Genomic DNA, 144,179 nt, shown 5'->3' on the forward strand with positions numbered 1-144,179 from the left:
TAGTGGCCCATCTAGGGTATTAAATCTGTGTCTCAGTAGAGTGCCCCCAAATCCCTGAATGCTTGCTTTTCCAGTCTCACACCCAGCCCCCTTAAGCATTCCCAAAATGCAATCCCAGGAGCATTCCCCTGGCTCCTGCCAGTGTCCGTGATAGTTACCATTCTTTCATGTAGTGTCTCTTTCCTCCATTATCAGGCCCAGTGTGTCCCCAGCTGGATTAGTCTGGAATTCAACCCTAATTACTGTCCTAGGCTACCAGGAGAGGAAGTGGGGGCAGCACCTGAGAGGGTACCTGTTGCCCAGCAAGGGTGAGGCCTCTGTGGCATCTTTCAGCACAGCAGAGATGGGAGCTCTTAGGAGGAGGGATGGCCGTCTCTGCAAGCATCAAGGGTCAGGAAGGCTGCAACACCAACATCTTCAGGGGCATCCATCCTGATGTCTTTAGCTCATGTTTCAGGGTTCCAGTTTTTCCCCACCAGGGCCTGACCTTCACATAACTACCTTGGCTGAGCAATCAGACTTATCTGTGTAACTCTTATCTCCAGCCTGCCTCTCAGCTATATCTGTTCTCCACTGCCAGAGATAAGGACTTCTTTGTAAGCTACCGTGGAGGCCTGCCGGCTCTCACACCTCCCTGTTAACTGCTTGTCAGTGGCCCATAGTACCTCTTCATCCCTCTGCAGAACATCAGCATGAGTTCACAGTAACCAGCCAACTTTTTGAGGGCATTGTTCCCAACCCCCTTATTTTTCGAATGCCTGGATTATCACACCTACCTCAACATTCTTCTCCTCCAGGAAACTGGAAAATTCCCAATGAAATATTCCCAGTGAAATATTTGAGCTGCTACCTTGCTTTAGGGACTATCTGGGGCCCCCATCAACCAGGACAGCATCCTCCTCCCCATCCGCTGTGACAGTCCCAGATCCCCATCTTGCCACTGTTTCCTCAGACTGCTTATGTTAGTTCTGGTCCTTCCACTAAGACAGGACTCTGCATGCAAAAGACTGACAGGGGGAACAGGTATGAGGGTTAGGTGAGCAGGACACTGGTCAGGGAGCGGGGTGGGGTGGGGGCGGTGAGAGGGACATCAGTGATGTAGGTTTGACCCCTGTGAACAAGAGACAAGAGGATGGAAGGTGGGGTGGAAGAGTCTTGGGCTGCAGTTCAGATCTAAAAATAGCAAGGCCAGTGGGGAGCCCTGTGTGCCAAATGCCCACCAGGGAAATCTTGTATCTCCCTAGAAGAAACCCACCTTAGTCACTGGCTGACAGCAGCCTGTGGGCCTCAGCATAAAAACTGTGACGGCTATCGGAGCACAGTCGCGGGGGCTAGTCTGAAATCTGAGAGGTGCATTTTCATGGCCACCACCCAAGGTCTAGGTACTTCTCTTTTGGATCTCTAGACCCAAAGGAACAAAGGTGTCAGCGTTTTCTACCTGAAGGCAGTATATACTGAAGCTTCTGGCTCTGTCACATACTAGCTTTTTTGGCCTAACTTCTCTGAGCCTTATTTTCCTCACTTATAAAATGGGGATGAAAGCTGTGTACCTGGATAAAAGTACCCAGGACAAATGGATTCTCAACATAGCATTGATTGAATCAGATTTACTCAAATATGTAATAAACACCTAGTACAGCCTGGGCATGGGCACTCTTTCAGTCTCAAGAAGTCTCTGGATGAGTAAGATACAGCACAGGCCCAAAGAGCTCACAACCAAAAGAGACAGACCATCTGTGGTGTGCAGAATAAAGCCCCCCATGCCCGAAGACGTGTGCATCCAAATCCCCAGGATTTGTGAACATGCTACATGACATGGCAAAGGACAATTAAGGTTGCAGATGAAATTAAGGCTGCTCATCAGCTGACCTCAAGGTCATCTTGGATGGGTCCAGTGTTATCACAAGGGTGCTTATAAGTTGAAGGAGGAGGCAGAAGTGAGTGGCAGAGAGATGCAACATGAGAAACACGGCCAATCATTGCAGGCTTTGAAGATGTAAGGGGCCATGGGCCAAGGAATGTGGGCAGCCTTTGGAGGAAGCTGGAGGAGGCAAGGAAACATTCTCCCCTGAAGCCTCCAGAAGGAATGCAGGCCTGCTGACACCTTGAGACCCATTTGGACTTCAGACCTTCAGAACTGTAATATATCTGTTTATTTGTTTTGTTACAGAAATTAACCCACTTATTATAGGCTAGCTATGTTTCAAATAGTAGAGCTTCTACTGGCCTGCCAACTCCTTCAGTCTTCTGATGGCTGACTTTACTGTAACAGGAGAAGTGGTGTTGTAGGGCCGGGCACCACTGGCTACCATTTTCATGCAGGAACCACAAGGCCAGATCCCCACAGCTCACCTCTTCATCTTGGTTTTGCCACAGAAGGAGCAAGTGTCCTTGGTATGCTGACTTATTTCTTATTTTCTTCACCATTTTCCTGAGGGAGGCACCATAACAGGTCCCATATTTACCAATGATTCCAACCTTCTTGGTGCATTTAACCATGTTGCCACAAACTAGATCCGAGCCCAGAGAGCAATAAATCTGTTGTTTTAAGCCACTAAATCTGTAGTAATGTGTTAGAACAGCAACAGGAAACTAATACAGCATGACACAAATGCCCCACAGTGATGTGTGCAGTGACAGAAGTGTGTGCAGGGCACAGGAGCCTAGGACAGGGACACTGGATGCGGGATGGCCCAAGGAGAGGCAAGAGGGAGGCAGAGGGCTGAAGTGCCATGGGAGATGTGGGCTTCAGGGGCTGTGCTTGCAGGGGGTTACTGCAAGACCCTGGGGGGCTGGGGCCACTCACACACATACATGCAAACACATCCTGACACACAGACAACAGACAAGGGCATGCATGTTCACCATGTACACTTGCACATGTACCCACCCTAGTGTCACAGGCACTTTATGTGCACACTGACACAAGCCCACGTGTCACCTAGAGTCCACCAGTGTTTGGCATCCTCTCTCAACATCCACATTTCCTAGGGGCAGCTGAGTTTAGCAGGTGGGGCTGGGGGTCCCTGCTGTGACCCTATCACTTGAGACGTCACCAGTGCGAGGCAGCTGGGAGTTATTTCTCTGCTGGGGCTTCAGTATGTGAGGTGCCACGGCAAGCCTGACCATGCACACGTTCCCCTCAAACCTCCTACTGTAGGATGGAGCCTACTATGAATGAGCTAGTCACCCCAAATCAGACTGTCCATCTTCCTGTGCATTTGTCTGCCCATGATTCATTCAGTCAACATGCTTTTATTAGTAGTTGCTATGTGCTGGTGCCCGTTCTGGCTACTTTGGACCCCAAGTAAAATAAGCCATTATCCGTACCTGCAAGGTATGATATCTAGCATAATTGGAGCTGTGACCTGGTGGGACAGCTAGGGTCCTGCAGAAACCTAGCTAGGAAACCTGCAGGGTCCTAGCTAGGGTCCTGCTAGTCCAGCCCTGGGTGGGCATCCAGAGAAGACTTTCCAGCATGAAAAACTGATGTGACTACAGTCATTTCAAAATAGAATCAGGGAGGCCACTACGGAGAAACGGCCTTACCTGCCCTTGTTTGAACTGGGCAAAACAGCAGTTGTTTTAAGCGATTGTCCACAGAGTCAACAGGACAGCAGGCATCCTGACCAAAAACTGTTGGTTGTGGACTTTCTGAAGACAGAGCAGTACCAGGAATAGTTCTGTGTGTTAACAGAATAGTCAGTGCACACAGCAGTGCAGCCTGTTTGTACCAAGTCATGGAATTACCAGCCTTCCTCCTTCCCATAAAACCCCTGGCTTTCACCTAAAGGCAAGACGCTTCACTGGTTACTGCCAGAATCTGTGCTCCCCAAACTGCAATTCTCTGATCCCAAATACACACTCGTTTGCCTCTTGTCGTGACTATTTTCAGGTTGACACCTGAATAAATGACATTTATGCTAAGTCTTAGGCCAGGAAGGAGGTAGCTGGGCGAAGAAGTCTCCATGGTTTGGAGAGGTCAGATGACCTGCCCCGGTCAGACGATAGCGTCTGATGGAGATGGGTTCAGACCCAGGCTTGAGCGACTATGTCCTGGTCTCACCCTCCCCAGCCATCTTACTTCAACCAGGCCCATCTTGGGGCCAGAGAATGGACAGTACAGGGGACCTGAAACCTCTACCTCCCACCCAGCCAGGCCGGGCCACTCAGAAGGTCATTCAAGGCCAAGAGCACACTTCTATGACCTCACCCTCCTGGGGACTGGACCAGGACATAAAGTTTCCTCTGCTGGTGGAATGAGCTAAGGCCTCCAAGGAGAGGACAGAGGGGCCCACAGCCGACTCAGCACCCTTACACCCTCTCCGCACAAGCTGTCCACCCCACAGACCACCTGAGAAGCATATATCTCTATCCGAAAGCAAGGGTTCCTGCCAAGAGGAGCACAGGCCTGGCCCAGCTTGCCCCCCACTGTCACACAGCTCAGCAAAGCAGGGCCTTCCAGGAAATGCAGGCCTGGCCAGAAGAAACAGAGTTCAGGGCTTAGAACAGGGATGCTCATGTGATCCTGATGAGAGCTGGTCCCGTCTGAGCCTATTTCCTCATCTGAAAGTGAGGTTGGGCTCGTTTCTCTTAAAGCTTCAGCAGCTGTGATGCTCTTTTTAGTGTCTGCTCTACAGTCTCTGGCCCCATTCCAGCCTAAGGGTTGCACACCAGATGCCTGGTCCCTGCAGAGAGTCCCCGACTCTGGCCTCAGAGATCCACCTCCTCACTCCCCACAGGTCCCCCGAGGTTCGAGGTTCAGTGCAGCCCCAGCCAGAGGAATGTGAGCCATTCCCGGCATCTCCTCCCCTGTGGCCAGCCCAGAGAGGGGCTGGGGCCTCTGGGCCATTCTGACAGGAAATTAGCTGGGCCTGGCCTTCCCCACTACCAGCTGCTCTGCTGACCCTGACCCCATGTTTTCTGAAACCTGATACTGCAAATTTCAGAGCCTCTTCTCCATTCCCTAGGAGGCCTGGCTGAGCTCTGTGTCTAACCTCCAGCCTGCATGCGGGTTAGCCTTCCTGCCCTGGAAACTGCAGCCCTGCTATGACCCTAAGGAGGCCCTACTCTCTCTAGGAGAGTAGTATCCTCATGTCTAAGGCTCAAGGCAGAACCCATTGTGCAGAGTGGCTACAACATGGCTTGGAGGGAGGCAAGTGAGAGGGGATGTGGAAAGACCACTTAAGTGGCTGTTGTGGTCCAGGAAACAGTGACAGTGGTTTGGACTAGGAAGGGACAGCAAAGATGTAAAGAACTGTACAGAGTCCTAAGTTATCGAGGACGTAGGATGAAACAGGTGGTGGTCTGGCCATGGAGGCTGCAGGGAGATGTGTCTGAGGCCCCCTGGGTTCCTAAGTTGCACAAGGGGATGCCTGGTGGTGCCTCTTGGGGGGCGGGGTGAGGGGGCAGTGATTACCAGGGGCTGAGCAGGGCTGTGGGAGAAGAGAATTGACCCCAAGTTTGGCCTTGCACCATGGAGGCTGTGATGACTTTCAGATGTCCTAGTGAGCATCTGTATACAGAGAGGAATAAGCTGGAGATGAACCCTAGGGAGGCAGAAAAATAGATGGTAACCCAAGCAGAGACACGGTGCCACCAGTGAGAGTTCAGAGAAGAGGAGAGAGCCAGCCCGCGCCCAAGGACAGGAATGCTGGCTGGCCGGTGACGGGTGGACCTAGAGGGAGCGGCAAGGAGCAGCCTGTGATGTAGGAAGAAACCAAGAATGCTGTGCCTGCAAGGACCGCAGAAGGGCGGTTCAAGAGTCCGCTGCTGGAAGCTGCTGGACGACTACGAAGAGGAAGACTGAAGTGTCCCTGGGTCACAGGCGACCTAAGGGCGCGCGTTCTAGGGGAGTAAGGTGCCCAGAAGGCAGGCTGCAGTGGGCAGGGAGGCCATGAGAGGTGAGCAGCAGAGAGGCAAGGGGAGGAATTGCCCTGTGCACGGGCGGGAGCTGGGGCAGCGGATGGAGGGCTGTGGAGTCAAAGGCTCTGGCTTGTTCGCTTTTAGGGCGAGGGAGATGCGAGCGTGTTTAAATGCAGCCGAGGAGGGCCCTGTCACCGATCGGGCTCATAATAGCCGCGGAAGCAGGGATGACCACCAGAAAGGTGGCTTGGAGCCAGCGCGGGGCTTGTGAGCCTCACTGCGCCCCAAGGCTGAGCTAGAACGCCACGCGAGCGCGGTATCGGGCGCGCCGTTGTCCTCCCTGCCCCACGCTCCACGCTCCACGCTCCACGCCGCTGGCCGGAGGGGCAAGGACGCGCCGCTTATGCGCGCGCGCGCACACACACACACACACACACACACGCGTACGACGGGAGGCTTGGGTAGCGCGGCGTGAAACTCTGCCCCAAAGCGGTCGTCTGTATTGGAGATGACGGTCTTAGACAGTCACGCACTCTGTCATCGTCGGAGAGCACGAATGTGAAGTATTCCTGAGAAGTCAGGTAGCATCCAGCGCCAGCTTCCATTCTGAATGACGGCAAGCTACTCTTGTACTACGTTTTCCACTCACAGGTTTTCCGTGAAGCTTGCCGTTCGCCTCCGCCTGGAAGGCGCCGGAGCCAGAGCCGCTGCGGCCCCGCGGCCCCGCGGCCCCGCGCTAAGCCCCGCTCCGCGAGACACACGCCGGCGCCTGGGCTGCAGGGCGGAGCCTGATGGCCACGTCGCCGCAGTGGTCCTTCCTGTGCGCGGCGCGTCTGAGCGGGCACCTCACCCGAGGCGGACGCGGGAACACCGGTCGTGAGCGGGGAAGAGGGGTCGCCCGCCTCGCCTTTCCCGAGCTCTCAGCAGCTCCTGCCAGTCCCCCTCTGGCTTCATTTTCTCACCCCGTGTCTCGTGCTTTCCCTCCAGCCTGTCGGCCACTCCGCCCAGGGCGCCCGTGCTGCCTGTTGTCTGGAGCCGACAGCACTGGCCGGCCGCCCCGGACCCGGTCTCTTCCCTGCCCCCTCCCTGGATGGCTGGGGCACAGTCCCGTATGGTCGTCGCAAGTCCGGCCTAAAACTCTTGCCGAGCCCCAGCTGTGCCTGCTGACGCCTCCACGAGCACCCGAGCGTGGGGCAGGTGCACCTCCTCTCCCTGCACTCCCTGCCGGCCCAGAAAGAAACTTTGCTTCTGTTCCTCAGAAAGAGAAACCCCGTCCTTACGCTTGCCCTGGCCACGGGCTGAGTTGTCTTTGACGGAATGTTCCCTACTCAGCCACAGCTGACCCTGCCTTCAAAGTACACCCTAAACCGGACCTCTTGTCCCCTTCGCTACTGCCGGCCTGGGCCGTCTCCCACCTGGGTTTGTGCAGGAGCCTCCTAAGGGGTCTCCCTGCTTTACAGCGCCCAGGGGGCGCCCTTATAAATGTAAGCTCACGGCATCGTCTGGCCAGCATCCTCCAGTGCTGCTGCCTCTTCCTTGGACCGGAAGTCTCCACGTCCTTACAACGGCTTACAAAACCCGGGGTGATCCCTCGCTCTGCTGCCCTTCGATCTCATCTCCTGCCGTGGGCCGCTTGCTCACCTTCATCAGCCACCCACCACAGTTGTCCTGCACTCTTCCTAGGACACTCCTCCCCTGGACTTGGCAGAACTCACCCCTCACTTGCCTCCATTCTCCCCCAGAGATGCTCCTTGCACATCCCATGCCTGACAGCACCCAGCCCTGGCCTTGCACCCTGCACCCCTCTCCTGCTCTGCTGTGTCAGCAGCATCACCCCCTGGCACACAGCTGCCTCCCTGGCTTCCTGAAGGCAGTAACTTCCTGTTTGCAGCCCGCCTGTCAGCACATAGAAGCATGGTGGAGGCACAGACACGCACGTAAATAAGCACTTGGTAAAAACTTGTGGGAGGAAGGAGCCAGAGTAGCTGAGAGAATGGCCACTGGTCCCGGAGGAGGAAGCCCAAGCCTAACGGGAAGACAGACTGAGAGATCCACCAAAGATGGAGAGAAGAGCCACCCTTCCTGACCTGCCAGTTCCAATATGCATGGGGCCTGAATGTCGGTGAGGTCTACAAGGTTGCCTGTTTTATCCTTAACTGCCTCCCACCTCTTTTCTGATGATACGGGTTTCTCTTCCTTGCAACCAAAATAGCCTTGGCTCAAGCACTGCCCTTCCACCTACCTTCCACATCTCCACCCTACAGCTAGCCTCCCAACCATCTAGACATCTAATCATCTGTCTGCAAGTCAAATAGCCCACTGGGCCCTTCATGCCCAAGAGTGCCTACCTGCCCAGAGTCCACCCATCCACCCAATAGATAGAACCAACAACTGTCCCTCCACACATCAGCCCCTCAGAACACACATGGTAGCATGGGACCAGACCGTGAAGGGTCTCGAACACCAGGTTAAGGCAATCTGACTCTGTCGATAAATAGTGGGGAACTATGGAAGAATTTTGAGCGGAAAAGTTACGTGATCAAATCTGCATTTTAGGAATATAACACTGGCAGCTGTGAACAAGATGGATTAGAGGGGGGAATCTAAAGGCAGGAAGATCAGTTGTGGTAAGATTACAATATTGCAGATGATGAAACAGGACAGAAGCAGAGTGGCTAGGGAAAGGAAGCTTTGAGGAGCAGCCGTGGGCGCAGCCTGCCCAGATGGGGAACCATCTAATAGGCCTTGGCTTGGCAACCCCCAGGTGAGCCCAGGCACTGTGCTTGCCCCAGCTGTCACTCAGCTGGGGCCTTGCCTCCTGCATGTTTGGCCCCGGAAGTTCAGGACAGGCAGTTCCTAGGGGCCTAGCCCAGGAGCAGTTCTTTCTGGGACCATCTACAGAGTAATCTATCCTATAGCTCAAGCCCCTGAGCAAGTGATATTTCCAGAGTACGCTGTCACCCACCAACTCCAGTGTCAGAGCTCACCCCTGGCTGCAGAAAGCTGGGGCCTCTTCTCTGTTAATTTTCTCCAACTCCTCAGAGGCTGGGCTTTAGGCCCAGTGAAGTCACAGTTTGGGAGGCAGCCCTGGCTCCCTGCCGCCCACGGAGGCTATATTTGGAGCAAGACAACTCCCTACAGACATAGACTAGGGACCCACCCTACAGCACTGCCCCAACCAATTTTACCAAGTAGCCAAACAGTGTGGGTGTCACTTGCATTTTTACTTGTTTGCTTATTCATTCATTCGTTCACTCATTTATTCATTCCACCTGTGGTTACTGATCCCCTAATATGGTGTGACAGGCACAATGGATGTATGGTGAGCATGTACATGTGTGTGAGTATATATGGGTATCGTGTTGAAATGGGAATGGCAGAACATACTTTCAGTACCCTTTCTCAGGGTTCAACAGTGTCAGTGACTCAGGATCAGGTGTAAATGGCATCTGTGGGCACCTGCGTGCATGTGCATGCAGGCACGTGCTCTGAGAGGCAGCTATGACTCAGCTGCACATGTCTGTATGTACCTGTGCAGATAGGGCTGTGCATGGAGGCACGAGCTCTTGCCCCCAGGAGTGGGGGAAGTGGTTGAGACTGACTCAGCTGCATATGGTGACTGGATGCCCACAGCCCGGCTGTGACTTTACACCTTGCTCACTTGCCAAGCCAAACAGCCAGTGTTGGGTGCAAATATTCTGCACAGAGTGTGCAGGGATGAAGTCCCAAGTCAGGAGCCTCTGGTAAGCAATCTGGGTCCAGCTGCATCTGTCCCTCCACTGGTGTAGGGCCCCCATCTTAACCTCTCTGGCCTGGCCTCCTGGAGGCTCAGAGACTATGCTGCACGTGGACTCCTCCATCACCCTCGCCCACCAGTCCCAGGTTTATGCACATTGAAACCAGGCCCACAGGTACAGAGCTGCCAGCCATCCCGTCCATGTTTCTACCACACCTAAAACCCCTCCTGTTTCAGCCATGATTGCATCTTTCTCCATCTGCACCCAGTCGCAACCTTAGCAAGCACAACCCCGGAAGCATTTCCAGGCTCTGGGGCTCCAGACCCACTGCCTCAGCTATGGCCCTGCCTGGTCCCTCCCTGTCTTCTTCCTCTGTGCTCCTTGCCCTGTCTATCCCTGGCCGTCTCTCTCCTTATCTGGCCAACGGTCTATCTTTGTCTCTTTCCGAGGCCGACTGTCTGCAGCGGAGGCTTCACAGGAGTGGAGGTGCTGACAGAGTGGGGGTGTGGGGCTGCCTCTCGGTGTCCCTTCTTGAGCCTTATCAGGAAAACTGAAGTTACTGCTCAGGGCTCAGACTGGAATTTCGCCCTGGATGACCTTGCTCCGTGTGCTGGGGCCTCCCCGGGGACAGCCAGGGTCAGACCAGTCAGGAAACAGGCCCCTGCTTGTTGGCTGCTCCCCCTCCCTCCTAACCCACTCTCATCCCAGCCGTGGCCCCCTGCCAAACCTGTCCACAGAGGACACAGAGGGGAGAGGGCTGCCCCTTCCTAGGCTCTTACAGGAACAGGCCCCAGGCTGTGTGTGTGCCTGCGGCAGTGAGGAGGGGTGAATCATGACCAAAATGCCTCAAGCTACCAGTAGGGCACTCCTTAGACCCCCAAAAGGAAACCTCTGGGCCTGAGGAAGAAGGGGGCTCCCCCACCTTCTCCCCTCAATGGGCTTCCAGGCAGTCTGCCCTGTAGGCAGGTGGTACATGCCCAATGGCTAGGAGAAGCTCTGGAGTCAGGACCCCTGGTTTTTGTTCCCCATCCCTCTGCGCCTGCCATCTCCTTGGGCAACTGCCTAACGTCTGAGTCTTGTTTTCCCCATCTGTAAAGTAGGAAAAAAGCCCACTTTCTGGGCTTTGGAAGACATAATGAGATCGCCCACGGTTGGCTCCGCTATGCTTAGCTTCCATGGGTTTCCTCAATTCTTGGAGGGACTCGGCTGTGACCGCTGGCACTCCCTGCCACCCTGCTGAGACCGACGGAGGCGCGAGTGGGACACCTGGCGGGCGGGGTGGCCGGGAGCGCGACCGTGGCACACGCCTGCCACCTGGTGGCCCCCAGCGGAGTCGCCCAGGCCAGCGCCAAGGTCCCGGCTCAGCCTGTTTCGAGTGCCTGGGCAGGGGCTCATTTCCACAAAGGCGTGAACAGCTCGCTGCCCCTGGGTCTGGGCCAATTCACGACCTGCCATGGAAGCGGTGGATGGTGGGGGGGCGGGTGTGTCCCTCCTTCAAGCCAAAACCTAGGCCTGGAGGATTGCACCACAACCCTGATCGATTGTCTCTGGAGGGTGGGATCGTAGCGAGGTATTTTATTCTCTCTGCATACCTGCTTTGTCTCCATTTTCCACATTGGGTGTGTATTACTTTGTGAAATACTGCAAACGTTATTTTAAAAAAAAAATCACACAAAGAGGGAGAGAGGGTCCTAATTGGCCTGTCCATCAGAGAATTCTGGAAGTTTTGACTTTCTAGTATCTTTATTTTCATGAAGTCTCCCATGGTTCACTGGGAGAAATGGACACTAGGACTTGAGGCCCTGGGATTGACGATCCATCCTTCACATATGCTAGCATTAACTCTAAGCGTATCCTCAGCCCCAGAACAGGGTTGGGGTAAATGCTCTAAAGAGAGCAGAAATTCTGTAGAAAAGAGTTGTTTGCAGGTCAGTCACTGTTGTCTCCTCTGAGCCCAGGGGACTACATCCAGGACATATTTGAGGACAAGGATGTCTTCCCAAAAGTAGTCATTAAAAAGCCAGCCTTTACTAAGGAGCTACTAGGTGCCATGTGCTGGCAATACAGCCATGAGGGGGGCGTCCTGCCCTGAAGGGGCTTTGGGCTTATCTCTGAGAAAGAGCAGGAGTGCAGTGGGAAGCCTCACCCTACAGGCATTGAGACAGAATCAGCAAAAACATCAGAAGTAGTGTAAGGGGTAGCTCCTGGGTGAGGCCCTGGGAGGAGTGTGGAGAACAGCTCTGGCTTCCACAAGATCCCAGAGGGGAAAGCAGAGGCTGGGGGTCCTGGGAGGTGGCAGTCCCAGGCCCTTTAGATCCACTTCCAAGCCTAGCTGCAGCCCTCCAGAGGGCTGTTACATCTGGGAAGTGGGGGGTCTTCACGGACAGGAGCCCTTGCCTAGGACCTCAGCCATTCAAACATCTGCCAAGCACCTGCCTTTGCAGGACACTTCAGAAGTGACACCTGACCATGGAAAATGCAGAGCGCTCAAGATGTCCCCAGACTCTCCAGTAGCTCTGCATGATCACCTACCTCAGTCACCTGCAGAATTTTCTCAGAACTTGCCAGTTCTCCAGCAAAATCCCCATTATGTGTCCTGGCCCAGCCAAGATGGAAAGCCCCTCATCACATGACTTTGGAAACTGCACTAGGATGAATAATGGCAGGCGGGGCGGCGGGGAGTGGGGGTCAGGAGAATAGTACATCTCTGTGATGTGAAGAAATCTGAGCAGGTCCTTATTCTCTCACCAGTTAAGGACAGATGAATATCATGTGCCTCCAGATATGACACCCTCAGAAGGACATATTACCTGTGCGGGACTCCCTCTGAGAATACAGAATCTAACTCAAAAGTGACACAGTAAGGTAGAACCATGAGTAGAACCCAGGTCTGTTGTCACTCTGAAATCCAGCCTCTTTCCAGTACTTTTGGAGGCCAAGCCCTGACTACTTGTAATCTCAGACCGAGGGCAGCCACTCTAGAAAGAACTCATCCACCCTGTCCCTTTAGCCGTCTTACAGCTAACTGCTTTGGGGAGTACGGGGCCTTGGGACTCAGGGATGAAAGCTTCCGCTTCTACACACTTTTTTGGATTCCCTGTGTGTTCCTGGCAAACAAATATTTCAGACACAAATGGGAACAGAGAGCCCAGTTTGGCAGCACTGGACAGTGGTGCTGCTTCCCCCTCTTCTCAAACAGGAGGAGAGGGCTGGGCCTGGCTTATGAGGGTAGCAAAGCTACAGATGAGTGTGGAGGTGACAGCAGTCCCAGCACCCTCAAAACTAGCCTGTGGGTTCACAGTGCATCTTCCCAGGGAGCTGGCCCAGGATGGCCCATCAAGAGAGCAGAGCACCTGAGATCAGAGTGGGGAAAAACACGCGAAGTGTGGTCCAGGGAGGCCTGCTCTCAGAGACCTAGTGTGGGTGGCCGTTCCAAGCAGTGTTGGCCGAGGGGAAGAGGCAGGGTGACATGGGACAGGAAATGAGGGGTTCAGATGGGAAGGAAGGGTCAGCTGCTAGCCTCAGGGACTGCTAGACAAGCTTGCCTCTCCCTACACTTCACACCTTGCTGGCTCTCAGCCGGGTTCTGTGGACTGCTCTTGAGGAGGTGGACATAAACAGGGAGGGAGGCCTGCATTCCTGTGGGCAGATGACCCTAAGAAACAGTGTGCAGCATCTGAGTGGTGGGGATGGAAGAGGAATCTGAGGCTAGCCCTGGTTGGAACTCAGCGTCCACCACAGCTTAGCCTCTGCACAGGGCCAAAGACTCAGCGACCTCAGGCCAACAGCTGACCATAGGACAAGAGTGGTCAGGGCCCTCCCTCCATAGAAAGGTGAAGCCCGGACATGCAGTTTGGCCGGGCGATGGATGACAGAAGCACATTGAGAAAAACATGTTTGATGTACAAATGTAAAGAGGAGGCAGGGGGTGTAAAGAACCGCATCCTAGAAGAGAGGCATTCCAGTGTGGATTTGACTCCTTCCAGGTCCTTCTCTGCAAAGTGAGGGGTTTAGACCCACTGACCTCTGGGGACCAGCCAATTCTAGCGTTCTAGAGGCACTACAGTTACTATCTGTACAAGTTGATACATTTAACTTATATAACAGCTTCCCATTTCCAGCATCCCTTATGATGGTCTTTTGCAATCAACAACCACCCCTACCTAGATCACTATAATTCTGGCTTGGAAATCCACAGATTACCTTTGCCAGTTCTGGAAATTAATATAATTACACAGACCGTTCTCTGGTTTCTTTGTTCAACATGATGTCTGTGAGATTCATTCATGTTGTTGCATCTCTCAGTGATGTGTTCTAATTAAAATGTAATATCCTTTGTATCACAGTTCATCAATCTACTCCCTGCTTATGAGCATTTGGGTTGTTTCTCGTTTGGGGCCGTCCTAAGCAAAGCTGCTGTGAACGAACCTCCTTGTAGGGTCTTGGTGGACAATGTGCCTCTTTTCTCCTGGGGGTGGAACTGCTGTGCACACATTGTCTTTAGCTTAATAGATCTCACCAAACAGCTTCCCAAAGTTGAGACGTGACTTTTAACGGGTCTCAAAATGACTATACAAATAAGGAAATACAAGAGAAGAAAAAAGAAACCTATTCCTTAAACTATTCCCAAGACTGACCCTTTCAATAAATTTTGAGCACCTACTATGAACTGGTGAAAGCTGGGCAGTGCCTCTTCCTCACGTCCACGTGGCCTCATGTTAACCTGATCCTCGCTCCATGAGGCAGCTGTGCTTTGCTGACACTCCTCTGAAGGTACAAGAGGCTCTGCCAAGTGGAACAGGCACCAGTACAAGATGTGACACCAGCTGGGCAGATCTGAATGCTCATTTCTTAGCAGCCGCTGAATGGTTCTGATGGACCCTCCCTCTTGTGAAAAGAAAATCAAGGTTGTGACAATCTTCCTATTTCACACTTCAGCAACCTGCCTCACAAAGACTTTAAAACACATTCAAAGCAATTCCCTTTAGATCTGTGTTTAAAAATGCAAATTTGTAGTTTCTGAAGCACAGCGCCCCCACACAGGCTGTGCCAAAGCTCCTGCCCTCCGCTCTCCACCAGTTCACAGAGCAAGCGGCCTCTTTCCCTCCCATTTCTACCAAAGAGGTCAACTCCTGAGACTCCATAAGGGGAAACCCTGACCCCTACTATTGTGTTCTGGACAACAGAATTTGCCTTTCCTGAGCAGGTTTTCTCAACCTTGACACTACAGACATCTCTGTCCAGATGACTCTTGGTTACAGGGAACTGTCCCATGAATTGTAGGATGTTCGGCAGCATCTCTGGCCTCTACCCACTAGATGCCAATAGCACTCCCAGTTTTAACAACCAAAAATGTGATCAGATATTGCCAAATGTCCCCTGGTGGGCAAAATCATCCCCTGTTGAGAACCACTACAGTACAGAAAGATGTTTAAAAACACCAGCCAGTGTGCTGTCTCCCTCTAGAAGGGAAAGAGCATGGGCCGCCTTAGTCCACCCTAGGTATTTTAATCTTGGCAACCATGTGAGACCAAAACAAAAAACCACACTGTTTACTCTGGTAAAACTGAAACAAAAACTAAAAGGCATAAAAAGAAAATTCGGGAAAGCAGAGTTAACAGTATTCAGAGGTTAACAGCAACAATGAGGGAGAAATCATCATCGTAAATTCCCGTCTGTGAATGCACACATCTGCCATGGTTTCCCACACGAGTGACTCAAGCACCAAACACAAAGCCATAGCTAACGTCATCACAGCACTGGTTCGGGGGTCCAAGCTCCAAACTGTGTTTGCAGGAAGCATCCCTAAACTCAAGTCCATCTCGTTATATGAAAATACACAAATGTACCCTACTGTCCTATTAAATCAGACAGTTTAAAATGCATGCTGTTCTGGTGTTTTTATTTTCTTACTCAGTCCATTTTACTAGAAAAAAAACATACAAAACATTTTTAATATATCTTAGAAAATTAGCAAAAAAAATTAAAGTTCAGCATATTACATTGTACAACATTTAGGTAAGAATGTTTGAAAATTATAAATATTTGTTCCCTCTCAACATAGGACATCATAAAAATACATTCTTAAAACTTTTTTCATGTATAATTCCTATAAATGATCATATCCATATTTATCAAGGAAAAGGCCTAATCATGACAAACATCCATATACTCCTGAAGTTTTCTGTACAGTAACTACAAAAGAAAAAGCAAGGGGTCTGGCAGCACGTTGACCCTTAAAACCTTTTTAAACATTAGGAAGAATTCAGTTAGTATCAAATTATCATTCCAAATGGGATTTACTGAGTTCATCTCTGTGCTGATTCCTAAGTATCTATCTTAGCCAAAGCCTGTTTAATAAGGTGTTTGCCTCCTTGAGATTAGTGCCACTAAAGCCAGGAAGTAACTCAGCAGCACTGCATTCAGCAGAAACTTCTGCACAACTGCATCCATGGACTGCGTCCTCTTAGCGGAGGCAAGATCCACACGTGGCCAGGGACCGCTCTGTGGGAGCAGCTGGTCAAAAGTATCCATGGCAACCAGCATGCCAAGGCAAGCAGACTGGCCACACACTCAAAGAAGGAAACATGCTGCCACAGGAAAGGAATGACCCCAGTCACTCAGGTTCTGATTATCCAGTAATCCTGACCCCACACCCCCATGCACCTCAACATCGGCAGCTGATGGCGGCCACGGTGCGGTTTGCATGCTGCCTCAATCCCACAAGGACCTGAGAGAGCTAAAGGGAATTTTCAGAAGCTAAAGTTTTCAAAGAGTAAATAAAAAGCTTGATAGTGTCGACTTTTTTTTTTTTCAGGTAAGCCCTTATTTTCAGGAAGATAAATAAGAAGGCTTCCTTAGTATATTGGCCTGATAGAAGGCACTGAAGAAAGAATGGTTAGAAGCAGCAAAGCCAGTTCCTTTGTCTTTAGCATCAAGCTTTCCGGCTACACCCGGAATCTGCACAATGGACGGGACTCCTGCCAGCTCATCACTCGGGTCACTTGGTCACTCCGTGTTCTTCTTTCCTTTCCAGTTCTTCTCTCTCTCTTCCAGTTCTGCCTGGGTGAAAGCTGCGGGGCCCCAGTTAGTGATCAGGTGAGGGTTTTTTGAACCTAAGGAACAAACACACATTAAATATTCTTCACATTCTTCAATGAACATTACCATTTTTCCAGATAAAATAGTAACTTTCTACTTGATTTCTTCTCTGAGAAATATCCATAAATGTCACACCAGCCAAAACAACTAGAAGATGTATGCAAGGGAATCAACTGAGCCTTCTTATCTAGTACAGAGCAAGTTATTCAAGAGAAATGGGCCCTAAACAGTGTGATTTCTGTATATTTGGGCTCAAGAAGATTTTTAGCACAATTTAAACACACAAATAAAACAAGAATAAATTGGATAAATATCTTACTACTTCAAAGAGCGTGTTACCTGGCTCTATCAATCGAATTAATCCTTCATGCTGGGCCACTTTGTCCTTCCAGCTCTTGGTCTTACTAGTTGCCATCTCCAGCTTCTTCTTAACTCCCTGAAACAAAAGTAGATGTTAAACTATGCAAACACACAGGCAGTTTAAGACCAAATAAAAATGCTTGGGCACTTACTCTATTCTTGTGGATTATCCCATTAAATCCAGCCACTCGAAGAGGCAAGAACTATTAATCACCCCCATTTTACAGATGTGGAAACCAGGATGCAGAGAGCTTGGGTAACCTGCCCAAGGTCACCCAAAGGACCTAATGACACAGCTACACATGAATGTGTAAGATCCTTGTGTACACATTACAGCTCACCACCCTCGGCCCCAAATCCAGCCTTCTCTGTCCTGCACATGACACCAGGGTGACTCTCCTCACCAGCTGGCACGACTTCAGCTTTGTCAGTAAAGGGCACTGAAGGGTCACTGGAAGAAGGGGCTCTGCTCCCAGGTCCCACTGTGCTCTTCTCAGCAGCTCCTGTGACATGTGGGGCATCCACAGTGCTCACACCAGTGGATTTTAGTGTCATTGCCCTGTGGGCTGCTTTCCCCAGTCCCCAGAGGACAGCTTCCCAGTCACGGCTTTTCTGCTGTCTGTGGGGCCAAGGCCATGCCCTCTCCAAGGTCTAGATCACAGCAATGCGCAGAAGGGGCGAAGAGCAGATGTGTTCCCTTCCTGGGTGCTCTGCCTCAGTCTCAGAGGCAGGGGCTGCTTCGTGTACGTGCCATTCCTGTATTCGTAGAGTCTTCTTTACTGCTTCGTAGGTAATCCCCTGTTATAGTTAATAATTGTTTATATTAAACTTTCCCTGTTCAAATTACTGTGTGCCTCTTGACTGGACTTTACCTGATACACCTCACCACCTGTAAAAACTACTTCTTACAGCTAAGCAAATACTGTTATTTCTAAATGTTTTTTTAAGTTTTGATTTTAATTCCAGTTAGTTAACAATGTTACGTTAGTTTCAGGTGCTTAAATGTTTGTTTTTAAAATTTTAAATGGGCGTTTGCAGGGACCAGTTGGATTACCTCATACTGCTCAAGCGCTTGTTTCCGCTCTAGCTCAAGTTGCTCCAGCTGTTCCATGGCTTCCTGAAGGGCCCGCTCTTTCAGGACGCGCTGATTCTCCAGCTCCTGTTTCTCCGCTTCCGTTGTCTGAATGGCCTGCTGCTGCTCCAGGTGCCACTTTTCCAGTTCAGCCCTCTTGGAAGACTCTTCCTCCAGCAACCTGCAAGGTGGGGAGCTCAGGACCAAACCTGCCCAGGCTTCCATGCCCGACCCAGCGGATGACGGAGCCACCGAGAGCAGCAGACAAGACCTGATGTCATCTAATCCACCCCCCTCATTTTGCAAGTTGGAAACTAGGGGCCACAGAGGCCCTTATTCACAGCGCTGGCAAGGTGCCCCATGTGTCCTGCCCTGCTCCTCTCTGTTTCACCCTTTTTTGGAAAAATAAAATAAAATAAAATAAAATGACATTTATGAAAGGTTTAATGTGCCACAACTGGGCCAAGAGCTAAGTGTATTTTCCCAATCAATCCTCACAGTAAACTTAAGTGCTATCAACATTCACACTTCAAAGATGAAGAAAGTGAGACACAAAAGTTAAATGACCTGTACCACATAATTTGACTGGCAGGTGGTAGGGCCAAGTTTTGAAATTTGCCTGGTTGCTACAACATTAAAATATTTCTCATCTGGGGGTGCCTGGGTGGCTCAGTCGGTTGAGCATCTGACTTCGGCTCAGGTCATGATCTCACGGTACGTGGGTTCGAGCCCCGCGTCGGGCTCTGTGCTGACCACTTGCTCAGAGCCCAGAGGCTGCTTCAGATTCTGTGTCTGCTTCTCTCTGCCCCTCCCCTGCTCGCACTCTGTCTCACTCTGTCTCTTCAAAAATAAATAAATGAAAAAAAAATTAAAATTAAAAACATTTCTCATCTAGTACAAACATATTACCAAGGAAAAAGGTAACAAACTAATGATAATGAAAATGAGGGGGAAAGGAACCAACAAAAGGCAGAATAAAACAGATACCACTTACTGAACAATTACTACATGTCAGATACCTGACTTCATTATTGCTAACCCCCCATCAATTCTGCAAGGTATTTATCATCCCTCCAGATGAAGCAATAAAAATTCAGGATGTTTAAAAGTATGTCGCACAGGTAGTGGTGAATTTTTTTTTTAATTTTTTTTAACATTTATTTATTGTTGAGAGACAGAGAGACAGAGCATGAGCAGGGGAGAGGCAGAGAGAGAGGAGACACAGAATCTGAAGCAGGCTCCAGGCTCCCAGCTGACAGCACAGAGCCCGATGCAGGGCTCAAACCCACGAACCATGAGAGCATGACCTGAGCCGAAGTCAGATGCTTAACCAAATGAACCACCCAGGCACCCCGGTAGTAGTGAATTTTAACCAAGGTTTGTGTGACTCTAAAATGTTATCTTGAATAACAGGCTACCTATCTAAGAATATCCAGCTACACAGGCATTTAAATAAAACTAACATACAGCCCAAACCTATACCCAAAGTATAGACAATGTACTTAGATGCCAGCCCAGGACAGGACACATCTCTAGTGGCTTGACCATCAGTATGCTCTTCTAAAACCAATGACTGAAGCCATAAAGTAACAGAATAGACACCCCTTATATCACCACTCCCAACTCCTCCACCCCCGGCCCCCACCACTGAAGAATTCCCTCTACAACATCCTGCAACGTGGTTATCCTACTGTGCTCAAATACTCTGTGGGATGGGCCACTCACTGCTTCAGGAATCAGGCGAGTTCACAATGGGTTCACAAACGGGCACCCTCAATCCTTCGAAAGTTCCACCTCAACTAGGAAGAGCTTTCCCACCCACTATCCCTAGTTCTACACAGGACCATCCACTCCCTCCTTAGATGTCTCCTGGAGCATGATGCCCACAACTGAACATAACACTGCAAATGTGGCCTGGCCAGTGTTTTTTCACTCACTCAGTGTGTGTATATTGTGCACCTTTGTGTGCTTTTCTAGACACTGGGGATACAACAGTGAACAAGACTGGAAAGGCCTGTTTCTTCATCCTAGGGGTGAGAGTATGAAGGGGGAATGGACATTTGCAGGTGTTCAGGCTGCCCAGTCGGAATCCCCTCCATGTGTCCAAGGAATCTGCCACAGGAGGCATCTTGATGGGAAGCAGGGCCCACCTCCCACTACATAAGCCACAGGCCCAACCCCTGCCCTCCTGCCCTGTGGCAGCCAGGGCACAGTGGAAGCCCGAGCTGGGCTTGGCTAAGCAGATGCCCTTCCTGCAGCTCCAACCCTGAAGCAACTGATGCAAAGCAGAGATAGTGAAGAATTTATCTTGCCGGTGGCAGCAACAGCCAGGGCTGCATGACAGCAGAAGCAATGGTGACTCCCAACACACAGTGCCAATGCTGACATCAGCGGCATCCTGGGTGGACTCTCCCCTTGGCCTGGTTTGGGCTGTGGTTTGGGCTGCTCAGCTTCCCTTGGTCCATGCCTGTGTTCAGGCCTGGCCACCTGCCTTTCTTTGGAATTGGTGAACTATTCAAGAACCTTTTAATTAACTATTTTATTGCTCTAGGAAATCCCAGTTCATTTCTGTGGTTTCCAAATAAGACCCCTGAACAAAGACTAACTACTCTGTCCCTCCGTTTCCTCATTTATAAAAAAGGGATAGAAACTACATCCACCATCAAAGGTTTGTGGATGCATCAATTGTGATAGTGCATGTAAGGTACCTAGAACTGTGCCGACCACATCTAGGTGCTGGATAAATACCAGCTTGTGTTATTATAGTAGGACTGATACCTCATTTGCTCCGAATACTTCGTATTCACTAACACTACCTGAGAGTGTATGGGGTTTCTGGCAATCGTATCCCAGGAAAGTAATACCATGAATCTTCTCAAAGTCTCCTGGATCCAAGACTCCTGTTGTTACTTTAAAGCTATCTCCTGGGGCACCTGGGTGGCTCAGTTGGTTAAGCATCCGACTTCGGCTCAGGTCATTATCTCCCAGTTCATGAGTTCAAGCCCCGTGTCGGGCTCTGTGCTGACAGCTCAGAGCCTGGAGCCTGCTTTGGATTCTGTGTCTCCCTCTCTCTCTGCCCCTCCCCTGCTCATGCTCTGTCTCACTCTCAAAAATAAAATAAACATTAAAAAAATTTTTTTGAACTATCCTTAGTCTAAAACCATCAGTCTACCCTGTCAATAGATCTTTTTGAATGCTTATTTTGACATTCTATACATTATACATCTTCCTCATCTGCAAAGGAAATAAAGGAACAGAAACCAACACACTGAGTAACTACCAAATACCAGACATTACACTAAATACTGTGCATGCAGTTCCTCCTCTAATCTTCACAACAACCCTGCAAGGTAGGCAACTATCCATAACTCTATAGATAAGGAACTGAAGGCTCAAAGTGGTGAAGTGACTTTTCAAAAATTACAGCTAGAAAGTACCAGAACTAAGAATCAAACTCAGATCTCACTCCACAGCTTGGTCCCTAATTGCTTTCAAATATATGAAAAAGTAGTATCACATAGAAGAGTGGCCTCTATTAGTAGAACTTGGATCCATTCATTCACAAAATATCCCTTGGTCTCTCACTATGTGCCAGGCACTGCATTAGTTGCTGGGAATACAGACATAACTTAACAGATCTAAAAATGTAGTGGGTAAAAGTTGTAATGGGGCAGATTATGGCTAAGCCTCAAGAACTTTCCAATAATTGAGTTCTCCAAATATTAAACAGTTTTCTTCCGAGGTCCCATTTAGAAGACTCTAGACAACCTTCAATATTACACATCAAAATAACAACAACAACTACAATTCAATTAAAATATATATATACAGGGTGGCCTGGATGGCTCAGTCTAGTTAAGCGTCTAACTCTTGATCTCAGCTTAGGTCATGTTCTCACAGTTTGTGGGATAGAGCCCCACATCGGGCTCTGCACAGACAGCACAGAGCCTGCTTGGGATTCTCTCTCTTCCTCTCTCTCTCTGCCTGTCTCTCAAAATAAATAATAAACTTAAAAAAAAAAAAATCATATGCCCTAGATGGCTTAAGTCAAAGTTCTTGTATTTAAACAATTTACTACAAAAAATATCTCTGAGGAAACTTCAAACACTGACAGAGAAACGACTAACTTCTAGAAGAATAATGAGATACCAAATATTCTGAGAATGACTTGCTATTGCTTAAAGAAAGGTCAGGAAAGTTAACTAAAAAGCCCTCTACAAACGCCCTCAACCTAAGATTATGATCCAGTTCAGCAGTGCTAGACATAAATGTATTCACTCGGCTCCATGATGCTTTCCTTTGATTTTCAACCCAGGAAGGCCTACCCAGAGGAGTGGGAGCAAGAAGAAAAGCCCCCTCTGACAATCTGACAAAATGTCCCACTGAATCAGGTCCAGCTTCTGTGACTTCAGGAAAGAGGCAAATCCACCTCACCTAATAATGACCAAATTTTATTCATCTCAAGTTCCAAAAACTAAGATGAAAAACAAATTCAGAATTCAGTAAATTTAGTAAAATTCACAAAATGGTCTTTGCACACCAAGTTCTCTAATTTCAACTTACTGGAGCAGAGATGCATGTATTGGTTATATTTGTATTCCAAAGGTTGAAACCATTTTGCAATTTACTTAAATCAGGTTATACAAAATAATTAGCCCAAGCTTTTTAAATAACAATACTCACGCCTGGCTCCTATCCAAAGATAATTTGATTCAACAAATCCAGGACACTGATTAAAAACTACTATACTAGCTTCAATGACCCAAAATTGTCTCTCACTCAAAACATCACTCATTCTACAAACTCAAAATAATACTTTAATAAATTTCTAGAACAGGGGCGCCTGGATGGCTCAGTTGGTTAAGCATCCAACTCTTGATTTCTGCTCAGGTAGTGACCTCACGGTTCATGAGTTCGAGCCCCGCATTGGATTCTGCACTGACAGTACAGAGCTTTCTCTCCCTCTCTCTCCACCCCTCCCTCACTCGCTTTCTCGCTTTCTCTCTCTCTCTCAAATAAACAAAAAAAAAGACTTGAGGAGTCTGGGTGGCTCAGTGGGTTGAGCATCCAACTTCAGCTCAGATCATGATCTCACAGTTTGTGGGTTCGAGACCCACTCAGAATTGAGATGAATTCTCAGACACCATGCTAATGTTGTGGGGGTTGGGAGTGGGGGGGACCCTCCATCCCATCACATTAAAATTAAGAACCATAAGAGACATCCCCTGACAAGACATCTTAAAGAAAGCAAATGGGGAAACAAGTTAGAAACTGGAAGAGGGTAGCTCAAAATTTCCCTTTGGGGTCTTTATTCTACTTTGTCCTCCCTGCTGCCATGAAGACCACAAATTGAGAGTTCTCACCTGAGATCATGACTATCATAGATAATAAACCTGACTTTTAAAGCTCTGAGGAAAAGAAGAATCTAGCTTTCAAGAACTTCTAAAACTGAGGTGCTTGGCTGGTTCAGTCAGTAGAGTGTGGGATTCTTGATCTCAGGGTCATGAGTTCAAGCTCTGTATTGGGCACAGAGCTTACCAAAATAAGAAACTTCTAAAACTAAGATTTCAAGTAATAATTATTTAAGGAATGTCACCAATCCTGAATGACCAGATGGAAACTGCTTAATTCCTCATTATCCCTCGAAAGTAGCTGTAACTCTGGCCTGAAACAGACCTCCACACAGTGGCCCTCTCTGGTCTGGAACATGTTGAGGAAGGTTCTCACCAGAGCTGCTCCTGGGTCCATGGACATTCTCATTCTAGACACGGACATTCTCACCAAACAGATCCACCAGACTGCTCTAAAATAGATAGAAGGCCTGTCGATAGCCCCAGAAGCAAGGGCCTTCCAGTGCCATAGATGGAGAATAAACAACTCAACCCGCCCAGCCTCCAAGGTCTCTCCAATCTAGCAGAGACACTCCTCCCTCTTCACCAGAATGTTAGTCATTCCTAGAAATTCCTAGAAAAGTACAAAAAGGCACAGTATACAAACTGATCTGGCACCTGGCCTGAAGCTTCCGCACAGTCTCTTCATCTTGCCGGGCCTGTCTCTCATCCTCGAGAGCCTCCTGCAGCTTTAGGTACATGTCTTCCAGCTCCTGTACTCGCTGCAAATACTGTTCCAGTTCAGAGGACTTCTGAGCAACCTGTTCTTCCATCTGTTGTCTGATCTGATGATATAAAAGGGTCATGTTTAAACTCAGGTTAACTTCACCCTCAGGGAAACTCTCCCACTCCTAACACCACAGCCTACCTTGCAGCTCAGCAGGGTGGGCAGGGCCTTGTCCTTCGCTCCTGGAACTGAAGATGGAGGAAGGAGGGCACCACACCCAGTACCAACACTAAGACCCAAGTCCAGGACACAAAGACACCCCAAGTCCAGGATGCAAAGTACACCCCAGATGCTGTGTTCCTGCCCTCTCTGAGTTTCTATCCCTTCCACTCTACACATTAAGATTCAAGAGTCAAGAAAAAAATCATTCCCCTGTATAATTTCTCCTTAAATTCCTTTTTGTTATAAAGCCACAACCTCTTTACCCACAATCTTCTCTAAAAGGAATGAACCTCTGTCCAGTCAGAAGAGCCCAAGGGTTACAATAAAGGGGAAAGGAAAAGACAGACCTGCAGAGTCCTTGGTGCTTCCCTGGCTGCCTTGAGGCCCCTCCACTCCTGCCCTAGGGCACCTCCAGTCCTGGGGGGCCTCACGCAGCTATGTTAGTGCCCTAACAACTCAATGGTTTCTCCCTTCTGTATTAAAGTTTTGAATCTCTGCCTTAAAAATTGAAAGACAAGGACATCCAAATGTAATAGCACACACATTAGTGTATGTGTCTGCGATTTATAAAATATTCACACTTGCTCACATCATCCTAAGAGTCATGAAAGATCACATGACAATGCCTCCAATTTAAAGAAGAGAAAACTAATGCTCAGAAGAAGGAACAGAGAGGAAAGAAACCCAGATGTTCTGGCTGTGAACACGGCAACTCCTTCGTATCACATCTGCCCCGCTTGTGTACTTTCTCTCATAAAACAAACATGTCTGTTTCAACTCTAAGCAACAAAAAGTTACTTAAAAAAACATCATGAGCAGCTACTTAATGGGCACTGGACTCAGTACCCTCCCACAAATTACAACTCTGTGGAAGAAGACCTGTGTTCTAATTAACTATCTAACCACCTAGGGCAACCTGACTCTTGGATGTCTTGGGGGATGGGAACCTCTAAGATGAATCAGAGCTGCCAAGAACAGCAGACCAGAATTCCTATATTCTCATGATTTCAGAACCACCCCCCCCCCCCACTTTGCTCATTACAGAAGAGAAAGGTCATGAAACCCATGCTTACTTTTCCCCCTAGCTATTTATTTTCCAAGCCAGGCCTTTCTGAGAAGGAAAATTGGATGCTGTTAATAAATATATCAGGATGGCAAGGACTGTCCCAGGCAAACCAAGAGATACAGTCACCCTAATCACAGTAGTTATCACCCTATTCCATGAATTTCTATTCTGGGGTCCTAAAAGCAAGATTTATGTCTTTTACCTTTATATCCTGCCATGATGCCTAGCACATAGAAGGTGCTCAATAAAACCATAATGAACAAACACAGAACTTCCTCCAATAGCCCACTGCATGTCTATATAGCATAGTCCCACTGACAAGATGGCCTCACTCCAGTCTCCCAGGCCTTGACCCCTCCCCCTTCACCCAGAAAGAACCATTGTGAGCTAATGCAGCAGTGTTCCCAGGTTCCCAGCTGTAGCACTCACAAGCTTCTCTCGCTCCAGCTCTGTGCTGAACCTCGCCTGTAGTTCCACTTGAGTCTGAAGGCGTTTCTTTTCTTCTTCTGCTGCACGAGACGCTGCTTCTTCCAGTTTCTATCCAATCAAAACCCACCCACAGAAAAGCAGTAAGTAGGGGCGTCTGGGTGGCTCAGTCAGTTGAGCGTCCAGCTTCGGCTCAGGTCATGATCTCACGGTTCGTGAGTTCAAGCCCCGTGTCAGGCTCTGTGCTGACAGCTCAGAGCCTGGAGCCTGTTTCAGATTCTGTCTCCCTCTCGCTCTGCCCTGACCCTGCTTGTGCTCTGTCTCTCTGTCTCTAAAATAAATAAACATTAAAAAAAAAAAAAATTAAAAAAAAAAAAAGAAAAGCAGTATTAGAGTGGAGGTGTATTAGGAAAGAGAAATGGCCACACCTAAGTACATGGGAAAAGCAAAACATTCTTAATGTTCAATCAAGCTAGAATAAAAACCTTTAGATCCACTGGAATTCCATTCCAACAATTTTCCCAGTGAACATACAGAATGAATTAGGTAAATGAATGACTTGTTAAGTCTGAACAACATTTTGCAAAGAAAATTTTGTATAGTCATGGAGTTAAATTCACTTACAAATGCATTCGTTAGGTTCAACATCTATTTCTTCAGCTCCTTCTATAGTTTTGTCATCTCCCACGTTACTCCTTTAAAACTTTTTACCAGAGCTTGACTTCCAGAGGGTGGCAATGAGGAGCTCCATGGACCCATTTCCCAGCAAAACACCCATAACTGGTGAAAATAATTTCAAAAAACCCCCGAAAACAACCATTTAAAGTCTCCAGAAATTAAACCAATTGCATATAGCAAATGGAGAAGATTTATCCAAAAAAATGAGGCAAGCCTAGAAGACCAAAGGGTACCACCTCTACCTGGTGATGGGCTCAGGAAGCAGGGGTATCACACCCAGAAAAGCAGACCACTAGTTTCTGCCACCAGCTCCAGAGCATTGGCACAGAGGTTTGCCTAGGCAGAGATCTGGAGCTCTCCCCAAAAGAAATGACATTATTTAAAACAAATGTGTGGAAGTTCAAACTTAAAGATGCTCTTGAAAACAATGGAGATTTTAAGGAATTAAGAGGAGGCTCATAGCTCCAAAAGACCAACAAACTATAAACCACACACCAGGTGGAAGTTTAACAGAGAGAACCAGTTACAGAAAGTAAAGAGCCCTCATGTAATAGGAGTAAGTCTCAAAGACTACGTATGGGCTTGAATTTAAATAATATCAGACTGTGGAGCAAGTTAGGCCCCAAGCCCTTGTTGAAAACAATAGAGCTCTAACAGCTAGATAGGATAGCAACAGAGGCATACAGCTTAACAGAGAGATTAGAGAAAGAAACACACAAAGAGAACCTTAACGTCATGGTCACCTCAGGGTATCTCGTACATGCCCAAGGCTGTGCCTCTGATGAAGAAGACCGTCAGAGGCTTCACAGTGTGAAGAAACAGACCTCATTGAAACAGCCTAGCCAAGTCAGGAGACAAATGAATAAGCAACAACAGGCCCCAGGGGGAGGGGAGAAATCTATATCCAGAGTTGCTACAATATATTGTCTAAAATGTCCAGTTTTCCAAATGGAAAGATATTCCATGCTCATGGGTTGGAAGAAGAAACATTGTTTAAAATGCCCATACCACCCAAAACAATCTACAAATTTAATGTAATCCCTATCAAAATTCCAACAGCATTTTTCACAATACTACAAGAATAATGCTAAAATTTGTATGAAATCACAAAAGAAGTGGTTTGAAAAAGAAGAACAAAACTGAAGGTATCACAATCCCAGATTTCAGGATATACCACACAAAGCTGTAGTAATCAAAACAGTATGGTATTGGCATTAAAAACAGACACAAAGATCAACAAAACAGAACAGGAAACCCAGAAATAAATCCACAATTATATGGTCAATTAATCTAAAACAAAGGAGGCAAGAATATGCAATGGGAAAAAGTCTCTTCAACAAATGGTGTTGGGAAAACTGGACAGCAATATGCCAAAGAATGAAACTGGACCACTTTCTTACACCAAACACAATAATAAACACATAATAGATTAAAGACCTAAATGTGAGACCTGAGACCATAAAAATCGTGGAAGAGAAGGCACAGACAGTAATTTCTCTGACACTGGTCATAGCAACATTTTTCTAGATACATCTCCTGAAGCAAGGGAAACAAAAGCAAAAATAAACTATTGGGACTACATCAAAATAGAAAGCTTCGGCACAGCACAGGAAACAATCCACAAAACTAAAAGAGAGCCTATTGAATGGGAGAAGATAGTTGCAAATGATATATCTGATAAGTGGCTCATATCCAAAATATATAAAGAACTGACACAACATCCAAAAAAAAAAAAAAAAGCAAATAATTAATTAAAAATGGGCAGAAGACATGAACAGACATTTCTCCAATGAAAACATACAGATGGCTAACAGACACATGAAAAGATGCTCGACATCACTCATCATCAGGGAAATGAAATCAAAACCAAAATGAAACATCACCTCACACCTGTCAGAATGGTTAAAATAAAAAACACAAGAAACAAGTATTGGCAAGGATGTGGAGGAAAAGGAACCCTTGTGCACTGTTGGTGGGAATGCAAACTGGTGCAGGCACTTTGGAAAAGAGTATGCAGCTTCCTCAGAAACTAAGCACAGAATTACCATGTGATCCAGTAATCACACTACTGGGTATTTACCCAAAGAATACAAAAACACTAAGTCAGAAATATATATGCACATCTGTTTATTGCAGCATTATTTACAATAGCAAGATATGGAAACAACCCAAATGCCCATCAACAGATGAATAGATAAAGAAGTGGTATGTGTGTATGTACACATACACACACAATGGAATAGTACTCAGCCATGAAAAAGAATGAAATCTTGCCATTTGCAATGTGGATGGATCTAGAGGATCTAGTACAATGGTGGGTAAAATAGAGAAAGACTAATAACATGATTTCAGTTATATGTAAAAATTTAAGAAACAAAACAATGGAAATAAGAGAGAAAAAAAGACTCTTAAATATAGAGAACAAACTGATGGTTACCAGAGAGGAGGTGGGTGGGGGAATGGGTGAAATAGGTGGAAGGGATTAAGAGTACACTCATTGTGATGAGCACTGAGTAATGTGTGGAATTGTTGTTGAATCACTAAACACTTGAAACTAATATGACACTATATGTTAATTATACTGGAACTTAAAAAATAAATTTTTAAAAATAAATATTAAAAATAATAATAAAATAAAATGTCCAGGGAAAAAAGCGGGCAATAGACTGCCTCTGAAGGGGCCCTGGTGGTGGATTTAGCAAATATTTTATAAAAGTTTTATGTTCAAAGAACTCAAGGAAACCAAGCTTAAGGAAGTAATAGAAGGTATAACAATACCCTATCAAATAGAGATTATCAATAAAAAGATATAAAAATAACCAACTGGAAATTCTGGAGTTGAAAAGCATGATAACTAAAATGAAAACTTCACTAGATGTTTTCACCTTACATATTTGGGCTGCAAGAAGAATCAAAGATCAATTGATAGAAATGCAATTTGAAGAACAGAGAGAAAAAGGAATGAAGAAAAATGAACAGAGCCTCAGAGAAATGTGGGACACTATTAAGCGTACCAACATTCACATAATGAGAGTTTCCAAAGAAGAGGGAAGAGAGAAAGGAACAGGAAAAAATGTTTAAAGAAATAATCGCTGAAAACTTTCCCAATTTGATGGAAAACATTAACTGACACATCCAAGAATTCAACAGATTCTAGGATAAACACAAAGAGATATACACCACACCCATCATAATAAACCTGTAGAAAGACAAAGTAAAAAAGAAAATCCTGAAAGCAACAGGAAAAAAATGATTCATCACACACAAGAAAACATCAATAAAATTGACAGATGACTTCTCGTCAAAAACACGTAACTAGTTCTGGGCAATGTACTGTAAACAGAAGTGACACTTCTGAGCTGGAGTAGTTAACTGCCAAACCCTTGAACACTTTTTCCTCTGTTACAGTGATTAGTAAGATTTGAAATAGTAGCTGTTGCATCAGCCTGGATTTCATAATTGTAAGTGTATATACTCTGCTCCAGCAATCCCATCTCTGAGAATTTATTCTAAACACATACAGTAAAACCTTGGATTGTGAGTAACTTGTTCTGCAGTGTTCCGCAACACAAGCAAACATTTCTAATAAATTTATTGACAAATGAGCAATGTCTTGCAATACAAGTAGTACGTGATGCCAAACATCACATGATCATAAATGAGTCAATGGTTCTTGAAATTCACTTTGAGAAACAAGTGTTCTGTATTACAAGCATGTTTCTGGATCAAATTATGCTCACAAACCAAGGTTTTACTGAATTATTAGAACGTGTATAAAATGATACAGGTACAAAATAATTCCCTGTAGCATTGCCTATTTAATCAAAAGAGTAAAAATAACCCAAATGTTCATCAACAGGGGACTGGCATTGTTTTCTTCTCTTTCTGATAGTCCATTATTAATGTGTATAGACGTTACAGAATTTTGCATATTTTTTATTCTACAACTTTACTGAATTTATTAGTTCTAACAGTTTTTTGATGGAGTTAATAGTTTTTTCTATATATAATATCATGTCATCTGCAAATAGTGACAATTTTACTTCTTACTTTCCAATTTGCAGATCTTTTCTTCTTTTTCTTATCTAATTGCTCTGGCTAGGCCTTCAAATACTATGCTGAATAAAAGTGGTGAGAGTAGGTGTCCTTCTCTTATTCCTGAGCTTAGAGGAAAAGCTTATGATGTTAGGTATGGGCTTTGTATGCATTTATTATTTGAGATACATTCTCCCCACACCTGCTTTGTTGAGAGTCTTTAACATAAGTCAATGTTGAATTTGTCAAATGCTTTTCTGCAAATATTGAGATGATCATATGATTTTTATCTTTCATTTTTATAATGTAGTGTATCATACTTATTAGCAAACAAGATTAAAAAATGTGAAATGAGACATAAAAAAATAAAATACTGGGGAGGGGAAAATAAAAATGTTGAGCTTGAGAATGGGATCAAACTTAAGTTATCAACTTAAAACAGTGTTACAAATATAAGTTGTTATATGTAAGCTTCATGGTAATCACAAGGCTAAAACCTATTTTAAATATGCAAAAGATAAAGAGAAGGGATATAAACATAGCACTAAAAGAAGTCATCAAACCATAAAAGAGGAGAGCAAGAGAAAAAAGGAACAGAGAAGAACTACAAAAACAGCCAGAGAACAATTAACAAAATGGCAGCAAGTACCTATCAATAATTAATGTAAATACACTAAACTCTCCAATCAAAAGACAGAGTGACTGAATAGGGTTTAAAAAAAATTTTTTTTAATGTTTGTTTATTTTTGAGAGAGAGACAGAGTGTGAGCAGGGGAGGGGCAGAGAGAGAGACACACACAGAATCCGCATACAAAGCAGGCTCCAAGCTCTGAGCTGTCAGCACAGAGCCTGACATAGGGCTTGAACTCATGAACCACAACAACATGAGTTCAGACACTTAACAGACTGTTAACAGTCAGACACTTAACAGACTGAGCCACCCAGGAGTCCCCAAAAGTATTAAAAAATTCTTTGTGAGTCTATTCAGAGGATATCAGCACAAAGTGTGGCATTTCCATGGACTGCAAAGGGAGAACCCCAACAGAAATGAGGGGGCTTATACTGTGAGCATCTCCCATACTCCAGGGCATAGGTGCTACATAGGAGGACACAAAAGGGTCTCTGATCTTGTCGTTAGCAGGTGTTCACTGATGGAAGGCAGACAGGCTCAAGTGCCCATACACTGGGGACCCACTACCACCCCAGAACCATGATATAACTGAGCAACAATGTTTCCCAATGAACATCAATTATTCTTGTCGTTTTCTGGTCAATGAAATGTCTTGCCGACCTGAGATCCTCATACTTCCAAGGCTGGAAAAACCAGATTATCTCACTTAGTAACCTAGACACACTTCCTAAGAAAACAATTTACAAAAAAAATCTCTCTAAAATTGCATGAACCTGGTCTTGGTAGAACAAAGCTTGTAAGTAAGGAAGCTGTGGCTCCTGCAATGAAACAGAGCGCCCTCCCTCAGACCATTCCCACCTTCCTCACGGTCTCCAGCTCCTGCTGCTTATTTTCGTTGGCAGTCTGGAGCTCCTTCATCTGTCGCTCCAGCTCCTCCTGTTCAGCCAGCAGCTTCTTCCGGAGTTCTTTCCGACGTTGGCGGGCTTCTTTATGTGGTGGGGGGCTGCCCAACTTCAACAGATGGATAGTAGAGTGAATGGCTATAAAAAGTGTAAGATAAAAAACGGAATATACTGTTTATTCTTTGTAAGCCTAACATAAACATGGCACATTGGGAAGAAAACCAGAGACCCAGTGTAGATTCTGATTCTGCCACTGAGAAATGGTGTGACCTTGAGCAAGCCACATAACCTTCTACAGAATCAGTTTCCTCATCTCTAAAATTAAAGAGATGATTTCTAGAGTCCCTTCCAGCTCTAAAATTCCGTAACTGTACATCTGTGCTTAAATAGATACTTGATTCGGGAATATGACACACATTTGAAGAACTTCAAATACTTTCAATTAATTCCCTTCTCTCTATTTCCTCAAAAGGCCAAATAAGAACAAGACATAGTTAGGGTTGAGATTATTAGTTCCTGATATCTGACTTGCTACCTGCTGGGTTTAGTCTGCCCCTTATCTATGCCTTATGAAACCATCTCCTTATACACTCCCTTCCTGAGATAGTAATAATAGCTACCAGTTATTTAATAGTTGCTATATGTATACCTTTTATATGCATTATCTAATTTTTACATATTTTCCTGATTGTTTGAATTATTTAAATTTAATTTTTTGAACAGCTAATACTCTCACATTGTTCAAATTCAAAAGCATAAAAAGATCTACAGGAAAAGTCTCCCTCCTATTCTTATCCCCAAGTACTGGGTTCCCCTCTCCACTACCAACTAATGTTAACAATTTCTTCTGCATCTTTCCAGAGATATTTTAAGCATATGCAAATAAGGAGGTATATACACCTTCCACCTTCCTTTGACATAATACACCCTTCTGAGCTTTGGTTTTTTTCACTTAATTTATCTTGGAGAGATTTCCATTATCAGTACATCAAACATTAAACATAATGTACCTAACTCCACTGTGTTACTGTACCATAATTTATTCAACCATTTCACAATTAATGGATACTTAGGCTGTTTGCAATCTATCACAAACATTTCTGCAATGATGTGTCTTTTTTAAAATGTGCAAGTATAGGGGCACGTGGGTGGCTCAGTCGGTTAAGCATCCAACTTTAGCTCAGGTCATAATCTCACAGTTTGTGAGTTTGAGCCCCACGTCGGGCTCTGTGCTGAGAGCTCAGAGGCTGGAGCCTGCTTCAGATTCTGTGTCTCCCTCTCTCTCTCTCTGCCCCTCCTCCGCTAGCACTCTCTCTCTCTCAAAAATAAGTATTCTAAAAACATTTTTAATGTGCAAGTATATCTTCATTATCTAATTATTAGCCCTCACAAAAACCTTGAGAGGTAGGTACTATTATCCCTATTCTACAGAAGAGGAAAAACAGCTACAAAATTCCTAACTCAACTCAAGTGACCCAGGAAAGAGGACTTAAACCTAGATGCACTTGCCTCAAACTCTTAAACCACATCGAAATGACCACAACTTTCAGTATAACAGTATTTTACTTATGTCCAAGAATACCATATTCGGAATCCCTTTTCATGATTAAAAAAAAAAAAAATCTCATTGGAAGGGCTGGGGGGCTCAGTCAGTTAAGCATCCAACTCTTGGTTTCAGCTCAGGTCATAATCTCACAGTTTGTGAGTTAGAGCCCCACGTCCGGCTCTACACTGACAGCGTGGAGCCTGCTTGGGATTCTCCCTCTCCCTCCCTCTCTCTCTCTCTGTCCATCTCCCACTTGTGCTCTCTCTCTCTGAAAATAAATAAATAAGCTTTTAAAAAAGTTATTAAATCAAAAGTTTGTGTTCTTGAGATAATTATTTGAAACTAGTGATTTCTTGTGAAAATAACAAATCTTGAAAATTATTGGAAATATTCAAAAGCAACTGTATTATTCCTGTTTTCTGTATTATTAAAAATTCATGATGATCACTTTAAAATTCTTCATAGTCCTTAAAATGGGAAATTCCATTATCTTTAAATAATAAAAGTAAAAAAAAGAAACCCTAAAATGTATAGTTTATAATTTTCCCACAAGTTCATTATACAAATGAAATTGATGAAAAATTTGGGACTTCACTTTATTTTTCTTTCAGTTACTATGCTGCATGTAGAAATAACTACAATGAGGGAACAATGCCTCATGAGATTAAAATGAGATTTAAAAATACAAAGTCAGAGCTCTCAAGTTATATCATGACAAATAATAAAAATTGCCTTACCCTGAATCCACTCCTGTTTCTTCTTCTTATCTGAGGCACTGATTTCAAAGGTTTTATCAAAACATTTTATGAGAAAAAGGCATTTCTTCCCATCTTTGTCAGGTAAGGACTAACAAGGAAAGCAAAATTAGTTATTTTTAATTTTATTTCTAAGCATTGAAATTAAGTTCAATCTTAACTACTTACACAAATCTTGCTGAAATTCAACATCAATAAAAAAAGTCCATAAGAGCATATTTCTAATTTACAAAATACTGTCCTCTAGGCAACATTACCTATGGTAATAAATAACCCTGATTAGCATACTTCATCTGGACTAGGAGAACCACCAACACCTGATAGGGACACTATGCTTTGGCTTTCCTAAGCACAATGACTCTTGTACGTGAGCACATCCTTTATAGGAACCCTGGAAGGTATACCCACGTATTGACTCCAATGGGCTATGAGACTTCTAAGCCAGGGTGATTCCCACATCTGCCTAATGCAGATCCATTCTCTTTGACCTGGGATGTTAGTGCTAGCAAGCTGTAGCTCCTCTCCTATATCCTTATAAGTAGACTGGTATGGCCTATGATAATCTCGTGAGTATCCATGTGTAGTTGAATCTAAGAAGACCGCTTAGTGGGCAGTGCAAACCCAGAGGCATTAATATATCTATACTATTTCATCCATCAAAATACACTGTCATTTATGAGTGAGATGTTAGGTATTTTAAATGTTCTTCAAGAAATACAAATATGGTGATAGTTTAGATATAAATTAAAAACTCAAAATTACTGTTCTTGAAGACTTCACTTCTTTACCGAATTAATATCTGGGAATAAAGTGTACTGAAAGTCACCCAAAATACTCAAAGGTAATGCTCCCATTTTCATTAGTTTTATTTACTATACTCAAAATGGCCCAGATGTCATGGTATATTCATGATTTCAAACACTGTCTTACTGAATAATTTTGTGCTTTCTTTTTTATGACTCCATTTTATTCAATAAATGATTCCTTAAATGTACAAACAAATCTGATTTAATCCCTATACTTTTTCCATGAGATAGAAGATAAATTCACATTATAAAAAACTTTTGTCAGGTATCTCTGGTTTTTGGTTCAGAAACTATGGCAACTGTATGCCTATGTTATTTTAGAAATGTAAATTTTAAGATTCTTTCAAGACTCTGAAGTCTAGAAGGAATATAAAACACTTGGGCAGCAGGGGGCAGCAACAGAAAGAAGTAACAGTAGACTGACCTCCACACAGCAGTTTTCATCCAAGAGAATGTCTCCTTTCTTATCTTTCAGATCTTCACCCACATAATAAGAAATTATGTTGGGTTTTAGTACAAACCAGCGTTCAGTCCAGTTTTTCCGTCTATGGCCTTTTTTCATCATGTAACCCTATGAAAGATTAAATTTTATATAAATACCTGTTCTTTTTCTTATAAGAGCTGATATCTCTTCCTGAATACATGAATATCAGTGGTTCTTGACCTCTGGAGATCATGAACCCACTGAGGATCTATGAAGGCCAGGGGCACTATACCCAGTCAAATTCATGCTAATACACGCACACAAAAGTTTACACAGAATTCTGGGCATGCAGAGACAACCCCTCTAACTCCACCCCATGCTACATACAGAGAGTAGCCTTAGGACTCCTGGTGCTAAAAACATTGTGATTTTTTAAAATTCCTTATCTTTTAGGGATACCTATTGAAATATTTATAGATAAAATGAAATATCTTTGTTTCAAGATACAGGAGAGGCAAAAGTAGGAGGGTAGGATTAACTATGTGTTGGTAGTTACTGGGGCTGGGTGAATGGTACATGAGGGTTCATTATACTATTCTGTCCATTCTGATTAACACACACACACACACACACACACACACACACACACAAAACCCTAACAGTGATTCTCAGCAAACTAAAACCTCAATCAATGAAAATATTAAAGTTGGCCAAATATATCTTTCAACCAATCACCTTCTGGCACCAACCTACCCTTCCTACCTGACCTCTCACTATTCTGGAGGATGAACTCCTCCAGATGAGCAGAAAGAAAAAGAACTGGACCAAGTAGTTAGGATTCTGGCTTCTACACTTGCACTTCTATACTTTCTTCCCACAAATCAGTCACAAAGGTATATAACTCATATTTTTACTTCAGCAAAATTATAATTATAGGCCAAAGCCCTTCAGGGTTGTCTGAGAATAGATGAATTTTAAATAGTAAATGTACAAGTGCTGATACCCTATAGCAGACTATTCATTATCATTATATAATATTAGCTTGACTGTATCATTTGGTTATTATACCAAGTTCTAATCATATTACTTGTTCAGCTTCCTCATCCTTGGACATTTAAGCAAAAGCTATCTCATACTGAAATTCATCTGTAGTCCAATTATCCTGCCATCCTGGTGGGCCTAGAAGTCCTCTTTGGACACAGACCATGTCTCACATCTCTTTGTAGCACCAAAAACCTATACAAATGAAACCTCAATTAATGTTTCTTGATGGGTTCAATTAGGGAAAAAGAGCAAAGACACAACTTCACCTACTGAGCAAATAAAGGACCAAAGTAAGGAAATCCCAAATTGGAATTATTATTCAGTATAATAATGTAAAAAATATGAAAGAGCCGCTAAAAAAAAAAAAACATGTAAATTCTATTTAACAATCATTAAGCATTCCATATTTATATCAGATGCTATGTAGGTCATAATCTAACAAGATAAACGCAACTTTGCTATATAAAGGTATTTACTCTAAAAATAAGGGTATTTCTCTAATTTTATAAAAATATATAGGGGTGTCAGGGTGGGTCAGTCGGCTAAGCGTCTGACTTCAGCTCGGGTCACGATCCCACAGTTTGTGAGTTCGAGCCCTGCATCAGGCTCTCTGCTGTCAGTACAGAGCCCACTTCAGATCCTCCGTCCCCCTCTCTCTCTGCCCCTACCCAGCTGGTTCTCTCTCTCAAAATAAAGAAATAAACTTAAAAAAATAATTAAAAAATTAAAATATGTAATCATATGCATACATTCATGTATAGAATCTAGTAGTAAATCCAATCAACAAGAAAGGAATAAAGAATAAAATAAAATTTACAGGAATCCCACAATCCAGGAGTAATCACTTTTAACATTTTGGTGAGCATCCTTCCAGATAGCCCTACACATATATATCACATTACATGAAAGGGATTACAATATACTTCCTGTTCAACAACCTGTTTTTTTTTTTTCTCTGAACAACATGCCATGAGGATCTCTCAGATCAACAAGTATGGATGTACACGTGACATGAAAGTACTTTAAAGACAGTTTGGAAATGTGGTCATTTAAACAATTCTTTCAAAATAGCAACTTCCCAATGCTTAAGTATACTTCAAAATTGTATCAGTAATTTTTTTTTAAGCCTAATACAAGACTGGGAAAATAAGAAACTTTATTCTTGTTCTAAATCAGTATAAAGGTATAAATGACTTATACTCAAATGAAAATGTCTTATTTCAAACATGTCAAAGTCTAAAGGTAAGGAGAAACACAGTGTTCCAGGACTCTTACCTGTTTCAACACATCTAATATAAGCTCATTAAAGACTTCATTAATTGCCATGGACACCGTCTGCCGATCCATGCCTTTGCTAAACTGTCCATTTCCAATAAGTTCAATCAGTTCCCACACAGAAAGACCATCTTTACTGTCATCAAAGTTGATTTTATAATGTTCAAATTGTTCCTGTTGCCAACCTCCTCCCATAGCTTCTGTAAGTTTCTTAAGCAGGTATTCAATCTATAAAAAGAAAAATTTTTAATTATTAATTCCTAGTAAAAAAAATAATAACTTTTAAACTTAGGTATGTATCTATGTTATTTACACTGATAAGGTCAACTTAGGAAATGTTCCTTTTTAGTTTCAAAATTGTATCTTTAAAAAATCATGATATTATCAGAGGAAAGGTATAGATAAAATGCCACTAGTCCTGTATTAACCTTATAGAATAAGGACCAAAAACTGAGGGGCACCTGGGTGGCTTAGTTGGTTAAGCATCCAACTTTGGCTCAAGTCATGATCTCACAGTTCATGAATTTGAACCCCCAAGTCGAGCTCTGTGCTGACAGCTCAGAGCCTGGAGCCTACTTCAGATTCTGTGTCTCCCTCTCTCGCTGCCCCTCCCCCACTTGTGCTCTGTCTCTCTTGCTCTCTCAAAAATAAAATAAACATTACAAAAAATTTTTTTGAAGGAATCAAAAACTTACAACCCTCTAATAGTATAGTATATTTGTATACTATAGCAGAACTAAAGCAAACTGTACACATACACTTAATTGATGTGGTTTGACTACTCTCTGTTCGATAAATAACTTAAATATATCAGAATATCGATCTTACTGAATTAATATGCAAGTACTAATTAAATAAGCATCTCAAATTAGTATTTACAACTTAGTCCCCAATTTATAAATTTCCCACGTAAGCCAATTATTTGAAATTTATGATGCTTCCTCCCATTATAACATTGACAATGTTGGAAACAATGGCCAAATTCCTACCCTGGGCTGAAAAAGCTTATTAAATCCTGAAAAACATACCTTTGTGTAGAACAGTAGAAAATATTGCTATTCAAATAACAGCAGGTAAACAAAACAGGCAATAATACTCACTGAATGAGAAACTGCTATCTTCTGGAAAGCCTGGGTTTCCTACAATGCTATCAAATTCAACACATCCAAAAATGAATGCGTCACCTCTACCTTCCAAATGGCTTTCCCTTCTATTATTGATTTCAGCTGGGAACAACACCATTCACCCATGTCAATCCTTGTTCCCTATTCCTTTATTCCAAATCAGTGATAAAATCCTACTGTTTCACTTCCCCAGATCAGTGCTTTTCAAACTGTAGGTTATAACCCAATATAAAATCAACTTATTACATAGTCACCAGCATCTTCTTTAATTGAATGAAAGTATTTGAGTTTACTCACAATAAAGACAAATGTTTTGTGGTTAGTTTGGTGTTGTGGGTATGCCTATGTGTGCTGGTCATGAAGTAATATCTTCCTATGGGTTATAGTCAAGAGAGAATGAAAAACTTTTTCCCAGACAATTCTCAAACCCATCCCCTCCTACTCCATCTACCTTGTTCAGGCCTCCCAGTTGGTATCCTTGCCTCCAGCATTGCTCCCTTGTATCTATATTCTGCCAGAGAAATTTTTTCAAAACATAACCTGAGCCTATCACCTCTCTCTATATTTTTTTTAATGTTTATTTATTTATTTTTGAGAAAGAGAGATAGAGAGTGAGCAGGGGAGGAGCAGAGAGAGAGAGAGACAGAGAGAGAGAGAGAGAGAGAGAGAGAATCCCAAGCAGGCTCCGTGCTGTCAGCAAGAACCCAATGCAGGGCTCAAACTCATGAACCGTGAGATCACGACATGAGCTGAAACCAAGCGCTGGATGCTTAACCAACTGAGCCACCCAGGCACCCCTCACCTCCCTCTTTAAATCCTGTCCTGGTTCTCAAAGATAAAGGCCAAGTTTTCCTGTGTCCCTTGGTGACCACCATTCCTCCCTCCCATTTACTATCTCTAACATGTCCACTATGCCCACTGCAGATTTTACACACTTCACTAATACCACAGATCAGGGGTCTCGAGCTTCTTCTGTAAAGGGTTAGGTAGTAAATATTTGAGGCTTTGTGCATTTCTATTATAAGTTACTCTTTGTCTGGGTTTGTTTGTTTTTTACAATGCTTTAAAAATGTAAAAACTCTTCTTAGCACATGGGCTAAACAAAAACAGGCTACGGGCTACATTCAGCAGTGAGCCATAGCCATAGTTTGCCAATACCTGTCATAGATTATAAATTTACCCATTTAACATACTTTTTTATGCTTCTATGCCTTTCCCCACCCTGTCCTCTCTGTCTTGAATATCTCTCCTCATTTCTGCATCAAGCTAAATGGTATTCGTTCAAATTCTGTATTGTCTAGGATATTCCTATTCAAAGTGAGGTGTGAACAGCAGCATCAGCATCACCTAGGTTGTTAGAAATGAAGAACTTTGGACCCCACCAAAGACCCAAAAATCAAAATCTGCATTTTAACAAGAACCCAGGTACTTCCATATGCACATTAAAGTTTGAGAAAGCACTACTCTAGTAAAACTGCTCTGACCAACCCTAATCCAGGTTAGGTGTTCTTTTTTTTTTTTTTTTTTTTTTTCCCCAAAATTATTTTGAGAGAGAGAGACAGAGGATGAGCACAAGCAGGGGAGGGGAAAAGAGAGAGGAAAAGAGAGAATCCCAGGTAGGCTCCATCCTGTCAGTGCAGAACCCAATATGGGGCTTGAACCCACAAACAGTGAGATCATGACCTGAGCTGAAATGAAGAGTCAGATGCTTACCCAACCTAGCCACCCAGGCGCCCCCAGGTCAGTTGTTCTTCTATGTCACTCCACTTAGCATATTGTACTGAAATTATCTCTTAATCATTTGGATTCCCACCATTTTCTGAATTCCTTATAGACGGGACCATGTCCCACCTATCTTTGAATATCCAGAACTCAGCAGCATACCTAGAATGTGGTAAAGCTCAATTACTGTTTACTAAACTGAAATAAACTAAGCTAAGCCTCAATTTTCTCATCTATGAAACGGGCATAATAACACTTATCATATAGAACTACTATGGGGATAAAATGAGACAAATACTGATTATTTTGCACAGTGTCTGACATGGTAGGTAGTCCATCAATGTTATTTCCTTTTGTACTGAGTGGTGCATTATTCAAACATTTAAAATGACATTTAATTTTTTTATTATTTTTTTAAATTTAAATCCAAGTTAGTTAACATGTAGTGTAATAATAATTTCAGGAATAGAATTCAGTGATTCATCACTTACATTTAACACCCAGTGCTCATCCCAACAAGCATCCTCCTTAATGCCCCTCACCCATTTAGCTCTCCCCCCACCAGCCAACACCCCACCAGCAACCCTCAATTTGTTCTCTGTATTCAAGAGGGGGTTTGTCTCCCCCTCTGTTTTTATGTTATTTTTGCTTCCCTTCCCTTATGTTCATCTGTTTTGTATCTTAAATTCCACATATGAATGAAATCATATGGTATTTGTCTTTCTCTGACTTACACATTCTAGTTCCATCCACATTGTTGCAAATGGCAAGATTCCATTCTTTTTGATCACCAAGTAATCATCCATTGTGTATATATACCACGTCTTCTTTATCCATTCATCAGTTGATGGACATTTGGGCTCTTTTCATACTTTGGCTATTGTTGATAGTGCTGCTATAAACATTGGGGTACATGTGCCCCTTCAAATCAGCACTCCTGTGTCGTTTGGTTAAATACCTAGTAGTGCAATTGCTGGATTGTAGGGTAGTTCTATTTTTAATTTTTTGAGCAATCTCCAAATTGTTTTCCAGAGCGGCTGCACCAGTTTGCATTCCCACCAGCAGTGCAAAAGGGTTCCTCTTTCTCTGCATCCTTGCCAACATCTGTCATTGCCTGAGTTGCTAATTTTAGCCATTCTGACAGGTGTGAGGTGGAATCTCACTGTGGTTTTGATTTGTATTTCCCTGATGATACGTGATGTTGAGCATTTTTTCATGTGTCTGTTAGCCATCCGGATGTCGACTTTAGATAAGTGTCTATTCATGTCTTCTGCCCATTTCTTCACTGGATTATTGGTTTTTTGGGTGTTGAGTTCGATAAGTTCTTTATAAATTTTGGATACTAACCCTTTCTCCAATGTCATTTGCAAATATCTTCTCCCATTCTGTCAGCTGCCTTTTCGTTTTGCTGATTGCTTCCTTTGCTATGCAGAAGCTTTTTACCTTAATGAAGTCCCAATAGTTAATTTTTGCTTTTGTTTCTCTTGCCTTTGGAGACATGTCAAGTAAGAAGTTGCTGCAGCCAAAGTCAAAGAAGTTGTGCCTGTTTTCTCCTCTAGGATTTTGATGGCTTCATGTGTTATGTTTAGGTCTTTCATACATTTTGAGTTTATTTTTGTGTATGGTGTAAGAAAGCAGTCATGTTCATTCTTCTGCATGTTGCTGTCCAGTTTTCCCAGCACCATGTGTTGATGAGACTGTCTTTTTCCCTTTGGATATTCTTTCCTGCTTTGTCAAAGATTAGTTGGCCATATGTTTGTGGGTCCATTTCTGGGTTCTCTGTTCTATTCCTTTGATCTATGTGTTTGTTCTTGTGCCAGTACTATACTGTCTTGATGATTACAGTTTTGTCATACAGCTTGAAGTATAGAACTATGATGCCTCCAGCTTTGGTTTTCTTTTTCAAGATTGCTTTGGCTATTTGGGGTCTTTGCTGGTTCTATACAAATTTTAGGATTGTTTGTTCTACCTCTGTGAAGAATGCTGATGTTATTTTGACAGGGATTGCTAAAATTACATTTGAGAGAGGCACCTGGGTGGCTCAGTCAGTTAAGCATCCAACTCTTGGCTTTGGCTCGAGTCATAATCCCAGGGTCTTGGGATTAAGCCCCACATCGGGCTCTGACTGAGCATGGAGACTGCTTAAGATTCATTCATTCATTCATTCTCTCCCCACCCCCCCCCCCCCCCCCCCGGACCCTCTCTCAGGATTCCTGGGTGGCTCAGCCAGTTAAGTGTCCAACTTCAGTTCAGGTAATGATATCATGGTTTGTGAATTCGACTCCTGAAATCAGTCTCTATGCTGTCAACACCAAACCTGCTTTGAATCCTCTGTCCCCCTCTGTTTGCCCCTCCCAACCCCTCTAAAAAAAAAAAAAAAACATTAAAAAAAAAAAAAAGATTCTCTCTCTAATAAAAATAATAATACCAAAAAAATAAAAATGTAAAAATAAATAAAAGAATGCTCAATTAAATTTACCTATAATTTCCACTGCATAAAGACTCTGTAAATATTTTGACAAATACTAGAGGAAAACACAGAAATAGTAAGTCTAACTTGTTACAGATAAGATTGTGAGTTAATTTTTCTTTCTCTCCTTTGCACTTCTACTAATTTGGCTATAAAGCTGTTTGTGAAATAACATATTTTAGCAGAAAAAGAATGCCAACAATAGCAAAAACATGCTTGCAAAGAAATGTACATCCACAAAATATCACAAAGTCAAAAAATATCAAGAGTTCTAGTAATTAAATTTGATGAGACACTATAAAGTCTTCTAATATGGAAATTATCTAATCTCCTAAATCAAGTATATAGTAAGTAGTCAACAAATATTTACTTGTTGGAGAAAAACACACTTAGGTCTTTCCTTTCCCTTGTTGGAGATATAACATCTACTGTTAAGTTTATCAGATATTATTATTTTCTTGGTTTTTAAATAGAAGTAACAAGGATCAGGGGTGCCTGGGTGGCTCAGTCAGTTAAGGGTTTGACTTTACCTCAGGTCATGATCTCACGGTTTGTGAGTTCAAATCCCACGTCAGGCTCTGTGCTGACAGCTTGGCGCCTGGAGCCTGCTTCGGATTCTGTGTCTCCCTCTCTCTCTGCCCCTCCCCCGCTCGCATTCTGTCTCTCTCTCAAGAATAAACAAACATTAAAAAGATTAAAAAAAAAAAAGAAGAAGAAGTAACAAGGATCAGGGCACCTGACTGGCTCAGCTGGTAGAGCATGTGACTCCTTATATCAGGGTTGTGAGTTCAAGCCCCATGCTGGGCATAGAGCTTACTTTAAAAAACAAAAACATAGGATGCCTGCATGTCTCCACTGGATGAATGTGTCTCAGTTGGTTGAACATCAGATGCTTAACTTTGGCTCAGGTCATGATCTCACAGATTGTGAGATTGAGCCCCGAGGAGGGCTCAGCACTGATAGCACAGAGCCTGCTTGGGATTCTCTCTCCCCTTTCTCTCTCTCTCTCTGTTCCTCCCCTGCTCTTGTACATGCTCTCACGTGCTTGCTCACTCTCTCTCTCAAAATAAATAAATAAACTTTAAATAAAAATGAAAAAAAAAAAAAAAACAATTTCATTTGGGCCTAGCTGGCTCAGTAATTACAGCATGTAACTTTTAATCTTGAAGTTGTAAATTCAAGCCCCAACTTGGGTATAGAGATTACTTAAAAATAAAATCTTTAAAGAAAAAAAGAAAAAGACGTAGTAACAGGGATAGTCAGTGGAGGAGAGAGAAAGAAAATGGTAAAGATGAGAGAGAAAGAAGAAAAAAGGACAGAATGTATCAAAAAAGAAAAGGAAAAAAGATTAAAGACAAGAAGAGACTAAAGAGAGACAAGAGAGAAAAAGAAAGTTAAAAAGGACATTAAGATGAATAATTGCCCAAAGTAAAATAACTTAGAGGCATTAACATGTACAGAAGTTCAATCTCCCTAATGCAGTAAAAAGAAGGGCCCATGCTGCCTGATCACAAGGTGGGATAAAGGCAGTACAAGCACAAGTAGAAGTGTTAGTAGTAAGGCCAACAGAAGCATATGCATATGGTCACGTGGATAGGCATGACAAAATGGTGCACTGGACTGACCATTCATACTATAAATCGGGAAACAGCCTTAGCTTTTCTTCATCTACTGTGAATATACATCCACTGTGAATATACCCAAGTCCCTCCCATTCCAAGCTTCAGTTTCTCTTGTATATCCAATGGTCTTTAATAATGTTAGTAACTGAGAGTACCTGTTAGTAGCAAACTCAGCTCTAGAGGCAGCTTCCTTGGTTCATCCTAAACCTTTATGAAGGTGCGCACTCCCAAACCCTCCTGAGTTTGTCATCCGCACCCAGCAACTGCTCAGCATTCCCAGTGATTGTCCCAAATAATCTAGACTTATTTCCTGCTGACTTTCAACACAATCATATACTTATCATTACCAAATAATTTAAGGATCTCTTAATTCATTATATTGGGCCAGGAAGAGACAAACATTCCCACTCTCAACTATTCAATTACACTAAATAATAAATCACGTGCTGCCGTGTTAGTCTCGAGTGGCCTGCATCAATTCTAAAAGCTCATTCAGTTTCAGGAAGCAGCTTACTTCCTCCTTCCAAGCAAGTTTCACCAAAAATAACAAAAGAATAAACTTTCAAGCTGCATGTGATTTTCAAGGCCTCTGGCTCCAAAAATCATGTTGTTAAAAGTTCTTTCCCTGTCATTAAAAAAGGGCCTTTACTGGTTTAACAACAATTTAGGTTTTATTTCATTCACTAAGGATCTCTTAAAACTATTTCAGTTTTGATATTTAATTGCATCAAAGCAATTCTTCCAAATAAGTCCACAACAGACACATCCTGTTTTGTTCTTGGCTCTGCGGAAAATGAATGCTAATGAAAAAAACTATACAGACACACATTTCCAGGAATATCGTTTGACAAAAATTAAGGAACCATCTTAAATGGGAACATACTATTTCTTGAATTATGCACGGTGTAAGTCACTTCAACATTTATTTAATATTTTTGACACTACTTTCTGGGTCATGGGAAACTGAATCAAAATCAAACATTTATACCACTTATGTTACTCATATAACTACCACTGTTACTTATATCTTATATAGCATTAATCAAAACTAGAGAATAAAATCTCAGTTAAAAACATTCTGGACTCAAACAAAATACAAATAATCATTATGGTAGATGGATGACTGGAAACATAAAAATTACCTTAAACTTATAAAACCTAAAAACGTTGGTAAAATTACAAATTAAACTCATATATGCACTCATGACAAATTAAGACATTACACTTCAAAATTTATTTTTAAAATTTATCTATCTTTACATTAAATTTTACTAAAACCTCTAAATCTAAAACTAGTTCAAAATATGGGGCTTTTCTAATGTTATTAAAGTATTTAGGAAGGAAACAAAATGTAACAGAGAATGACCACCTTAAGAAATATTATGACTCTAGTATTTTCCATAAAATAGTGTGATCTTGAGTTTACAGTGCTTCATCCAAGGACAGGAGATGTGCTAAGAGCTTAATAAATACATAGCCATATTTTAACAGGAGGCTGGTTCAGCAGCCAGAGAAAGCAATTCCACATAAATCTGTCCTGATGATTCTTTCTCCACATAAGTACTTCTGGCCACAGGGAAAGGATCTATAAAACTAACTCTAATTCTAAATCTAAGCAGAAGAAATGCTGAGAGAGTTAAAGATGTCAAAACAGAGTAATAAGTCCAAACAATAACATGACAAGGTATGCTGCCTGGCTATTCTAAACAGAGGCTATTCCCTTCTGGAATGAGATTAATTTGTTTAGAAACACAACCAAAGACATTCCTAACAGCCCGAAGAGCCTTGGCGGGGCTCTAGAGTACAGAAGTGGATACAGTCATGGTACACCTCAAGGCTCATGTGGGTCCCAGTTCTTCAGGCCACCTGGAGCAGTTTCTTAGGCAGAGCAATCAGGAAGCTAGTGCTGACGGGCTCCCTTCATAGCCCATGGCTCAACAATGATTTAAAGCCAATGACAAGTCCTCCATATCAAGCAAGTGCCCCCTTGAGGAATAAGGTAAGTTTCCTTAGTTACTAAGGAAATTTCTAACGCTGAAATCAGGACAAGATCAATTTCAAGTCTACCATGAATATTTTAGTGATGGTAAGAGCCCAAACATCACAGGTAAGAGACCCACTCCACCTCCAATTCCAAAGAAAACACAAATAAACTTAGAACACTAAGCGTAACCACAAAATGTTTTAAAAGACAACACTGGAGAGGGGCGCCTGGGTGGCTCAGTTGGTTAGGCGACCGACTTCGGCTCAGGTCATGATCTCGCAATTTGTGGGTTCGAGCCCCGTGTTGGGCTCTGTGCTGACGGCTCAGAGCCTAGAGCCTGCTGCAGGTTCTGTGTCTCCCCCTCTCTCTGCCCCTCCCTTGCTCACGCTCTGTCTCTCTCTCTCTCTCTCTCTCAATAATAAATAAATGTTAAAAAAAATTAAAAAAAATAAACAAAAAAACAAAAAACAAACAAAAAAAAGACAACACTGGAGATTTTATTAGCATAATTCTTCCAAGCAACAGCTAGGTTTTTAAAATACCACCAGAGGGTACCTGGGTGGCCCAGTTGGTTAAGCATCCAACTTCGGCTCAGGTCACGATTTCACAGTTCATGAGTTCGAGGCCCGTGTAGGGCTTTGTGATGACAGCTCAGAGACTGAAGCCTGCTTCAGATGCTGTGTCTCCCTCTCTTGGTCCCTCCCCCACTCACATTCTGTCTCTTTCTCTCTCAAAAATAAACATCAAAAACATTTTTTAGGGGCTTCTGGGTGGCTCAGTCTGCTAAGCGTCTGACTTCAGTTCAGGTCACGATCTCACAGTTCGTGGGTTCGAGCCCCGCATCGGGCTTGTGCTGACAGCTCAGAGCCTGGAGCCTGCTTCAGATTCTGTGTGTCCCTCTCTCTGCCCCTCCCCTGCTCACGCTCTGTCTCTCTCTGTCTCTCAAAAATAAAAAATAAATGTTAAAAAAATTTATTTTTATTTTTTTTAGGGTGCCTGGGCGCCTGGGTCAGTTGAGCATCCAACTTCAGTTCAGGTCATGACCTCACAGTTTGTGAGTTCAGGTCCCGCGTTGGGCTCTGCTGACAGCTCAGAACCTAGAAACTTCTTCGGATTCTGTGTCCCCCTCTCTCTCTGCCCCTCTCCTATTCATGATCTGTCTCTCTCTGTCTCTCAAAAATAAACATTAAAAAAAAATTTTTTTTTTACTTTTAAATACCATCAATACATCTTTTTCAACACCTATCAATATTCCATTCCTTCTATATGTCTCTGTATTAAGCTAGACAATTTTCATGGACAAGACTCCATAACACATTTTATTCTTCATATTCCCCCCCCCTTTTTTTTTAACGTTTATTTATTTTTGAGACAGAGAAAGAAAGAGCATGAACGGGGGAGGGACAGAGAGAGAAGGGAGACACAGAATCGGAAGTAGGCTCCAGGCTCTGAGCCATCAGCCCAGAGCCTGACGCGGGGCTCGAACTCACGGGCCGCAAGATTGTGACCTGAGCTGAAGTCGGACGCTTAACCGACTGAGCCACCCAGGCGCCCCACTTCATATCCCCTTTAACATTGACGCACTATCATATCATTATTGTTACTAAGCGCTAAAAAACTGTTCCCACCATTACATAAAACTGTGTTCTACTTGATTTCCAATGACCACCTAATTGGTAAATCCAAGGGCAACTTCTCACGTATCACCCTTTAATTTTTCTGTAGCATCTAAGGCTAGTAACTACTTCTCTGCTTCTTAGAACTTTTTCTTTCTATGGCACTCATGACTCAATACTCTCCCAGTTCTCCTCCTACCTTATAGACTATTCAATTCAGCTTCCTGTACCAAAAATACTTCCTCTTCCTGTTACAGAAACAGTCCCAAGGTTCCGTCCTAAGCCCTCACTTCTCCCACAGTGGTTTCTTCCTCCTTGATCTAACCTACTCCCATAGCTTCCCCATCTCTGTCTCCAGCCCTAACTTCTCACAAATTCTAGAAGTGTAATTCCAGTTGAATACAGGACAGCTCCACAAGTATGTCCCACTTAAAATACCAATGTACCCAACCCATCATCAGACACCATATCTCCAACTTATTCATCATCCTGTCATTCACACATAGACACTATTTAGTGAGCACTCATCATGGGGCCAGACATTATGTTAAATGCTTCACATATATCAACTATTTTAGTCCTCACAAGAGTCCAATGAATGAAGTAGCTGTCCCCATTTTACAGATGGGGAAACCCAAACAAAGAGATGAATTAATCTCTTCAAAGTCACATAGTTAAAATGTGGTACAGTCAGGATTTAAAGCAGGCAGTCTGATTTCAAAGATCATGCTTTAAACAACTATACTCTATTACCTCCCAATTTCCCAGGCCTGAAACCTGCCTATAGACCTACACCAGGCACTATGAACTTTTAGTCCTGTCACCTCTAGGTCCTTCCCATCTGATCTTCTTTTCCATTCTCATTAACATCACTATACTTCGGTCCCCATATGCCACTTACCTTCTCTCAACTTCCCATCTCACATCTTTCCATATTTCATCTATTTATTTGACACTCTCTTGCTTAAAAATCATCAGTGGCTCAGGGTGCCTGGGTGACTCTGTCAGTTAAACATCTAACTCATGATTTAGGCTCAGGTCATGATCTCACCACGGTTGTAGGATCAAGCTCCATATCAGGCTCTGTGCTGACTATAGAGCCCACTTGGGGTTCTCTCTCTCCCTCTCTCTCTGTCCTTGCCCCACTCTCTCTCTCTCTCAAAATAAATAAATAAATATTTTAAAAAATCATCAGTGGCTCACAGCTCCCCATTGCCTACAGGATAAAGTCAAAACTCCTTCTAGCCTCATCTACCACCATTCTTCTTCCTTCTAGCATATTCCAGTTAGACAGGGCATGTGTCATTCTTTTTGACTGCCTAGCATCGAACCCCCTTCTTACATCTTGGCAATTCTCTACCTCCAAATACAGACAATAAAAATGCAAATGGACCCTTTCCAGGACTCCTTTGCAACTATCTCATGGTACCTGACATAGGCCATACCAATTACATGTGTTATCCTCTGACTATGAACTGAAAAGTGGGCACAGAGAATTCTCTCTGGTAGCAAAAACAGTTGCAAGAAGATCAGAGTTCCCGGGCTGCACCAAATGTGCAGGGCCAGAGGTTTTCCATGGCACAAGTACAATACCCACCCCCTGGTGGCAGCAGCATTTTCCTTGTGGTTCCTCACTGGAGTGACCAGGATAGTTCCAGAATGATAGCATTCAAACCTGGTCTCAGCCATCATGACAATTCTGTGAGCTACCCAATATCCTTTTTAAAAATTCCTTTTTGGGGGCGCCTGGGTGGCTCAGTCAGTTAAGCAACTGACTTCGGCTCAGGTCGTGATCTCACGGTTTGTGAGTCCAAGCCCCGCACTGGGCTCTGTGCTTGACAGCTCAGAGCCTGGAGCATGCTTTGGATTCTGTGTCTCCCTCTCTCTGCCCCTGCCCCACTCACACTCTGTCTCTCTCTCTCTCTCAAAAATAAACATTTAAAAAATTAAAAAAAAAAAGAATATGCCCTTTGCTTTTATAATTTTGTTCACTCATATAATTTTGCCCACTGTTTCTTCCACCCAGAATTCTTCTCCATTAATCAAAATTCTTCCCATCTTTTAAGGCCCAGCACAAGTGCTAATTTCCCCATAAACTTAAGAGCTAATACTAAATGAGCACTTTCAGGGCCAGGCATTCTCCTCATCTGATCTTCACAAGAAGAGTAAGAGGTAGATACTAGCATTAGTCTTATTTTATAGTTGAGGAAACTGAAGCAAAAACAAATGAAGTATATTGCCCAAAGTCATAGAGCTAGTGAACAGTGATAGAGCTAGAAGTCAAATCCAGGAAATCTGACTCCAGACCCCTGCCCTTAACCAGGGAACAGCAAAAGCCAGTCCACAAGTCAACTCTAGCCCAGCAGCCAAATCTGGCTCATGGCATGTTTGTATATATCCATGATCTAAGAACATTTCCTGCATTTTTAAGTAGTTGGGAGGAAAAAAAAAAAAATTTCATGATCCATGAACATCATACAAAATTCACATTTCAAAGTCCAGCAATATTTGAAGTACAGCAACAAACATAGTGTCTGTGGCTGCTTTCACGCCATAACAGCAGATTTAAGCAGCTGCAACAGAGACAGGATGGCCTAAAGGGCCACAAAGCCTCAAATATTTATTGTTTGGCCCTTTATGGAAAAAATTTAAGACCTTACTTTTAACTACTACATTGCCTGTTAAAAAGCTTTCCTTGATCCCTTACTTCCCCCAAGCTAGAATAAATCTATCCCTTCTCTGTATTTGTATGCCCTTTGCATCTCTCTTGTAACAGGTAGTCTATTTTGCTTTAAATTACATTTGACTTATTTTTTTCCTTGAGCAGACTACAAACTCCTTGAAGGCAGGAAGTAATCTTTTGCACTTTGCATTACTCTTGGTGTCTTTCCTATTGTTGGCAGTCAATAAATGCTTGCTGGCTTTAAATAAAATTTTGTAGTGTGCACTTTTAAACAGATTTTCCTAACATGAATATGAATCACAGAAATCACAGACTAGACTCTGTATTGGCAGGATGGGTAACAATAGGCCTCAATCACTGCTGATAGCTATCTAAATTGGTACAACCTTTCCAAAGGGTAATTCTACCTGTTCATCAAATACCTTGAAAGTGTGTTTTGGGGATGCCTGGGTGGTTCAGTTGGGTAAGCATCCAACTTTGGCTCAGGTCATGATCGCGCAGTTCGTGAGTTCGAGTCTCACGTCAGGCTCTGTGCTGACAGCTCAGAGCCTAGAGCCTGCTTCGGATTCTGTGTCTCCCTCTCTCAAAAATAGACATTAAAAAAAATTTTTTTTAAGTGTGTTTTTTAGGACTCAGAGTTCCACTGTTGGAAATCTGTCCTAAGGAAATAAACAGACTTACATGCAAAAATGCAATAATAGTGGTCATAGGAGTTAACACATTTACTGAGTACATATTACATACCAGATATTGAGCTAAGTCCTTTAAATGCAGAACCTCTATTTAGCCCTATTTTATTTTTTAAAGATTTTTAATTTTTGTTTTGTTTTGTTTTTGAGAGAAAGCAGGGGATGGGCAGAGAGAGAGAGGGAAAGAATACCAAGCAGGCTCTGTGCCGTCAGCACAGAACCCCATGCAGGGTTCAATCTCATGAATTGTGAGATCATGACCTGAGACGAAATCAAGAGTCAGACGCTTAACCAAACCGAGCCACCCAGGTGCCCCAGTGCTATTTTATAGATAGGAAATTAAATCTCAAGAGGTTAAATAATTTGTCAGAAGTTAAGGAATGACAGGTTATTGTTTTGTTTTTGGTTTTTTTTTAGGGGAGAACTATAGCTAATTGTAATTCTTCATTAGTCTTTTTATATTTATTACTGTAATAAGCATGTATTACATATATAATTTTTTAAGGCAGTAAGATAGCACAGAAACCTTACTCCTGTATTTTTTTTTTACCTTTGGAAGCTAGGGAAAATAAGTCAGAACAGAACAAGCAAAATATTCTTTTTCATTTACTTTGGAAAGAACAATAAAAAGTCACCGTCCTGGACTTTGAAACAAGAACAGTATTTCCTCACATAAAAACAGCCTTGAGAACAACATTGTGGATCATATGTGTTTCCCAGATAACATCACTCAGCCAATTTTGCCCTGCTTTCCTAAAATGCCATACTAGTTTTGCCAATATGTAAGGAAACAAAAAATTATGTTGTGACTTGTACTGAATAAAAATTCTTTGGATATGAGGATGGATTCATCCATAACTATAGCAATTTGGAGAGGAAAAGTCCCACCCTATCTACAAATCTCCAGGGGTTATTACATGACCCCAAATCACTAAGTCTTGGACTTTCTTGAATTCAAGCTGTTTTGCCTCTGGTCCAAAAACACTAGTCCAAGATCTCCCTCTGTATCTACACAATTTGAATTAAAACAATACTTCCAAACTAGATCTATTAAATGCTATGATGGCCATGTAAGAACTTCCCAGAGCCACACCTTACCTCTTCTGGCACAATAATTAATGGATACTTGTCCTCAGATAAAAAGTTGAAAATAACCCATACTTTAAATGCATCTTCTTCTGTAATGAGCAAGGGGCTCTTGGTGAGGTTTTTTTTGACACAGAGGGTCCAACACATCCTATTGAACTCAATCTTGTCAAAGTTGTCTTGGACCTAAAAAAGAATGAGTTAAAATTTCAATGAAAAATATCCAATGAAGGAGGAAAAATTCCAAAATAAGCAGAATATAAGCCAAGTAAAACAGATACAGGCTTCCATTCTAATTGATCCAATTAACTAATAATGCAATTAATGAATAGACATTTTCTTTTTTTTTTTTTAACGTTTATTTATTTTTGAGACAGGGAGAGGCACAGCATGAACAGGGGAGGGTCAGAGAGAGGGAGACACAGAATCTGAAACAGGCTCCGGGCTCTGAGCTGTCAGCACAGAGCCCGACGCAGGGCTAGAACTCATGGACTGCGTGATCATGACCTGAGCCGAAGTCGGCCGCTTAACCGACTGAGCCACCCAGGCGCCCCAACATTTTCTAATTTCATTTGCTTGTGTACCACACTTTCAAAGGCCCAATTAAGAACGTTATAGTTAGCCTGACACTAAAGCAATATCTATCTGCCCATATCACTCACTTGGCACATAAAATACTAGCTTGTTGAATAGTTATTTTTTCACATGTACACACTATCTTCTAAATAAAACTACCAACCCTGGTACAGAGGAGTGGAGAGTGTCAATTACTCAGTATGAGCCACATACTGATATCTCATCTTTACCCATATAATCAAAGAAGATATTTTTTTTTTTGAAAAAACTTAAACTGAAATTCTAAAAAGACAGCCTGCCCTTCAGTCATTCAATCATGCAATCAACATTCCCTCAGGATCTACTATAAGCCAAGTACTATGTTACAAATTAAGGATATAAAGATGAAGAAGAACTTGGTCTCTGCTCACAAAACATTCACGTTTATTAGGGAAAACAGATATGCAAATAGACAAATTCTAATATAACACCATGTGTAATTCAATAGTTTTTCACTCATTCAAAAGATAAAATTTAGATAGTAATTACGATCTGCCAGAGACAATGCAAAGATACTTAATGTAGTAGTAGCCCATGTCTCCAAGGAATGCCAAGACAATTACAATACAGTGTGATAAGTACTATAATAGAAATAAGCAGAGGGTTCTGTGGGAACACTGAGGAGCTAACCCATCTTAAGAACTAGGGGAAGATTTGCAGAAAAAGTAACATGACAACAGAGTGCAATTCAAAGGATCATTAAAAGTCAGTGTATAGTCACTATGGAAAACCGTATGCAGGATCCTCAAAAAATTAAAAATAGGACTGCCATACAATCCAGCAATTCCACTTCTGGAAATATAATAATATATATATTATAATATACATAATAATAATCCAACGGTAACAAAAACACTAACTCAGGTAAATATCTGTACTCCCATGTTCACAGCAACATTATTTTCAATAGCCCAGACATGGGCTATTTTCCAGATATGGAATTTTTCAATATTTCATATTTTCCAGATATGGAATTTATCAATATTTTCCAGACATGGAAACAACCTAAGTATCCATTGATAGATGAATGGATAAAGAAATTGTAATACATACACACACACACACACACACATATATATATATAATGGAATATTATTTAGCCATAAAAAATAAGGAAATCCTACAATTTGCAACAACACGGATGGAACTTGAAGGCACTACGCTAAGTGAAATAAGTCAGAGAAAGACAAATATTGTATGATCTCACTTGTATGTGGAATCTAAAAAAAAAAAAAAAAAAACAACTCATAGAAAAAGAGATCAGACTTGTGGTTACCAGAAGCAGGTGGTGGGGGGAGGGAGAACTGGAATAAGGTGGTCTAAAGATACAAACTTCCAGTTATAAAATAAACAAGTACAAGGGAGGTAATATACAACATAATGACTATAGCTAACACTGCTGTATGACATAGAAAAGTTGTTAAGGATATAATACATCCTAAGAGTTCTCACCATAAGGAGAAAATGTTTCCCCTTTATTTTTTTCTTCCTTCTTTTCTTTTTATTGTATGTGTATGAAATGATGGATGTTAGCTGAACCTATTATGGTAATTATTTCACAATATATGTAAATCAAACCATCCTGTGAGGCTTAAAGTTATTCTGTGATGCAAGTTAATTATTTCTCAATAAAACTGGGGGAAAACAAAATGCAAACAGTTCAACAATGGGGTAAGGAGAGTTCTAGGTAGAACAATGTAAGAAAGCCCAGAGGTGGAGACAACCATGGTCAGTTCAGAAGTATTGTAGAAGTTTAATGTGAATGGAGCACTTGGTGCTAAAGAGTGGTATGATTCAAGGCTATTTCGTAAGTGCAAATAACAGAAAACACCCTGGGTTCCTTTAAACAGAAAAAGAATTCATCGAAAAAACAATGGGTAACCTCAAAGATCCAACACAAGGGATGGAAAATCTAGGCTCTGAAACTAAGTCATTACCGATGTAGGCTAGTCAGTCCAAACCACAGCTGAAACTATGCATGGTAAGAGTATAGTACAGACACCGCTGCCAATGTAACAAGAGGCCATCACTGCTGCCACTGACCCAGTCTTTGATCCTCTGTGTCACTCACGAGTGTCTGAACTTTTCAATATCTGAGATGTGAGACAGGTCCTTCCCCCACCAAGGCACTGTGCAATTTCCCAAACATAAGAGTTCAGATACTGGGCAGACAAAAAATGATAAGTGACCACTGCATGGGGCACAGCTAAAGATGAGGCGAGAGAGAGAGGTGAAGGCCAGATCATAAAGAGCCTTATAATCCATATTAAGGAGTTAGGATTTATCTGTACCGAAAGAGTGGATAGGAGCACCATATACAGCCTGCATTTTAAAAGCCATATTCTGGGACAATAAGTAAGATGTACTAAAGAAGGCAGAGTGGCTGGCAGGACAATATGTGCAAAGCATTTCTGTTTGGAGAGATAGAAACAAAGCGTTATGTGTACCAGAAGGAAGAAGTCACTAGCTGACTACACGGAGAAATTTCTCTGGATCCCTAACTAGGACATGTGGTTGGCACACCAGTTCCCCAGGAGTAGGACGATATCCTTTGTGCTCTGCCTCCAGTACCCTGTCTCAGTCTGACACCATTTCTCACACCACAATCATACACAATTGATCCCTTGAAGGGAAAGCAGTAGTTGCTGCTGCAGCATCTTTTTTTTTTCCTTTTTCTTTTTTAACACCATTTATGAGGACTTAGCATATGCTTGGCATTTTATATGCAGTTGCTTACTTAAACTTGCTATTAGCCTTGTAAGGCTAAATATTGCCCCTATTTTACAGATCAGGAAATAGAGGTTCAGAAATATTGAGTACTTTTACCAAGTTCACATGGCTTATAAATATCAGGAAACAGAAGTTCAGAAAAATTGAATACCAAGTTCATGTAGCTGGTAAATATCAAAACTAGCATTTAAATCAAGGTTCAAATGCTGTCTCTTTCCACTATGCTAAACTGCTTATAGAACTCAATAGATGGAGGACATCTATATAATGTAAGACACCTCTATAGGACTAGTTTCACAGGCCACCACCATCAACTCTATCCACCTGCACCCCTAAAAAACACTAAGGGGAAATGACATGTACACAAAAGCATATAGGCTTACCTGAGGAACAAGAAGTGATTCTATGTGGATTATGTGACGAATTATAGGATTCCTGAGGGGGAGTGCCTAGATTTATGGCTAGAAAAGCAAACATAGACCAAATCACAAACAGCTTCATAATTTTAAGAAATAGTCCATAAGAAACTCCCAATTGAAGGGTTTTAGAGCAGAGAATGAGTAGGTCATCTACTGCTCAGATTAGTACTTTACAGAAAAGATGGTATTTGAAGCGGATCTTGAAGTATATTGAAGAGTATGAGGATAAGTAACACAAAAGACAGGAGAAGAAATGGCATGAGCAAAGGTATGGCAGAAACATCACACCAACCAAGTCTGGGGAACAGATACAGGATGAAGGAGACAAAAGCAAGACAGAAGGAAAGATAAAGTTTTCAATTATGAGCATCTTCAACCTGAAGGTCTAGTAAGACATTCAGATGGAGGTGTCCAAAGACAAAGAAGTGGAACTGTAGCGAATGAGGAGAGGCAGACTTGTCAGTCAACTGCCTGCTGATGATGACTGAAGCCATGATGGTCAAATGAGATCACTGACAGAAAACATAAATCAAGAAAAGAGATGGGATCAAAAAACAGAACATCAGGGGATACAGACATTACAAAACTAGAGGAGGAAGAGGAATTATGATGACCGAAAGAACAAAGTGGCAGGAGAACCACAAAGATATGAAAATTGAGTGAGGAAACAGTTAAGGAAGTTTGATCAACAGTGCCATGCTACAGAGATTAAAAAGGAGTTAAGAACAGACCACTGGTTTTCCAATTTAGGGGTTACTAGTTACCTTCAAGAGAGTCAAGAAGTTTGGGTAAAAATCAGATTGCAATGGCATTAGAAACCAAACAAATTTTCTGGGGCGCGTGGGTGGCTCAGTCGGTTAAGCGGCCAACTTCGGCACAGGTCATGATCTCACGGTCCATGAGTTCGAGCCCCGCGTCGGGCTCTGTGCTGATGGCTCAGAGCCTGGAGCCTGCTTCCGATTCTGTGTCTCCCTCTCTCTCTCTGACCCTCCCCCGTTCATGCTCTGTCTCTCTCTGTCTCAAAAATAAATAAACATTAAAAAAAATTAAAAAAAAAAAAAAAAGAAACCAAACAAATTTTCCATAAATTTTCCCAGGAAATAAGTAGTGGCTTTTTTTTTTTAAACCAAATTCACTGCATATTACTTAATTTTAATAAGTTGTCTGTTGGCTTATTCCTTCTCTAAAATATAATGGCACTATTCTTTAGTTTAGTCATGCTCAATGGTAAAAGCATACTAAATGATGGCATTTACATCTTTTTAAAAAAATACAAAATGAGATCATGTATGAAAAGCTCACAGCTAACATCATACTCAACAGTGAAAAACAGTTTTTCCTCTAAGATCAGAACAAGGCAAGGATGCCCACTCTCACCACTTCTATTCAACACAATACTGGAAGTCTTAGCCAGAGCAATTAAACAAAAAAAGGAAAAAAGAAATATAAAGCATCCAAATTAGAACCGAAAAAGTAAAATTATCTGCCAATAACGTGCTCTTTCTTTTATGTAGAAAACTCTAAAGATTCCACAAAGAAAACCTTTTAGAACTAATAAATTTGGCAAAGTTGCAGAACACTCAGAAATCAGTTGGCAAAGTTGCAGGATACTCAAAAATCAGTTGTGTTTCAATACACTAACAATAAACAATCTAAAAAAGAAAATTTTAAAGTCCCATTTAGTAGAGCATCAAAAAGAATTAAATACTTAGGAATAAACTTAACCAAGAAGGCAAAAGACTTGTACATTGCAAACTACAAAATGTTACTGAAAAAAATTAAAAATGATATAAATAAATGGAAAGACCTCCAGTGTTGATGGGCTGGAAGACTTAATATTGTTAAAACGTCCATACTACCCAAAGCAATGTACAGATTCGGTTCAATCCCCATCAAAATCCCTGTGGCATTTTTTTTTTTGCAGGAACAGAAAACATCATCCTGAAATTCATATGGAATCTCAAAGGACCATGAATAGCCAAAATAATCTTAAGAAGAACAAAACTGGAGGCTTTATACTTCCTAATTTCAAAACATATTACAAAGCTACAGTAATCGAAACAGTATGTATGGTACTTAGCATAAAGAGAGACATATAGACCAACAAAACAGAGAGCCCAGAAATAAACCCTTATATATGTGGTCAAATGATCTTTAACAAGGATGCCAAGACTACACATTGAGGAAAAGATAGTCTCTTCAACAAATGGTGCTAGGAAAACTGAATATCCATACGCAGAAGAAAATGGACCCTTACCTTACACCATATATAAAAATTAATGCAAAAGGGAGTAAAAATCTAAATGTAAGACCTAAAACTATAAAACTAGAAGAAAACTAGGGGAAGAGCTTCATGACATTGGAATACACAATGTTCTCTTAGATAGGACATTAAAAGCCACAGGCAACAAAGCAAAAATAGAGAATCAACTACATCCAACTTAAAAACTTCTGCATACAATGACAACAATCAACAGAGTTGTACGATGGTGAACCAGTCCTTGCTACCCCAGAAGTTACACTCTAAGAGGCATATCAGGTATCAAAAAATAGAGCAACAAAACAACCATCTATATGATGAAAATGTGCTAAATGCTACAATGGGAGAACACATTACAGAGCAGCAGGTTAGCTCTGGGAAGGGCAGGGTGCAACCTGGAGAACCCTCCCTGAGGAAGTGACGATCAAGCTGAGACCTAAAAGATGAACAGGAGTTAGATGCATGTTCTGGGTAGAGGAAGCCTTACAGCAGAGGAGGCAACATGTCTGAAGGCTCTGTGGCAGGAACGGTCTTGGTAATATGAGGAACAGAGAGAAGGCCAACATAACTGCAGAGAAGGGGACAATAAGGGGAGAGGAAGAAAAGGAGGGCAGAGAGGTTGGCAGAGACCAAATCAAACATGGCCCTGTACACCATGATAAGGATGTTGCACTTTACCTAAAAACAACAGCAAACTATTGAAGGGTATAGGTTCAATATCAAGTGCTTGCTAAATTAAAATAGATCTATAAATTGAGAGCATCACAAGGTCTGTTCTACCTACAAAAGATCTAGGAATCTATGATTCCATACTCTACCCCATCTAAGATTGCAAACTGTGCTCCAAAATCCCAGTTTATATCATACATAATAAATTGCCTCACACCTTTTGGAAAACTAATAATGGCTGCCAATGGTTTCAGGGTGTCCAAATGGAAGATAATATCTTAGAAAGAAATATGTAGAGTTGTTCTTATTTTCTTTTTTTTTTTTTTTTTTAATTTTTTTAACGTTTATTTATTTTTGAGACAGAGAGAGACAGAGCATGAACAGGGGAGGGTCAGAGAGAGGGAGACACAGAATCTGAAACAGGCTTCAGGCTCTGAGCTGTCAGCACAGAGCCCGATGCGGGGCTCGAACTCACGGACCGCGAGATCATGACCTGAGCCGAAGTCGGCCGCCCAACCGACTGAGCCACCCAGGCGCCCCTTTATTTTCAACATATATATTTCTTTTCACTAAAATCCATACAAGATAGCAATACTATTTATAGATCTTAATTCTGACTCAAAGTTCTGAAAGTATTTACAAAACTAAAATCACGTGTTCTCTAAACTAGAATTTTCATCCAAACCAGCTAAAGACTAAAGTTCCTATGGCACAGAGTCAGTTCTCAGAAGACAGGGAAATTGGCCAATTTGATGCTTTAGACATTGGTTGGAGAATATGTTTTCTCAGAAAGCATTCATGCTCTTCAATCAATAATTCTACTTCAAATAATCTACCCCAAAAAGGGAATCAGAGTCAGATAAAGATTTACGTAGGATAGCACTATTATTTATAAAAGTGGAAAAAAAAATAAAAACAAAATATAAGCCCACCAAAAAGGGAATCGTTATAAAGTCATGGTACAAAACGATTATACAGTCACTTAGTAGCTGGGTAACCTTAGACAAGCAACTTAACCCAAAGCCCAGTCCTTCTTTAAAATGGTATTAATGATGGTACTTAACCCATGGAGTTAATATAAAGAATTAATTAGAACATTTGTTTAAAATATTTAGCATAGTTTCTGATACATAGTAAACTCTAAATAAATGTTACCACTTTATCTTTATATTCATGTTTTCAAAAAATTGAATGGCATGGAAAAGGCAATATTTATGTCTTCAATATGATCCAAATTTGAAAAACAATATATACAAAGACAGCTAAAAAAAACAGACTTAAAGCAAACAGATCAAAATGATAGTGACTGCCTTTAGATGGTAAGGTTATGGATGATATATGTTTTCTTAATAAATTCCTCTTTTTTCTTAATTTCTAACAATAACCTGTGTTTCCTTTACAATTAAAGAAACTGCTTTTATTATAATATTTCACGTTAATCATCAGGAAGATTCAAATCAAAACATAGTAAGATACCATACTTCATACTTACTAGGATGGCTAAAATCAAAATGATGGGAAATAACAAGCACTGTGAGGATATGAAGAAATTGGAACCCTCATACATTGCTGGTAGGAAAGTAAAATGTGCGTCTGCTTTGGAAAACAGTTTTACAGTTCCCCAAAACGTTAAACATAGAGTTGCCGGAGGGCCTGGCTGGCTCAGTTGGTGGAGCATGCAACTCTTGATCTCAGGGTTATGAGTTCAAGCCCCACAAGGGGCATCAAGCTTACTTAAAATAAATAAATAAAATAAACATAGAGTTGCCATATGACCCAAGAATTCCATTCCTAGGTAGTATACTCATGGGTTAAATACCATCATCATCCAATTTAAAGAGAATTGAAAATGTATATCCACACAAAAACCTGAACATGAACACTCCCAGCAAATTTACAATAACCAAAAAGTGGAAACAACACAAAGATCCATAACCGAATAAATGTGCAAACAAAAGGTAGTATAATTATAATGAAATATTCAGCCATCAAAAGGAATGAAATGCCATCACATGCTACAATGTAGATGAATTTGAAGACATTATGCTAAATGAAAGAAGGCAGACACTAAAGGCCTCATATTATAGGAGTCCAGAATAGGCAAATCCATAGAGACAGAAAGTAGATTAGTGGTTTCCTAAGAGTGTGGGGAAGGAGAGAGTGAGTGCTAGTGGGTACGGTTTTCTTGAAGGAAGGTGGGGGAAATATTGTAAAATTGGCTGTGATGATGGCTGCACAAAAAATGTGACTATACCAAGAACCACTGAATTGCACACTTTAAATACTTAAATTGCATGGCATGCGAATACTCAATAAGACTGGTTATTTGAAAAAAAAAATTATTTAAATTATATCACTCTTAGACTTGTATTGCTGGCCACAGTACTCAAGGGCATAAAGTCATCCATAGTTTTTATCATTTAACCTCTTTATTCACTCAGAAGTTTTTAGTGCTGTATAACTTCACTAATATGATGAAAATGTAGAGTCCAACTTGGCCATTGTGCCAAAATAATCCTATAAACTTTCAAGCAACAATGAAAGAAGAAATAACATGGCTAAAGGACAGTTAAGAAGAATTGCCCAAAAACATAGTCTTGGGTTTTTAAGAGCAATATGACTTCCTATTAAATGATAGTTGTTAGGCACACATTTGAAGACATTTTGATTGCTGAAGGTATATTCATTCAAGTAACAGAAAACTGAAACCTCATTTTATGGAAGAACTGTAACTGACATGAACAGCAAGCATCTGATGTCAGCCTAGGAAAACAATGCAGAGGCTACTAACCTCTAGAGAAGGGACATTGTATTGAACTGAAAGGTTTCTTTTTTTCTTTTATATGTACGTATGTTTCCCAAAAGCCAAAGGCCAAAAAAGAAAAGGATTATGGTAGAAAAGCAGCAGATTCCCCAATAAGGACTTGGTATCTTCCCAAAGGATTACTGGTTTAAATCATAATAGCCCAGATCAACCTTTAATATGCGGAATCAGGGAAAAGAATTGACAATGATTGAATCCAAAAGCCTAACAGGCTATTAAATCTCATGCAAGAATTAGGTTGCCACATAAATATGCTAAAGCAGACTAGCTTTTGATGTAGTCTATTGGGGATCAGTAGTAAAAAGGTAACAATATACTGCTTTCTTCAATTATTCACTGTCAGATAATCCAGGTATAATGTCTCTTCGCAAAAAGAAAGAGGAGAAAGTTCACAAAAACACTCTTCCTAGATGTTTATAGAATTCCATTCTTTACTAAAGAAGGAATTTAACAAGCAAAAAAATTAAAAAGCCAACACTCAGGGAAGGCAAAATATCTGATACGAGAACATAAGCATATTAATCATTCGATGTCTCAGAAAAGCTGAAAATCAATTCTATCAATGTGAAGAACAGGAATGATAATCTCTGAAGAAGTAAATACAGAAATCAAATGGAAAAATTACTTTTTAGAAAGTGAATTTCAACATAATTTATCTCTTGGTCCCAAGCCCTTCAGAATAATTCTAGGCAAAGGCAGAAAACCTCTAAAACAACCTGGGGGAAAACTGAGAAGAATGAACACTAAAGAACACCAGATACTAATCAATCACAAGAAAAGAATCATCTTAAAAACACTTAAGGGGGCGCCTGGCTGCCTCAGTCGGTAGAACATGCAACTCTTGATCTCAGAGATGTGAGTTCAAGTCCCATGTTGGGTGTAGAGATTACTTAAAAAATAAAATAAAATTGGGGTGCCTGGGTGGCTCAGTTAAGAGAAATTAAATGGCTCAGGTCTAAAATCTATCTAACCCCTGGGGCTCCTGGGTGGCTCAGTCAGTTAAGCATCTGACTCTTGATCGCTGTCAGGTCATGATCTCACAGTTCATGTGTTCGAGCCCCCCACTGAGATCTGCGAGAATGGTGCAGAGCCTGCTGGGGATTCTGTCTCTCCATCTCTCTGTTCCTCCCCCACTTTTGCTAAGACTCTCTTTCTCTCAAAATAAATAAATAAACTTTAAAAAAAAATCTATCTAACCCTTATCAGTTAGGCAACATTATGCTCTGTTTCCTCCTGAGCTAATTGGAAAGAAGTCCAATTATGCATTGCAGGATTAACATGAGGATCAAATGAGATAGTATACATGTGTGTGTCATACACATATGTATATGACACAGACATATATATCACATCTTGCAAATGTTTGATCATTACTTTATATCTTCTTTGCATAACTGATGACCATCTCTACGTTTTATGTTAACATTCTCCAGTTATTATTGGCATTTTTTCAACAAACTTTCAAAACAAGGCAATAATCTTTGCTCAATTTAAACCCACACCATGGAAACCCTGGCTGCTTTACTTGGACTGAAGGTCTGCCAAAATTCCACTCCAGGTGGCTAAGCAATAATAAACAAGAACTTACTGTTTCATCACATCCTCACTCATTTTGTGAATAAGTTTTTCTCCAAATTTAGTGGCTAATTTTGAACTTTTAAAATACTGCTATATTTTCTCCCCCAGTTAAAACACTTTAAAAAACCTAAATATGGGTGCCTGGGTGGCTCAGTTGGTTAAGCATCTGACTCTTAATTTCAGCTCAGGTCATGATCTCATGGTCCTGAGATCAAGATTAGGATTCTCACTCTCCCTCCCCATTTGCCCCTCCCCTGCTCCTGCTAGCTCAAAAATAAGTCAATAAAATACCTAAATACCAAAACAAAAAACATTTTAAAACTTAAAATTCAAGATATTTAAAGAAAGTTACACCAACAAGAAAAAAATGCAGTATTAAGAGTACAGCATTTTGGGGCGCCTGGGTGGCGCAGTCGGTTAAGCGTCCGACTTCAGCCAGGTCACGATCTCGTGGTCCGTGAGTTCGAGCCCCGCGTCAGGCTCTGGGCTGATGGCTCGGAGCCTGGAGCCTGTTTCCGATTCTGTGTCTCCCTCTCTCTCTGCCCCTCCCCCGTTCATGCTCTGTCTCTCTCTGTCCCAAAAATTAAAAAAAAAAAAAAAAAAAAAAACGTTGAAAAAAAAAAGAGTACAGCATTTCAAGATATGAAACCATGTTTCTCTATCCATTCACCCACCCCACACAAATTCTAGCACTGAAAAGGCAATTTTCAGATTTCTGAGAATGTCCCAATGTTCTATTTATTTTTATTTTATTTTTTCATTTTAGAGAGCACGCACAAGCAGAGATCATGACCTGAGCCGAAATCAAGAGTTGGACACTCAACTGACTTAGCCACCCAGGCACCACTGTTCTATATTTTAATAACGGACATAATTTTTAAGATTAAACACATGCACACAGCAGGTCATCAAACATTTGCAGAATTTAAGACATATTTACTGGGGCACCTGGGTGGCTCAGTCAGCTGAGCATCCAACTTGATTGAGTTCAGGTCATGATCTCCATCTTGCAGTTTGTGAATTTGAGCCCCACATCAGGCTTGCTGCTGTCAGCCTGTCAGCACAAAGCCTGCTTCTGATTCTCTGTCCTCCTCTCTCCCCCTCTCCTGCTTGCACTCTCTCAAAAATAAATAAACATTTTTTAAAAAGACATATTTACTTATAATACAACTACAGACCATAAATGAGCCACCTGATCAATGAATAGAACAGCAGCCAGGAAAAAACTCCAGAAAATAGTACAGCATCATACTATGAAGTTTTAATCAGTTTCTGTACAATTTGATTAAAAGATTTTTTATTGAGATATAATTCACATACCATAAAATTTGTACTTTAAGGTATGCAATTTGGTAGTTTTTAATATATTCACAAAGGTTTGCAACCATCATCACTACCTAACTCTGGAACATTTTCATCATCCCAAAAAGAAACCCCAAGCCCATTAATAGTTACTCTCCATTCCCACCTCCCATCAGCATCTGTCAACCACTAATCTACATTGTATCTCCATGTGTTTGCCTGTTTTGGACACATGATATAAATGGAATCACATAATTTGTAGCTTTTGTGAGTTTGATTAAATCTTATATTTCATTATGATGTGGTTTCTCTCTTTTTTTTCCTAATTACTAGGCATGATCAAAGCAATGTTACCATCTTTTCAGGAGAAATACTTTAAAAACGTAACACAGATACACATAAAACAAACACACAAAGAGCAGAAAATTGTATTGTGAGGCTGATATGGAATAACAGATACAGGTACAATGAACACTACATAAATGAACACACTGTAATCTTGACAACCTTTGCTATAAAATTTCTGAAAAACATGTAATTTTAAAAAGAATCCTCACCAACATTTTAGCATTTTCCAAACTACTAATTTAACTTATTACCATAAATTTTAATTACTGCACTTTACTATTATGAAAAAACACTAAACTATAAAAAATGTATACAGCAATAACAATCCAAAGAAGTCACAGAAACAAATATGCAAATAGTTGTGATATTTAGGTGATGGGAAAATACAGTTTTTAAATGTTTTTAAGTTTGTTGTTTGTTTAAGTAATCTCTATACCCAATGTGGGGCTCTAACCCCTGACCCCAAGATCAAGAGTCACATATTCCTCTCAGTCAGCCAGGCACCCCTAAACATACTTTATTTTTAGTTTAAACGTATTATCACTGTCACTTTTTGAAAGACATTTTTAAGGGCACCTGGGTGGCTCAGTCAGCTAAGCATTCGACTTTGGGTCAGGTCATGATTTAACAGTTCATGAGATCGAGCCTCATGTCAGGCTCTGTGCTGACAGCTCAGAGCCTGGAGCCTGCTTCAGATTCTGTGTCTCTCTCTGCCCCTCCTCCACTCATGCTGTCTGTCTCTCACTCTCGCTCTCTCTCTGTCTCAAAAATAAACAAACATTTAAAAACGGGCATTTTTAAAATACATCCAAAACTTTTCAGGCTTGATGTTATAAATAGGCAAAAGCAGGAATTTCTCAACTGTTCATGTGAATATATGACTACTTCCATATCTAAACTAAATATATACAATATGGAAAGATGACACTAATATACTGTTCAATTATAAAAAATAATTTGAAGAACTATATGTATAGCATCTTAGCCATATGGAAACAAAACACTATCACTTATATAGGTGTGTTTGCATGTATATATTTAAAAGATATTCACCAAACTGTTAACAGTGGTTACTCCTGGAGAATGAGTCTAAAAAGAGTAAAGGGACATTCACTTTTTATTTCACATATTTTTGTATTAACTGCCTATTTAATAATAAGAATATGCTACCTTTCATAATTTTTTAATCACTAATATTTTAATTACTTGAAGGTGCCAACAGTTTAGAGTATTTTCTTCTAAAAAGAAATCAAAGTACATTAATTCACCACCTTATGCCAATTTTCTTTTTTGAGAGAGAGAGTAAAGAGGGGCAGAGGGAGAGGGAGAGAGTGAGAATCTTAAGCAGGCTCCATGCCCACTCAGCACAAGTCCGACATGGGTCTCGATCTCACAATCAGGTCTCGATCTCATGATTGGGTCTAAATCTCACAACTGTGGCATCATAACCCGAGCCAATATCAAGAGTCAGACATTTAATTGACTGAGCCACCCAGGCACCCCTTTTTGTGTCAGTTTTTCATTACCCAAACCAAGGGAAAAATTGAACATGGCAGCAAATGCCAATAGGTTATATTTGGCTTCCAAATATATAATAGGTTTTTGTAGATCTTCACTCATAATATACCCCACAAGAAGCACCTGAGTGGCACCCTGAAAAGTCTATGATGAAAACTTGGCTGTACAATAGCTATTTAGTAAAGATAATTAACATCACCTTTAGTATTCACAGTTTACCCTAACATACCCATTCTTTAACAATCATTGCCAATACACGTGGAACCAGAAGTTAACAGCACTCTGAGAGAAGACAGTTACACAGACTAATAGAAAATACAGGTAGCTCTTAATTTCAAAAAAATGAACCAAGCTGGAAAACATCAAACCAAGTTTTAGAAGAGAGGGGAAGAAGAAGAAATAGGAAGCAATATCTCACATTCTTTCTTTCCTTTCTGATTTATCTCATGATGGCTCAAACCTGAACTCTTCAGTGAACTCACCAAAAAGGGGTTCTAGGACCCACTTGAAATGTGCAAATCAAACAGGAAGAATCAAACAGGAAGACATTAGAAGCATACCTTTTCCAAAATGAACTTGTTTAAATACGGCATGTAGCCCTGATTGGAGACGGGCCCCTCATCATCATCCCTGAAGTGCTCTTCAAGGGCAACAGGGTCATGTGGAACCTTCAGCACCGTGCACAGGTTATGAGAAAGGACCTATGGCGGAAAGAAAGTAGTTTAAAGGCATCCACTTCCCAGCACATGGCAGCTTCACTGAACACAATGGCTCAGTGTGTGTTGGTCCTGCCCTAGGGAGAGAAAAATGGAGAATAAGCCAGCAAGTATCGGGTGAGTACCTCTTGGCTGCCAGCTCCTCACTTGTCTGTTACCTCATTCCCTCCCCAGTGTTGGTTCACTTCAAACAAGTCTCTGTTACATACCGACAATGAGCCGGCTCCAAGCAAGATCTGTGACTATACATGGGAATAAAAGGCACGGCATAGGGAATACAGTCAATGATATTGTAATAGCACTGTATGGCGACAGATGGTGGCTACACTTGTGGTGAGCATAGCTTAACATACAAAGAAGCTGAATCACTATTTTGTACACCTGAAACTAATGTACATCGTGTTTCAACTCTAGTCAAATTAAAACAAAAATTTTTATCTGTGACTATAATATTCCTTATAGTTTTTTATTAATTGGCCCACATTAGAAAGAAAAAGGAGGTTAAGAGCAAGAGGATGTTTTCAAAATTAAACTTCTCCCCAAGTAGAGCAGTGTCAGAACCGTAAGAGAAAGAACGTGGTGCTGGGCAGCTGCAGCACAGGGTTCTGGACAAAGTAACTGACCTGAGCCACTCACATTTCTCTGGGCTTCAGTGTTCTCACTTGTTCAACACAAAGGGCCAAGTTAATACACAAATGTACCAAATATTAATTAGCAATCTCTAAGTGTCCAAATGTCTCTAAAATTCTACGATACTAGGCTGTTTTCAGCATAAATATAAAAGAACATGAATATAAAAAGCGAAAAGAAATCAAGGGCCTGGTTTAGAAAGAAGAGAAAAATCAATTGCAAAATATCTCAGAAGTCACCAAAATGGTTGAAATCTTTTGCAGAAAATGTGCATTCCATATATAAAGCATTACTGGTCTTGGCATAACCTAAGTGCATACTTTAACAATCAGGTAGTTGAATTAGCAGTTTGGGCTATCTCAGTACTAACCTCATTTCATATTAAATGGAAATTTCAAAATAAAACTTAAATCCCTCCCATTTCATTTGTGCACTCTAAACAAATCAAAATACATAGCTAAGGCTATACTTCCTTCAACAGAGAATCTTATCAGATGTTAAATCAGATGTTAAAATATTCCATATTTTCTCAGCTCTACGCATTTAATCACTTGAAGAACCACATTCATCTCATTGAAGACTTTCAATGCCATTAAGCAAGTCACTTTTTTCTACATACACATATTTCAGTTAGGATTTTTTAAGATGAAAAAAATTTAACCTATAAAAAGAATATTTGCATATCTTCTCTCTATATTTGTTTTGTTTCTCAAAGCTTCATTTATGTGGAGATCCTTTTCTACATGCTCTGCTGGTTTTAAGGAAGTAAGTAAAGTAAAGGAAGTAAATTCACAAATGGTTATAAATGAAGTAATGAAGACTTTTATCAGCCCCTACAAAGCAGGCTGTGTTTCTCAAGCAAAACCTCTATTTGCCAATAGTAGAGCACATGAAAAGAACACGGTAGAGCTTTTGCTGAAGAATCTTGCACCACAGTCAGCAAAGACCCAAATAGATATTTCCTTTCACTATTTACCTAGTAAAACCTAGGGAGTAATTATCTCCTCCCAAAGAGGTTCTGTGAGGATCAACTTCAAGAATATAAAGTGTTTATACATTTTTTTAAAAACACTTTTCTTTATTTTTGAGCAACAGAGTGGGAGCAGGGGAAGGACAGGGAGAGAGACACATACACACACACACACAGATCCGAAGCAGGCTCCAGGCTCTAAGCGGTCAGCACACAGCCTGATGCAGGGCTCGAACCCACGAAGAGTGAGATCATGACCTGAGCCAAAGTTGAGGCTTAACCGACTGAGCCACCCAGGTGCCAAGAATCTAAAGTGTTTAAAAACTGTAATGTACTATAGAAGTAAGAGTTTAGAGAAATAAGCAATTTTCTCAGATAAGGCTCAAAGGTCATTCAAATTTGAAATCATGTAGGACTTTAATCAAAGTAAAAATTCCCAACCACTGGTTAAATTCTGGTGTGTTCATAAAACAATAACAATAAGGAAGCTCCCTATGGATCCAAAAAGATATCCAAAATAAAGTGAAAAAAGCAATATGCTTAAGACTATGTATAGTGTGCCATCTTATATGTAAAAGAAAGAAAAAATGAGAAACTCTAAGAGGATATGTAAGAAACTAATAACAGTAGGGGGAAGACTAGCTTGATGGTACACCAGGGGTAGAAGACTTTTCACTGTACCTCTCTTTTTCTTAAGTTTGAAAAAAATTTTACCTATTCAAAAGTGTTCTATTTAAAAATTACACAGGTATTTTTAAAAAGTGGCTGACCTAAGGTCATACAGCTAAATCTATCCTTGAAGTCTATATTTTTTCTTCTACATTAACCTACCTATTCTCTAGAGGTTAGGTATAAAAGGAAGACATATTCCACAGCAATGTACCATGATTAACAGATGAGTGAGAAGTAAGGGCAATAAATGAGTTCAGAAAGGAAAAACAATGTGTGCTAAGGTGACTTCACAGAGGACATGAAATGTAACCTAGGCCTTAAAACAAGGAGAGCTTTTTGGATAGGAAAGGGCAATTGGAGGCTTTCAGATAGGGAAATAACTTGAGAAAAGTAGGGTACAAAACGCTTCAGGGTACAAAAAGAAGACACCAATCTCTCCCACACCTCCCTTGCTCTACCTTTGGGTTTCACAGATCTTCCAATTAAAGTCCTGGCAGGGTCTTTGGATGCCATACTGTCATCTTTTTCATCTGACAGATGATGAGTACTGGCTCAAAGAGATAAAAATGTATTAATTTTTTTTTAAATAGGGTTATTTAGCAGAACTGAGACTAGAACTCAGGTTTTGTAATACCTGGTCCAACACTCTCTAGTAATAAGGAACATCATGGTTTTAGTTCTCTAAAATCAACAATGTTCTTTGTATGTGTGCTTGGTTCAAATCAGTGATCCCACTAAAGATTTAGATTTGAACTCTAGACTTCAGCCTTGGACAATTAAACAGCACTTTCGTGAAACAGAGGGATAGTGGAATTCAATGACAATTTTCTTAACCGCCTTTATCTTTATTTAAACAAATAGTGAGAGAGAGGGGGGTGGGAGGGAGGGGAGGGTGGGTGATGGGTATTGAGGAGGGCACCTTTTGGGATGAGCACTGGGTGTTGTATGGAAACCAATTTGACAATAAACTTCATATATTGAAAAAAAAAAACAACAACAACAAATAGTGAGAGAGACAGGACTCAATAGTAACAAGGACCCTGGAGGAGACCTGAGCACCAGCCCTGCTCGTGCAGTGTGTTCCTGTTCAGTGGTTTGCCACTTGCTGTTTTATAATGGTTTAATGTTTTGCTGTTTATTCGCTCAGTCAGTATCCTTACTGCAGAATAAGGTGTTAATCTTGCTTCTAACAAAAAAAATTTTTAAGTCCAATCCTTAACTGTCAACCCAAACTCATTTTATGAATTTAGCAAAAAGAGCTATAATTTGATCAAAAATTCAGCTTTTTTCAATATGGCCTAGAATAGAGAAGTCTTCAAACAAAATAACAAACTGGATAATAGATCAATGAAAAGGTTTTGTTACTAAAAGAGAAACAAACCATTGTGTGCTATCTTTAAACTTAAAAAAAATTTTTATGAACAATTTTTTAAAAGCCTAGACAGTATCTCAAGTTTTTTTTAAACAAAAAATAAAATGTATAAAGAAACTAGAATCTTGAAGGCCAGAGTATAAACTATTAACAAGAAGTAAACACTCCATAAGCTTGTCCAGTAGGTTATTATGCTTTTCAGAGTAGACTCATATCATCCATCGGTTGGTTTTAGTCTTGCCCCTGAGAAAGTAGGTATTACTACTATTTCACAGATGAAGAGGCTGAGTCAGAAATTACGAGATGTGCCCAAATCACAGAGTTTTATGTGCAGTGAAACTGGGACTAGGACCTAAGTCTCCTGCTCTGATGCCCTTTTCTCATTTGCCACTTTCCTTCTCTTTCTGGAAACACAGAGAGCCCTATGACTGTGTAGCTGTGCATGCACGTTGTAGCTAATTTGCAGTGATGGACTGACTGCTGCTCCCCCAGCCCTACCTAGTCAGCTCTCCAGGACCCAACAAGATGGCTCCACTACTTTGTGGAGCCGAGTTAAATCCACTGGTGAAGAATATATGTCAGAACACTGAGACCATTCTCTCTCAAGGGGCCCCCATCTCCTAGTATCTACCTTTGGGGGAATGAGTTCCAAGAGGGAGTAGCCCCCTCTGCAGATGAGGAAGCTGGAAAGCAGGTCAGAACAAAAGCAATCGGGAGGAAACAAGGCTGCAAGTTCTCAGTTTGTATAAGGACTGCCCCTGAATCACTCTAATCAGAGTGTTTGCAAGTTTCTCAAAAAAGTTGAATTTATCCAACTTCAAATGCCAGCTCCTCCAAAGGCCATTCTTTTAGCGCCCACATGATTGCTAAGCAACTTTGTTCTCATTCCCCTGATTTGAAGAATAAACTATTGTCACTACAATAAAAGATCCACGTCCATGCCAAAAACCCATCTCTCCCATTCTTTCAGAGCCATCTACTATTGCCTCTGCAGGGCCTTTGCTGACAAGAGATGACTAATTAACTGCATGAGCCCTGTTCGTTGGTCTGTTCCTGTTCAGTGGTTTGTCATTTACCCTTTTTATGTGCTTTGCTCCAACTATCATGAAAACGAAATCAAGGATGATGAACAACTAAATGGTGTTTTAACACACAAGTGCATAATGTTTACCCTCCTCCCTCCCAAAGATGTAGAGATTATAAAGGTTCTCTGAAATGTGCCCCCCCCACACACACAAGTCACAGTTTCCCTTTACAGGATGTGCGTAATGGACAAACTTCAACACTGAAGAAAAGGGGGGTGGGGATCTCCATTCCAACAAGCTTATCTGAACTAACACAATCATAGAATTATAACTCATAGTAAGCAACCTTTTTTTAAAACATGAAAATTCCTGTCTGATTTATAAAATTTCATGCTAATGGCGAATTACCAGAAAACTCTTCCTAACAATGAACCAGAATGACCAATTTCCTACCGGTGTTATGCCCTGCCTTAAGAGCATTGTCTTAATAGAGGTCCTGCCCCTTACCACATAGAGTCATTTTCCCTTTCCTAACAATATCCTTTCATCCTGCTTATCACTGTTTTAAGTCTTGCTTGCTTTCTCTTAAATTATCTTCATTGTATTCGGTCTCAGAAATCTCAAAGTCAATGTTGACTCAGTCCCTAAATGCAATCACCATCCTAGACACTTTTACCAAATTAATTTTAAAGTAAGGCTTCCATCACATTATCCTCTCATCTAAAATTCATCAAAAGCCTACAGAAGCAAGACCCAAATAAGTTCTCAGCCCTGTATTTAAGTCACTAGACAAGTCAGGCCCTCTTTATCTTTCTAGCTTTTTTTTCTGCTGCTATGCACCAACTGTACAAATCCCACCAAACAAGTTTACTCACTGTATCCCACCCAAACTCTGTACCACCCCCCCTTCCCTCAAGGCCTTTGCTCCAACCACCCCTATGCCTCCATTTCTACCTAAAATAAATGCCATCCTTTTCAGAAGCCTCCACCACCCAAAATCAAGATAGGCTTTCCTCACTTTGCATCTCCCAATCACTTTGTAGCTCTTATCTTATACTACCACACATGATTTTGCTCTCCCATAAGATGGTAAATTTCTGAAAGAAAGGCCCATGTCTTACCTATCCTTGCATTCCCACAGCACCTAACATGCTATTCAAAAGGCAGAAGGCTTTTGGGGCGCCTGGGTGGCGCAGTCGGTTAAGCGTCCGACTTCAGCCAGGTCACGATCTCGCGGTCCGTGAGTTCGAGCCCCGCGTGAGGCTCTGGGCTGATGGCTCGGAGCCTGGAGCCTGTTTCCGGTTCTGTGTCTCCCTCTCTCTCTGCCCCTCCCCCGTTCATGCTCTGTCTCTCTCTGTCCCAAAAATAAATAATAAATTAAAAAAAAAACAAAAACAAAAAAAAAAACAAAAGGCAGAAGGCTTTCAATAAATTGAAATCAATTTCAATAAATGCTGAACAATTCTTTCTAAAAATTCTTTCAACAGTAAAACCATATTATTTTAATAATGACAACAACCTTAGGGAATGTCCTACTCCTATCTCCTTATTTCACAGATAAGAACACTGGGGCCTGAGGCTTAGCCTAAGTCAAACACTGATTAGTAACAAAACAAGGATGAGAACCCCAGTCTATCCGCCTGTCCCACAATAACAGCATGCTAGAACATTCCCTTCTGTCTAGTTACTGGGTCATTCTCCGCAAACTCTAAGAAACCTTTACTGGCCCTCCTGTCCACTGAACTCCTATTCAGCATTTGAATGAATGACTTCATATGCTAGCAGTATCTCAAATACCTAACTGCAGCTCAGTGATGGAGGGAACCTTTCATAACACTTATATCCACATCCTTCACAGAGACTACTAGTAAGAGCATAACACTTATGAACAGACTATGGCAGCACATCTAACTCAAAACCACCTGTTGTGATGTTGTCCATAGACTATATGCCACTAAACTACCTACAGTAAATGCTACAGGATTGCATTCTAAATGAACCATCTTTAATAAGTTATTTCAGATACTTCATTAACTTATTCCTCTTCAGATATCAAACTGACAATATCAGTAAATTTGACCACATAAAAAGTGTTTTAATTTTCCTTTAAAAAGAGACACCATAGGGGTGCCTGGGTGGCTCAGTTGGTTAAGCAGCCAACTCTTGATATTAGTTCATGTCATGATCTCACCGTTCATGAGATCAAACCCTGCATCAGGTTCCGCCCTGCTTGGGATTCTCTCTGTCTCTCTCTGCCCCTCCTCTGCTCTCTCTCTCTCTCTCTCTCTCAAAATAAATAAAAATAAATAAACATTAAAAAAAGAGACACCATAAAGACACCATAAAAAGGCAGATAGCTCCAAAATTCAAATTACTCTTAGAAATTAAGTAAAAGATGAAAGCCTATTTAAAAATGGACATGGGGCACCTGGGTGGCTCAGTTGGTTAAGCGTCCGACTTCAGCTCAGGTCATGATCTCGCGGTCCGTGAGTTCGAGCCCCCTGTCGGGCTCTGGGCTAATGGCTCAGAGCCTGGAGCCTGCTTTCGATTCTGTGTCTCCCTCTCTCTCTGCCCCTCCCCTGTTCATGCTCTGTCTCTCTGTCTCAAAAATAAATAAACATAAAAAAAAAATTAAAAATGGACAATGGACATGTATGGAAAATTCACAAAAAAAAACTAATGACTAATAAAAATAGGAAAAGATGCTTATCCTTACTAGTAATCAAAACAATGCAAATTAAAAGAGCTATTACTTATTGCCTGAGTAACAATACCTGGTATTTAAACAGATATATAAGGGAGTAAGGATTGCCACCACTCAACACTGGAGAAGGAATAGAGAAGGTTTTCTCCATCACTACTGACATTTTGGACCCGATAATTCTTTATTCAGGGAGCAGGGGGAGGTGTGTCCTATGCATTATGGGATGTTTAGCATCATCCCTGGCTGAGAGCATCCAAACATCTCAAATATCTATGAACAGGAAAGTGGTTAAATAAAACATGATTCATCAAAACAGTGAAATAGTTCACAGCCGTTATTAAGAATGGTTGTCTGTATCTACGTGCAGTGATAATGGAAAGATGACCCTGGGGTGCCCAGGGTGGCTCAGTCAGTTAAATGTCAGACTCTTGATTTTGGCTCAAGCCACAATCTCACATTTTGTGAGATTGAGCCCTGCCCCACATCAGGATTCACGCTGACAGCAGTCTGCTTGGGATTCCCTCTCCCTCTCTATGTGCCCCTCCCTCTCCCTCCCTCCCTCCCTCTCTCTCAATAAATAAACTTGAAAGAAAGAAAGAAAGAAAGAAAGAAAGAAAGAAAGAAGAAAGAAGGAAAGAAAGAAAGAAAGAAAGAAAGAAAGAAAAGAAAGGATGACCCTAACACTTGTTCAAGAAAAGAGATTACAAAAGCATATGAAATATAGTCCCATATATATGAAAGGATATATATGTATGTGTATATGCATGTGTGTATGCGTACAAAGCAAGGAAGGGGAGGAAAAAGGAGGGATACAGATGTTAGAAAGACATTCACTGAAAAGTTAATTGCATCTGCCTTTGGTCATGGAATTTTCAGTATTTTACCTTTACCTCTATACTTCAATATGTTGTCTGAATATTCTATGTATTATCTTTATAATCAGAAAAAGTGAAATTTGTAGGTTGTGGAAAATTTTTAAATGAAATATGTCTAGGGGTTACAGCTAGAGAATACCAATAAAATTACAAAATATGAAAAGAGAGATCATTATAGGACTATAGAGTTGATAAAATTAACTCCGTTCAGTCACCCAAAAGAACTATCCTTTGCTATGTCTCTTGAAGAAGCCACTTAATGGGCAACAAAGGCTCCCAATGTAGGATAGCTTCCTTAGATTTCAGCCTCCCACCTGACTACAACATAAACAAATGTCTTTAAGAAGATCAATCACTTGGGGTGCCTGGGTGGCTCAGTCGGTTAAGCATCCGACTTCGCCTCAGGTCATGATCTCACAGCTTGTGAGTTCAAGCCCCACACCAGGCTCTGTACTGACAGCTCGGAGCGTGGAGCCTGCTTCAGATTCTGTGTTTCCCCCTCTCTCTGCCCCTCCCCTGCTCATGCTCTGTCTCTCTCCGTCTCAAAAATAAATAAAAACATTTAACAAAATTAAAAAAAAAAAAGAAGATCAATCACTTAAAATGGGACACCTGGGTGGCTCAGTCAATTAAGTATCAGACTCTTCATTTCAGCTCAGGTCATGATCTCACAGTCATGGGATTGAGCCCCGCATTGGGCTCAGTCTACTTGGGACTCCCTCTCTCTCTCTGTCTCTCTCCCCCTCTCTCTGCCCCTCCCCTGCTTGTGCTTGCTCTCTCTCTCTCAACATAAATAAACTACAGAAGGAAAAAAAAATTGTTTTTGAAGATTTAACTCCAATAAGTGTCTGTCTCTGTCCCACCACTCTGTAAGTTCCGTAAAGGGAAGGTCTATATTTTATCCATCTATGCAATATCAAAACCTAATAAAGTACCTGATGAGAGAGTACCTGATGTTCAACAAATGTTTGCTAAATGAGCCCCATTTAAGAATTTTCTTTTCTCTCTCTCTTTTTTTGTTTTTGTTTTGTTTTGGTTTTGGTGTTTGTTTTTGTTTTGTTTTGTTTTGTTTTGTTTTTTTGGTTTAGTTTGCTTCTCCATCTTTACCTAGTTTTGGGTCTTTGAATTTATTTCACTGTATTACAACTATATTCCACAAGAGAGAATTTTTGTTTTATTGTAATCTCTAATTCAGATCACTTTTAGAGTAAAAAACAATGCCCCCATTAGTTATTAACACCACCAGAACTAGCAGGCATAATTCATCTGACTGAGGTCTAGTAAAGCAATCCAGTTCCTCAAAATTTGAGTAGAGATTTTTGAGGAAATGACTCAATAAGAATAAGTGTTAAGAGAGAACTCTATAACAGAAGAGAGAAAAATTAGTACAATAGTTCAATATAGTACAATCTTCTCCAAAAGAAAATCTCAAGCCACAATGTACACCCAAGGTAATGTTAAAGATCACAAATCTGAGGTTTAACTTTGCTGTCCTCTCTCCTAACCACTCTGTCCTTATGGTCTCCATAATATGGCTTCCATCCCTATCAATCTCATGAAATTTCTTTTTCAAGAGGATTCTGTGGCAGACAGAGATGTACTACTCAGATCCCTCAAGAAAGGAACTGCTACCCAGCTACAAGGACTGTGGTTAGCTAAGAGCCTCCAGCTATTAGTATTTTCAGGGTCCCCCTCAGCCAATGGACTGAGCAAGATGGTGGCATCATTTGCTCCCAGTTTTGTCAAGTCCCTATCTCTGTTTGATAGTTTCTTTTCCCAATCTTGCTTCCTCTTTTTTTTTCCATTGGTGTTTCTCCCCAATAACCCTTTTGCACTCCCAACTCTGTCTCAGCATCTGCTTCCTGGAGAACCCAACATGGGACAGATACCTTCTGAACAAATCACTCTCCCAAGTCTCTGGCACTTGGCAATCTGGATCATCCCCCTTCTCTTAGACTTATTTTGGTTCTTCTCCTTCCTCCACAAAGGTGCCTACCTCCCTCACCCCTCATTCTCCCAATGTGGACATTTCCCAAAGCTCAATTTTCAGTCCTGCGTTCTTCTTTCTCCTTATTCCCTTCTTCAAAAGTGCTTTTATTTGGACAACGCTAAGTCATCTCTATTCTAGTAATTCTCAGGTCTCCTTCCAGTTTTGCCCTGTCAACTGAACTCTGATTTATATCTCTAACTAATACTAGATCTGCTTCACATCCAAAAAAATCCAAAGGAGGACTCATCATCCTTCTCCCCAAAACAGGTTTCCCACCCTGATTCTGACTTCGGCACTACCATTCCTTTAACAACAAAATTATGGAATCTCCTCTTCTTGTACCTCTTTTACTTACAGTTTACCCTACTGCTAAATCTAATTCAGCACCCCCAGTGCCAGCTCCTCTCTCCACTGAGTGAGGTGCTCTGTCAGCTTAGGGCTAACCAGAGCATGTAACGCTGGGGAAACAGGGGCTCCTTGCCCCCAGCAGCAGGTCCCATTCTCCCTTCTGAGACCCCAACAAAGAGCTGCTGCATAGCAAACACTCAACAGGATATGACTGTGGTAAACACATCAAACTAACATAGTTAAATTAGAAGGCTAACCTTCAAAGATCTCATCTGGTACTTCACATTTTACAAATGAGAAAACAAGCCCAGCAAGAAGTGACTTCCCATGGCCACACAAGTATCAGAGCGCAGACAGATTTCCTGACTCCCCAACTAGTGCTCTTTTTGAACTTTTTCCTGCATTTCCAAGGGATTACTTTCCAAATCTTTCATCACAGATATTCTTATGGACCAGTTTGACACATCCCTTAAGGTCAGTGACAAATGTCTCTCTTCCTCTAGAAGCATTCTCTGGCCTAACTCCTCCAATCCTCGCCGTAAGCAAGGTAGGTTCCCCTCTTCTATGCTTCCAGCACTTTTTTTTTTAGGTGAAAGTTTAAACAGAGTAGGAAAACTGGCACTTGTCATTACACAAAAATTATAGAATTGATCTTAAAAATCACTATCTTGCAGCCACCAATGAAATAATTGATTATATGCCGGTGTCATGAATAGATTCCACAAGCATTAGGGGAAATGTGTACTTTCTTTATCTCACTATATTTGAATTACCAGTTTACTGGTCTGTATCATTCATAAGACTAAAAGTTCTATAAAGGTAAGAAGCGTATCTGTTTTGATTCCTACCACCACGATCCCAGTCTGGCATTCATCAACTTACTCATCAACTGTTACAGAGCTCCCAATTGGTTTCCCCATCTTCAGCCTCTCACCTCTAATTACCACACTCATATCATCAGAATAACCTCAAAACTCTATCACTTTTATATCTACCCAAAAGTTTTAGTAACTTCTCTGCTTTACAGGATCAGGTCTGAACTACTGATTCTAATATAGTCAGCCAACAAATGTATGTTAACCATCTATTCTGTCCAAGAACAAAAATATCTAAAATGTAGCCCAACATCCATATGGCAAGGCAGATAATGTTCCACCCTCCCAGAGCTGCTTATGCAATGAAGTAGAATACCTTCAATACTGTCCATCTAACCAGAACAACTTTTATCCTAACTAGTATCACTTCTTCTGGCTAGTACACCATGTTCACATACACCACTCTCCTGATCCAAATCAAATATAGTTGATTACCAAACAAAGCTAATTATTCCTGAAGAAGCAAAAGGTATAGAAGGCACAGAAGAATCCTAAGATGAAAAAATTAGTTTTTCCAAAATTGTAGCAATGTCTCCCTAATCACAAGATCTCATTATATATGAAATTCAACTATATGCAGATTTACTCCTAAATACATTTCCACAATTAATTCTGAGAACTGAAGTTTCAAGTAGACACAGAGTTTAAATTAAAAAAAAAAAAAAAAAAGGAACCTGAAGGTACAATGAGATGAAGGAAATAAAGCAGAAAGCAGAGCAGAAAAATAGATTTATGAAATGAATCCCTGGGGAAGGTAAAGGAAGCTGAGACAAAGGGCTACCTCAGACTTATGTTATAGGAAAGGAACCGGGATACACATAAGAGAGACTGTGTAGGCAAGTTGGAATATCTCGAGTCCCAATTGCTAATTATCCACTGAGGGGATACTATAATAAAAACCCTCCTGTTGAGAGGGAATGAGAACATAGCTACTCTGTAATGGCACAGAGTAAGTGAGAAAAGGTCATTCAAAGCCTCTTCTGTCTCTAGCTTCCAGGTACTATGTACCTCAAGATTATAGTGAGACCCCAAAGGAAATACAAAATGGTGATCAAGAAGGTTAAGAACTCTGAGTCATAAGATTAGAAATGCACACTGGCGCTTCAGATGGAGGGCCATACGCATACACACAGTGCCTCACAGTTTGTGTATTATCTTTAATAAAGTATAAGTTTACATGTTATTTCAAAAAAAAAAAAACCCCAAATTTCCAAGTTATCCCACTGACAAGTTATTAGCAAATAAGAAATGAAGAAAGGAAATCACCCAGAATCCATTATTACCATTTTAAGATTTCTAAATGTCTCTTACCTTACATGCTCTTTATTTGGAGAGCTGTCTTTACTGCTTTGTTTTGGTAAATATAAAAAATATTTACAAAGACTTTTATAGGCTCACTCCTGATTCCAATCCCCTAACCCCATTTTTTGTAATCAGATTTTTAGTTCCTCAACAGAAATAACTTCTACCACAGTGATTAATAGAAACATAACACTAAAGATTAGGGAGAAAATATACATGCCAAGTTCACAAGAATTAACCATATTTTTACATTGTGTTTCACACAATAAAAGCCCTTTACTGCAACTTGCTTCCTTTATACAGTTGTCCTACTTAAGCACAGGAGATATTCCAAGACTCCCAGTTGATGCCTGACACCATGGATAATACTGAACCCTAGATACGTGTTTTTTCTGATACACACATACTGCTTCCAGATCACAGATGACTGCAGGTAACTGAAACCATAAAAATCGAAACTGCAGATAAGGGAGGACTACTGTATTTTCTTTTTTTTTTTGTAATTTTTTTTTTAATGTTTATTTTTATTTTTGAGACAGAGAGAGACAGAGCATGAACGGGGGAGGGTCAGAGAGAGGGGGACACAGAATCGGAAACAGGCTCCAGGCTCCGAGCTGTCAGCACAGAGGCCGACGCGGGGCTCGAACTCACGGACCGCGAGATCATGACCTGAGCCGAAGTCGGCCGCCCAACCTACTGAGCCACCCAGGCGCCCCGACTACTGTATTTTCAACTGACACATTGGCCAGGCTCAATTACTTTTGTAACTAGTAAAGTTAAACATTTTTGAGGCTAAATGCCTACATTGGAACAGAACATGTGACATTATTCATAAGATACATAAACCAACCGGAAAGCAAAGAATGAAAGATATTTTGTTGAGGGGTGCCTGATTGCTCAGGCAGTTGAGTGTTCAATGTTGGCTCAGGTCATGACCTCATGGTTTGTGGGTTTGAGCCCCACATCGGGCTTGCTGCTGTCCGTGCAGGGCCTGCTTTGGATCCTCTGTCCCCCCTCTCTCTCTGCCCCTCCCCCACTTGCATGCTCATTTAAAAATAAACATTTTTTAAAAATTATTTTTAAAAAGATATTTAGTTGGGGCGCCTGGGTGGCTCAGTCAGTTGAGCAGCTGACTTCGGCTCAGGTCATGATCTCGTAGTTCGTGGATTCAAGCCCTGTGCTGACAGCTCAGAGCCTGGAGCCTGCTTCAGATTCTGTGTCTCCCTCTCTCTCTGCACCCCCCCCCCCACTCATGCCCTGTCTCCCTTGCTCTCAAAAATAATAAACATAAAAAAATTTAAAAAATACATTTAGTTGAAAATCTATCATTGAGAAACGAATAAAGATTAAAACTACCCATGTTGTTGGGGCGCCTGGGTGGCTCAGTCAGTCAAGCATCCAACTTCAGCTCAGGTCATGATCTCACAGCTCATGAGTTCAAGCCCCACGTCCAGCTCTGTGCTGACAGCTCAGAGAGCCTGGAACCTGCTTCAGATTCTGTGTCTCCCTCTCTCTCTGACCCTCCCCCACTCACACTTGGTGTCTCTCTCTCTCAAAAATAAATAAACTTTAAAAAATTTTTTCTTCAAACTACCCATGTTATTTCCCCAAAATTTTTTTCCACTCAGATCCTCTTTTACTTCAAAAGGGCACAATTTAAAACAAAACACTCTGTTTCTAAAAACAGGATAAAAGTGCACAGCCAATAAGCTTATTTCAAGACATTTCCAGGAATGACATGTAATTCACACTGCAACCATAATTGCAAAGTAAAGTTATAATAAAGGTTGCAGAAAATATCACTACACTTTGCTATATTTAAAAGAACAACACTGGGGCGCCTGGGTGGCTCAGTTAGTTAAGCGTCCAACTTCAGCTCAGGTCATGATCTCACAGTTCCTAAGTTCAAGCTCCGCATCGGGCTCTGTGCTAACAGCTAGGAGCCTGGAGCTTGCTTCAGATTCTGTGACTCTCTCTCTGCCCCTCCCGGCTCACGCTGTATCTCTGTCTCTCAAAAAATAAATAAACATTAAAAAAAAAAAAGAACATTTACTATAACAATAAGAGTATTAATTTTAAGGTACATTTTGATCTCTGGAAGGAACATAACAAACTAGTAATAATGGTTACCTCCAGGGCAGGAAAATAGTGTGGGCCAGGGGTGGGAAAAAACTTAATTTTCACTTTTGTAAATGCCCTTTGAACTTTATGAATTGTATACCACATGTATATGTGAACTATTCCAAAGTTTCTCTTTAAGGTGCAAGTGTTTAAATAACAGGCTTCATCATCTTACCTTCTTGGAATTACATGTATTTTTTTTTATTTTTATGTTCTTTTAATCCCAGTAAAATTAATATACAGTGTTACATTAGTTTTAGGTGTACAATATAATGATACAATTCTGTACATTACTCAGTGCTCATCCCAATACATGTACTCTTAATCCCCCTCACTTATTTCATCCATCCCCTCCCACCTACCTCCCCTCTGGTAACCACCAGTTTGTTCTCTATTTGTAAGAGTCTGTTTTGTTTTTTTTCTTTGTTCATTTGTTGTTTCTTAAATTCCACATATGAGTGAAATCATATGGTATGTCATTCTCTGACTGACTTAGTTCACTTAGCATTATGCACTCTAGACCCACCATGTTGTTGCAAATGCATATAGATATATATTTATCTATAGATAGATAGATATATGCACATCTTTATCCTTCATCTATCAAAGGACATGGGCTGCCTTCATATCTTGGCTCTTATAAATAATGCTGCAATAAACAGAGGGGTGAATATATATTTTGAATTAGTATTTCATATTTCATAAATACCCAGTTGTGGAATTACTGGATCACATGATAATTCTATTTTTAATTTTTTGAGGAACGTCCATACCATTTTCTTTTTTTTATTTTCTTTTTTTTTATTTTTTTTTAATGTTTTTATTTATTTTTGAGACAGAGAGAGACAGAGCATGAATGGGGGAGGGGCAGAGAGAGAGGGAGACACAGAATCGGAAGCAGGCTCCAGGCTCTGAGACATCAGCCCAGAGCCCAACGCGGGGCTCGAACTCACAGACCGCGAGATCATGACCTGAGCTGAAGTCGGACGCTTAACCGACTGAGCCACCCAGGCACCCCATCCATACCATTTTCAAGAGTGGCTGCACCAGTTTGCATTCCCACCAACAGTACATAAGGGTTCCTTTCTCTCCACATCCTCGCCAACACTTGCTGTTTCTTGTAGGTTTTTTTGTTAAGACTTTTTTTTTAAGCTTATTTATTTATTTTGAGGAGAGAGAGTGCACACTAGCACGAGCAGGAGAAGAATAGAGAGACAGGGAGAGAAAGAATCCCAAAAAGGCTCCATGCTGCCAGTGCAGAGCCCAGCGCAGGACTCAAACTCACAAACCGTGAGATCATGACCTGAGCCGAAATAAAGAGTTGAACACTTAACCGGCCAAGCCACCCAGGTGTCCCTTAGAGATTTTATTTTTAAGTAATCTCTACACCCAACTTAGGGCTCGAACCTACAACCCCAAGATCAAGAATTGTATGCTCCACTGACTGAGACAGCCAGGCACCCTTTGTGTTTTTAATTTCAGCCATTCTGACAGGTGTGAAGTGGTATCTCATTGTGGTTTTGATTTGCATTTCCCTGATGATGAGTGATGTTGAGCATCTTTTCATTTGGCTGTTGGTCATCTGTATGTCTTCTTTAGAGAAATGTCTGTTCATGTCTTCTGCCCACTTTGTAGTTGACTTATTTGGGGTTTTGGGTGTTGAGCTGTGTAAGTTCTTTATATATTTTGGATACTGACCCTTTATCGGATATGTCATTTGCAAGTATCTTCTCCCATTTAGTAGGCTGCCTTTTATTTTTGTTGTTTCCTTCACTATGCAAAAACCTTTTACTTTGATGTAGTCCCAATTATTTATTTTTGTGTTTGTTTCCCTTGCCTTAGGAAACATACCTTAAAAAACGTTGCTATGGCCGGGGCGCCTGGGTGGCTCAGTCGGTTGAGTGTCCAACTCCAGCTCAGGTCATGATCTCGCGGTCTGTGGGTTCGAGCCCTGCGTTGAGCTCTGTGCTAACAGCTCAGAACCTGGAGCCTGCTTCTGATTCTGTGTCTCCCTCTCTCTCTGCCCCTCCCCCACTCATGCTCTGTCTCTCTCTGTCTCAGAAATAAATAAACATTAAAATTTAAAAAAAAAAAAATGTTGCTATGGCCAATGTCAGAGAAATTACTGCCTGGGCTCTCTTCTAGGATTATTATGGTTTCAGGTCAGAATTGCATGTATGTCTAAGTAACACTGGAAATTTATTATCTTACAGCAAGACCACTGAAATTCTAAATAATCTGAAGATCATTTTAAAACATAAATAAGTAGAGAAGAAAATAATTACTGCCTCTACTTCAAATAATATGCCCTATACCTATTTCCATTGACTTCTGCAAATTTACATCATAACCTAAACATAACAATATCTGCTTCAGATGGCATATGCATAACATACAGAATCCACATACAAATGTCCCTCATTAAAAATATATATATTACAGGCACCTGGCTGGCTCAGTCAGTGGAATGTGTGACTCTTGATCTCTCGGTCATAAGTCCAAGCCCTACATTACGTGTAGAAATTAATTAAAAATAAAATTTTAAATACACACACACACACACACAAAACAAGAGCATAAACACCAAAACTAAACCAAGGACAAAATAGGTGGAAAGAAAATTGTACCATTCAACTCAATATTGACTTAGCTATCTATATGTACCTAGTAGTACCTGCCTACAGATATAAAGGAAAATTTCCACCAATCTCAGTAGTTTTCTTTTTTTATTTTTTTAAGTTTATTTTTATTAATTTTGAGAGAGAGAGAGGACGCATGCACCAGCAGGGAAGGGGCAGAGAGAGAAGGAGACAGAATTCCAAGCAGGCCCTGGGCTGTCAGTATGCAGAGCCCAATGCAGGACTCAAATTCACAAACTATGAGATCGTGACCTGAGCCAAAGTCAAGAGTTGGACACTCAACTGACTGAGCCACCCAGGCACCCCAATCTCTCAATAGCTTTTAACCTCACATCAGTTATAGTGTATACTAAAATTGCATTCAAAACAAAAAATAGTCTTATAGATTGTTCTAAGGAAAGACTATTCATAAATACAAGTTTAAAAGCAAGTGAGAATGTGTTTCTGAAGATTTTTTTCCCCACCGTTAGCCTATTGATATCTACTTCACCAGCCAACAAGTAGATCAGTACACAATTAGGAAAAGCTTAATTTAAAATAATAATTCAGGGGGCGCTTGGGTGGCTCAGTCGGTTGAGCGTCCGACTTCGGCTCAGGTCATGATCTCACGACGGTTCATGAGTTCGAGCCCCGCGTTGGGCTCTGTGCTGACAGCTGAGGGCCTGGAGCCTGCTTCAGATTCTGTGTCTCCCTCTCTCTCTGCTCCTCCCCTGCTCACACTCTGTCTCTCTCTCAAAAATAATTCAGGGGCACCTGGGTGGCTCAGTCTGTTAAGCATCTGGCTTTTGATTTCAGCTCGGATCATGATCTCATGGTTCATGAGTTCAAGCCCTGCATCAGGCTCTGTACTAACAGTGCGGAGCTTGCTTGGGATTCTCTGTCTCCCTCTCTCTCTCGCTCACCCCGCTTGCGCACTCTCTCAAAAATAAATAAACATTTTAAAAAATAAAATAATTCAGTTTAATGTCCTCCTGTATCCAGCCTGAAAAATAGAGTAACACCAAATCAATACGACAACTTAAAAAATGAGTTGCCTTCTGACAATCCAATTGCAAATTAAACTAATATAGCTGATGAATTCTATGGGGGGTACTCAGGCCGAGTGTTGGTGGGGTAAAGACTTGTACAGCTGCAACTCAGGTGGGGAGCCAGAAAGGACACAAGTGGAGCCCAAGAGAAAAAGGTCTCCTGCAGAGGGTGCACAGATTCTAAGGAAAAAGCCCAAGGAGGGCACAAGGAATGCAGAAGAAGGAGAAAGAATCAAGGTTAACAAAAGTGAGGCAGAAGTGGTCCCCCCTTTTTTTGGAGGGTCCAGGGAACAGGGGGTTGGGGGAGTACATTAATGAAAATCAATAAGATACTGACCTATGCAGACCTCATACTTGGTTGTCTCAACAAGGAAGCACCAGTGTGACTAAACAACCCTAACATCTTGCCTCTATAGTAGCTTATGCAAGTCACAGATGGTTTTCAAATTCTGTGTTCCATATTTTTATCTTATTGATAAATTTAATGAAAGTCTATGTTTGCAGCAACAAAATAATAATTACATAATTATAATATATATTGTTAATTTATTCTTTGGATTTCAAGTTTCAAAATTTCTTGAAGTAGTGGGGCACCTGGGTGGCTCAGACGGTTAAGCGTCTGACTTCGGCTCAGGTCATGATCTTGCGGTCTATGAGTTCAACCCCTGCGTTGGGCTCTACGCTGACAGCTCAGAGCCTGGAGCCTGCTTTGGATTCTGTGTCTCCCTCTCTCTCTCTGCCCCTCCCCGGCTCATGTGCTGTCTCTCTCTCAAAAACAGAAAATGAACATTAAAAAAAATTTGTTTTTTTAATTCTTGAGGTAGTAATTTTGGTTTTACTTAAAAATATGGTATTAATTAATAAAAATTAAGTATAAAACATAAGATTTTTGTACTAAACTTGGGACCCTAAATGAAAATATTTAGTAGCTATAGCAGTGACTCAAACACACATTTATCTAAACGATTACCGTACTGCAAAGTAATCTCCTTAAAAGTAAAAACTAAGGGCACTGGGGTGGCTCAGTCAGTTAAGCGTAGGTCATGATCTCACAGTTCGTGAGTTCAAGGCCTGCTTCAGGTGAGCTCAAGCCCTGCACTGGGTGAACACTAGCCCCACTTCGGGTGAGCCCTGCCTCTCTCTCTCTCTCTCTCTCTCTCTCTCTCTCTGCCCTCACTCACTTGCACCCTCTCTCTCAAAATAAATAAATAAAGCAAAAATAAATTTATTCCCAAGATGATGCCAATATTCCAAACTTTTCACAACTTCTCTTTAGAGAAAAATTATGTAGTTCATAAGCTATGGCAGGAAAGAATCAATCTCATTACTTTATAATCTCCAAAATACATGTATAATAATAATAACTCTCAAAGATAATAGACCATGTATTCCTTGAAATCTCTTCTCCTTCAGCTCCAGTGTTGCCCCAAAGTGGTTCCTACTCTCATTTCTGGTCCCTTGGCTTCTATTCTTCCTCTCACCACCTACTCTAGCCATTGCCCAAGACCGTCAGTTAATCTCTCCTCTCCTTTTCCCAAGCTTCAACTACCAGATCCTGTACAGACAGCCCCACCCTTGCCAAGGACATCACCTCCAACAAGGACCTCAAAAATAAAACAAAATAAACAAAACCCTACATGTTCAAAGTTAACTTTCATTTCTTTTCTAGCAGCTCCTTTTCATAACTTTCCTGTTTCTATTAAAAACCACTACTATCCATTGGTCATCCACAGCTGAAATGTGAAACATTTCTGACTGTGTCCTTTTCATTTCTCTTCATACCCAGTCATGAGCCCAGGCAAGTAGACAGCAAAATTCCTTCACCCACCATCCCCTACTTGTCTATCCTTACCACCTCCAGTCTCTGTTACCTCTCATCTGGGCTACTGCAACAGTTTCCTAATTCTAGTATGCCCAATCCACTCCAACCTAGTACACATGCTACAGCCCAAGTGACTTCCTAAAGTGTACTGATGATCATGGCCCATCACCTTTCAGAAAACTTGCAGGCTGTATGGCACCTACCTAACTAGCCTGGTACTCAAAGTCTTCGATGCATATTAACTGCAATCTATTTCTATAGCTTTATCACCAGCAATAACTCTCTCTTATATATACGTACACACACACTTATATTCTACACTGCAATCAAAATAAATTAGACAGGAACAAACGCCTGGGTGGTTCAGCCAGTTAAACATCCCACTCGATTTCAGCTCAGGTCATGATCTCACGATTGTGAGATGGAGCCCCGCATCAGGCTTTGTACAGACAGCATGCAGCCTGTTTGGCATTTCTCTCTCTCCCCTGCTCTCCGCCCCTCCCCACTCATGGATGGGTTCATGCGCTCTCTCTCTCTCTAAATAAATAAACTTTAATTAATTAATTAGTTGTAGAGGTCCCCATAAATGCCTGATTAATTCCTGTCAGCTGCAATACTTCACAGGGATGCCTTGGGGCTAAGAGCAGTCAACAAATATTCATTGAATGAATGAATGCATGAATGAATAGAATGAACATGAATGAACAGAATCCTGCATTTCTATATAATCACATCCCACCTGTCTTCCCTAGGAGTTCATTTCAAAGGAGCTTTTTTCATAAAATAATCCCACCAGTAAGAAGTAATCACCTCCTCCTCTAAAATTTCATGGCCCCTTATCTTCTAATCCACTCAACATCCTCTATCCAATAATACTTATTTCTTATCTCTACCACCACACTTCACATTGCTTAAGGATAAGGTAACTGAGTAATATAATCAAGAAAGAAAGGAAGAAAAGAAAAAGAAAAAAGAAAAAGAAAAAGAAAGGGAGAGAGAAAGGGAATACCAACCTTCTCTAATGGTTGATTATTTTCTTAATTTACCTACAAAAATTTAAACTCTTTGAAGGCAAAGATTTGTATTTGGCTTTCCCCCCTGCCACCTTTACTATCACCCTTAGCACTGGGCACAGTATCTAACACATGAATTATCATTACATAGTGAATATCCATTCACTGTGTCAAATATTGTGAAGGTAATTCAAAAAGACAAATGTCAAAAATATTTTAAAATGCCCATATAGTTTCACAAAGTGATAAATTTTAACACTTGTTTTGGATATATAATTTTCAGTCTGTATTTAATAAAACCAATTATATGATATTTCCTCCAAGGAGATATTAACTCTTAAGAGCCTAAAAATTCTAATCTTGTTAGGAAATTAACATGGTACCTTACACAGAGTAAACACACAAAAGGTTATTGTATGAATGAATGTATTGTATTGAACAAATGAATGAATAAATTAAGGCAAAAACTCTACTCCTAGCCAATAAATCAGCGAACATCAAACTTCAAAGTCAAAACAAAAAGGAAAGACCTAAATAGAATTTTTTTTAATATTTTCCATTCCAGAAACACTGGCAAGATGGACAGAACTAAATCAATTCCAAAGTCTCTCAATTAAGTAGACAAGGGACAAACAAAATACAATTGCATAGTTGCATTATCAACATCTTATGGGTGAAAGGTATGTACTGGGATTTAATGCTTCTTGCCAAGCTTTTCAGTCAAGAATCCTCTTTTTCTATAAGCAGCCATAAGGACAAGTTTGAATGGAGTGCAACAAAAGTAACAGAAAACATCTCATTTATGTCATCAATTAAAAGAGGAAAAATGAGGGCACCTGGATGGCTCAGTCAGAGAAGCATGTGACTCTTGGTCTCAGGATCATGAGTTCAAGCCCCATGTTGGGTGTAGAGATTACTTAAATAAATAAAACTTTAGGTGTGCCTAGGTGGCTTGGTCAGCTAAGCATCTGACTTCGGCTCAGGTCATGGTCTCATGGTTCAAGAGTTCGAGCCCCACACTGGGCTCTATGCTGTCAGCTCAGAGCTCACTTCGGATCCTTGTCTCCCTTTCTCTGCCCCACCCCTGCTCACACACTCATGCACCCTCACTCTCTCAAAAATTAAAAAATTAAAAAAAAAAAAAATTTAAAAATAAATAAATAGGGCGCCTGGATAGTTCAGTCGATTAAGCATCCGACTCTTGGTTTTGGCTCAGGTCACTATCTCATGGTTCATGGGTTCAAGCCCCAGGTGAGGCTCTGCACAATCAGCACAGTCAGCCTGCTTGGGATCCTCTCTCTCCTCTCTCTGCCTCTCCCCTGCACATGCTTGCTCTCACTCTCTCTCTCTCTCAAAATAAACAAATAAACATTAAAAAATACATAAAATTAAATTAAAATTAAATTAAATAATTTATTGATGGTTCAAAGCAAAAAATTTTAATATTGTTAATATTTTCAATGTGTGTAAGTTAATAAATATGACAACTGCAACATAAAACAGGGAGAGTAAAGGGACCTAAATAGTGATATTTAGTTTCCACATTCCTCTTAAAGTTGTAAAATATTAATTTTAAGGAGACTGAAAAGTCAGGTATATATTATAATCTCTAGAGTAATCATTTTAAAAACTACAGAAAGAAATATAGCAAAAATTCAGTATTATTAAAATGAAATATTAAAATATATTCAAGTGGGGCGCCTGAGTGGCTCAGTCAGTTAAGCGTCCGACTTCGGCTCAGGTCATGATCTGTCAGTCCGTGGGTTCGAGTCCTGCATCAGACTCTGTGCTGAGAGCTCAGAGCCTGGAAACTGTTTCAGATTCTGTGTCTCCCTCTTTCTCTGACCCTCCCCTGTTCATGCTCTCTCTCTCTCTCTGTCTCAAAAATAAATAAATGTTAAAAAAAAAATTAAAATATATATATATATATTCAAGTAATCTAAAAGAAAGAAGGAAAGAAGAAACAGTGAAACAAAAAATTGGAAAACAGAAACCAAATAATAAAATAATAAAAATAAAATTTAGGTTAGCCCTAAATCTAACCATATCAATAATTACATTAAATGTAAATGGTCTAAACACAATTAAAAGATAGAGACTGTCAGTATGGATTAAAACACAAGACCCAACTACATGCTATCTAGAAGAAATCCACTTTAAATATAGTGGTATAGGTAAATTAAAAGTAAAAACAATAGGGGCACCTGGGTGGCCCAGTAGGTTAAGATTCTGACTCCTGGTTTCGGCTCAGGTCATGATCTCACAGCTTGTGAGACTGAGCCCAGCATTGGGTTCTGCACTAATGCAGCATGGAGCCTGCTTGGGATTCCCCCCCTCCCTCCCTTCTCTCTCTCCCTCTCTCTCTCTTTCTCTCTCTGCTCCCCCCCTGCTCGCCCCCCCCCCAAAAAAAAAAAAAAAAAAAAAAAAAAAAAAAAAAGCAAAACACAGTTCTATACATAATCACCAAAAAGCGGAAATAACACAAATGTTCAAGGGTGAATGGATTAACTTGGGTACAACAATACAATGGATTACTTAATAAAAAAGACTATTAATACACAGAATAACATGGATGAATCTCTAAGGCATTACCCTGAGTAAAAGAAGCCAGTATCAAAAGGTTACATACTGAATGACTCCATTTACATGACACTGTGGAAAAGACAAAACTTAAGCAATTAAGCATACACCTCTCACCAACTGGGGGTGAAAGGGCAACATGAAGCTTTCTGAGATGACAGATCTGATGGAAAACTGATTTTGGTAGTAGTTATAAAATTTTATACATGTGTTAAAACTCATAGAACTGTACACCGAGAAAGTCAACTTCATTGAATGTTAATTTAATTTAAAAGTAAAACAAAGATTAGGAGAATGATCTCTGTGAACCCTTCCAGACTATGATTTTATGAATGAGAAGGAGAGGAAAGGAAGATGGGGAAGGGGGAGGGAAAGCAAATGCTAAATCCTACTGGCCTAAAAACCACACTCATAAGAACCTCCTGATTACTGCACAAAATAAACAAAGCAAACCCAATCTTCATAAATTCATTCCCAGAAGAGGCTAAGAAAACCAGACATTCAGATCCAAAATGTGCATATTAGAAAATGCCTGTGAATGGGTCTTCTTGTCTGTTTCTATATTTTATACTTCCAAGAAGCTGCCAATTTCTCCTGGCTAAGTGCCACTTTCCCTGCTTGGGGTTACTCAACTTACAAGCATTCCTTTATTTATACCTTACCCTCTCAATGATGGGGTCTTTGGCAGTCCCAATAAAGATCTGCCAGAAAGATCAGTGCTCCTCACCCGGAACTAAGGTCCCTGCGGGGCACAGCACACGCGTGACTGACCTGAGGACGCTAGGCAAGGAGGTCTTCCTCACTAGTCAGAAACCGTCCCCCCCACCAAAGCTCCCAAAGTTGAAGCCGATGGAGACCGGGCTCTGGGAACTTCTCCCTCCCCCAGAACAGCCAGACTGCCTGGGGTGCAGCTGGCCGTTTCAAGGGCTGCCCTGGTGTGGAGCGTGCGCTCACCGAAGGCTCAGCCCAGTGACCTTGGGTAAGTCCCTCCTCTTCCAGAGTGCAGCAGTAATCTGGGTATGTTGTCTAAGGGAGTTTACCACAGCCCTGTCCGAGTCGGAGATTTTCTGGATCGCCCCCCCGCCGACAAGAGCCCGGCTCGCCCAGACCCCATCGCTGCCTCACCCCCCTCATCCCCCCACCGTCACGAAGAGCCTTGAGGAAACTAACAACCGGCCCGAGGGCACGGCCTGAAGGCAAGAGGAAAGCAGAACAGCAAAATCCTGGTCTCTGGCCCCTCTGCCCAGAGCAGGCCGCCGGGCCGTATTCCTGCCCTCCCCTCCTTGGGGTCACCACTAGCCGGGGCAGTGGAGCGCGCACCGCGTCGGGGCCGGGTGGGGGACCGAAGCGAAAGGGGGGGTGGCGCCCACCTTGAGCTGGGACTTGGAGACCTTGCCGCTGTGGTCCAGGTCCAGCGCGGTGAAGGCATGCCAGATGGCCTTGAGCAGCTCGTCCTTCAAGCCTCCCATGGCCGCGATGTGTCTATCCTGACTGCCAGCCTCCCTCGCCGACCCTGGGGCGAGTCTGACGCCCCTCTACCGCCACCGCCACCGCCGCCGCCCGCCCTGCAGTCACCTGACCGTGGCAGGCCCCGCCCCCACCAGGCCCCGCCCACTCGCTGCCTGCCCGCAGCCTCGCGCACTAGGGTGGGAGCGTTAGGGTGGACCGGACCTCCCACTCCTGCAGGTGGGAATACAGGCCTTCTTGCAGGCTTAGACGCAGAGCACTACCCCGCATGCCTCTCGAGTTCCCCAGACCGTCTCGGGCCACCTTCGGGGCTCGCGTGCCCCTAAACAAGACCCGCATTCCGAGTTAAAATATGAGAATCGGCGAGAGCAGCCTCCCAGCTCCAGTCCGCGCTGCTCAGTGAAAAAAGAGAGCCCTGGCCCAACCAGTCCCGCGGACGCGCCACTGTCTGAGGAGAACTAACAAGAGCCGGAAAAGTCCCCGAGCTGGGGCTCCAATGCTAGCGCAGTTCCTAGCCAGAGAGGATGTAGAGGGGGAGGGGAGGCAGGGAAGGGCGTCTGAGGGAAGGCTTGTATTCATTTTTCAAACGTTTCCTAATGCCTACTATGTAGTGGGCTCTGGGGGCCCAGAGACGAGGTTTAAGGTTGGTTTAGAAGCCGCGCAGTCAGGCAACCTTTTCTTTCTAATCCTCAGTTGTTCGGGGTCAGTTTACAACTTAGAAAGAGTTTGACCCTGGTTATTCTGCTGTTCCTGGTGTTTCTGTGCTGGCACAATAGGAGTTATGAGAGAATCCCAGCAAATCACTCCACCCATTTTACTAGTCAGAATGGGTGGACCATTTAAAAGTACACATCCAAGCCTATAAGAGCGTCCTCCTCATTGTAGATGTTCAATTAATATCTGTTAACAATGATCACCTGAGCTCTGTGGGCTTCAAATTCTCCACATAAAAATGAGCATGTTGTACCAGATATTGGGGGGAAGGGGGGTGCGAGGGGGTCTTCTAAGGGTCACATCCTAGGATAATAAGGATTGCTGGCTGACTCCAATCTGATTAAGTCACCAGGCACAGTGCCTTGCCTCTCCAATCCAAGACTGAATCTGGACGCTATGAAGAGAACAAGTGCCAAGAGTTTTCAAAGAGATAATTCTCAAATCAAGCTTGGCTTTGTTTTCCTCTTTTATGTTCCTAAATGCCCATATACGTACCTTATAAAAAAGGAAAAGTTCATATAAAGGAGGGGGATTTGGAAAAAGCAGAAAAGGAAGAAATTGCTCAATGAGCTTGAGACCAAAGGAAAGTTGGCAGGGCAGAGGAAAGGGTAGCCTAGGTGAAGGGAAGGAGCAGAAGTAAAGGGGCTGCTGGTCCTTCACTGTGAGGGCTCTTGAGGCCCTACCCTACTTCATCACCATTTGTCAGGATTTTTCTTGCTGTGTCAGTATTGTTTCTATCATTTATCTTCCCCAATTCCAATCCAAACCTGCCAGTCAGCAAAAACACATGATTCAACCTTTAATTTCTGAATGCCAACTCAGCTTTCCCTGGGTAGTGACAAAATAAATAAACTCTCCTAATTCTCAGGGTTCAGCTTAACCACTAGATGGTTCTCTCAGTATCTGTTAGCACCAAATAAATATTTCAAAGCATTTTTTAATGATCACATGACTAGGACATTCTGAACTTCCACATTCCCATTTCTTCCACAATCTCAATTCTCATAATCCAAACAAATTTTAAAAGCAGAATGATGTCATGAAAAGAACTGTGCTTTGGAATCTAACAGATTATATTAGTTATCTATGGCTGTGTAACCAATTAGCCCTAAATTTAGCTCAAAACAATAATAAATGTTATCTCAAAAAATAAAGAAACATTGTATCATATTCTTTCAATGACAGGGATGGGACACATAATTTGTCTCTTTAATTCATAGTTGTTCGGATGAAGAGGAGCTCTAATTAAAGACCCTCATACACCTGGACCCGACTTTGATGTGGTCCTAGACTTCAAGCCAATTCCATGAAAGGGACATGAATTGTAGTGTCTGGAATGAGGTGAGGACTATGGTGGATAATGTCCAAGATGGCAGCAATTAACTGTGTCCCTCTCTATGGATCCATACTGCTCTAAATATCAAAAGGCAAATCTAATTCCTCTCCCCTCAGATATGAGCTGGACTAAGTGGCTTGTTTGGCCAACAAAATGTGACAGAAGTAGCAGCCTGGGATTTGTAAACCAGGTCATAAACAGCCTTTCGACCTTAACCTGGATTTCTTGGAATTCTTACTCTCGGAATGCTCCCTTTTGGAACCTTGCTGCCATGCTGTGAGAAGCTAAGGACACATGGAAAACCACAGAGAGAACAATGCTGGCCAGATCCCAGCTGTTTCAATCATACCAGCCTAGACACCAGATATATGAATGAAGGAGCCATCTTAGACATTCTAGTCCAGCAGACACTACATGGAAAAGAACCCAAACCTGAGACTTATGACCCCAGTCAAGCTGTCCCTGACGTCTCCAGCCGTTTTCTAGCCAATGCAGCTTAGGTCCCAGACATTGGGAAGCAAAAACAAACCATTCCTTCTGTACCCTGCCCAAACTTCTGGCCACTGAATCATGAACATAATGAAATGGTAGTTATTTCATGCCACTAAGTTTTGAGTGGTTTGTTATGTAGCATTAGATAACTGAACAACGGTGAAAAGATATGTTCCCAAGATAATATTTCCTTCCCCTGCCCACCAAAGAAGTTTCTGCCTTGGCCTGCTCATTCCTCCCCTCCCCTGCCTTCCAAGAGAGTCCTACCTTCCCAGACTAGTTCTTGAGTTGTTTCTTGTCATGCAGAATTAGGAAGAAAGGAAGAGAGAAAGACCACAATGCAGACATTTGGTGGGGGAAGGGACAGTTGTTGATAAGAAAGAAAAAGCAGCTCTAGTGTGTGAAGGTAGTGGGTGAGAAAAAGGGGATTCTAACAGGTCTCATGGAGGACTACATAGTTCCATAGTGTTTGAAAGGTATAGATAAGGGATTTGAAACCCATTCAAATAGTTTTGACTAGATAGACTTTGTTCTCTCATTTAAGACTAGCTTAGTTATGGCTAATACTCGTGGCTTTCTAAGTGTTACAAATAAATAGCATGCCCTCCCCTTGGACTGCATTCCAGACCATCCTGTGTTTTTCTGCTAAGTGCTACAAAGGGGAAGTATGGGTTGATATGAGGGTGTACACAGGTGAATATGCTGCTCTGTCGGGAACAGGGAGGGCTGCAAATGAGGAATGACAGTGAGGCTGAGTCCTGAAGGATGAGTTGTAGCTAACTGGGCAAAAGCGAGAGAAGAAACTTCCACCAGACAAATAACAGCCTAGACAAAGCACGGTTCAGTCAAGAAACCCAAGTGAAAGAAGGTGTGGAGAACAAAGGCGAGAGGAGAGATGTAAGAAGAAATTGGAGAGGCTGTGATCTGAGGCCAAATAAGCCAGGAGCGCCAGCCCTGTCAGTTAGGTCTGTAGAGCTCTTATCTTCCCCAGGGGCCTGAAATACCCTGAAATCAGTGGCACAATCTGGCAGCAAGAAGCAGAAATGCTGAACAACTGTGCCTGAAGTTGCAGATGTGGGAGTGGTGTCCAGCCTCTGGCCACTCAGCTGCTGATAGCATCTTCATTACTGCCATTACCCCACAGCTTTCCTGAGGATGCGGGGAAACTTCTGGTTCCATGGGAAATTTCATAAACCAGTCCCAGAATTTCAGTAGCACCTCAGGGAGTCAGGCCTGCCCCACACCCTCAGACCCAGGTGAAATTGCAGTCCCCTCACCTGGTAAAAACAACAGCCCTCTCTGCCTCATGAGGGTGTTATTGTGAGGAACAAATAAGATACCATCTGTGAAAGCAGACATAATCACTAAAGCCTATCCAAATGGGAGGGGCAATAGTGACGAACAAGAAGGAAGAGAATAATAATAGAGCTCTGATGCCAAGAAGCACAAAAGCCTCTTGAGGCTTTAGGGCTGGGTGGTTTGCTCAAGACGCAAAAGCAGCAAAATGTGACCTTTTAATGATAACTGTGTGAAAGGGCTAATTCTGAAAGCCTTCCCAGACAATATTAGCTGGAGTTTTAGCAGAGCCCAGTAGTCCATGGAATATCCTGATTTAATGATCTCCCACTGAGAAAAAGGCCAGATCTACTGACTCACAGAATGCATGAAAATCAATGTCAATTTTACCCACTGAGGATAGGGATGAGGGTAGGCTTCTCTAAGGTGAAGACTGAGTCTTGAAAATTAGTTGGGGCACCTGGGTGGCTCAGTCAGTTAAGCATCCGACTCTCGGTTTCGGCTCAGGTCATGATCTCATGATTCATGGGATCAAGACCCACATTGGGTTCTGTGCTGACAGTGCAGAGCCTGCTCAGGATTCTCTCCCTCCCCCTCTCTCTCTTCCTCCCCTGCTCACATGCACGTGTGCATGTTCTCTCTCTCTCTCTCTCTCAAAATAAATATTTTTTTCAAATATAAAAAAAGTACAAAAATTAGTAAAAGTTTACAAACAGCTGTAGAGGAGAAGGAAGGGTATTCTAGAAAGAGGTAGCTGAATGTGCAGAAATATAAAATCCTCCCCCCCCAAAAAAAGAAAAAAAGCACACGGGAGATGAAGGGATGAGGGAGAAAGAGGAATGTAGAATGGTATTTTGGCTTGGGGCGCCTGGGTGGCTCAGTCAGTTAAGCGTCCAACTCTTGATTTCTTTCGTCTCAGGTCATGATCTCACAGTTCATGAGATCTGGCCCCATGGGATTTCTCTCTCCTTCTCTTTCTGCCCCTCCCCTGTTCTTGCACATGTGATTTCTATCTCTCAAAATAAATAACTAAACTTTAAAAAAAAAATGGTATTTTGACTACATGATATTGTGATTCACAATAAGAAATATATACAGTTGACCCTTAAACAATGTAAAGATTAGGGGCACCAACCACCTCACAGCTGAAAATCTGCATATAACTTTTGATTTCCTCAAAACTTAACTGCTAACAGCCTACTGTTGACTGGATAACATAAGCAGTCAACCTACATTGTGTATATGTATTAGATACTGTTTTCTTACAATAAAGTAAGCTAGAGAAAAGAAAATGTTATTAATAAAATCATAAGTACTCACTATGGCCTGTGTTGTTTAAAGGTAAGCTGCATTTGGCCTTTATCCAATATCTGGCACAGAACTCCTAAAACCCATGAATATCCTAAGTGATAAGAGTGATTAAATTGTCTTTTGTTGTCATTAATGAACAACTTTTGGAAAACACCTAAGGATGAGGGCTGGTTTCCATTGGAGCCATCCATATTATTAGAAAGTTGTAACTTTCAATCCCACTCCTTGACTGAGGAGGGGAGAGGGGTTGGAGGTATAACCAATCACCAATGACCAGTCATTTAATCATTCATGTGTATGTAGTGAAACCTCCATAAAAGCCCCAAAAAACAAGGTTTAGAGAGCTTCTGGGTTTGTAAACCAGAACACACCCATGTGCCAGGCCCCAAACTCCACAGAAACAGAAGCTTCAGTGTGCAAGACCTCACCCTATGTATCTCTTCATCTGGCTATTCATTGACATTCTTTAAAATCTTTTGTAATGGGGCGCCTGGGTGGCTCAGTCGGTTAAACGTCCGACTTTGGCTCGGGTCACGATCTCGCAGTCCCTGAGTTCGAGCCCCGCGTCGGGCTCTGGGCTGATGGCTCAGAGCCTAGAGCCTGCTTCCGATTCTGTGTCTCCCTCTCTCTCTGCCCCTCCCCTGTTCATGCTCTGTCTCTCTCTGTCTTAAAAATAAATAAAACGTTAAAAAAATTTTTTTTTAATCTTTTGTAATATACTAGTAATCTAGTAAGTAAACTGGTTTCTTGAGTTCTGTGAGCCACTCTAGCAAATCAATTTGACCCAAGGAGGAGGGGTACAGGAACCTCTGATTTCTAACTAGTCTGTCAGAAACACTGGTAATAACCCATGCTTGCACTGGTGATTGGCATCTGATTTGTGGGACTTAGCCCTTAGCCTATGGCATCTGATTCTATCTCCAGGTATATCATGTCAGAATTGATACCGGCTGGTGTTGGAGAATTGCTTGGTGTAGGGAAAAAAACCCATGCATCAGAACTGGTGTCAGAATCATAGGCTAAGACACCTTGGTCTTTGCAGTCAGAAGGATGACCAAGACATGGGTTTTGTTTAGGTAGCACTAAATCCAAAAGCCAGGCAGAGCCTGGCTGAAATCTACTAGATTTCACTACTGGTAAAGACTAGACAGAGAGGAGGAGAATTTGGTGCAAAAGCAGTGGTGCAGACTACTAGGTATTTATCCAAAGGATACAGGTGTGCTGTTTCAAAGGGACATATGCACCCCAATGTTTATAGCAGCACTGTCAACAATAGCCAAAGTATGGAAAGAGCCCAAATGTCCATCGATGGATGAATGGGTAAAGAAGATGTGGTATATACATACAATGGAGTCTTACTCAGCAATCAAAAAGAATGAAATCTTGCCATTTGCAACTATGTGGATGGAACTGGAGGGTATTATGCTAAGTGAAATTAGTCAGAGAAAGACAAATATCATATGACTTCACTCATATGAGGACTTTAAGAGACAAAACAGATGAACCTAAGGGAAGGGAAACAAAAATGATATAAAAACAGGGAGGGGGACAAAACATAAGAGACTCATAAATATGGAGAACAAACAGAGGGTTACTGGAGGGGTTGTGGGAGGGGGGATGGGCTAAATGGGTAAAGGGCACTAAGGAATCTACTCCTGAAATCACTGTTGCACTGTATGCTAACTAATTTGGATGGAAATTTTAAAAAATAAAATTAAAAAAGATAAAGGAGTGGTGCAGAAATCAGGGAGAGCAGCCAAACCAAAACTCCAAACCCAAGGGTGGGAGGCAGAGCCTGAAGAAGTGCTTGATTTGTACATGGTTTCAGTGCTCAAAGACAAGAGTGTGACCTGAGAGCTTATGGGTAATGTCCAGCCTAGGTGTGACATACAAGTAGATGAGTGGGCAAGAACAGCTAGAGAAAGCAGAAGATGAGATAAGGATCTAGGGCCCAGGGAACACCAAATTTTAAGGAGTGGTTTGAAGAGGAGTTAATGAAAAGGCCTAAGAAAGTTCAGCCAGAGAGGTCCAAAGCCTCCCTAGCCTCTACAACTTCTCTCAGCTCCACTCTCCCTTCATAGTGCTCCTTGTTCTTGAGTTAATTCTTGATCTTTCCCTTCTACCCTTTCCATCAAAACTCCTCTTCTTCTGAGTATAGGAAAGCAATCTAAATTAAAGCAATCCACATTTGGGTTCCAATGACCATTTATTCCTTACCTTCAGCCAGTCCTTGAGTGTTAACCTCTAAATGTAAATTAATCTCCAATAGGTAAACTTTCAGCCTACTTGGAAATGGCAAAGAAAACTTTGGCTGAGGCCATGCTGGCTATTTACTTCAGCTTGGGGGAGAGAAGCAGAGGAGAGAGTTGAAAGCAGCTATGAAGCCCCTCTGAAGTCTTAATTTAGTGACACTCATATGGTCATGCCCCATTCATAATGGGGAGCATCCATGTTTCGAATCTGGTGGAAACCTCTAACTGACAGGCAGGCATACCTAGAAATTCTGGGAACTCAGACAAGCCAAACACAGGTGCCCTAGGTGTGGTTCAGTTTCAGATTGAATATCCTTCTTGCTTCTTCCCTTTTATTGCCTCTCAGCAAGGACAAAACAACTTAGGCCCTCAGACGCCACACAGGAAACTGATGGAGAGAGTAGTAGAGAAGAGGATATCTCTCTCTGCCCATCTTCTCCCTCTGGGAATACCATCGAACATCTTTTCTTCTGATATAGCCATTATGAAAAACAGTTGGGAGTTTCCTCAAAAAATTAAAAATAGAATGAAATCTCATGATCCATAAATCTCACTCTGGGTATATATCCAAAGGAAATGAAATCAGTATCTTGGAGAGATATCTGCATATCCATGTTCACTACAGCATTGGTGACAGCAGCCACAATACAGAAACAACCTAAAAGTCCATTGACAGGTGAATGGATAAAGGAAATGTAATACATATATAATGAATTATTCAGCCTTTGCAAAGAAGGAAATCTTGACATTTGTGACGATATGGGTGAACCTGGAAGACATTTTATGAAGTAAAATAAGCCAGACACAGAAAGATAAATACTGCATGATCTCACTTATATGTGAATTTAATATAGTCAAACTCATAAAAGCAGAGAGTAGAATGGTGGTTAGGGAGAGAGAAAGATGGAAAGGGGGAGAGAAAAATAAGGAGATGCTGGTCAAGGGGTACAAAGTTTTACAAGATGAAAGAATTCTGGAGATCAAATGTATAGCATTGTGAATATAGTTTACAATACTGTATTGTACACTTGAAATTTGATAAAAGAATAGATCTTAAATGCTCTCAACACACACACACACACACACACACACACACACACAAAGGTGGCAAGGTGAGATGATGTATATGTTAATTAGCTTTGATTGTGGCAATTATTTTTTTTTAATTTTTTTTAATGCTTATTTATTTCTGAGACAGAGAGAGAGCATGAGTCAGGGAGGGGCAGAGAGAGAGAGGGAGACACAGAATCAGAAGCAGGCTCCAGGCTCTGAGCTGTCAGCACAGAGCCCAACGTGGGGCTTGAACTCACAAACCGCAAGATCATGACCTGAGCCAAAGTCAGACGCTCAACCGACTGAGCCACCCAGGCGCCCCATGTGGCAATTATTTTTAAGTGCATTTTTATTTATTTAAGTAATCTCTACCCTCAATGTGGGGCTTGAACCCTTGACCCCAAGATCAAGAGTTACATACTTTTCTGACTGAGCCAGCCAGGCAGCCCTGACAATAAATCATAGACATTATATATATACAAATTTTATTTGTCAATTATACCTCAATAAAGATATGGAGAAAACCAGCAATATCCAAAAGAACAAAGAAAACAAACAAATCATCTTTTCTTCCATTCTTCACTCCTTTCCTTTCTTCCTCCATGCCTGCGTTCCTTTCCTTCTTTCTTTCTTCCTTCCACAAATAAGCATTGAGCATCTTCTCTGTATCAGGTATTGTGCCAGGCACTGGGAATCCAACAGTGAGCATGCATATAGCCTCTCCCCTCATAGACTCACAGTTGGGAGGAAGTTCTGTCCCTTTGGCTGGTGACTTGAAGGGCCCTATGTGGGTGCCACTGCCACTTAATTACCATTCCAGAACTGCTCTGTAGGCACTCCTGCTCCTTCCCATATTTCCAATCTTTCCCCATATCTCCATCACCTAACTTTCAATATATTAGTAGAGTTATCCAAAAGTTTTACCTCCCAGGAAGGAAAGGATTGATTTTGCAGAGTCAACTTTCTTTCTTATGACATTTAATTAATATGCCATCTTGTAACACATTATCAGACACCTTTTTTTTTTTTTTGAGAGAGAGAGAGAGAGAGAGAGAGAGTGAGAGCGAGAGTGAGTGAGAGCACAAGCAGGGGAGAGGCAGAGAGAAAGAATCCCAAACAGTCTCCATGCTCACAACCGTGAGATCATGACCTGAGCCAAAATCAAGAATCGGACGTTTAACCAACTGAGCTACCCAGGCACCCAAAGACTCTTTTTTTTTTTTTTAACCTGGTAATTATATGACCATGAGGTTAATCATTTTTTTTCCTGTTCTTAGTACAATCCCTGCTTTTTACATAAATTTTGGCTTACTCACAGTCCGCTGCATACACTCCTCCCTCGTTACACACAGAGAAATACATATTTATACTTTATATGCAAAATATACACAACAGAAGAAACAAAATGGCCAAAAATATTAACATCTACTTTCAAAATTAATACAAATTTTGATGCATTTTATTATATGTATCCTTTTGTATTATAGTTACTTTTTAAATAGTTATTTTAAACTTTTCACTTTGACTCACGAACTTTTACAAATGTATCATTAACTAACTATTCTTTTTGATGCTCAAAAGAATCACAATGTGGCCAGTGGGAACCCTCTTATATTGGCTTTAATGCCCAATCAGCATGATTTCAAAAAATTTTGGAAGCATCCTTTTCTTGGATGTTATAAGCCCCTCTTGATTTTCCCCTGCTCCAAGACATGGAATTGACAATGCTTCAAAAAACCTTGGTTTCTTCTTAGGAGCAGAACAGAATCCAAAATCTGGATATTGGGTGTGTAAATCAATTTGGTAGTGAGTAAAGTTGTTTCCAGGTGACAGACCCAAAGATTTTTCTTTTTAAATCCATCAGTTTGCATTAAAACTTTCCATTTTTGGGGCACCGGGGTGGCTCAGTTGGTTAAGCTTCTGACTTCGGTTCAGGTCACAATCTCACAGGTTATGAGTTCTAGCCCCGCATTGGGCTCTCTGCTGTCAGTGCAAAACCTACTTTGGAAACTCTGTCACCCTCTCTCTCTGCTCCTTCCCCGCTGTCTGTCTGTCTCTGACTCTGTCTCTGTCTCTGTCTCTCTCTCTCCCTCTGTCTCTCTCAAAGATAAAACATTTAAAAAATAAAATCAAATAAAACTTTCCATTTTTATCCAGCTGGAAATTACTTTTGTTCTAACATAAAAATATACTTCCTTAATTTACCATATACTTCCTTTTTTAACCTCTAGCCAAATCTATAATTATAACCTCTTCTTCTTTATAATTTTTATTTGAATCACCTATCACTATTCAGAAGTCTCTTGATTAGTGCAAATTTGTTTGCATTCTTTTTTTGGTCCAGAGTAAATTTAGTAAGAAAGGTTTTCCAGTTAACTGTTATTATCTATACCCTGGTTACTTATAAATGACCTATGTTCTGCCTCAATTCTAATCTTTTTTGGAAGCACCTGGATGGCTCAGGCAGTTGAGCATCTGACTCTTGATTTCAGCTCAAGTCATAATTCCAGGGGTTTGGGATTGAGCCCTGCCTCAGGCTCTGTGCTGAGCATGGAGCCTAAGATTCTCTGTCTCTCCTTCTGCCCATCTCCCCTGCTTGTGCTCCCTCTCTCTCTTTCTCGCTCTAAACATAATAATGATAACAATAACAAATAACCTTTTTTGCAAGAATCTTGATATAAATATAAAATAAATGAATAGTTTAGTATTGTAATCAAGTAAAACTTGATAACAAAGCAACTGACACATATTTCATGATTTGTTATTGTGCTAATAAGATAATCCAGCATGTATGGAAAAGTTTATATAAATGATGATAATTACACATGAAGATGGTATGTTAAGGTTCAGATGGTAGAAGAGATGGAGAAAAATTAGAAATACGGGAAGGAGCAAGTTACTCTGAGGGCCCACTGAAAATTCTGGAATGGTAACTCAGCAATACCAACATAGTGCCCTTCAAGTCATCCGCAGAAGGGCCAGGGCCTCCTCCCAACTAGAAGTCCAGAAGGGAAAGGCCTACCTGCATGCTCATTGTTAGGTCCCCTGTGCCTGGCACAGTATCTGATACAGAGAAAATATTCAACACATACTTGTGGAAGGAGGGAAAGAAGGAAGGGACGGGGAGGGGCGTCTGGGTGGCTCAGTCAGTTAAGCGTCCACCTTCAGCTCATGTCACCATCTCATGGTTCGTGAGTTTGAGCCTGGCGTCGGGCTCTGTGCTAATAGCTCAGAGCCTTGAGCCTACCTCTTATTCTATGTCTCCCTCTCCCTCTGCCCCTCCTCCACTTGTACTCTGTCTCTCTCTCAAAAATCACTATGAATAAAATGAAAATAAATTTTAAAATAAGAAGGAAGACATGGAGAAAGGAAGGAAGGGAGGGAGTGACTAATATATATGGCATGTTTATATTTCCAATCATTCCAAACAATTGGGCCAATACATAACAAAAAGCAATACAACCAATTATGTAATACTAAGTAAAACTTTAAAAATACATAATTTCAGGAAATTCTCTGTGAAAGGTGTAGGCATGACAAGTAACACTGATAGAGCAAGTAAAGTTTTTAAGTTTTAACTTTTAATTTTATTTTATTTTAGAGAGAGAGAGACAGAATGGAGAAGAGGGTCAGAGGGGGGGAAACAGAGAGATAGAGAGAGAATCTTAACCAGGCTTCGTGCTCAGCATGAAGCCCAACGCTGGGCTCTGTCTCACAAGCAGGAGATCATGATCTGAGCCAAAATCACGAGTCAGATACTTAACTGACTGAGTCACCCAGGTGTCCCAAAGGTTAATGATTTAAAGGAGTCAAGCTTCTACATAGTGTTCCATTTGTATGAAATGTCCAGAATAGGCCAAATCATACAGACAGAAAGTTGATTGGTGGTTGAGTAGAGCTTGGAAGAGGGGGAAATGGAGAATGACTGCTGATGGATTTCTTATGGGAGTGATGAAAACGTTCTAACATTGATTGTGGTAATGGTGGCACAGCTCTCAAGATATTGAAAACCATTGAATTGTACACTTTAAATGGTGAATTGTATGGTATGTGAATTTTATCTCAATAAAGCTGTTATGAAGGTGGGAGCAGCCTGATGTTTGCCAGTTCAGATTTAGAAGGTGCCACTAGCCCCCTGCTATGGTCAAGAATCAACTATAAATAACTCCAACCTATTAAAATAGCCAAACACAAATAACCTATAACCTTGGCCAGTATGAGGTGGTATTATTTTACTTTGGGATCTAGTGGTATTATTTTAATTTGGGATCTAGTAAAATCTGTAACCCTAGAAAAGTATCAAAATAAATATTACTTATAAATATAGAAATAATGAAAAAATAAAACTATGGTTTTAAAATTTTCAAATTCAATTTAAATGTAGCTTTAGCCTTTGTGATTATTTGACTTTTGTGTTTCTGTTGGTCCTTTGGTGTGTTAGGATGTTTGAAATGTTCAGAGAGGTGATCATATTGGATTTATGAATGTAATTTGAGTTGTTTAAGGGAATTTAATTACGTTTTTGCAGTGATCATGAAGATAAACTCCCCAGCACTCATTCACTCTGGGATAATTAGTAAAAGCCAAATGGCAGTCCCATTCTCCTTGCCAGCGATTGGTCTAGGAATAGGCATGTGGCACAGCTTTGATCAACGAGTTGTAAGTCAAAGTTCACCTAGGAATTTCTGGGAGAGGTTTCCACAGTTTTGTGCCCTGCCCCCCCACATCTCCCTAAGAGGAAATAAAAGAGTCTCACCTCCTTCTCTGAATTGTTGTGTCTGGATATGATAATGTCATGGCAGCAGCCACATTGTGACAAGCCTGAGGGTGCTGCCAATACACGGAGAAGGGCAGAACCCAAGAGAGCCACAATAAAATGGAGCTGGAGCCCAGCTGTACCACATCCACAGCCCACCCCACCTCAGAGCTTCACGTTGTATGAGATAATACATTTCCTTGTTATTTAAGCCACTTTGAGCTAGGGTTTTCTGTTATTGTCACCCCACATAAATATAAGTTGCAACCCAGAGATAGCGCTACTAGGAATTTATCCAAAGGATACAGGAGTGCTGATTCATAGGGGCACATGTACCCCAATGTTTATAGCAGCACTTTCTTTTTTTCTTTTTTTTAAATTTTTTTTCAATGTTTATTTATTTTTGAGAGACAGAGAGAGATAGAGCACGAGTGGGGGAGGGGCAGAGAGAGAGGGAGACACAGAATCTGAAGCTGGCTACAGGCTCTGAGCTGTCAGCACAGGACCCAATGCGGGCTCAAACCCACAAACTGTGAGATCATGACCTGAGCTGAAGTCAGATGCTTAACCGACTGAGCCACCCAGGCAACCCGCAGCACTTTTAACAATAGCCAAATTATGGAAAGAGCCCAAATGTCCATCAACTGATGAATGGATAAAGAAGATGTGGTTTATATATACAATGGAATACTACTTGGCAATGAGAAAGAAAGAAATCCTGCCATTTGCAACAACATGGGGATGGAACTGGAGGGTATTAGGCTGAGTGAAATAAGTCAGTCAGAGGAAGACAGATATCATATGTTTTCACTGGTATGTGGAACCTGAGAAACTTAGCAGAGGACCGTGGGGGGGAGGGACGGGGAAAAATAGTTTCAAACAGAGAGGAAGGCAAACCATAAGAGACTCTTGAATGTGGAGAATAAACTGAGGATTGATGGGGGGCGGGGAAGGGGGAAATGGGTGATAGGCATTGAGGAGGGCACTTGTTGGGATGAGCACTGGCTGTTGTATATAAATGATGAATCATGGGAATCTACCCCCCAAACCAAGAGCACACTATATACACTATATGTTAGCTAACTTGACAATAAATTAAAAAAAAAAAAAAAATCAATGACTTAAATAAAACACCTGAAAGCATAAAACTCCTAGATGTAAACAAGAAAGAAAGTTCCTTGATAAATAAATAAATAAATAAATAAATAAATGTTATAATCAGGATTTAAATGTAAAAACATAATTTAAGAAATTTTTATTTTCTATGTTTTATTAAGCTTGTAAATTTGATAAATTGTGCATCTGTCATCTTGATACTGGAAGTTGCAGTGTTCCTCTGCACACACAGAAGCCCTTGGACTTTAAAGAACCTAGAAATAGTGCCAAGAGATAAATTTCAAATATGGATTCATCCCCTGGGGGCACCTGGGTGGCTCAGTTGGTTAAGCGTCTTACTCTTGATTTCGGCTCACGTCATGGTCTCACAGTTGTGGAATCGAGCCCTCTGTGGAGCTCCATGCTGAGCACAGAACCTACTTGGGATTCTCTCTCTCCCTCTCTCTCTGCTCCTCCCCTGCTTGTGCTTTTTCTCTCCCAAAATAAGTAAAATAAACATTTTAAAAAAATTTTTTAAGAAAGGGATTCATCCCCTTGATCATCATATGAAGACCTGCTGGTAACATGACACATGTATTCAACAGTAGCATTAAGTACAAACTCAGAAAAGGCATAATCAGCAGGAGTCACAGATACTGACTTCTTCTGGTATCATTTCTGGTGGAGGAAGAGAGGTTATAGGAAACCCAAAGGAACAAAACACTAGTAGCCATGCTCTCCATCAATGACCAAAGAGGATTTCACAGGCCAAGAGTCCCCAACTCAAATGCCTTTAGGGTTCAGGCAATTTCCGTGACTGAAATTGAGTGGAAGTGAGGCAGAAGGAAATGGTGGTCCCATCTGCAGGGAGCACCTCCCCACTCAGACTGATGATGCTAATATGAGAAAAACCTACAGCTTCAGTGTTGCCAGATCTTCCCCTTTCCAAGAAAAGCCAGAAACCTGGATCATGTGAATTTTTAGACCAGGGTAACCAATTCAAGTTCAAAAACAAAAACAAGACATTGTGTGGCCAAACAGAACACATCTATAGGCTATCCATGGGCTGCCAGTTTGCAAACTCACCCCATACGTTTGCAGCATGTCCATAGAGTAGACAAGTGAAAAAGTTGAGACATCTGCCCTGTGTTGCCAGGGAGAGCAAACATTTCCCTCCCACAGGTGCTTTTTAGACATTTACATTCAGGGCCGCATAGCTGGAAAGATGTGATTCCTACCAACAGCCCAGCAAGAAGGATTACCTGCAAAACACAAGGCACCTACGGAGTGATCTGTTTACTTGGGGCTGTTTAAATGTTGTCCTCTGCTTAAATTTTGAAGACCGACAGGACACACAATTTGCATTTCAATCCTTGCCAGAGCCAAGTTGGGTAACAGGGATTAGCCACCAATGTGATCAGTCCTGCTGAACTCCTTTGCTGTGTTCCTAGACTTTCTAAACTAGGAGCAACCATTCACTTGCAAATGAAAAACTGAGAGAGACTGAGACTGCTAGCCCCAGTGAGATAGGAGTCTTAGGAGAGCTGGAGTCTCATCACAGGGCTCTGGAGATTCCCAGCATCATCCGGCACAGTCGGTGGTCTGCAGGGATCACACAACAAATATTCTCTGGTTTCTTGAAGATTAGAATAAACCCAAGGCCTGTGAATGCCTCTGACTCACAGAAAAGTGTGCTCATTTTCATGGGTCTATTTGTGTATTATTTTAAAATACGTGTGATATGACACATTATAGCAGGAGGAACTTAGGTTAGATATTAAGAACAATTTCCTGACTAACAGGTTCTGAAACATTAGAGCAGGTTACGAATGAGGAAGTAGAGGCTCCATCTCTGCTGGACATTTCCGCTAGGGTAAACGCCTAATTCTGTTGGTCAGATGTTATCACTGAAGTCAGTGGTGTTTGTGTGATATGTCTTCTCTAGTCTGCTCTTCACTCTTTTTTTTGGTAAAGATTTTATTTTTAAGTAATCTCTATACCCAACTTGGGGTTCAAACTCACAACCCTGAGATCAAGACTCACATGTTCTACTGACTGAGGCACGCCTGGCTCTTAACTCTTTTTTTTTTTTTTTTAATGTTTACTTATTTTTGAGAGAGAGAGAGAGCCAGCAGGGGAGGGGCAGAGAGAGAGGGAGACACAGACTCTGAAGCAAGCTCCAGGCTCTGAGCTATCAGCAGAAAGCCCAATGCAGGGCTCAAACCCATCAACCATGAGATCATGACCTGAGCTGAAGTCAGATGCTTAACCGACTGAGCCACCCAGGCGCCCCCCTGCTCTTCACTCTTAATAAGAGCTGCCATTTATAAAGGGTCAACATGCTCACTGTTGTAAGTCCCTTATCTTCCTAAGTCCTCAAGGAAATCCAGTAAGATAAATCATCCCCATTTTACAGATAAGGAAGCTGAACCTCGAGAGATGAAATAACTTGCTGAAGTTCACCCTGGCAGGGCTAGAATTAGAACCTAATTCTGTGGCATGACTTCCAAGCCCAGGCCCTTTCTGTAAGGCCATGTTGCTGCAGGTCCTTTGGCAGAGCACCTATGACTACCTGAGGGGAAAAGAGACCAAAGGCAGGTTCAGGCAAAGAAAATATTATCCAAAACAGTTATGAGAGCACTGCTGAGGTTCAAAGAAGAAGCCAGTGTCAGGAATAAAGATAAGATGCCAACCAAGGAGGAGACAGAGACACAAAGGGGAGGCAAGGTCAGATCCTGGAAGTCAAGGGATATCCTTCTAGAAATGAGTTTGCACTGACTTGGACAGTCCAGGAAGTGAATTAGTGAACAGGGAGTTCCTTTTAAGCAACACCCAGCTTGTGTTGCCAAGCCTGTCAAGCACCAGGCTGGGTGCTGCTGACCCGCCCAGCTCAAATTTTCCTTTGGTGACTCCTGACTTGCTAACAATGCCCTTAGACAATTCCCATTCCCACCGTCCCACCCACCAGCAATTGTCTTTGATGTACAGGAGCTGAAACACTGTTTCCAACAACGACTCTGCAAGGTAGTCAGGTGTTTATGTTCAGGTTCAGAATACCTGTAACGGTGAAACTTCCCTTCTCTAAAACATTGTCCCTTTTGTTTCTGCCCTGCTAGGGCCCGGGTTCCCTGAATAGCATCATTGCTACAACATAAGAGAGGGCAGGCTGAAAATTAGTGGGCCCCTACAACCCCGATATATGACACGTTAAGCCACACTGCCTTTCCTACTTAACACTTGTGGCTGAAAAGAGTTTCTCCATCGTAGAATCAGCCAAAGAGCAGCTCCAAGAAAACTCTGGAGAGTTTTCAAGAGATAATCTGGGTCCCTTTTTTGTTCTATTGAAGTATAATGAACATACAGTGTTACATTAGTTTCAGATGTACAACATAGTGATTTGTAATTCTGTACATTCCTCAGTGCTCATCACCAGTGTGGCTACCATCTGTCACCATACAATGTTATTACAATCTTCTTGACTGTGTTTCCCATGCTGTACTTTTCATCTCCGTGACTTATTTATTTTATAACTGGAAGTTTGTACCTCTTTTTTTTTTTTAATGTTTATTTATTTTTGAGAAAGAGAGAGACAGAGCACGAGTGGTGGAAGGGGCAGAGAGAAAGGGAGACACAGAATTCGAAGCAGGCTGCAGGCTCTGAGCTGTCAGCCCAGAGCCCGAGGCAGGGCTGGAACTCACAAACTGGGAGACCATTACCTGAGCTGAAGTCAGATGCTCAACTGACTGAGCCACCCAGGCGCCCCTGGAAGTTTGTACCTCTTAAGAGCTTGTTTTCCCAAACTCCAGTTGGCCTTAGCAGCTCCAGACTCTGTGCTCAAATAGGAAATCTAAGGAAATGAGCTTAACCACAGAGACACAGGAGAACAGACTCACTGGGCTGAGCTTCCAGCTGTTCGACTAGAACTCATAGCCACTTCCTTTCATCAAACTCAAAACTTCCTGGAAACTCAGGCCTCCGGGATCAGGAGGCAGGCTCAAACCTACCCTTTGGTCAGTGCCTTTGGGAAGTTTCTTCATTCAGTCTGTGCTTTCCTGAAGCACATTCCTCTGTAATAAGGTCAGGGAGAGAAAAATAAAGAAGAAAACAAACAAACAAACTTTTCTTTTTTCTGACTGGTCTTAGCTTGGCCAGGTCAATAAATCAATGCAAGGACACATCTGCCTGAAATTATTTCTCTCACCCCACTCTCCACTCACTATGGAGAAAACCAGAGCTGTCTTATCTATGACTCCAGTGGAAGGCTAAAGCTCTCCAAAGACTTCTCAGAGTTTGACCTATGGATTAACAGAATTCTGGGGAATGCTTTGGATTTAGGTTCATTCAGTTATCACACAATCAGTTATTGGGTAGCACCTATTTTCTAGGTCCTGAGTTAGGAGAGGTGAGTACTCCAGAGATGACTACAGCACAGACCCTGCTCTCTAGCTGCTCAGAGTGTGGGGGGAGACAAAGCATGACTTAGATGAGTGTAGATAGAAGGGAGAAAACGCTAAGTGCCTCAAGAGAGCAAGAACCACATAATAATCATTATTTATATTTGAATGGAACTTTCTGAAGTCCGTTTCCTTCTATCAACTCATTTGTTCCTCAGCACACCCGTGGAGGACATCTACAGTGATTCTTCTTCAGCATCCTCTCACTGTGCTGATAAATGTAACCCGACTTCTCACTGGAGAATCTCCATCTACCCACTGTCATCCCGTGTGCTGCTGCCAGGACAACCCCCAGTATCTGAGGTAGGACAAATCTCCTGGGTCACAGCCAATCTGAGCATCCAATTCTCCTGGCTGTAGTGACCACCTCAGAGACAGGAACATGACCTAAGGAAAGCAACGAGAATTTAGTTGGAACTTCTGCAAAAGAAGTTCTCAGGCTTGTCCCCTGCAGTTGAAGAAAAAGACTCTGGATTCTGGGACTACTGCCAGCCGTTTTGTCACTCTTTGAACTTGAGCCTGAAGGAGGCAGTAAAAGGCAGAGCTGACAGAACAAAAATGTAAATGTCCTGATGATATCATTTGAGCTTTGAATTCACCCTTGCCTGAAGCCATCTCTGTCCCTAGACCTATGTAAACCAATAAGTGCACTTTTGTTAGAAGCAATTTGGTTTGGGTTTTCTGTCACTCCAAACAAAGAGTCATAAAAAAGGTTCTAACTCTGTGAGATAAATATTTCCATCTCCATGTTATAAAAGAAAAGCCAAAGGTCACATATGTAAAAAAGGGACAGCTAAGAAGTAGCAGAGCCTTGTCTGGAGCCCACAAGTCCTGATATCAATTTGCAGGACTTTGAAAGACAGGGCGGGGGCGCCTGGGTGGCTTGATCTGTTAAACATCTGACTTCGGTTCAGGTCATGATCTCGCAGTCAGTGAGTTCCAGCCCCACATCGGGCTCTGTGCTAACAGCTCAGAGCCTAGAACCTGCTTCAGATCCTCTGTCACCCTCTCTCTCTGCTCCCTAACTTGCTCATGTTCTCTTTCTCAAAAATAAATAAAACAGAAAGAGAGAAAGAAAGAAAGAAAGAAAGAGAGAAAGGTTGGATTTCACCAGAGCTGATGGCAAAGGTACTATGGGTAAAAGGAGCCTTACATGCAAGATTGTGGATATGAGAAACTCAGGGGTAGCTGGACAATAGCAAGTACTTCGATTTCTCAAATGCATGGGGTGTATAAGAAAAGATAACAGAACATATATTTATGAATAGAATGTTTGGGGAACTTGTAATTTATTCTGAAGCTCAATAATTTCCAAATGACCAGAGAGAGAGAGAGAGAATGAGTGGGGAAGGGGCAGAGAGAAAGGGAAACACAGAATCAGAAGCAGGTTCCAGGCTCCGAACTTTCAGCACAGAGCCTGACGTGGAGCTCCAACTCATGAACTTGGAGATCATGACCTGAGCTGAAGTTGTACGCTTAACTGATTGAGCCACCCAGGCACCCCTCCAAATTCCACTGTATTAAAGATTGACTTCAAGTGACCAGAACTCAATTTTGGCTAGCTTAGTTGTACAAGATCTTGAGGATGAGGCTTATTGGCCCAGGAAAGAAGACTCAAAAGAACCCAGTGAGGAGAAAGCATCAAACTCTTTGCTTTGAGTTCCAAAATGGTAGCTTGAAACCAGGACAAGATCTCTCTGAGACTGAAAGCAAGAAAGGGAAATTCTCAGGAAGCAGAAATCAGAGTCAAAGCTAGCATGGTGAGCAGAATGTGAAGCTGGAACAGAATAGGCCTTACAGATTAAGGATGAGATTTTAACATTGGTGTGGCAACAGAAGATGGGGCCTTGTGCCCTGGCAAGTCCTAGACTTGTAACAAAGGTCCTACATGCTCTCCATAGGAAGATAGAAAAAACCTGTTTACCAGCCAGGGGAAGGAGCAAGAAAACTTGCCATTGGCCTGGGTCACAGGGAGAAAAACAATCATCTGTGATAATTGGAACCCCAGGGCTGTTTCTGCACTAGCATGGGACCTGAACTCACAGGTATATCAGGTCCTGTGCATTATCCATCAGGTGCAGGTCACAAGATGTTGAGCAATATACAAACAAATTCATACCTAGATAGCATAATAAAATTGGAGAACATCAATTACAAGAAACAAAAATCTATCATCTATGAAAAAAGACAAGAGTACCTACAAAAGACTAGCAAACTGAATGTAGTAAGCTACTTATCAGCGACAGTTATTGCCAGAAGACAAAGAGGGATCTTAAAACTGCTAATCTATTGAGCTACAAAGGACAAGAATGAGAATCAGAAGAGTGCCAGGTAATCAAGCAGAGTGATGTTTTAAGAACCAGGCAGTAAGGCAGCATTATTTACCATAACCAAGACATGGAAACAACCTAAGTGTCCATCAGTGAATAAATAGATAAAGAAAATGTGATTCACAGACACACATGCATATATATACAATGGAATATTATTCAGCCACATAAAAGGAAATCTGTCATTTGTGACAACATGGATAGACCTTAAGGACATTGTGCTAAGTAAAATAAGGCAGAGAAAGACAAATACTGTGTAATTTCACTTATATGTAGAGTCTAAAAGATAAATAAATAAAAAACTCATAGATACAGAGAACAGAGTGGCTACCAAAGGTGAGGGTTAGAGGAGTGGGCAAAGCAGGTGAAAGTAGTCAAAAGGTACAAACTTCCAGGAGCATCTGGGTGGCTCAGCTGGTTGAGCATCTGACTTCAGCTAAAGTCATGACCTCACAGTCCATGAGTTAGAGCCCTGTGTTGGGCTCAGTGCTGACAGCCCAGAGTCTGGAGCCTGCTTTGGATTCTGTGTCTCCCTCTTTGTCTGCCCCTCCCTGGCTTGTGCTCTGTTTCTCTCTGTCTCTCAAAAATAAATGAATGTTTAAAAAAAATTTTTTTAGAAAGGTACAAACTTCCAGTTAGAAGATAAATAAGCCATGCCGATACAACATAGAGCATGATAACTAATTAACAATACTGCATCATATATTTGAAAGTTGCTAACATAATAGATTTTATAGGTTCTAATTACAAGGAAAATATTGTAAATATATGTGGAAATGGATGTTAACCAAAACTATTGTGGTAATCATTTGCAATATATGCATATGTCAAATCATTATGTTGCACACCTAAAACTTACATGATGTTATACATCAATTATATCACTATTAAAAAAAAAAGGCAGTAACTTATGTCAAAACCAGCCAAATAGTCAAGAACATTAGGACAGAGAAATGTCCATTAGGGTTGGCAACATAGAGATCATGAGTGAATCTGACTTAATGGTTTCAATAGAGGGGTAGAGGACAGAAAGCAGGTGTGAGGAGGTTGACGTCAATACAAGGAAGTATATTTATATCTCCAAAACCCCTTTGCTTCAAACCCCTTTGCTTCACATAGCAATGACATTTAAAATGTAAAAAAAAATTTAAAAATTAAAAATAAAAATTATTTTTTAAAAAGACATAGCTAACTCTTACATATCTCCATGAACCAAAAATGGAATAGAAACACAGTACAACGAGTGGGGTGAAGTCTCAGGCTTAGGGATTCTAGGTCTAGAAATTGGACAGTGGCAGCTGGGCAAGAGTTCAGCTTCTGTGGGGATAAAGTGCTCCCCTCAGTGTAGGAGACTGATGCTCACAGCTTGAGACCAGAGGCTGATGTAGGCTCCACAGCTTATTTAAAAAAAAAAAAAAAAAAAAAAAAAAAAAGCTGAAGAAAATAGCTGTTAATTTGTGGGTGCTGACTTTATCTGAGCCCAAGGAGGTAAGAAACAAAGAGAAATTGTCAAGTCGTCTTGTCTACTGGCTCCATAACTAGATCTGCCATATCCCTAATATCCAGGGGTGGAAAATCATGATTAGGGGCCCTGGCTCTGGACTGATGACCAGACAGTCAGATGGAGGCATCCTGGGAAGGGAGGAGAGAAAGTAAGAGAAACAGAAAAATCAAACAAAAACAAATACTTTCTCACTCAAAAGCTTACAAATCGTAGTTCCAAAACATATGAAAGAACTAATGGTGAGGAAGCTAGACTTTGAAATTAACAATCCAATCACACATTTTCTCAAATTTTCTCTGGAAATTTGGAAAAGAGTATAAAAAGACTTTAAAATAGTATGTTGAAAATGTTCAGAGATGAATGTACACCATTTCAAAAAGGAAAGTGTGAAGCAAAAATAAGCAGAAATGAAACAAATATAAATGATAACCAATTAGAAATCCTTGAAATGAAAAATACCCTAGGAGTGCCTGGCTGTCTCAGTCAGTGGAGCGTGTGACTCTTGATCTTGGGGTCGTGAGTTAGAGCCCCACGCTGGGGGTAGAGATTACTTAAAAAATAAAATAAGAAAAGAAGAGAAAAATACCCTAATTGAAATCTAAGAGGCCATAAATGGAAGAAATTGTAGAGTCATCTACTCTCAAAGAGTATATTAGAAAATTGGAAGAGAGAACTGAGGGACTCACTCAGAATGTAGCTTGAGATAAACAAAAAGAAACAACAGTTAAAAATATGAAGGGAGTGCCTGGGTGCCTCAGTCAGTTAAGAGTCTGACTCTTGATTTTGACTCAGGTCATATCTCATGGTTCACAGGATCAGGTCCTGAGTTGGGCTCTGTGCTGACAGCACGGAGCCTTCTTGGGATTCTCTCTATCCCTCTCTCTCTGTCCCCCCACCCCGCAAAATAAATAAATAAACCTTTTTTTTTTTTTTTTTTTTTAATGGAGCATAGGAGCACCTGGATTAAGCATCTGACTCTCAATTTCTGCTCAGGTCATGATCTCAGGGTCATAAGACCGAGCTTCTGCATCAGGCTCTGCACTGGGTGTGTAGCCTGCTTGAGATTGTCTCTCTCCTTCTACCTGTCTCTCTCTCTCTCTCTCTCTCTCTCTCTCAAAATATGGAGAATAGATTAAATATGGTTTAAAGGTTTAAATATGTATATAATAGGAATTCCAGAGAAAGAGAATTGAGAGGAATGACAGAAAAAAACCAATATTTGAAGAGAAAATTACTGAGTTTTTTTTTTTCCAGAATTGAAGAAAAAGCCCTAGGAATGAAAGAAATTTATACTCAGCCAAATTATTATTCACACGTGTTGAGGGAGGGGGAATCTCATCATATAAAAACTAAGAAATGTTGGGGCGCCTGGGTGGCTCAGTCGGTTGAGCATCCGACTTCGGCTCAGGTCATGATCTTGTGGTCTGTGAGTTCGAGCCCTGCGTCGGGCTCTGTGCTGACAGCTCGGAGGCTGGAGCCTGCTTCAGATTCTGTGTCTCCCTCTCTCTCTGCCCCTCCCCTGCTCATGCTCTGTCTCTCTCTTTGTCAAAAATACATAAAACATTTTAAAAAATTAAAAAAATAAAACAAGAAATGTTTGCTACTCACAGGGCCTTTACTAGATGAACTACTAGATTTTTATTCTAACACATACATCTGTTCATATGTTAGCATCTCCAAAATCATAATGTGTATTACAATCAACCGGCAACTTTTATTCTTAGTTCTGTTTTCTCTTTAAAATGTCTACATTTTTATTTGCTTAGTTTTCAATGTACTTATCCTAATGTGCCATTGGACATTTGATCAGCTGTGCAAATCTCCTCTCCAGGGTATTTATTCCCCTTAGGGAATTTATTCCCCTCCTCTATCTGTTCCATCTACTTGAAGAAGTCTCCCCTGGAGGCTTCTGACTTGCTCCAGAACGTACCGGCTGTTCTCAAAGCCTGTGTCATCATCATCACCTTAGATTTTCCACTCAACATCATTTTTGAGGTTTCCTTCTCTTCTCTCTTGTGATGAAGACCAGTTCTTCTGGTTCCCATTATTCCTCCCTCTTGGTTTATCTCCTTGTTTTGGTGTAGCTAATTCTCCTGTTATGTCCCAACAGTGCACTGGAAATAACATTTTTTGAGACTTTGCACATCTGAAAATATTTTTTTCCTACCCTCACTTGATAGCTTGGTAGGGTTAGAAATCTAAGTTGGAAATTATTTTTTCCTCAGCATTTTGAAGGCATTTTCCCATTGCCTCATAGTTTTCCATGAGAAAACTGACAATTCAGAGGCATCCTGAGCCATGAGCCTTTGTGGAAAACTGTTCTTTCTGTCTAAAAAGGTTTTGGAAACATCTCCTTGCCCACACTGTTCTAGAATTTCTCCATGGAGTACCAATTTTTATTCATTGATTTCTGGCACCTGGGGATTTCCCTTTCTTGCTCCCAAGCTGCCTTGCTGATATCGTCCTGTCTCGGGGCTTTAAATACCATCTATAATGACAACTAGCAAGTTCTATATCCACACCAGACCTCTCCAAACCTGCATAGTTAGCTGCTCCTTGACATCTTCCTGGGTATGTCCAATAGAAACCTCAAACTTATCATTTCAAATCTGAACTCCTAATATTCCCCCTAAACCTGCCTCTCCCTCAGCCTTCGCTTCTCAATAAATGTCATTTTTCCACATGCTGAATCTGAAAACCTCAGAGTTACCCTCAACTCTCTGTTGTGGCACACCCACATTCAGTGCTATCGGCAAATCCTCTCAATCCTACCTTCAAAACATACCCAGAAACCAGTGAATTCTCACCATCTCCATTGCCAACACCTGGTCCAAACCAGCATTGCATCTTGCCTCAATTATTAGTTTTCAGTTCAGTGGTATTAGACTGTCACTGTGGTTGCCCCCAGTAAATTACAGCTGCTGTATTCATGTTCTTAAGGCGCCCCTCCCCTCAAATCTGGGCTGGCCCTGAACCCTGCATTAAATAAGAGAATGTGGGGGCGCCTGGGTGGCTCAGTCTGATAAGTGTCCCACTCTTGATTTTGGCTCAGATCATGACCTGAGCTGAAGTCAGATGAGCCACCTGGCCACCTGGGCACCCCCAGACTTTTACATTTTTAACAGACTGTTAAAAAACAAAAAATGAGAGGAAGAATACACGACAGAGACCATGTGTGACCTGCAATGCCTAAAATATTTACTATCTGGCATGTTACAGAAAATGTTTGCCAACCTCTGCCCAGCACAGTCTGGCCCCTTGATGACTCTGGGTTCATCTCCTCCCCTTGCTCGCCCATCCCTGGCACTCACCTAGCTCCAGGCAGACTGGCCACCTGGTCATTCCTTGCAGTTTCTTGCAGTTACTCCAAACAGCAAGGCACGCCCTTGTCCTGAGGTCTTTGTTCTGCCTTTTTCTCTGTCTGGAATGTTCTTCCCCCAGTTAGCTGTCCAACTCCTCTTCCCTCAGGTCTTCATTTGAGTGCACCTTCTCGGTGAGGCCTTATCTGACCACCTTATTGAAAATTACTATCCCCCTGAATCCCTAACTCTCTCTGCTTTATTTTTCTCTATATCAGGTCACTGTTGAATATGTATCTTTTACTTTTTGTTGCATTGCTTATTTTCTATATTCTCCCACTAAAAGGTAAATGTGTAGACAGGAATCTTTGCTTTCTTCACTGACGTATTCTCAGTGACTAGAGCTGTTCCTGGTGCATTGTGGGTACTCCATGTGTATTTCTTGCATGTCCTTATGAGTCATAAAAACAATCACATCCCTCTGTTTTCTGCATAGCACTTGTCACCAGCTGCAAATGCCATATGTCGTGGTCTGTCCATGAACTCCATGAAAGGTGGGAAATGCAAAGCAGTGCTCAACAAATATCAAGTGTCCAATGTAGTATTTATTCCATAAATAAATACACATCCCACACAACTTTTCTTTACAACTTTTTTTTAAAGTTTATTTATTTTGAGAGAGAGAGAGAGAGAGAGAACCCCAAAGCAGGCTCCAGGGGAGGGGCAGAAAGGGAAGGAGAAAGAATCCCAAGCAGGCTTCTGCGCTGCCAGCATGGAGCCCGACGCAGGGCTTAATCCCAGGAACTGTGAGATTGTGACCTGAGCCAAAATGAAGAGTCTGACACTTAACTGACAAAGCTACCCAGGAACCCCATCCCACACATCTTTTAAAAGAGTGAATGGGAGGGGTGCCTGGGTGGCTCAGTCGGTTAAGAGTCTCACTTCGGCTCAGGTCATGATCTCGAGATCCGTGCGTTCAAGCCCCGCGTCGGGCTCTGTGCTGACAGCTCAGAGCCTGGAGCCTGTTTCAGATTCTGTGTCTCCCTCTCTCTCTGACCCTCCCCCATTCATGCTCTGTCTCTCTCTGTCTCAAAAATAAATAAACGTTAAAAAAAAAATTTTTAAAAAAGAGTGAATGGGAAGTAAGGAGGTAGAAACATAGTAAGTTAACAACTTTTTTTTTTTACTTTTTTTAAAATTTATTTATTTATTTTGAGAGACAGAGCATGTGGGGGAGAGACAGGGGCAGGTGCAGAGAGAGAGACAGAGAGAGAACCCCAAAGCAGGCTCCACACTGTCAGTACAGAGTCCTATGTAGGGCTCAACCTCACAAACCGTGAGACCATGACCTGAGCCAAAATCAAAAGTCAGTCGCTCAACCAACGGAGCCATCCAGGCATCTGAAGTCAACAACTTTTTCAAGAATTTTGCTGTGAATGGAAGTGGAGAAATGGAATGGTGACTGGAAAAGGATATAGGGTCAAGGGAGGGTTACAAATGGGGATAAAAGGAATAATCCAGATTAACACATACATTATTAGCATAGGAAAACGAAGAGGATTAGGGAAACAGTTCTTGAAGAGGTAAGCAACAGGATGCAGAGCCTAGGAGGAGAGGTTGGCTCCTAATGGGCAGAGATCTTTCCTTCCCTTGAACTGACATGTGGGGGGTGAAATTAAGGGGTGGGCGGGAGATTGGAGATTTGAGAAGAGAAGGCAGAAGAGTGTGGAGACACAGACCTTCCTAGGGAAATGTGAAGGGACAGCCAGGCAGTCATCGAGGGCTCATCTGGGGTCAATAATAATGAATTTCAACAAAAGCAGTCACCCCATTTGTAATTTTTCTTAAGCTGCATCCAGCTACTTGGTTGCAGGTACAGAGAAGACAGAGTTAGGTTCAGTCAGGGTGACTGCCGCAAAGCAGTGATTCTCAGTGCATGGTCCCCAGACCAGCAGTGTCAGAATCATTAAAAGCTGGTAAGAAATGCATATTCCCAGACCTCACCCCAGACCTCCTGATTCAGAAACTCTGCAATAGGGCTCAGCAATCTGTGCTTTTAGAAGCCCTTCAGATGATTCTAATGCTATGCCCAGTCAAGGCCGATCAGCACTGCAATAAAAGGAAAGAAGAATGAGAGAGCTAAGGATTCTTATAAGGGAATAATTATAATGGCAGGCTATAGAGTCTAAATTGTAAAAGAAAATAAGCCATGAGGGGGCTGATCAATAATGATAAAGTGGTGACATCAATGTCTTAAAATATAATAAGATAAATAATTATAATACGGTGGATTTATGTTCTATTGCTGCCATAGCAAATTACCACAAATTAAGTGGCTCAAAACAACAGCCATGGTGGGACACCTGGGTGGCTCAGTTGGTTAAACATTTGACTCTTGATTTTGGCTCAGGTCATGATCTCACAGTTCATGGGTTTAAGCCCCGTTATCAGGTTCTGTGCTGAGAGCTCAGAGCCTGGAACCTGCTTCTGATTCTGTGTCTCCCTCCCTCTCTGCCCCTCCCCTGCTAGTGCTCTGTCTCTCTCTCTCTCAAAAATAAATAAAAATAAACATTTTTTAAAAATCATCTCTTTAAACAGGAAACCTATAGTAAGACTTTGTGTCTCCCCCTGCTCTATACATATTTCTGTTAGGTTTGAAGCACCACATTGGAAATGGGATAACTTGGCACATGTTGAGGTGTTCCAATTTAGATATATGTAGAATGGGTCCAAGGAATAATCACAAACTTTATTACTTCTTTCCGTTCCAGACTGCTGTTAAAGAATGGGCTGCTTCAGAGGCAGAATCCTGTGATAGCAAAGCAAAGAGAAGTTTGGTAGGAAATACTAAGAGTGGAAGCATCTTCTATCATCGGGGTACAAACTCAGGGCAAGGCTCTCTTGCCTTACCTAGCCAGTCAATTTAGATCTAGAATTCAGGTGACATGTGTTTGATGGAAACACATGTTTATTGAAATCAAAAAAATAAATCCTGGGGACACTTGGGTGACTCAATCAGGTAAGCATCCAACTTCAGCTCAGGTCATGGTCTCACAGTTCATGGGTTCCAGCCCCACATTGAGCTCTGTGCTGGAAGTGTAGAGCCCAGAGCCTGCTTTGGATTCTGGGTATCCTTTTCTCTCTGCACCTCCCCAACTTGTACTCTGTCTCTCTCTCTCTCAAAAATAAATAAACATTGGGGTGCCTGAGTGGCTCATTCGGTTGAGCGTTGGACTCTTGATTTTGGCTCAAGTCATGATCCCAGAGTTATGAGATCAAGCCCCGAGTTGGGCTCTTTGCTTCGTGTGGAGCCTGCTTGGAATTCTCCCCCTCTCTCCCTCTCTCCCTCTCTCCCTCTGCCCCTTTGCCCTGCTTGCACAAACTCTCTCTTTCTCAAAAAAAAAAAAAAAAAAAAAAAAAAAAGATACAGTTTATTTTTTATTTTTTTAATGTTTATTTCTGAGAGACAAAGAGACAGAGCGCCAGCAAGGGGAGGGACGAGAGAGAGGGAGACACAGAATCCAAAGCAGGCTCCAGGCTCTGAGCTGTCAGCACTGAGCCTGACATGGGGCTCAAATTCCTGAATTGGGAGATCATGACCTGAGCCAAAGTTGGATGCTTAACCGACCCAGGGGCCCCAGAGCATTTTATTTTTTTTTAAATTATATTGGCAGGGCACCTGGGTGGCTCAGTGGGTTAAGTGGCCAACTTCAGGTCATGATCTCATGGGTTATGAGATCGAGCCCCACGTTGGGCTCTGTACTAACATAGCCTGCTTGGAATTCTCTCTCTCCCTCTCTCTCTCTGCCTCTTCCCCACTGTGCTCTCTCTCTCTCTGTATCAAAATAAAAATAAACTTAAAACAAGTTATATTGGCAAAGCATATTAAAATTAATATTTTTATGTTCCAAATTCTGAGTATATTGGGTTAAATAAGATGCCTCTATGAAAGAAAAAGATACAAGTAACATTAATTTGTTAAGTCTTGGTAAAGCCTTTCTTGGTATGTTTCCCAGAAATTGAAAAGTGAATGAGTTTAACTGGGTAACAAATCCTTTTGAAAGTCAGGTGGTTTCCAATTCCTTAGCTTTCAACAAAACTGAAAATTGAGTTATCAGCTGATAGGTTATTAAAATTAATTTTTGATAATAGGTTGCCATGTGATTTTTGGCACATAACTCAGAAGGGGCACAAATAATCGAGAAAGACTGCAATAATAAAACCCTTTCCATTCTCATTTACTTATTATTTTATTTATTTTGAGAGAGAGAGACAGGGCAAGCAGGGGAGGGGCAGGGAGAGAGGGAGACAATGAATCTGAAGCAGGCTCCAGGCTCTGAGCTGTCAGTACAGAGCCTGATGTGGGGCTTGAACTCACTAACCACAAGATCATGACCTGAGCTGAAGTAGGATGCTCTCAACCAACTGAGCCACCCAGGGACCACTCATTTACTTATTTATGTAAACAAGGTAATATTTAACCACCAATACATGGGCTAATAAAAACACAGGCCCAAGAGAGACATTTTCACTAAAATTTTTTTTCTTGTTAATAATTATTTATAATTTATAATATATTGCTTTGATCAATTGTGTACTAATAATAATTGTAATGCTATTCAGTCCAAAAGAAATTTAGCACCTGTAACCTAATGATCATAGGAAATTTTTTTATTTCAAATCTTATATATTTTGTTATTACAAACAAGAATAATAAGGTAATCAGTAAAAGACTTTCAAGGATAAGAATATGTTACATCAAGATAAAATATTGTGGGGAGAAGGGCAATGGATTTTACAAACTCAAGAAAAAAATGGCACAAGATAAAATTCCAACTTTAAAGAAGAACTTGTTTGTCCGTTTTTTTAAAAAATGGATAATGGTAGGGGTGACTGGGCGGCTCAGTCGGTTGAGCATCCGACTTTGGCCCAGGTCATGATCCCACCCTTCGTGAGTTTGAGCCATGTGTTGGGCTCTGTGCTGACAGCTCAGAGCCTGGATCCTGCTTCAGATTCTGTGTCTCCCTCTCTCTGCTCCCCCACTCTGTCTGTCTCCCAAAATAAACATTAAAAAAATTATTTTAAAAAAATGGATAATGGAAAAAAATTTTTAAAAAATGGATAATGGTAGGCACTGAGCTGCCATGGTATTTAGAGTCTTTTTTTTTTTTTTTTTTAAGTAGGCTCCATGCTCAACATAAGGCTCCAACTCAGGACCCTGAGATCAAGAGTCACATGCTCTACCAACTGAGCCAACCAGGCACCCCTACGATGGTATTTAGTTTCTATTAGATACATTTTTTATTAAAAAAATTTTTTTTATATATTTATTTATTTTTGAGAGACAGAGCATGAGCAGGGGAGGGGCAGAGAGAGAGAAGGAGACACAGAATCAGAAGCAGGCTCCAGGCTCTGAGCTCTCAGCACAGAGCCCGACATGGGGCTTGAACCCACGAACTGTGAGATCATGACCTGAGCCAAAATTGGACACTTAACCAACTGAGCCACCCAGGTGCTCCTCTGTTAGATACATTTTTTAAAGGTTTTATACCAATTTTATTTTATTTAAAAAAATTTTTTTAATGTTTATTTTTGAGAGAGTCACAGAATGCAAGTGGGGGAGGGGCAGAGAGAGAGGTAGACACAGAATCTGAAGCAGACTCCAGGGTCTGAGCTGTCAGCACAGAGCCTGATGCAGGGCTCAAACTCAAGAGCCGTGAGATCATGACCTGAGTCAAAGTAGGATGTCCAACAAACTGAGACACCCAGGCACCCCTGTAATAGCAATTTTAAATGTCAGTATATGAAATAAGCCAGAAATTATTATATCCTTTGAAATTATTCAAGCTTATGATACAAATTCTAAAACTGATTTTGGAGAACACAGAAACTCGAAAGTTCAAAGACTGCTGGCTGAAGACAATAGCAGGAAATATCTGGCCTATAGGTGCATCAATGTATCTTTGCTGAATTTAATTAGCAGCAAAGGTAAGACTAGAGGCAGGAGACCAATAGGAAATTGTTACCATAGTCCATTCACTCTGAATATTAATTGATGGCCTGACTGGCCAGTCTGTGCTGGGAGCTGTACTATGCTCCTGACATCAAATAATAACCATGGCCTTGCCTTCAGGAGTTCACAGGCCTGGAGAAAGAGAATGAGGGCTAAACACGGCAGGAATATCGAGGGTGGAGTTCAGCAGACAGGTGTCAATGTCTGTGTTTTTACCCATATTTTCCTTTTTCTTAAGTTTATTTATTTTTGAAAGAGAGAGAGAGAGAATGCATGCAAGCAGTGCAGAGAGAAAGAAAGAGAGAGAGAGAGAGAGAGAGAGAGAGAGAGAGAGAACCACAGCAGCTTCCCAGCTGTCAGCACAGAGCCTGATGTGGAGCTCTTAGATCGTGACCTGAGCTGAAATCAAGAGTCCAACTTAGCCACCCAGGTGCCCCAACCACCAATTTTTTAAAAACAAAAATAAGTCCTTCTCATTTTAAGAATTCAAATAACACCAAATATAAAAAGTGAAAGGTCATCTTTGTCCCACACCATCCTTCTTCTCCAACCACAGTTACATAACGGGATGATTTTTATGATACCACACCCCAAGTAGGAAAGGATGTGGAGTAAGTTATGCACACAGGCACATGCTCAGTGTAGGTTAAGGATGAAACTGCTATACCCTTTGTGTGTCCAGTTGCTTCTGGATTCCGGGGCCCAGTGAGCTTTGTGCATAACCCCTGCAGGCAGATTTTTTTTCCTGGGGCAGTGCTAACCCTAGTTCCAATTCGTCTCACCCCTTTCTGAAACTTGCATGTTTGAAAACCCTGCTGGTTAACCCAGTTGAATCTCTAAATGGTCTAATTAGTAGGTCTTCCCAGCACCCCCTCCAGGGGCCAGCACGTCCTGTCTCAGAACTTGACAGACCTCAGTTCACAGGAGGTGAGGGAGGGAAGGGAAGGATGAGTAGGCTCTCAGTCTACACAGCTGCACTACAGAGCTGTTTGGGAAGCTTTGAAGCTCAGAGCCCACATCTGCTGCCCTCCTGGGCAGGAAGAGAGCAAGCTGTATTGGCCAGGGGAGCACCAGCCATTCACTTCACTCTTTTTTCACTTTTCTCACTTCTGAGATGTTTGGCAGTTCATACAACAAAGGCAGATGATAAAGTGTGCCTATAGAGTGGAAAAACGTGCAGCCATTAAAAACACAGATTGTGGAAGCGCCTGGGTGGCTCAGTCGGTTAAGCAGCCAGCTTTGGCTCAGGTCATGATCTCCCAGTTCATGAGTTCGAATCCCATGTCGGCCATTTGCTGACAGCTCAGAACCTGGAGCCTGCTTCGGATTCTGTGTCTCCCTCTATCTCTGCCCCTCCCCACGTCGCACTCTGTCTTTCTCAAAAATAACAAGAACAACAACAAAAAATTTAAAAAAATTAAAAACGCCGATTATGAAGGCAGTAAAATGTTTATGGTATGCTAAGGAAAAGTAGTAAATTGTAAGAACAGTTCTTAATATACAATTACTGTAATTACTATACTGCTACAATCACATAATCCTATGTGTACACATAAGAGAGCTGATATTAAAAACAAAATTAGTTATTGTTGTTAGGCCTATTAGTGGGATTATGAGTGGTTTTGCAGGTTTTTTTCTTCACACACACACAGACACACACACACACACACACACACACACAATTTGCATTCTTTTTTTCCTTAAAAGGAACACGTTTTAACTTCCTGGGCACATCGGCTGAGGAAAATCCCAGCCCAGTGAAGTCAGCACCTAAGTTCCCCCAGAGACTCCGATGCCTGAAGGGAGAGGTCCTGGGCTAAGCATGTGCAGAGGGCTGCCCCAGAGGCCGAAACCAAGTGTAAATGAGACATGTGGTATTTGCATGACTAACCCAGGGAAAAAACCCACCAGAGAGTTATTTCTATTTAAGCACAGAAAAATGCAGAAGTAAATCTCCTTGAACCTAACTTGACTTTAAAAGGAAACCAAACTTGCCCCTGAAGTTTTTGCTAGGTGGGGGGTGGGAAGACCTTTTGTAAAGAGGGAGAGTCAAGTTCAGGCTCCAGCGACCTTCACCAGAGAACCAAACTCTTTCAAGGGGGGGTCTAGATTCCTAAGTTAGTGCAAACGGTTCTGAGTTCATAAACCCACTGAGCCTTCACTTTAGACCAGCCCTGCTTAACCAAGCTAAGTTTGTGAACTTTGGTAATCATAAAAGCTACAGAACTTCTTCCAGAAAAGTGTACATCAGCCCAAAAATTTGAAACAATTTCAGGGTTTTCATTGATCCCACTCTCCCAAATCCTAAACAATCCTACTTATCCCCCAGATTAAGAACTCCTACTGGGCCCGAGGTAAATACAATGTCTCACAAGTATCTAACATGAGCGCTATTTTTCAAGCCTGTTAATAGGACTGTAATGAATAAATACAAATTCATTTAAAAGAAATACTGGATTCAGAGAGTTGTTGTTGTTGTTATGTTTTCCAGAGAGACAGTAAGTGGGTAAGTCCTGGAGCATGTTGAAAGTGTTCTCCTATCCCAGGTGTCCCTCATCCTGCAGAAAGACTGTCTCTTGCTAGCGGGTCCTCTGCCCCAGGACCCAGGCATTGGAGGGCGTGGGACTCCGGATCTCAACCTTGGAGGATCTGCTAAAGCAGACCCTGGCTTTTCGGGATTTTTTTGTTTTTGTCCCACCGAAATGCTGCAGCTGCTGGCTGGTTCACATGTGTTTAAGTTTTATTCTCCAATTATGACCGGGTTTTCCGGACGTGGACTGTCAGCCCGAATCCAAAGAGTTACGGGCGTGGGCCTGCGCTCGAGGTGCCGCCACTGAGGTCGCTGCGGGCGAGCACCCCGGGGTGAGCCGCTAGGGGCCCTGGCGTGGGCGGCATGTCCTGCCCGCGAGCTCCCTCCCCTGGGCGCACCGGGGCGCCGGGCCCTGACCCGGGGAGTTCACCGGCTTCTTGCAGGAGGGGCGCGCAATGCGGGGCAGCAATGGCGCTGGGAGCTCTGGCTCCAGACTCGCCGTGACCTTGCGCTGGACCGCGCGGGGCCCGAGGCTATGCACTCCCTGAACATCCTCGATCTCCGCGGCTGGCGGATTAATGGGAAGAGGCAGGAGAAGGGTGCATAGCGCAGCCCATTCCCCATTGCTGCCAGCTCCAGGACCATCACCCCTCCCGGCTCTGCACTCATTTCCGGAGACGTTCAAAGACCCTGTTCAGTGATTTCGACACTGGCAACCAAACAGGGCTGGTTCTAGGCGCCTGGGGCTGGCTCAGTACGGGGCTCATCTGACAACAGTATCTGGCACACAGTTAAGTGTGTGCATCTGTTGAATAAATCAATTATTTTATTTTTCACGTGTGAACCGTGTCTGCTTCAACAGCACTTCCAACAGCGAGCCCCCTGTTAGGAGTGGGTATAGTCAGTGATGTGCGAAGAAGGGTGAGGAAACAGCTGGGGACGTGGAGGGAAATGTGCGGGCCCAGAGAGCAGCTTCTCAGCGCGCCCGAAAGTCAGCTTCCACAACCTGTCCGGGCGTTGCGCCTCGGTGCGGCAGATTTCCGCGCGGAAGGTCAGAACAGCAGGCCGCCTATCCTGGGGTCAGGGGGGTGGAAAGATGCACAGAAGAGAGGCCCAGGGGTGACACTCCTCACTCGACAGCAGGGTACAGGTCCGGCTCTACTGGGTACTAAAGACGTGGGATCGGAGAAGCTCAAGGCCAGGAGTCCTGGACAGAAGGAAGCCCCAAATCTTCCCGCGGGGTGCAGAGCGACACTTCCACTTGGCTGGAAAGGCAGATACCACAGTGGTGAGCGCCCTTGCTGCCCCGTCTCCGGCTTCCCTGGTCCTGGAGGACAACGTCCGCCTCCAGGGGGCGAAATTTTCCTTCCTTTCTTCCGCGCAGGGGTTGAGATCTAAGTTAGAAGCTGAGCTCAACGGAAAAGAATGAGACTGAGCCAACAAAACGTGTATATACATAATCCTGATGGGACAAAGAATAAAGCAGTACCACCAAACACGGCAGTAAGGAAGGATTACTTAGTAAGGAATGAAAATTGGAGGGGGGGAGGACCTAAGCTCCACATTATGCATCAAAATAAACTCCAAGAGGATTAAAATGCGAAATATTTTAAAGAACATAGAAAACACTACATTAAGTGGGATAAAACAGTTAAGTTTGTGGCTAAACGTCAGCGTTCTCGAGGCTTTGTAACAATAGAAGAAACTTCAAAAGAAGACTAACGTTTACAAACTTAAAACTGGATTTTAAAAAGACAAAAGCTTGAGAAAAAAATGTTTGCGCCAAATAATAATCAGAAAATGCCAAAAATGTATAAAAGCTTGTTTGAATGTAGAAACAATTAACAATAAATAGACAAAGAAGGTAAATAATGCAATTCACAAGGAGAAATAGAATTAGTACCCAAGAACATGGGAAAATGTTTGTGGTTCTTGACAATCAAAAATTGTACATTTAAGGGGTCCCTGGGTGGCTCAGTCGGTTAAGCACCCGACTTCCGCTCAGGTCATGATCCCCCAGTTCATGGGTTCAAGCCAGCCCCACGTTGGGCTCTGTGCTGACAGCTCAGAGCCTGGAGCCTAGTTCAGGTTCTGTTTCACCCTCTCTCTCTGTGCCTCCCCCACTCACATTGTCTCTCTCTCTCTCTCTGTCTCTCTCTCTCTCTCTCTCTCTCAAAAATAAATAAACATTAAAAATTTTTTTAATTTTAAGTTTAAATTTTAAACTTAAAACAACCTTGACATAGTACCTTACATTTACTAAAGTAGCAAAGATGTTTAAGACTATAATGCATAATATTAGCAAAGTGGTAAAATTAAACAAAGTCATGATAGCTTCATACAGTTCTTTTGAACAGCAATATGATGATCTTCATTCATCCAGCAAATAGCTATTGAGGAGTAATGGAGAACAGACAAGAAACATACACTGCATGAGGTGGTGATCACTTTAAGAAGAAAAACTGCTAGTGATGGGACATGCTGTTTGAATCTGGTGAGGGTAGACTTCTCTGATAAGATAGCATTTGAACAGAGACGTGAACAAAGCAAAAGAACAAATCTCGTTCATATTTGTGGGAAGAGTGCTCCAGGTTAGAGGGAACAGAAAGTACAAAGCCCCTGAGGCAAGAGCATATGACTGGTAGAACACCATTTGATTCCTTTTCAATCATGCAGAAATACTTGAAATATTTTAAAAATTGGTTTACTTTATATGCATATTACGGCAATGATGAATTCATTACACTGAAATGATATATATAGTAACCAACAAAACCTTAGCCTCCATGGAAGCTGACATTACAAAAAGATTGCCTCACCCCCATCCTCTTCCATAAGATACTACTCCTTCATTTTCAGTACACTCAGCACTTTTCTAAATGAAGTATCCAAAGATATGAGTATTGCCACAGTTCATGGAAAAGCTCTTCAAAGTAAAAACAAAACAAGTGTTGGTTTTTTTTTTTAATGGGTTTATCCTCTGCCCTGAATTCCATACTCAAACATCTGTGTGTCCACTTGACCTCTCCAAACGGATGCCACACTGAAATGTCCAAAACTGACCACCTGTTCTCCATCCCCCCATCACACATACTTCCCCCACACACACCACAAAGAAGACTCTAACAGTCTTCAAGTCTTCATCTCAGTTAATAGTAAGTTAATTCATTCATTTGCTCAGACCAAAAACATGGAGTCATCCTTGACTCTTCTTTCCTTTAAAATCAAGTCAGGCCATGTCAGTCCTCTATTTAAACCTGTTCTTGTCTCCATCAGATGTAAAAGCTGAAGTGCTCACCATGCCCTAAAGGCCCAGTCACCTTTCTGAACTTTTCACCTTATACTCACTAGCCTTTCCATCACTCCCATCTGTCAGACCAGCCTCCTTGCTGCTCCTCAAACACACCAGGCGCATGCCTACCTCAAGCCCTTTGGACTTGTTCCCTCTACCAGGAATGCTTTTCCCCTCCAGACTCTTGTGTGATCAGTGCCTCACTTCCTTCAGATCTTTACTCAGAAGTCAAAGCAACTTTCTCAGTGAGGCAAACATACAAAAAACACCCTGCTTTGGATCTTCCAGTTTATCAGAATCTAAAAATCTATCTATCTATATCTATATCTATATCTATATATCTATCTATATCTATATCTATATCTATATCTATATCTATATCTGTATCTATATCTGTTTTTTCACTGACATATCCCCAGTGCCCAGAACAGTGCCTGCCACATGATAGGTGCTTGATAAATATTCACTGAATAAATGAGAGGGGGAAGGGAAAGAAGATAACAGTGTGGTAAAGATAAGAGACAAGGAGAAACATTAACAGAAAAGTAACTTAGGGATACTGCTTAAGAATACAGGTTGATAGTGCAAAAGATTCTGCAAAATATAAATGAATGCCTGGGTCACCAAGATAAAAGCTATGAGCCATATATTCTCTGACAAAGATCGGCTCCCTCCCTGGCTCCTAGTTTATTTACATCCAGCTCCATCGTCAGAATCACGGTCTTCTGAGGGATAAGAACACCCAGAATCTACACCATGCCCTGCCCCACAGACACACATTGGCCCTGAAAGGTCATGTGGCAGAGCTGATGGGACAAAGGGATGCCCAAGATTTGTAACAGAAAATTCAACTCAAATTAGTTTAAATCCTAAAAGGCCTTTATTGTCTCAGAAGCAATGAGTACTTGACTAATGGTTTGATCCAGAAATTCCCAACATCTTCAGGAGCTTGGACTCTCTTGAGACTCCCTCAGTTCTGCCCTCTGCTGCGTGGTGGCCTTGTTTTACTCTATTTTTCCTATGGGTACAGAAATGGCTGCAGTTCTTTCAGGTGGTACATCCTTATACCACACCATTCATACAGATTACTGGGCTTCAATCTATTTGGGCCAATGTCTGTCATGTGCCCATCCCAAAGCAACTGCTGTGGCCAGAGAAAAGCCAACAGGCAGAGGAGGGCAGAGCTGGCGTAGGTCCTTCCCTGCACCAGTCAACTGGGCGAGGAGAATGAGGTCTCTCTAACTGGTTAAGGACATACTGTTGGGGCTGGAGGTGAAGTCAATCTTACCTAAAAAGCATGGCTCTTCTATAGAGGGGAGAAGGTGGCATGGATGAGGGACCTGCCACAAGATCCACAACAAAGGCATATCCATTCAGGGCTGGAGGTGCTGGATACCACTGTCTATTTCTATTCTTACTGGGGTCTAATTACCCATCCCTTCACCAGGGCCAAGCCCTGCAAAGGCTCCCAAATAACATCACTAAATTTCTTTTGGGAACCTGGTACAAATCCCTAAATAGCACAATATGGAGGTCATTTCAATCATGGTCTCCTTTTGTTCCTGGTCAATCAGCCGCACTTTGCCCCTTCCCTCCCTGTCATCCCAGGCTAACTCTCCAAATGCAAGTGAGTTCAGTAACCTAGCTTCTCCTGCACTCTTGGGCTGATGCCGCTCCCTGCCCTGCCTGCCACTACCCCCAGCCTCCTGAGCCTATCACCTGGAACCTTTGTTCACCTACAGAAAGGAGCTCCTTCTACTTTCTGCCTTAACTGAAATCTGGCTGAAGATATGGCTTCCCTTGCTGACCTCTTGAGACATCCCAACTCATTCCAATAGCCCACTTTCCATGGTACAAGGAGGACAGTGATCAGCATCCTTCCACCCCTCACTGCCTCTCCTGGATCACCACACTTCTTTGAGACTGCCATCTCTTCCTTGGCACCACCATCTACCTACCTCCAGATATTCACCGAGGACTTGAGCCCCTGGCTCTCAGAGTTCTCGGGGGAAATGTTGCCACCATCTTAGATGACTTAGTGTCTCTGAGGATAACACATTCTACATCTTAATTTTAAAGTCTCTGACTCCCTTGTCTTCAACGACCTTTGCCCTTCTTTCCACTTGGGGTACTTATCCCCTTGGCCACACTCTGAGCCTTGTCATCATTTAGAAGTGCTACGCTCTCTGCCAAAATCACATTCTCCAAACATAGTTGCTCTTGCAGCTCTTCTTTCCTTACTTCACTGCATCATTTGTCTCCTTTCCTTCCAACTTCTTGTCATCACACAACACTGAGCAATAGTGGGGAAAATTTCATCCACTTCTGGACTGGGGCCAGGGTCTCCAGTTTCAGCCCACTCACATTTGGATTCTCTCTTTACTATATCCATGAAGCTGCTCTTTCCAATGTCACCAGAAACTTCATATTGTTAAGATAAAGGGACACTTCAAGCCTTGTCATATTAGTCTTCTTCTCTACGTTGACCAGTTCCTCCTCATTCTTGAAATTCTCCTCTCCTGCACTACTGAGACACCAGTCACTCCTCATTTTCTTTTATCTTCTTAGAGGCTCTTTCTCCATCTTCCTCACTAATTCCTTTTCCTCCATCAATCCCATAAATATCGCTGTTCCAGGGTGTTGCCCTGGGTTTACTTCTCTCATTTTACAAATCTTTGTCAGCTTATCTCACAAAAGTTTCAATAACCACTCACTCAAATACCAATGATGTCCAAGTCTACACCTTTGGCCTTGCTCCATAGCTGATTGTCCTTTGGATATTGCTACCAGTGTGCCCCTCAAAGAACCTTAAACTCCACATGTCCAAAACTGAACTTTCTATTCTGTAACCTCAATTCTCCATTCTCTTCACTAAAACATCAGACCCTGTGTGAAATAGCAGAGTCTACATTAAGACCAGCAGGTGCTGCCTCTCTCCTGGACAGAAAAGGAAACTTGAACCATATTCATTATTATGAATTTAAGATGCATTAAAATGTCCCAAACATTCTTTTTAGTCAGGAGGTCGGTAAATATAAAACATGCATAATCCTGAGTTGCTCAACTGTGAATTCTTCTCCCACGAATGATTTCAGGAGGAAATGTTCTGCCGTGGCCAGCTACCCATCTTGGGTCGGCAGTTGACCCAAGTCATGAACTGTGGAAGAGGACCTAGGTGAGCAGGTCCAGTGCAATTGTTTGCATGTTCACAAATGAGTTTTGCTTTATAGCAAATATTAAGCTTTCTATGAGAAGAGACTGAGTCACACATAAAGCTAAAAATAGATGGACACTCCAGGAAGGTGCCTAGGTTTCTGGGTTTCATAGCCTCTCCTGAACTGTGGATTCTCAGAGTAAGGGACCAGCTTTTACATAAGTGAAGTTTCCTAGAAAGGTGGATGCCAGCTCTGGTAATGGAGCTCCCAAAAATGGCTGGAGGGCAAAACAATCCCTATTGACGTGTAGTCTGACAGATGCAGTGTAATCTGAGGTCTGAGGATGAACAAAGTTTTGGACAACATTAATTTAACCTATTTAATTTGTCATCTGTGTGAGAACTCTTGGTGCATGATGCAAGAAACTAAAATCTAACCAACTGCTTTAAGAAAGAAAGGACAGGATCATTGAGTGTTTCAAGCATCAACTAAACTAGAGGAATGGGAGTTTGACCTTGGTCAGATACAACTGGCACTGAAGATTCAACATCTGGTTCTCTTCACACCCTAGGTTCAACTTTCCTCACTACAGATTGGATTCCTTGGTGTGACTGACTGCCAATAGCTCCCAGGCCTCTCTCACATCCCACCTGTCCCCAGCAGACAGGGACTAGACTATTCTCTCTTTGCTCTGAGGAAGGATTCTGCCTGGCAGAGCCTGCTTGGGATTCTTTCTCCCTCTCTCTCTGCCCCTCCCCTGCTTGCTCTCTCTCTCAAATAAATAAATAAACTTAAAATATAGAGAGAGAATAGCATCTTTGACAGAGCAGTATTGTGTGGCAGACAGGCAAACAAGCTGTACATTATAATTATTGCCCAAATCACCTGGCTGCATACGCCCCTTTAGCTCTTAATGGAACCATGTGATGTAATCCTGTTCAGTAGAGGTCAAGTTCTATCAGTAGAATTCTTTCTGGAACTGCTGTGGTGTTACTTTGCACAAAGTAGTTATTAGAAAGTTGATGTTCTCACCATAAGGAACCAGGAAAATGAAGCAGGTCAGGAGGAAATGCTGGGAGTCTGCTGCTGCTGTCATATGTCAGTCTTGACACGCCAGGAACCTCACAAAGGGATTAATCCAGGGACCCTAGGATCTTTGGCATACATTTTCCAATCACACAACACCTAGAATATTTATGGCTGCCAGTTTAGAGAAAAACGTTGCACCAGTTAAACACTTAATTGCAACCAATACCTCAAACTCACCTCAAAATAACTTACTATTTTGTAAAATTGCAAACTCACTTCAGAATACCTTGGAACCGAACCAGGATTGGCTTCAGGGATTGATACACTGTCAGATCATACTGTCCTCCTTTCTCAGTTCTATTTCCATGTTGATTCACTCTCTTCTCCTATAGATAGGCCTTTTCTAAGCAGTGGAAAGCTTGACCAACATAGCAATTGGAGCATCTGCAAGGTTCCAGGGAAAACTGCATTTGGCCCAGCCCAGATCATATAAATGCCCCTGTATTCAAGGGAGAGGTCTTCATTACCAGAAATGTACAGGGATGATCACTGGATGAATCTTTGCCAGGTAGGTGACTTTTCAATTTGTGTTGACTGCCTATTATCAGATATTTTTAGGTTTATTTTTTTCTGATTATAAAATAAAGGCTCAGTGTTTAAAATCCGTAAAGTTCTGGGGCACCTGGATGGCTCAGATGGTTAAGCTTCCGATTTCAGTTCAGATCATGATCTCGCAGTTTGTGAGTTCAAGCCCCGCGTCAGGTTCTGTCCTGACATCTCTGAGCCAGGAGCCTGCTTCTGATTCTGTGTTTCTCTCTCTCTCTCTGCCTCTCCACCACTCACACTCTGTCTCTGTCTCTCTCTCTCTCTCAAAAATAAATATTAAAAAAAATTTTTTAATACAAAAGTTCAGAAAGGAAAAAGGGGTGGGAAATATCCCATAATTCCACCACTTAAATGACAGCCAATGTTAGCCTTCTGTTCTTTGGTTTAATGCTTTAAAAAATATCGCTTATATATAATTTTGCTTCCTGATTTTTCACTTTAACATGCATTTCCCCAAATCATAAAAATTCCTTGAAACATTGCTTTAAAGAGCCATATCCTATACTCTGAAAACTTTTTAACCACCTCATTCAGAAGGAAAGAAGGCAGCGGAGTGAGTCAGCATTCCTCCCATACATGAGCTCTGTCCTCAGGCACTTCAGTTCATAGGATTCAGTTCTTTCAGAAAAGGAGCCATCATACTGGAATTCCCCTCCCCCATTTCCTGCATTCCTCTAAACACTTTCAAACTTGTCTCATCCACATCCATCTGCTCTAGGCTTAAAGGATTTCCTATGAACTTGGTTAGTGGTTCAAACACTTTATTTACTTTCTTTTTCTTTAATGTTTATTTTGAGAAAGAGAGTGTGCGTGTGCGAGAGTGGGGGAGGGACAGAGATAGAGAATCCCATGCAGGCTCTGAGCTGTCAGCACACGGCCTGACACAAGGCTCCATCTCAGGAACTGTGAGATTATGACATGAGCTGAAATCAAGTCAGACGCTTAACCAACTGAGCCACCAGGTGCCCCTAGACAAACACTTTTTTATTTTTTTTAATGTTTATTTAGAGAGAGAGAGAGAGGGAGACAGAATCCAAAGCAGGCTCTGCACTGTCAGCACAGAGCTCGACCCAGAGCTCAAATTCACAGATCATGAGATTGTGACCTGAGACAGTCAGATGCTTAACTGACTGGGCCACCTAGGCGCCCCTTAATTTTTTTCTTTATGATGCTTTATATTTTTTTAATGTTTATGATGCTTTATATTTTTTTAATGTTTATTTATTTTGAGGGAAAGAGTGTGAGCAGGGGAGGGCAAAGAGAGGGAGAGAGAATCCCAAGCAGGCTCTGAGCTGTTAGCACAGAGCCCAATGTGGGGCTTGATCCCACGAACCATGAAATCATGACCTGAGCTGAAATCAAGAGTCAGAGGCTCAACCAACTGAGCCACCCAGGTGCCCCCCAAGGCAAACACTTTAAATTTGAATCCTGAAACTTTGTAGCAATATCATCTGGGAAATTCCTTTTACCTATCTAAATCTCATATGCAAAATGGGGATTTTGTCATAGTTTTTATGAGGATTAAATTATATGTTTGTAAAACACTTAGCACATAATAGATGATCAACAAGTGGTAGTGAAAACAGCAAAACCCAGTTCTCCTCTAACTATAGTCCTCTCCTCCCTTGCCCTTCTCTCTCAAGCCATGTTCCTTGAAAATGATTTATACTTGTTGTCTCTATTTGCTCATCTCCCATTTATATCCCAATTCACTGTAATCTGGCTTTTGTTTACCCCTCTAGTGAAACTGCTCACCAAAGATCTCCACTCTAGATGCCTTCAGGGAGCTTTGAGTCACTTCTTCATCTTTTCTGTATATAGTCACACTTAATTTCTCCTTCAAACTTCTCTTTTAGTTTCCATGACACCAGACTTCCCAATTTTCCCAATATTCAGACTGCCCCTTCTTTTCTCTTTGTTGCCTGCATTCTTTCTTTTAAATAGTATTTATCAACTTCCACATGTCTTGAAAAAGCAGGCTTCTTTGCTATAACATCTGAGTCAGAATTCCGTCTTTTCTACTTACCAAACTGAGTTCCTAAGTTATTTAACTTACCTCAGCCTCTTCATCTGCAAAAAGGTGACCCCTCTCTGGATAATCATCCTAATGGAGGCATTGTACACTGAATTTCCCATTGGCACAATGGATTGGTAGGCATAAATTGGAATTCCAGACCTGGAAACCCGTTTCATAAGAATGTCGAAACTCAAAACAAATATAATGCTCTTCAAAATATTTATTAACCATATAAAACTAAACAATATGAACTATGATATAAATGTTCCTTGAGGTATTTTTCTTCATAGGCTGGACTGGCCGAGGATTCTTAGACTCTTAGTTTAATGAAGTTTGGACAGAACATGTCATCTTTTCCTGGTAAATCTTCCTAGAGCATACATAGATATTTTTCCTTACTCCACAGACCTTTGAACTGCATTGAAAATTAGGGTCATCTGCCACAAAGAAAAAAAAAGTTCAATGATGTTCAGATGAATGCTTCTCAAAGTTTTTAAAAGCTTAATGTTGGGAAAGGGTAAGTTTCAATGATGTCTTACTCCTCCAGTTTTACAAAAATCTACCTTGCTGAGCTTCTGAGAGATTTCTAACAATACAACCAGGTTTGCAGGAGAAACTTCTAGATCCACTCACTCTGCAATGTCAAATCAGTTCATTGATGCTTTTTACGGTTCTACAAATGCCTTCAAAATACTGAATGAGGCAGGTTCCTCCAAATTCCTAGTTTCAGGCTTCACTTAGGATTTTCACAATATCCAAAACACTTTCAAAATTCTTTTTTGATCCATCCTCCTTGTCGACCGCTTTCATTGGCCTTTGAAAATTTCACAAATAAATATACCTTAAGGATGCAATGACTTATTTGATCTGTTGGCTAAAGTCAGGGAGATGCTTTGTGGAGATGAACTGGGAAGGAAAACTACTCTAATGTCAGGATGCTGCTTCTGCTTTAAGAATTAGAAGACAGCTTAAAGCATTAAGCTGTTAGCAATATTTTAAATGCCATTATTTCTTGACCTCGGGAACAGAGTGAAAATGAAAACCAAAGCTTCAGAATTGGCCCTTCAAGACATTAGCTCACTAATTAAAGGGGACTGCCTTGGATTCGTGACAAGTTAACGTAAGGCAACAATTCCATTTGCACTCAACTGCAATGTAGGATTCCTCCTACCCAACTGCATAGTCAATATTTAAAATGCTTCTTCCTTACTAAAGTAAGCTTTCCAAAACAGTTTTATCTGTTACATATGTCTCAAAAAATAACAGGCATTTAACTTAGCATTCCAGTTTTTTCTGGAAAATTCTTCAATGCTTCAATAGCAGTTGTAGCTTCCTCCTGGTGTTATGCTAACAAGTTCTCATTCTGTTATAAAAACAAACAAAACCTGTTCAGTGTGCAGTGTTCCCAGCTAATGAAAACCCTATTCCCATGTGTCCATCCACATGTCCATCCCATGTGTCCTAGTTCAGGCCCTCTTTACTCTTACCCTGAGTCAGAACAATAGCTGTGAAACCAGTCTACATGTAATCCCCTGCATCTACTCACTGCTCTACCACCAGCATCTTCCCAAACTATGTAATTGTCCTTTGAGCTACCACTCTAACTGTAGAATCCCTCCAACATAGCACTTACTACATTTTATTGTCATTTTATGTTTACCTGGGTCTCCCCTATTTTATCCTGAGTACCAAGGGGCAAAGACTATTTTTTACTGGTCTTTGGGTTACTAATTAGCACATAGAAGGCACTCAATGTAAGTATCCTGTGGTGAATGAATATAAGCCCAACTCTCCTCAGCTTTCAAATGGTTTAAGAATTCCTTCTTAGAAAACCAACTTTTTCCTACTTAATCTAATATTTTTAAACAATATGTGAAAATTTTACTGCAAATATCAACTTGATGAAAAACACCTGATTTTTTTTCTTTGAAGCTAGTGCACTTGAAAAATGCACCTTGACTTTGAGTGATCCCAATATACACCAATTATACTTTTTATAGCTTTGTCATCAGTGACTACTGAAATGTGTTACCTACTCCAGTCTTTGCAGCTTTTTAGGCTGTCACCCACACTGATCAGCTTTCTTCTCTACTGTTCCTGCCTACACTAATTCCTTTCACACCTCTAAAATGTGCATTTTAGCATGCCATAGGCTTAAAAGCTGAATAAAGTTATTAGAAATGTTTATAGTGGGAGAAATAGACCCTAATCAAACAAATCGTTTACCCATGATCAGAAAGCACAAGGATCTTGTAACATCTTTTTTTGTGTGTGTGTGACCTTACTCTGGTTCTAATCTACATCAGAAAAAGATGTCACGTAGAATTAGCACTGTTTATCACTTGAATCTGCACTCTTAATTCTTAAAAAATCCAGCCTAGTTCAACTGAGTTACAACCTCATTTTAAAGCTCTCTTCTGTGACTCAGCTCAAATTAGAAAATTATGAGTCATTACATCCACTTAATAATCTAAAGCTATTTTAACCTACATTATATTACATTTCTAGCAGATCAAATGTATAATATACAATGTGATGAACAAATATTAAATATGACAAATGAAAAACATTTATGATTGATGGACAAATTTTTCTTCAATCACAAAATGTAACTGATGTAGACTAAAGCTCATCATTAAACAATAAATGTTTCATATTCTATCAAAAATGTGTCCTCTGCTTTTAGTACTTTATATACATTATACTCTAAATGTTAAAATGTGATAGTAGACATAAAATAGTAGAAAACAGGCATCACAAGATTTAGACAATTATGGTAAGCTCAGAGTGACTTTTAATATGCCAATCAATGTTAGTAAAACACAAGTCAAGCAGACATGTGCAAACATGTTTCAAACCAAAATTAATAGGCAAACATACGACAGACAAATTCTATATTGTTTTTGCTTCTGCAATGTCTGGTTAGCCAGTATTATTAGTCAAATGGCTAATCATTGATAAAATATATTTTGTGAAAAGCTTGGAATAGTCAGAAGTCATTCTGGCATTACAAACAGCTATGTACACTATCACCAAGATTAGTTTATATACACAAATATTGAAGAGAAACCGGGGAAAACATTTAAAAACAGACTAACAATACAATCAAGTACAAAACTTGGGTGGAGGGAGAGAACATTTTTAAAAAGGGTCAGGGAAGGGCATTATCAGGAAAAATTACAAAACCAGTAATAATTATACTACATTAATACAGCAATCCAAAAGGGAAAAAAAAGGTGCATTACTCCAATGCACTAGCTTCAAAGTTCAAAGGAAAAAAAGGCAAATAGCTGCTTGTCATCAAGAGCAGCTACATATTTCACATAATTGTTTTCCAAAAAAGCCTATTAACAACAATGATTGTTTAATGCTACAATTTTACAGCAAGGACAAAACTAAAATAGCAGCAAATTCACAAGGCAATACTTCCACAGAATTATCATTCCATGGTTCATGCAGTGCCTACAAAGTGCTCCCAGTTGGATATACAAGTATAATTCACAATTAAAAAAAAAAAAAGAAATAGAAGATTGACACACAGGTACACTGAAGGCTGAGTAGTACTGAGTCTCTTAGCATTTCCCTTTTCAAAGGGAGAATATGTTTGTAATAAAGCCCTTGAGTCCTTTTTACAGGTCACTACAGGGAAAGTCACCTTTTATTACAATGCAACAGCAAACCATAAGCAGCACACCACCACAGTGGTTAACCCTGGAAAGGCTGGTGTAACATCCAACAGTGACTGACATCCTACAGAAGACAGACTAGTAAGACTAGACGAAAGCCTGATATAGCACTGGTCAAAATACAGCTTTCAACTGTAATTCACAAGTAAAAGTCCTAAAGGTATTTCAGTAAAACTACTGACACCGATTGAGAAAGTAATTTGCAAACTGGATTCTAGCAGTGATTTCAACCTAGCTTCCTCTTGTCACAGTTTTTTGGGGGAGGTGGGAAATGAGTAGTTCAGTATATGGTAAGGCTGACAGAGCGGTTCATTTTCTTTCCAATAAGTCGAGATGTTCTATTACTCTGGGTGGTGGACCTAGTGGTCATCCGATCAGTGAAGAGTGCTCTTTCCTCAGCTGCAGCTTTTGCCATCTGGGCTTTCTTGAGTTCTCTAAGAACATAAAAATAGGAAACAAGACTTTTCACCTATTGTTTTAATCCCAGGAAGGGATCATAGGAGGCCAAACATATAACTATATTGTCAGTTGGGAGATCTTAGCATGTCATCATTATTCTAAAGATATAACTGAGGAAAAAACTACAATATTAACTTTGCTTTTGCTCAAACAACTTAAATTTATGATTTTATTTTGTGCTCTCAAAATTAAAATATCATATACACTTGAACACAAGTAATAAAGATGCTAATAAAGAGGACACTAAATCTTACATAATTTCAAACACTACTAATTTATATTGTGAAACTATCTCTATATAATAGAGATAAAAGGAAAATTCTACTTCCTATTTGTATGAACTATGATGGCTATCAAACTAGTGGCAAATAAACCTTTTAATATTTCAAGACAGTTTTATTAGATTAAAATCAGCAATAAAGCAAATGAATTAGAATTAACATTCCAATCATTTTAGTGAAAATATCAAAGGTCATTCAGATCAAATATGAGACTCATTTACTAACCTAATTGACATGAATTTAATCCTTTCATAAAAATAAACAAAAAATGAAGGAAAATGTTAATTTATAGTGAGCGTTTAGGGGGGAAAAAACCTGTACAGGCTCACTTAGCTTTTGCCAAAGGGATTGGGGATTATTACCACTTGCAAATACTTGCTAGTCTTAAAATTTTTTTTAAGTCTAGGGGTGCCTGGGTGGCTCAGTTAAGCATCTGACTTCAGCTCAGGTCATGATCTCACAGTTCGTGAGTTTGAGCCCCATGTCGGGCTCAGAGCCTGGAGCCTGCTTTGGATTCGGTCTCCCTCTCTCTCTGCCTCTCCCCCACTCACACTCTGTCTCTCTCTCTCAAAAAATAAAATAAAATAAAATAATTAAAATTTAAAACATTTCTTAAGTCCATAATTTCAAAGTTGAGGAACAATACAAATTAATAGATCACAAACACTAATTTAAGGCAGAAATCCCCAAATTTTAACTGTATAGCATACCAGACCACCAGAGCCTTCACTGACAAAAAGCCTAAGTCATCTCATTAAAATTTGAAAATGAAAGTTAAAACATTCCAAAAACCCTCACTTACTTCTGCAAAAGTGAATTTTTGAATTTTTCAGCATTCAATTCTATTCGTAATTGTTCTGCACTTTTTCTAGAAGCAGATAGCAATACTGAATGTTTTACCAGTGCCATTGCTGAAGGTCTTTTCTCTGGGTCTGGATGAATCATAACCTTAAAAAGATAAGTAAAATTAAGGTAAAGACAGGCAATTTAATAAAACATTAAACCATTTCAGTAAAAAGTGCTTTATATACAAAAAAAAAAGCTCACTTTTAGCAACTCTGTAAACTCTTGGGAAAGCACTTGTGGAATCCGAGGTAATCTACCCTGTCTGATTTCATGCCATTGATCTCCATTTCTAGGAAGAGGTTCAGCACCAGCAGCACACACCACTGTGAGGGCAAGGGCAAAAATATCCGCTTTTGGTAGATGGGTATAGTTCTGTAAAATTAAAAAAAAAAAAATTTTTTAAGGGAATATAAAAACACCCAAAATAAGGTAAAATTACAGTGATGGCTTAAGTGAGAAATAGAACTAAATTGAAATATCCAATGCCACATTTAACTTTTAAGACCTATTCAGAGAAAAAGCTAAATTTGAGGAGTTTTTTTTAAATTACAAAGTAATACATACTTTGGGAGGGGAGTGGTAAATACATTTCTAAAAGTAAATGCCTTCTCTTTTTCAGTGGTTTGATTCAACTCTTAGAAACTCCTATCCTTCTGGGGGCATTCATATGAAAACACAAAACACGTATATATGGACAGGTTACAAATATACATACACGTATAAAAAGAACAATGGGATCATACAATTTATTTGTTCTACATGTTCCACTTGCATTCAAAACTCTTACCACGAAATATTTTGTCACTTTTTTTTTTTTTTGGTCACACTCTTTTTGAAACAGTACTATTAACTATATGTCATTACTTATTTTTGTTCCCTTACTGCTAAACACTTACTTACATTGTTCTCAAATGGGAATTCTGGATCAAAGGGTACAGGATTTTAAAACATTGATAGACACAA

At 41.5% G+C, this 144,179-nt stretch overlaps 2 protein-coding genes and 1 pseudogene across 4 annotated transcripts in view; all 3 read right to left on the bottom strand.

Annotated features, from left to right (window-relative positions):
* Positions 1 to 1,933: 1,933 nt before the first annotated feature.
* Positions 1,934 to 3,208, bottom strand: LOC125916574 (60S ribosomal protein L37a-like; annotated as a pseudogene).
* A 13,186-nt stretch (positions 3,209 to 16,394) lies between these two features.
* SWAP70 (switching B cell complex subunit SWAP70) lies at positions 16,395 to 93,515 on the bottom strand. 2 transcript variants are annotated; one of them, XM_049650273.1, is made up of 12 exons: positions 93,314 to 93,511; positions 67,822 to 67,962; positions 53,011 to 53,184; positions 38,003 to 38,230; positions 35,684 to 35,830; positions 34,436 to 34,544; positions 32,109 to 32,290; positions 25,910 to 26,017; positions 24,144 to 24,310; positions 18,118 to 18,316; positions 17,043 to 17,139; positions 16,395 to 16,717 (listed from the first exon to the last, which is right to left on the bottom strand). In XM_049650273.1, exons 1-12 carry the CDS (start codon positions 93,410 to 93,412, stop codon positions 16,611 to 16,613), a joined length of 1,758 nt encoding a protein of 585 aa, XP_049506230.1. In that variant the 5' UTR covers positions 93,413 to 93,511; the 3' UTR covers positions 16,395 to 16,610. The 2 variants fall into 2 exon arrangements, with proteins under 2 accessions (XP_049506230.1, XP_049506238.1); XM_049650281.1 differs by lacking the exons at positions 16,395 to 16,717; positions 17,043 to 17,139 and adding an exon at positions 17,146 to 17,861 and having other exon boundaries at positions 93,314 to 93,515.
* Positions 93,516 to 138,149: 44,634 nt separating this feature from the next.
* WEE1 (WEE1 G2 checkpoint kinase) overlaps positions 138,150 to 144,179 on the bottom strand; it is an 18,570-nt gene continuing 12,540 nt past the window's right edge. The window contains exons 9-12 of one of the 2 annotated variants that reach the window (XM_049650296.1): positions 143,418 to 143,588; positions 143,173 to 143,318; positions 141,976 to 142,064; positions 138,150 to 138,381 (exon numbers count right to left, since the gene is read on the bottom strand). In XM_049650296.1, the coding sequence (XP_049506253.1) occupies positions 138,263 to 138,381; positions 141,976 to 142,064; positions 143,173 to 143,318; positions 143,418 to 143,588 (525 nt within the window). In that variant the 3' untranslated portion in view covers positions 138,150 to 138,262. Of the gene's footprint in view, positions 138,382 to 140,721; positions 142,065 to 143,172; positions 143,319 to 143,417; positions 143,589 to 144,179 lie in introns of those variants that run through there. The other variant, XM_049650306.1, reaches the window with a different exon arrangement.

The sequence above is a fragment of the Panthera uncia genome, chromosome D1 (assembly GCF_023721935.1).
Source record: "Panthera uncia isolate 11264 chromosome D1, Puncia_PCG_1.0, whole genome shotgun sequence".
Taxonomy (NCBI): domain Eukaryota; kingdom Metazoa; phylum Chordata; class Mammalia; order Carnivora; family Felidae; genus Panthera; species Panthera uncia.

Excerpts from the sequence above, each read along its gene's own strand:
- SWAP70 (XM_049650273.1), bottom strand. The coding sequence starts at position 93,412 with ATGGGAGGCTTGAAGGACGAGCTGCTCAAGGCCATCTGGCATGCCTTC. Across the intron at positions 32,291-34,435 it reads GAAACAGGAGTGGATTCAGG|CCATTCACTCTACTATCCAT; the intron begins GTAAGGCAATTT and ends CACTTTTTATAG. Across the intron at positions 16,718-17,042 it reads AATTCGATTGATAGAGCCAG|GTTCAAAAAACCCTCACCTG; the intron begins GTAACACGCTCT and ends TTTGTTCCTTAG.